This window comes from Canis lupus, chromosome 21 (assembly GCF_011100685.1).
Source record: "Canis lupus familiaris isolate Mischka breed German Shepherd chromosome 21, alternate assembly UU_Cfam_GSD_1.0, whole genome shotgun sequence".
Lineage (NCBI taxonomy): Eukaryota > Metazoa > Chordata > Mammalia > Carnivora > Canidae > Canis > Canis lupus.
Genome location: NC_049242.1, coordinates 11,857,364 through 12,001,542, shown reverse-complemented (window position 1 = coordinate 12,001,542; position 144,179 = coordinate 11,857,364). Strand labels below are relative to the sequence as shown.

Here is a 144,179-nt window from a genome sequence, read left to right as displayed (position 1 = left end):
TCTAGAGGTCTCTACGAGAAAGCTCAGGATCAGCTATTAACCACCTTCCCTGACATTTATCTCCCTGTGATTTATTTATTGAGAATAAAGTTGTCAGAGCTACTTAAGAAGACATCTTAGTAATCCGATAGGCTATTCCAGACTGATTTCTATTGTGAGAAGGTATTAAATGGCCTTGCAATTCTGCTTCACCTTCATATATTTTTACTGGAATAAAACAGATGTAGTTCCTACTTAGTATGCATAAGACACTGCATTAAAAGCTTATATTGCATATATTATTAATTTTTCATTTGGGACTAATTATATGGCAGGCACATTGCCAATTTCAGGGAATACCACATTGCACAAAGTGGGGCTCCTGTTTTCCATTAAAATTTATGGTCTCATTTGATCTGATTTATTCTTCAAAATAGGCCCATCTCTACCAGGGAGATATTATTACTCCCATTTTACAGGTTCAAAACCTGAGACTTATAGAGGTTTGACCTGCTTGAAGTAATAGAGATAGATTCTGTACCCCCAATCTGTATCTGATTTAAAACTGTGTGTTGTTAAAAACTACTCCTTCTTAATAGTCTCAAAAGATCACTAAAATTGCAGGATTGGGCAGCCTGGGTGGCTCAGCGGTTTAGCACTGCCTTCGGCTCAGGGTGTGATGCTGGAGTCCCGGGATCGAGTCCCATATCGGGCTCCCTGCATGGAGCCTGCTTCTCCCTCTCCCTGTGTCTCTGCCTCTCTCTCTCTCTCTCTCTCTCTGTGTGTGTGTGTGTGTGTGTCTCTCATGAATAAATAAATAAAATCTTTAAAAAAATAAATAAATAAAATTGCAGGATAGCCAGAACATTTTAAAGTATAAGTAAGCATGAGAATATAGCAAGGCTAGTCTTGATATCAATGATTACTACCTTGGCCTGTGCCTATGGGTGCTTTTCTAGGTCTCTTATATACAATATGTCATTTTGCCCTTCAAAATGACCTCCTGGTGTGGATATTATAGTTCTCGTATGCCAGTTAGAAAACCAAGGCTCAGAGGGGTTCGGCAGTTTTTCTCAAAGTCAGATAGGAGGTAGCTGATATTCAAACGTAGGGCTGTACAACTCCACCTTTTGTTCTTTATTAAGACATATCATCTTTTGGGAAAGAGACTTTGCTTTGAAAACCCACCCTTTCGTGTTTAGTCCTGCTTGTCCAGGTCAAAAGAGCCACGGGCACACTCTTTTTCTCCACTCCCATTCCACACTCTTCTTTCTTAAAGTGTCTCAAACTCTGTGACATTCATCTGAGAGGTGGAATAGCACTTGTATTGGAATCAGAGATTCCCACTGTACTCCTAGCCCTGTGACTAGGAGCCCTAGCCCTCTTAGCCTCATCAGTTTCCCGTCTGGAAATCTGGTCACCAACAGGCATGGAGCAGGTGAGTAGAAACCTTCAGATTGACCCACTGATGCATGAAGTTGACAATCACCCAGGGGCATCTGACACTTCTCAACTGGGGCAGGAACAGAAAGAATCACCACATTGTTCAACTGCTTTGAAGGACACAAAGGGGGCATCTTTCAGCATCTGTGTCAGTAGATGGGACCAGCAGTAGCAGAAGCCACCAGATCTGAAGGGAAGACTGGAGCCAGGAATGTTGGTAACTAACAGAGAGGGAAATGGTGGACACCAAGCATGGTAAGGAGCCTTCGGGTCTTACTGGGTTGTTTTCCTGCTAAGGTTTCTGTTAAAAATATTTTTAAGCCTGGACAGCTAGCATGTCTGGCTTCATGTTTTTGAGGTTCTGGGTGGGAATTTAAGAAAAGAAAAATTGACTGGTCCTCCAAAATAACCTGGGTCTTTCGTCATGTGCACCCAGGCCCCCGAGACAGCAATTACACACAGCAAATCCCAACCAGCCAGGTAAAAAGCAATATAGTTTTGAAAATCCCTTTGTGTTAAAGAAATAGGATTATTTCTTTACTTTAATTAGTATAATTTCTCCACTGCCTACCCTTCTCCTGTGCCCCAGTGGGTATTGAAAAAAAGCAAGCTGAATCTGATGAGGTATTGTTACTCTTCTAGACTACTGGAAGAACTTTATATTTTTAATGGGATTTTTAAATATACACAATTTAAAAACAATTTCCAAGAACCAAATGTGCAAAGAAGTGAATATTGGGAAGATCCCCTCTGAATTCCCAAAGCACACACATCCCAAAGTTTTCAGGGCTTCAAGATTCCCACTTGCAAAATGAGGGGGTTGTCCCAGAAAGAGCTTATACCTAAGATCCTTTTTAGTTCTGATAGTCTGTAAATCTATGTTAGAGTTGATTTGCCTCAGAATTCCTATAGGAAACAAACTTCCACTAAGTACCAAAAATAATCCAGAAGGGAATCTTAAATAGTTATCTAATCTTAGATACCTCTGGGAATATCAATTAGCTACAGGGATAGAAAATGAGAACAAGGAAACAAGAGCCTCGATATTAATTGTCCTTGCTTATCTGTCTAAAGCAGGGCTGGGTAAAGCATATTTTATTTGCTTTGGTTCACCGATTTCTTTTGTTTAGAGAGAGTACATGTTCAACAGAATAAAAATGGATATTGTTTTATTTTCTACTAATAACATCCAAGGATGTGGCTTCATGATTGCCTTTTGTTTCTGTTGTTTTTCAGCATTTAGAATGACTGGAACAAAAGGAAAGGAACTGCTTGAGAATGACTAACAGCATGAAAAGCTATGCTGAGGTTTTGTTCTACCTGACTGAAAACCTAAGGATTCAGAGATTTATGCTTGCCTGCAAAATGCTGCAGTGAAACAGTACGAAAAGGGGCCTATGATGGTCAGGATGGCGAGCTGTAAAATCAGTCAGAGAGGGACCCTGCAGAAGGGCTGGGGCTGAGATGGTAAAAAGGAAGGATGCACAGCCGAGTCCTATTCTCCAAGAGCTCCTGGAGCTTGCTTCCTAATGAGGGCCTCACATGTGAACCCTGCCTTGCAAACACCCTGGGCTGGAATGGGATAGCTATTTTTCAAGGCCATGCAATAAAGATTTCATAGAAAGCATATACTGAGATTAAGATCAATAATGTAGGTAAAATGCATAGCACAGTACCCTTTACATATGCTACATAGCTTGCTCAATAAATAATAGCAGAACACCAGCAGGGGCAGCAGCAGGGGGGAAAAAAGCCATCATACTTAGAAGTGTGGTTGTAGCAGTAGTTGCTATTGTTACTCTATTCTCAAGAAGGAGGTAAGAGACGAGGGCACATTTGGGGGCATCTCCTCTCTCCATGGAGCTCTTTGACATCCAGAGGTCAAGGATAATGGGGGCTCTAGTGGGAGAAATGAGGGGGTTTGGATTATGTATACCAGTCCCTACAGTTACTGCTTATGTAGGCTGCCTTATTTCTGTACTCCATGGGGTAGGTAGCTTCAACACTGTGTTACAGATGAGAAAACTGAGAATGTGGAATTAAAAAATTTGTTTCCTGTTGGACTTTATTACACGCACAGTGACTGGGGTGAGGATTGGAAGACACAATTTGGAGCCTCTGATGCCCAGCAATGGAGCCAGGTGGCACTGACTAGGATAACAAAAGGTGCAACCATTAGCGCCAACACTAGAAGTGTCAGTAGGGCTAGAACAGAGCAGTCCTGGATCTTATTTCCATGGGAAATAAGAAATTAGGTATAGGACAACTTTAAAATAAAAAGCTTCTGCACAGCAAAGAAAACAATCAACAAAACTAAAAGGCAACCTATGGAATGAGAGAAGATATTTACAGAGGACATATCTGATAAAGGGTTAGTATCCAAAATATGTAAAGAACTTACATGACTCAACACTTAAATAATCCAATTAAAAATGGGCAGAGGAAATAAATAGACAATTTTCCCCAAGAAGACATACAGATGGCCAAGAGACACACGGAAAGATATTCCACATCATTTGTCATTGCAGAAATGCACATCAAAACTACAATGAGATATTACCTCACTCCTGTCAGAATGGCTAAAATCAAAAACACAAGAAACAAGTGTTGGCAAGAATGTGTAGAAAAAGGAAGCTTTGTGCACTGTTGGTGGGAATGCAAACTGGTGCAGCCACTGTGGAAAACAGTAAAAAATTAAAAACAGAACTATCCTATAATCCAGTAATTGCACTACTGGGTATTTACCCCCCAAATACAAAAATATAATTCAAAGGGATACATGCACCCTGATGTTTATAGCAGTGCTATCTACAACAGCCAAATTATGGAAACAGCTCAAGTATCCATTGAATGATGAACAGATACAGAAGAAGTGGTATATATACACAATGGATTATTATTCAATTATAAAAAAGAATGAAATCTTGCCATTTGCAACAACATAGATGGAGCTAGAGAGTAGAATGCTAAGTGAAATAAGTCAGTCAGAAAAAGATAAATATTATATGATTTCACTCATGTGGAATTTAGGAACGAAAACAAATGAGCAAAGAAAAAAAAAGAGACAAACCAAAAAACACACTCTTAACTATAAAGAACAAACTGATGATTATAAGAAGTCAGGTGGTTGGGGGATGGGTGAAATAGGTGATGGGGATCAAGGAGTGAAAACAGAATGATATATACATCTGAAATGAAAATAATACTCTATGTTAACTAACTGGAATTAAAATAATAATATTAATACAAAAGAAAAATATGGCAAACTCTAGAAAGTCATAAAGAGAAAATCCAGGATTGCTGAATGTAGAGTTGACAAGGCAAACCAGTAATCAACAATAGATCCACTTTAACATCAAAGTGCCAAGTGGCACCCAGTTGCCTGGATTTCTTTACAAATTCTCCCTACAATCTTAACTCTTGGTGGAATTTTAATTGCTTTTCTCTTTCTTGCGAAACACATGGCTGGCTAGATCATGGGCTGTTCCTCAGCCATCAGACGGATGTACAGAAGCTTCAGTTGTTCTCTATCTTTTGCCATCTTCACCATGCAGAGAAAACTAGAGGAGCAGGCCTATAAGTGGAAACTCAGTTTCTCAGATACTCCGGAGATCAGCTATCTATATTTAGTCCTTCGGGCAGTGACTCTACAGTATAGGGTCAGATTGTTTGCTTTCAATCCTAGTTCTATCAACTACTTACTGTGACCTTGGGCAAGTCAATTAAACTCTAGAGCCTCTCTTGGTCAGTCTAATATGGTTTGTGGTAAGGATAAAATGAGACAATCATGCTGGTAAAGCACTTAGTGCATAATGAGTGATCAATAGGTGTTAGGTATTATTTTGATCACTGCCTTGTAGGAGTTCAGGATATGGAAATGTGTTAATCATGCTATTGTGGTGATTTGGATGTTTATTAGATCTATTAAGGGGAACAGTCTTGGGAAGGAGGGGAGAGTAGGTTATGAAAGCATTCATCAAATCAAAGCTAATATTGCTTTCTCCACCACAGGCAGTATCCAGTCCTTCTAAAAGGTCCCTTATGGGCTGCTTCATGTCCCCAAGCTATTGGCTTGGTTCAAAGAATGTACTGAATCTTAGAAAAGAAAAATGTTTCAGACTAGATTTTGGCACCCTTTTGAGGCAGCTTGAAGATTTGTTCCCCTCTTCTCTGACCTCTGTTCTGGACAAAGTATTAGGATCATTGCTGGCTACTTGTGAAGTCTGAGCTTGTGGATAAGAGAGAGAAATACCTTCTCTTCTCTGCCATCTCCCTTCCACCCCCCACCCCTCAGTAGCCCTTGTCTTCATCCAATATTTTGACCACTTGGAGTCCTTATTCAGGAAAAGGGAGCCTTGATTTTTGCACTGTCAGCCAAGAGTCAGCAGCTCATGCCTACTTATTCTCTATGACATTATTTTTTATGACTTTATTTTCATAACAAGGATAGATAGCTAACTAATTTTGCAGCTCCCCACTCTTCCACTACCTAACTGGGCAGCACAGTGTGGTGGCAGGTGCACTACCCAGAAGATTTCAAAGACCTGAATTCCAGGCTACGCACCCTTAGAATTATTGTTTTAACTTTCTGAACCTCAGTTTTCTCACCTGTAACATTAGAATAAGAACCTGCTTCAATAGGGTTGTAGTGAGGACTTATGTCAGTTAAGGCAAAGGAAAGTAGCTCCTGAGTAAGGAACCTACTCAGATGGTCATGGAATCTAATGGAAACAGTTCATATCACTGATATGAAGATATTTTTTGCTTGTGGTGAGGAAAGGAAAAATTTTCTCATGAACTTCCTCCTGGGGGAACAAAGGTTGAAGGGTATAATTTTCTACTCCCAGCAAAAGATCCATCCTGCTTCTTCACCTGGATTTAGGAGTCCATGGTCATTTCCACCCTCACCTCCCAGAGATGCCACAAGGGGGAGTACTTAACCTTCTGGAAGTGCAGAACAGCTCCATTGCTACCTACCACCATTTCCTGGTGTGAATGTTGCCCTACTTAAAAACAGATCCATTAGGGGAGAATAGATGACTATGAATTATAGCTATTATGCAGCTATTTGATGTAAAACGTAGTCCATGTATTCTGAAGTCAAAAAGCAACTTGCAAAGAAAATGTATAATATTAATTATTCTACTAACAAAATGAAAATTAAAAAAAAAAACAACAACAGATAGATGAAGGAAGAATTAAGAGAGACCTGAACTGAGCAAGAAAAACAAAAACAAAAACAAAAACATGTTCTTGTGTTGTACTACAACTAGCTTGCTTAAGCTACCTACATTCTTCTAGATCTCATTTTTCCTTATTTGTAAAATGATTCAAAACTTGCCAGGCACTAATCCAGATAATGCTGATTCAGAAATGAAAAGATTTAGTCCCTGCCTTCAAAGAATCTGCAGAATCATGGGTTAAACAGACTTGCAAACCAACAGTTCAAAGCAATGTAATAAATGCTGCTGTGGAAGAAGCAGGAGCTTGGAGGAAGGAGCCCCTAGGGTTTGTTAAGAATAAGAAAAAAAACACAGACAAGGCAAAGCTTAACTTCGAATTTGAAAGAGAAGCAACGGTTTGGTAGGCAAGAAAACAAAGATGGGTATTGCAGGCAGAGAGGAGAAAATATGCAGGCACAGACATGAGAGAGGGAAGGTCAGTTAGTTTAGGATTCATATGAGGTCAGAACCTGATTCTTAACCTATGGTCCATGGATACTTTCTCAATTATGATATCATACATATGTGCTTACTTCCATTTTTTTTAACGGTGGAAATCTATTTGTTGATCTCATATTCCCAAGTTGGCTGGTAACAAGGAGGATATATATATTATATTTGTGTATATATACACATTTGTATATAATGAGGGAGTTATAAAGTGTTATAATTCATATAACTGTCTCTGTCATCCTATGACATTTATTTACAATAAAGAAATTGTGTATAGAAAACTAACCCTGTGTCTCAAAGGTTATATACAATTATTTTTATACAATGATTTTTAACCATTTATAAATTAATACATACCCCAGTTTCACAATGGCTCCTTTGCAGCTTCCAGTGCAATCTGCATTTGTTCCAAGACCCCTGCTTTCAACAGCCTTGGCAATTTCAACTCTGTCTCTACATGTTACACAGAACTTTTTTTTTCCTCTTTCATTTTTTTTGTATTAAAACTAAATTGGCAAATGAGTTTTTTAAGAATATGTCTAAATAGTGGAGAGGAAGGTAGCAACAATTCCACATGATATCCTCTTTTTTTAATATATATATTTTTAATTGAAGTTCAATTTGCCAACATATAGTATAACACCCAGTGCTCATCCCTTCAAGTGCCCCCCTCAGTGTCCTCTTTTCTAAAATCTTCATCATCCTCCATCACCTCCTGTCTCTCATCCAAAGACCCTGCTACTTATTTTACTGAGAAAAGGGAAGCACTGAGAAGAGAACTTCCCTGCCTTCCCTCCATAACCTGCAGCCTGCCTTTGTATGATTTACTCGCTAACCTTCCTGCTGTTAGCTCAAGTCAACCCCACCCTGGAACGCTAGATCCCCTCCTTCTCATTTAAAGATATTTCTCTAGCACTGTCCATTCTTTTCATGTATGGTTATTTTTCTCCTTCTGCTAGATTTTTTCCACTGCCATTCAAACACAATGAAATATCTCTGATCTTAAAAAGAAAATTCCCTCCTTTTTAACCTCATGTCCCTCTTCTATAATCATGCCATTTATGTTTCTCTCTATAGCAAAACTACTTAAAAGAGTTGTCTGTATTTATTGTCCCCCCCCCATTTCCCAACTCCTTTTTCTCATTTGAACCTACTCTGTCCCTAGCAGAAACCAGGTCCGTTTGCAAATTCTAAGCTTCATATTTTTTTCACTGAACAGCAACACTATCATACTCAATCACTTCCATTTCTTGAAGCAGGTTCTTCACTTGTAGGGGACAGCACATTTTCCCAATTTCCCCCTACCTCACTGGCCACTCCTTTTCTATTTCTTTTCTGGGTTATTTTTGTCTTCTCTACCTCTAAAAGATTCAGCACATCACAGTTCATGCCTGTTCTTCTCCTCTCTTCCAACCACTCATTCCCTGGGTAATTTCCATAAATCAATCGGAATACTTCCTCTTCAGTAATGTTTCCAAATTTAAATCAGTAGCTTAGACTTTTGTCTTGAATTTCAGAATCATGTGTCCAACTGCTTCTTTACACCTTTGCTTGGATGACTAACAGTTATTTTTAATTTTCCACCTACACCACCACCCACAAACCTGTTCCATCCCCAGTTCTCCCCATTTTTGTAAATGGAGCCACCATTCCTCTGGTCGCACAGAAATACCTTAGAGTTGTCCACCACTTCTCTTTTCCTTTCACAGCGATATACATCCACTCTTTCAGCACATCTTTTCAGCACTCCCTTAGAAATATACCCACAATCCAATCTCTCCATCTCTGCCACCACCCCCCTGCTTTAAGACATGTCTCCCACCTGCTCTCCTGCAACAGACTTCTAACTATTCTGCTTTCATTCTTTCCTCACCTAGAGCAACCAATATATTTATAAAATGTAAATCATGTAATGCCATTCCCTACTAAATACAAAAGTCTTCCCATCTAAAGTCTTTATAATAAAACATGCATGTAATCTAGTCCATACTTACTTCTCTACTCATATTCTACCCACACCCCCCATCTCCACTCCAGCTCCTTGAATACCCCCAAATGCAATCCTGCCTCAATTTTTAAAATATTACAGCCTTCTTTAATAAGAATATTTTTACCCAAATGTTTATGACACCCTCCTTCATTTTATTTAGTCTCACATGTAAGTTTCCCTGAGAGTGTTCTGTAACCTATCTAAAATAGCACTCCAATTTTCTTCTTGACTTTCTGGAATTATCTGTACCTGATATCATAGTACTTAATCTAAATGCATGTATACATTTGTAGTCTGTCTTCACACACATAGCTCTTTGACAGCAGGGATTTCTCTCTGATTACCACTGAATCCTCATTAGAATAGTGCCTCGTGCGTCGCTAGTGTGTAGAAAGTACATATGAAGTGAGAAAGGACCAAGGTAAATGAGTCTATGTGACAACCTATACATAGGTCTTGTCCAAAGACGGTCTCTAGCTGAAGCTACTGATGAAGACAACCTAATTTGTCTTTAGCCATTTCTCTCCAGAATATATAAAATTTATAGAGGGTTTGTAAAATATACTTAAATGGAATAACGTGTTAGGATGAAAATCAGTCTTTAAACGTAATGAAAGCAACAACTTTCAATAAGGGCAGACACTGGGCAGCCCCGGTGGCCCGCGGTTTAGCTTTGTCTTCAGCCTGGGGTGTGATCCTGGAGACCAGGGATCAAGTCCCGCGTCGGGCTCCGTGCATGGAGCTGCTTCTCCCTCTGCCTGTATCTCTGCCTCTCTCTTTCTTTCTCTGTCTGTCGTGAATAAATAAAATTAAAAAAAAAATAAGAGCAGACACCTTGGAATGAGTCTAATAATATTACTAGTAATGGTAATAGCAAATTTTTACAGAGTACTTCTTACATGTTATATGTTAGTTTAAGTGATTTACATGTGTGAACTTAGGTAATCTTCACATTACCATGAGTGAGATGCTCATAGTGACAAGTGAAGAATAGGGTGAAGACTATGAGGGCAAGAGATATTATCATAGAACTCAAAAGTGACACTTCTTTACTTTCTACCACAGCAAGATGTTTCAAGTTGCATTGTACTCACTCTACCAAAGGGGTGGTTTCAGTTATATCTCCAAGGATTCCAGGTTCATTTTAATAAGGAACGCTGTAGACAAGCCAAGATCTAGGAGGAAAGTATACTGGTAACTACTGATGTGACATTCCTTCTGGCCTTCTCTGTCACTTAATTACATGCATTTAATCATCCATGCAAACAAAAATGCAAATCCAGTGCCACAGTGCTCTTTCTCAGTTTTCCATACCAAATTTGCCCATCTATTTTATCCTGCACCACATAAAATAATTTCAAAATGTATAAACTAATACCACTAGTAAAACAGCTTAGTAAAGTTCAAGGTATCTTTGTATTTCTTTTCATTCTTAATATATTTTAAGGATCTACACTCAAAATAACATGTAATTTCTTGAAATAATTTTTTCTATGCAGATGTTATCATTTGAGATACAGAGAAGTACATTTGTTCCTCTTTTGCCTTGAATTTTATTAAACGTATCAATAGAGATCCATGTATGATTATTTGCCTCAGAACTATCAATATAATAAGTTATATTAATAGAATTACTATTATTGGGTCATTCTTTGATCCCTAGAATAAATGTCATTTGGCCTGATGACGTATTTTCCTAATACATTGTTGTTGGAAGATTCTGTTTGCAAATAGTTTATTCAGGATTCTTAAATCACTATTCGTAAAAGAAATAACTTTTCCAGCTTTTTTGTCTTATCTTTATCAGATTTGGTTTTAAATATTATATTTGTTTCAGAAAAATATATAGAACTTTTTATTCCTCTATAATTTCTATACCCTAGAAGAGTTTTCGTAGGAATAGTTTTTAAAGGATTGGCAAAATTCTCTATGTAACTGTCTAGTTTGGGTAACTTTTAGAAAGCAGTTTTGGATTTTGTATCCTTTTTTATTTTTAAAAATTTTTAAAAAGATTTATTTTAGAGAGCATGAGAGCCAGTGTGAGCAGGGGAGGAGTAGAAGAAGAGGGGTAGAAAAGGGGTAGAAAGAGAGAGGGAGAGAGGGGAACTCAAGCAGACTCTCTGTTCAGTGAAGAGCCAGATGTGAGGTACCACAACCCTGAGATCATAACCTGAGCTGAAACCAAGAGTTGGAAACTCAACTGACTGAGCCACCTAGGTGCCCCTATCCTTTTTTTTTTTTTTTTTTATATGATATGATCAGTCTTTTAAAGCTTTCTAGTATAAGTAGGGTCAATTATAACCAATTGTATTTTCACTTGAGATTTCAAATATATATCCATAACTCATGTGAAATAATCTTTTATGATCTTAATTTTATCTTTTTAAAATAGTTATTTCCAGGGGCATGTGGGTGGCTCAGTCAGTTAAGTTCTGTCTTCAGCTCAGGTCATAATCCCAGGGTCCTGGGATCAAGTCCTGCTCAGGGGAGTCTGCTTCTCCCTCTGCCCCTCCCCCCCATTCTCTCTCTCTCTTTCTCTCTCTCTGTCTCTCTCTCTTTCTAGTGCTCTGTCTCTCAAATAAATAATTAAAATCTTTTTAAAAAATAAAATAAAATAGTTATTTCCTCTGTAATTTTTCATTTTGTTTATGTTTAGATACATTTTCATTCTTTATTTTTTGATAGATATATCTACCTATAGTTAGATAATAGTGATTTCTCTTTGATGTTTTTTTTTCCTAAAGAATGAGTTTAATTACTTTAACTTTTTAATACTAATTTATTGATTTATAAATCATATACAATAAATACTCCTAGAATATACCCATTCTAAGTATATAGTTTGGGCAGTCTTAAAAATGCACTTTTGTAACCATACCACAATCAAAACATGTAACATTGTCATCATCACAAAAACATATGCACATATGCAATAAATCACCAACATGACCCCCATTCCCAGGAAATAACTCATCATTCATTCACTACATGTTAATTTTGCCTATTCTAAAGAGTCGTGTAAATAAAATCATACAATATGTAGTCTTTTGTGTCTGCCTTCTTTCACTTAACATAATGCTTCTGAGATTCATCAAAGTTGCTGCATGTGCCAGCAATTCATTTCTTCTTACTGCTCAATAGGAATGAATATAACTCTATGAATATAACAATTTATATGTAGTTTTATCATATATCTTATATATCTTCTTTGTGAAGTGTCTACTTCAGTCTTGCTCTTTATATTGCATTGTTTGCCTTCTTAATAAAAGTTATAGAAATACTCATTCACAAAGATATAAAAAAATCACGAAGTGTGTGTGATTAGAGAGTGAATATAAAATATTTTTTGCCTATCTATAACTTGCTCTTTTATTCCAGTAATAGACTATTTCGAGGAGGCTCGCCTCACATTCTACTTCTTTCCCATCATCTCTGGTCCTTTAGTCACATAACTCAAGAAATTTCCCAGTGTAACCTGGGATCCTGCCAACCATAAAGAGTCTTCAGTGATGCCTAATGAGTTCAAGGCCATCTAGCAACAGCTTTCCCTGTGTCAATATGTCAAATCAACAAAAATATTTATTGCCATTTGGGAACTCAAGCTCAGAGTAGTGGAGTAGCTGGCTCCAGATCATACAGTAATTACAACATTGACTTTTTTTCTCTTCTAGGAAGTAGGTGGTATATTTTCCCCCCATAATGTTTATTTTCCATTGATTTGATTTCTTTTTTAAAGCCATTTCAAAATTTAAAAAATAATTTAGAGGTATGTCTCAACTCCCAACTAGGTGAATTCTTCCTTGGCAAAACACATTTCATCACGCTTTGTAAGTACTCCCCAAAAAGGGGGGAAAATGAAAATTTTAGTACCCTCAACTTGCTCTTTTTTTCTGGTTTTCTATCAGAAAAAGTTACCAACTTTTACTCAATTTTCCCTGTCAGCAATTTGAAAATCATTTCCTTCTCTTTCACCTTTAACCAATTAAACACTAAACACTGAGAATTCTTTATCTCTAAAACCTGTTGTTATTCCCCATCCTACCAATGTTTATTTAATCCAACACATCATTTCTTGCTTAAATTCTTTTTCTTTTTTTTAATTTTTATTTATTTATGATAGTCACAGAGAGAGAGAGAGAGAGAGAGAGAGAGAGGCAGAGACACAGGCAGAGGGAGAAGCAGGCTCCATGCACCGGGAGCCCGACGTGGGATTCAATCCCGGGTCTCCAGGATCACGCCCTGGGCCAAAGGCAGGCGCCAAACCGCTGCGCCACCCAGGGATCCCTAAATTATTTTTCATTTTCACTTTGTTTTCATGATTTTAGTGAGTGAAATCTTAAAGGCACTTCAAGAAAAACTCTACATTGGAATCAGTAATACTTTTCCCAAATCTATCTCATTCATTTATTTTTTTGCCAAAAGTAGAGACTCTGCTATGCTTTCTAATGGCTAGGATTAAAAAGGAAGAGCCCTTAGCTTTAATTTTGCAAATGGAGTAGACACACTTAAGAAGAATAAAGAATCAAGGCATCCAAACTTGTAAGAAGCAAAAATGTCACCATTTGCAGATGACATATTACTATATATTGAAAACCCTAGAGACTCCACCAAAAATGTATTAGAATACAAAATTAATATACAGAAATCTGTTGTGTTTCTATATGCTAATAACAAAGTAGCAGAAAGAAAAATTAAGAAAACAACCCCATTTACAATTTCATCAAAAATGATAAAATATCTAGGAATATACTTAACCAAGGAGGCAAAAGACTATACTCTAAAATTTTTAAGAAACCAATGAAAGCAATTAGAGATGACACGAACAAATGGGAAGACATTCCATGCTCATGGACTGGACGAACCAATATTGTTAAAATGTCCATACTACTCAAAGCAGTCTATAGAGTCAGTGCAGTCCCTATCAGAATACAATAGCATTTTTCACAGAATTAGAACAAATATCCTAAAATCTCTGTGGAACCACAAAAGATCTCAAATAGCAAAAACAACTTTGAGAAAGAAGAACAAAGCTGGAGACAAATTCTGAAAACTGCGACCCAAGATTTCAAAGTATACAATGAAGTTATAATAAACAAAATGGTATGATACTGGCACAAAAATAGACATATAGATCAGTGGAACAGAATAGAGAGCCCAGAAGTAAACCCATGCTTTTATCGTCAATTAATCTAGGACAAAGAAGGCAAAACTATGCAATGGGAAAAGATAGTCTTTTCAATAAATGGGGCTGGGAAAACTGGATAGCTGCATGCAAATGAATGGGACTGGACACTTTCTTATACCATACATAAAAATAAACTCAAAACAGACAGACGATCTAAAGCCAAGACCTAAAACCATAAAACTCCTAAAAGAAAACATAGGTAGCAATCTCTTGGATATTGGCCTTAGCAACTTATTTATAGATATGTCTCCTCAGGTAAGGAAAACAAAAGGAAAAATAAACCATTGGAACTATGTCAAAATAAAAAGCTTTTGCACAGTGAAGGAAACCATCAATAAAACAAAAAGACAAACAAAGGGTTACAGAAGGGGAGGTGGGGGGTTGGGGTAACTGGGTCATGGGCACTGAGGAGAGCACTTGATGGGATGAGCACTGGGTGTTATACTGTATGTTGGCAAATTGAACTTCAATAAAAACCAACAAACAGGGGATCCCTGGGTGGCTCAGCGGTTTGCCGCCTGCCTTTGGTCCAGGGCATGATCCTGGAGTCCCGGGATCCAGTCCCACATCAGGGTCCCGGCATGGAGCCTGCTTCTCCCTCCTCCTGTGTCTCTGCCTCTCTCTCTCTCTATGTCTATCATAAATAAATAAATAAATCTTAAAAAAAATAAAAACCAACAAACAAAAAAAGACAAGCTACTGAATAAAAGAAGATATTTGCAAATGGTATATCTGACAAAGGATTAAAATCCAAAATATAGAATTATCAGATTACATACAAAATATAACATCTAAAATATAGTTATATGAAGAATTTATACAACTCAACACTCAAACAACCTGATTTTAAAAATGGGCAGAGTAAGAGTACCTGAATAGACTCTTTTCTGAGAATACATACAGATGGCCAACAGACACATAAGAAGATGCTCAACATCCCTAATCATCAGGGAAATGAAAATTAAAACCACAGAGATATTGCCTCACCCTAGTCAGAATGGCCAGAATCAAAAAGAACAAGAAATAACAAGTGTTGTGAAGATGTGGAGAAAAGAGAACTCTAGTGCAGTGTTGGTAGGAATGCAAACTGGTGCAGCCACAGTGAAAAACAGTATGGAGATTCCTCAAAAAATTAAAAATAGAACTGCCCTTTGATCCAGCAATTGCACTACCAGGTATTTACCAAAGAATACAAATATACTAATTCAAAGGGATCCATGCACCTCAATATTAATAGCAGCATTATTTATAATAGCCAAGATATGGAACCAACCCAGATGCCCAGCAATAGATAAATGGATAATGAAGATGTGGAATATATATATACAACAGAATAGAACTCAGCCATAAAAAAATGAAATCTTTCCATTTGCAGCGCAGTGGATAAATCTAGAGGGTATTATGCTAAGTGAAATAAGTTGGACAGAGAAAAACAAATATATGATTTCACTTACATGTTTAATTTAAAAAGTAAAAACAAAACAAACAGACTCTTAATACAGAGAAGAAACTGATAGCAATCAAAAGGAAGATGGAGGGGGATAGTTGGCAAAAATAGATTATGGGGATTAAAAGGTACAAACTTCTGGTTATAAAATAAGTCACAGAAATCAAGCATAGCCTAGAGGATACAGTGAATAATACTGTACAACTGTTGTATGGTGGTAGATGGTGACCAGTTACCGTATAGAATTCTCAAATCACTATATTGTATAACTGAAACTACATAACATTGAATATCAACTATTCTTCAATAATAATTTATTTTTAATTTGGAAAAAAAGGAATCAAAGAAAACAACCATGAATAAATGTATTTGGGAGCACATAAATAAGAGGGAATATTTGAGCTGAATCTTAAGAGAAGAATAGAAATTTATGTATTTTGTGTGTGTTCCTTTGCTTTCTATTTGGAGTCAGGTTAAGGAGAAATCTGGATTGGGCTTGTGGGCAGTGGGGGTTGGAGGTAGGAATTGTTATTTTTATTTTTAGAAGATAATATTAGTGGTGATTAGTGGTGATAGCATTAGACCTGTTGGAACTAGAACATTTTGATCATTTTGCTTTTTCTGTTATATGACAGTGATTATTTGGGATTTAAGAAAACTTACCATTTAAAAAAAAAATCAGCTTCTTTTTCATGGTGGAGCTGCAAAGTACCATAAATCAGATCTATTTATTCTGCAGAGACTTACTTAACAGGTCCCTTAGGCAAATATTAATCAAATAGGCACCTAATTCCCTAAATCAGCAGAACTGTGGTGTGGGAAAAATGCAGAAAAATGTGCAAAGGGACTTAGGAGCCTCCTGAGAGGAAGAGATTAAGATCCCAGCTTCTTTCTATTTGAGGTTCAATGCTATCACATTTTTACTGCTGAACTGATTATATTCCACAAAATATGCACTGACAGGAAAGGACCTGAAGGGAAAGGTTCCAGGAGGAAAGGGAAAGCCCTGCTGGCCACCCAGGCTCCACAGCAGGGCCTAAATAGAGGTGAGAATGGGTGTGTGGCTGACACTGGATATCTCTCCCTATTGCAGAGGAAAATGATAGACACAATTGCTGACTTTCATAATTAAACTAAAGAACTTGAACCTTGTACATCCTTTTGAGCACCTGTGAATGAAGAGAATGCTCATGGGAGTAAGATCCATACCAGTAATGATGTCTTTCTCGCATTTATCAGGAAATATTCCATAGGGCAGCATGAGGCCTCATCTACACCATTTGGCAGAAAAAAAAAAAAAAAAGTCAAAAACTAGCATCTGCCTGTGGCCTTGTCTAATTCTTGAGTTTTCTTTCAGCCTAGAAGCAGGACTCTGGGCTGAATCACTCTCCAGGAGTTCTAAGACAATTATTTACGATCGAAGAAGCCTTAGGAGAGACACTTTAAAATCCTTGTGGTGTTAGTTTGCTAGTGCTGCCATAACAAAGTGCCACAGACTGGGTGACTTCGACAGCCCAAGCTTGCATCCTCACAGTTCTGGAGGCCAGAAGTCTGAAATCAGGATGTCAGTAGGATTGGTTTCTTCTGAGGCTTCTCTCCTTGGTTTGTAAGTGGCTGTCTTCTCCTTGTGTCTTCTCATGGTCTTCTCCCATGCGCATCTGTGTCTTCTGTCCATAAAGACACCACTCACATGGGATCAGGGTCCACCCAAATGACCTAATTTTAACTCAGGCACCTCTTTAAAGACTCTATTTCGAAATAAAGTTCCTCTACTGAGGTACTGAGCATTAGGACTTCAACACATAAATTTGTAGGGGAAGGAGGGCACAGTTCAGCCTAGAACGCTTACCAAGTTCACAAAAGGAGACTCCAGGGAATTTGAATGTTAAAAACTCTTACTATTTTTAAAAGTTATTTTATTGTCAAATCATTACCCATAACCATTTTTTTTCATATCTAATGCTATGTCAACTTGCTTCAGAAATTTCGTTTAAATGTATTAATGAATATAGAAGACACAGTTGAGGTTCCCAGTGAGGCTTGCTTCATTCCCACTGACATATGTCCCTTCACAGAAGCCATTGGTATGTACTCTGACAACGTTCCTATAGATATTTTTTTGTTTTTGTCGTAAAATTACCTGCACTCTAAGCTGGTGAAGTAGATCATACCATCGACATCTGCTTAAAATTCTTATATAAATGGCAGCTTCAGAATAAAGTCCACACTCCCTCGTATGGCATGGTTTTTTAAAAATTTATTTAGTTAGTTTTTGAGAGGGAGAGAGAGCATGTGCAAGTGGTGGGGTGGGTTGGGGTTGTGGGGGGCAGAGGGGAGAGAGAAGGAGAGGGAGAGAATCCCAAGGAGACTCTGTCCTGAGCCTGGAGGCGGATGCAGGGGCCCAATCTGATAACCCTGAAATCATGACCTGAGCTGAAACCAAGCCAGTTGCCAAACTGCCTGGGCCACCCAGGTGCTGCTCCTATGGCACAGTTTTTAAAGATCTGTCCTCATCTGCCTTTCCAGTCCCACTTACTGTCCTCCTCCTACACAGTAATGAACTGAACACATCATTTGCATGTGGATATCTCCATTCCCTTACTTATACATGCTCTTCTCCTTCCCTAGAATGACCTTGCCTCCTGTCATCTAGTTTCTTGTCTCTCATTTATATTCTTGTGTCATTGAATAATGCCTCTGTCACAACACAGATCATATCATATTAAAATTGTACATTTTATCCAAAGGATTCAGAGTGCCTTGAATGTAAGGAGTGAACCTCTCCTAATTCAATGCCTAAAGCTTGGCACATAGAATATGATTAACTCAACTAAGATTTGGTAAATGAATGATTAATTGAATGAATTAACTGGTTATTGATGATGTTGGTAATAATATTGCTTGGTGGCACATATTTGTCCCATGAAATTAAAAAAAATTAGCTATTGAAAAAATCTACGAATGAAATATTTCTGAGATTCTGTTCCAACAACAGAAGCAGCACCTAAATAAGGAAAAAAAGATAAATGTATTTTCTGAATATTGTTTCTCCTGCTGAGACTTTCACAACTGCTGCTTTCCTTTGGGGGCTAGGGTGTATAAGGCTGACTGGCTCCAGGATGCCTGAGTTCAACCTTCACTTGACACCTGACAACTCTGTCCCTCCCTGATCTTGCTGGAACTGTTACTATCAGGTAGCAGAGACTTTTATTCCTGCCTTATTAAGATGGAGACCCTGATCCTGGAATCTAATTCCACCAAAACCCGTAACTCAGGAAAGGGAGTGTGGGTTTAGGGAGACATATAAGAGAGCCCTTCAAATTGAAAAGCCAGTCCAGGTTCTAAAAGTTTAAAAGCCTTTTCATCACATCCATGTTCGATATCTGTCTCTTCTCAAGAGAGAGGGGAAAAAAAAGCAAATTATTTCTATCAAATTGAGGTCACAGGCTTCCCAGGAAAAATACAGGCCAGCTTCCCTCCAGGCAACAGATTCTCCCGTACAGGGCTGTGTCTGCACAGGAGGCAGCCCTTGTGGCTCTCCTTGCTACACGGAGCAGCCAGTTCCTGCGTACAGCCTTGCTCCACCACCCACCCAGTGCTAATTGCTTCCCTGGGATGCAGCAAGAAACTGGGGTAGGAGAAGCCTGTCAGTGTCCTGAGGTAATTCCTAAGGGCTCTCTTCCTAGACTCATTATTCTCACAGACACTCAGCCTCCAGATCTCCCCAGAGCACCCCAAGGCAGTCATACCAAAGGCATCTTGGGCACCCTTCCCTCCTGAATGATAGAACAGGAGGTTAATCCCCAGGCACGGTGCCCAGGGAGGCCAGAGAGTGCATGAGGGAAAATAGATGAGTTTAAGAGGGAGACCATGTTAGCCCTCTTGCCCTCATTACTGGGGGCAGACAGAAGCTGTCTAGGTTTGCAGACCTGAGGGGGTGCTGGCTGCTTACAGGGTCCTCACAAGACAGAAAACCAGAGACAGCCAAGACCTCATGGGGCTGTTTTGCCTAGAATGAATAACAGCACAGTAAAATAAGACACTCAGGTGACCTTCTGTGGTAGCACTGACAACAGCTGACCCAGGGCTCGGGGCTTAATACAGAATGAACAATGACCACCTGACGTGGCTCAGAAGCTATGAACAGAAATGTGCCCACAGAGGGCAATATAAGAAAATTCAACTTATAAAACAATAGCTTTGGGGTAGCAACAAGCACTTGAAACATACGTAACAGGGACGTCTGGGTGGCTCAGTGGTTGAGTGCCTGCCTTTGGCTCAGGGTGTGATCCTGGGGTCCTGGGATTGAGTTCCCCATTAGGGTCCCTGCACGGAGCCTGCTTCTCCCTCTGCCTGTGTCTCTGCCTCTCTCTCTGTATGTCTCATGAATAAGTAAATAAAATCTTTTTTAAAAAAGAAACATATGTAACATGCATTTTTAAGTTAAGATCTCCCACCATACCCACACAGACACGCAGACACACACACACACACACACACACACACATACACACAGAGTGAGCAACAAGGGAATTTCTTTTTTTTTCTCTTTTCTTTTTCAGAAAAGCAGCAGCTTGTGCAAAGTAACAGCTCTAAAAGACTCTGACTGGACTCCAAAGATATCAGAAATCAGCTAAAAGGACCATCTCTCTGAGACATAGTTACACCAATATTGTCCCCGGATTGTTTCAACCCTTCACATGATCATGCCTGTTTACCCAAATAGAGGACAGTGCCTTTAGCTAGATCGGTATTTACCTCATCCACTTTGATATAGTCGACAGTGCCTACGAAAGTGACAGGCACAAAGAAGGCGCTAACTCAACATTTCCGGAAAGGAAGGAAATTAAGGGGAGAAAGGAGAAATAGCAGGATGGAGACAGGAAAGGAGATAGGGAGGAAAATGCATCAGGGATGTTTCAGGGTTTTCCAGAACTCTACAGAAATCCACTCTCTAAGCCAAGATATAGGTTAAACATTTTTCTTTTTTTTTTTACTGCGATGAATACAAAATGGCCAGAAGCTATGAAGTTAAAAAGCAGGTCAACAGTGTTTGTACACAGCTCTAATTCTCCAAATTCAGTGATCAAACAATATTTAGATATACTCTGCACTGCTTTTTACCATCTTCTGACCCAAAGCTGGCCATGTTCGATACACAAAACCATCCTGGGCCCCCAGAGGGCAAACATGAAGGAGTCCTAAACAAAGGACTGCAAACAGGATGCTTGAGTAGGTTTTCCAGACTTTTTCAAGGCAGATGTACGGAGAGCTGAAGGCATGGCAGCCCTGAACTTGACCCACTTTGCTTAAAACCAGGATCAAGTTAATTTTATTTTCAAGGACACAGACATTTACTAGGAAGTCTAGCATGACGGAACTACTTAATGAAATTTTTACTGTTTCTCCCTAGAAATGACTCCCATTGCCCAGCTCTTGCCTCTCCTTTAGCTCCTTACAGCAATTTTGGAATATTCGTCTCTGGTTCTAGTTCTCGTAAAGATGGAATAAGAAACGTTCTCTATCCTGTCACTGCCACTAAGCACAATGGTGAAGCCTGCACAGAATGTGTAGAGCAGCTGCTTCAGGACTCTGAAAAAGAAATAGTGGCAGACAGGTGGAGGAAGAAGACCAGAATCAATGTAGTACCATAGCCACACTGCCAGTCCCCCCATCTTTCTGCCATTTGGCACCAGATTGGGCACAGTTGTGGAACTATACAATGGGACAGGACTAGAATTAGGGTAATATGAGGGAGGCAGGGTCATACAGTACAGAGCCAGATCCTGTCTTCATTTAAAATTGTAATATGATGGGGTTTCATATTAATTTTGATTTTTTAATCATGCATTAAAATGTTATTTATCTTGGTTATGATTTTTTTGGCACCCCTTACATTTTGCACCTATGGCATGTGCCTCACTAGTTTTACCCTAGTCCTGGCCCTGTAGCAAAGTAGGATAACTAAAATACATTTTCTGGGTGGTGTTCCAAAAAGGTGAGCCATGGGGAACTGGAAACTGCCAAAGAAACTAAAGATAAAGAAGAGCTCAGGAAAGTGATCCCACGGAAATTGTATATCAACTCCTAGGCTAAACTCCCAGTTATATGGGTGTGGATCAGATTCTCACCAGCAAACCAAAATCTGTGAGAACTGAGCCAAGGTACAATCGCTGCCCAGGACACTGGTCACTAGATAGAGCACAGACAGGACAGTTAGAAGCAAAGGTTTTGAAAGCTCGACTGACATTGGAACCCCAGACAAGACAATCCCACAGAAGACAGGATTAACTTGCAGCCAGAAACAGAGTACCAACATTCTCCATAGTGTTTAAATAGGACAATCCAAAATTAGGCAGCATATGAAAAAAGGAAAATCTCAACTCACATTGGAAAAAGATAGTCCAACAGTCCAAAGCCAAGATGACAGAGGTGTTAGAATTATCTGACCACATCTTTAAGGCAGCTATTATAAAATGTTTCAACAAGCAATCATGAACACTCTGGAAACAAATGAAAATATAGAAAGTCTCAGCAAAGAATCAGAAGATGTAGGAAGAACCAAACAGATATCTTACAGCTAAACAATACAAGTAACTGTTAGACAGTTTAAAAAATCACCAGTTGGACTCAACAGTGAGATGGAGATGAATAGAAGAAAATAGAAAAAAGAGTCAGAAAACTTGAAGATATGTAAATAGAAATTATCCAGTTTGAAGAATAGAGAGAAAAGAGATTTTTTTAGAAAAAAAATATTTTAGAAAAATTTAAAAATCTTTTTTTTTAAAGATTTTATTTATTCAGAGACACAGAGAGAGAGAGGAAGAGACACAGGCAGAGGGAGAAGTAGGCTCCACACAGGAAGCCTCACGTGGGACTCGATCCTGGGTCTCCAGGATCACACCCCAGGCTGCAAGAGGCACTAAACCGCTGCGCCACCAGGGCTGCCCTAAAATTCTTTTTTAAAAAAGATTTTTTTCTTTTTTTTAGAAATCTGTAGGACAATTAAAAAAGAAACAAGCTTAATATTTGTGTTGTCAGAGTCCCAGAAAGCAATGGGGAACAGTTTGGTCCTGAAAAAAAGAAAAAAAAAAAAAAAAAAAAAAAACAGTTGAAGAAATAATGACCAAAAACTTTCCAAATATTTTGGTATATGGTTCTAACAATTTTAACGCATGTATCAAAGCATATGGCCACTACTACAAACAGGTAACAATAGCACTGGATTTCAGATCTGGGTCTATTCTCAAGAGTCTATTTAGATCCTATCCATATGCTTCCTGAGACTTGCATTTGAATTCTACCAAATATTCTCTTATGTAAAATGTGAGGTGAAGAGTACTATTTGGCCCTCATAATATCTTCCATTCTCAAAAGTCCCCAACATTGAACTATCAGTGGGGCCTTAACATCTATATTATGAGCAGTTTCCCTCAAAACTATTTGTTAATTTATCTATATATTTTTATCTTTTTAGACAGAGGGAGAGTGAGGGGGAAGACAGGCAGAAGGAGAGGGAGAAGCAGGCTCCCTGCTGAGCATGGAGCCTGATTCAGGGCTCAATCTTAGGACCCTGAGATCATGACCTGAGCTGAAATCAAGAGTCAGACATTTAACTGACAGAGCCACCCAGGCACCCCAAAGCTTTTTTTTTTTAATTGATGAAAATCTTCAGGGATCTAAAAGACATTGAGATTGCCTCTGAAAATCAGCATGGAAAACTTCCAGAGTGTAGGGTCTCTTCACTTGATGATTCTTCAGCCAACAAAAAAGTACGTATGCAAATATGAAGTGTGTATAGGTCCCAGCGCTGCATCTGAGAAAACTATCAAACATAAAAGTCATCCAAAAATCATGTCCAATGAAAAAACTACATTTATAAAAACCAGCAGGAGCTTCACTCACATTAGTGAAGAAAATTAAATGAGATCAAGAAAAACCAAATGAGATCAAGAGGGTGGGAACTATAAGACCACGCTGGAGAACTTCAATAAATTTTATCAAAAGAAATCTTCCAAGGACAAAGTGCCACTTTTGTTCTCAACCAAATGTCCTGTTAGAGAAAGGGTTAAGCATTTTCTTCTCACAGCAAAGCCGAGAGTAAGGGCAGGGTTGGGGGATCTGAATGAATGGTTGAGATGAGAAAGGCATTTTTATTTATGTCACTGCTGCTCATGTAGGGGAGCAAAGGCCAGGTGGTAGAGCACAAAGCATACCCATTTTGAAATCAGAACTCTTTGTAAAGCTCACATCTCCCATTATAATGAACTTGGGCAAGCCATTATCCGTCTGTCTTGCTTGAACCAACTTTCACAAGTTGTGAAGGAGGAAGATACCATGCTGCCTCACACAACTGTTTTAAAAATTAAAGCACCAAGTCCTACCTCTTTGAGCTGGGATATTCTGAAGGAGGTATTTTTCTGCACAAGTGAAGAGCAGTTACCCTCACTGGAAACACCTTTCCCTTCTACCTTGTTTTGTGAGTCTTGAAGAACCAAGCTAGGGTGAAATCAGGTTTGAGTTTACGACATCTCTGGATAGCTTCCTGCATTCCAACAGCCTCAAACTTTATATATTACATAGAGAAATAAAATACATACTACTTCAGCTTCCTAGCTTTTAAACACTATAATGAAACTAGTTGTTTACCTGGATAGGAGTATAGATTTTAGAAAAAAAGCAAAAGGGAAAGAAATATCACCCGGTTGTGCGTCAAACATGGTTTTAAAGCTAAGAACTCTATCAATTGTTGAACTTAAGTTGGGATTTACTGAGCACCTACTGGATAAGACATGCTTTCTGCCCTCTAGCTGCCTCAAGCCGACCCAGGGAGGCAGGAATCTCACTAGGTTTTTCAGTATGATAAATCCAGTAATGGGAAAGATATACAAGGAACACATGTGACACAAAGGAAGCCACTAACTTTGTTCAAGAGGGCAGATAGGCGTCACAGAAAAAGTGGTGTCTGAAAACAAAGATGTGTAGGGTTTCTCAGGTTGGAAGTGGGAACAGGCTTGGGGTGCTTGTGTGGTTCAGTCAATTAAGCATCTGCCTTCAGTTCAGGTCATGATCCTAGGGGCTCTCTGCTCAGCAGGGAGTCTGCTGGCCCCTCTGCTCATGCACAGGGGGACTCTCTCTCTTTGTCAGATAAATAAATTCTTTTAAAAAATAAAATTTGGGACGCCTGAGTGGCTCAGCAGTTGACGTCGGTCTTTGGCTCAGGGCATGATCCTGGGGTTTCGGGATCAAGTCCCACATCACGGTCCCTGTGAGGAGCCTGCTCCTCCCTCTGCCTGTGTCTCTGCCTCTCTGTCTCTCATGAATAAATAAATAAAATCTTTTAAAAAAATAAAATTTAATTTAAAAAAGGAAGTGGAAACAGGCTTTCCAGGCAAGAGAAACAGGTTACCCAAAAGCACAGAGCCAAGTGACTGTAGGGAGGTATCAGAAGATCTCCTTAAATCTACCATGTTCCCAGGATCAGACTGTTAGGATGAGAATCCATTTCCTCTGGCTCAGGATTGCCTGGTTCTAAATTTTGCCTAGATGGGATAATGTAGGGAATAATATGTAGACAAAAGACCTAGGCTAACAACTTGATCTTGGGCAAACCACTTTGGGTATTGGTTTCCTTATCTATGAAATGAATCAAAGGTCATTGCAACTTTATACAGCTGTTGTGAGGACGTGCTGATAGGACAGCATTCCTTAAACTGTAAATCTATGCAGATGTTTATTACTCTGGATATGTCTTTAGATACAGTCATTTATAAATCACTCATATTCAATTAATCTTAAACAGATATATAAGGCAATAGACACGCAGTGCCCTGAATAATAGTAAATAATACATTGCTGCCACTAAAATGTGCTAAGAATTGAAATAGGTAGGACAAGATCTTGGTATTTCAAATCGCTTTCAAAATGTTTAGTGACTAGGAAGAGAAACATCCATCACTTACAACTTCCATCTGCAAAGTGTAGGGGAAAAGCTTTATCATGAAATACGTATTATGATAGAAAAAGTAAAATAAGGCGAGAAAGTGTAAGATACTTGAATGCATGATTTATTTAAAAAACATGATAGAAAACCTTTAGAGTGAGACATCTGATATTCAGACTTCAGCAACTCAGAAGAAACTACTACAATGAGAGACTATCAGAGAGGCCCCGGAGGTCCAATGATGAAAACCAACCTATTCTGTTTTACATTGCTTTTGAAGGCCCTCATACTGCTCTTAATGTGCTGCTTCAGAACTTTTGTGATTTTTTTTCCTTTCTTTTGGTGTATGTGTGTACATGTAAGGAGAAGACAGCTTATAATGTACTAATTTGCTTTGAGAACATGGCAAAGTATTTTCCTAGCTTTCCTCTGGATTGTGACTCCCCTAAAAAACTTGTAAATCATCTGACATGATAGTTAAGAGCAGCTAAAATATTTAATTAATTGATAAATTTATTCTTTCTTCTGTTAGCCCACCAACCCTATTTCATGCCAGCTTTTGGCTGCATACTATGAATACGAAGGTGAGGAGGGATCCATTGCCTCTGCCTGTAGGCTGCTTGCTTTAGGATGTTTCCAGAGGAGTGGGAGAGATAGGCAGCCGAGCAGCAATTACAGGAAGCCTCATTGGTGCTCTGATAGGAATACAATGTTGTAACAATCCCAGGAAAAATGTTGTTTAGTCTGGGGTGGGGGTCGGGGGGGATTGGAGTAAGGATTACCGCCTTAAATGGATTTTTTAATGCAAACATTTAATGAATACCTGAAATTTTCATGCTATTTGGGGGTACATAGAAACTATCAAATCTAATGCATTAACATTAACTCAGAATTTTTTGAATGATTCATGTGTTCACCTAGTGGATACTTAATGTTACTTCCTTCTGTGGGCCAGGTACTGCCCATATATACAGCAAGATCAAGACTACTAACCTGATCCCCTCCCTCACTGACCTTAATGTGGCCTCAACTAAAATCTTCAGTACACAGCTAGAGAAACACTTGAGCCAAAAGGAACACTTCTCTCAAGTTAGAAGTGAGATATTCCCTTCCCTGGGAAAGTGTGACCAGTACACGAGCTTGAAAACAGCCTGAGAAATCGTGGGGCCCTTTCCTCTGCCCTCACAAAGGACACAAATATTAGACCAGGTATTCCTGGGAGGAATGTGCTTCTCTACTCCCCGAAGCCAAACACAAAGCACCCATTCTTACTTTGAAGGCCTCCTTACACCTGTAGAGCCCTAATGCATGAAGGAAAGAGCATGTCTGAAGACTGAGCTAGGTTGAAGTCTCAGCCTCAAAGCTTCGCAGCTGTAAGGGCCCAAATGAAGAATCGATTTCCAGAGTCTTGCTCTCATCTACCTGAAAAATGGGGAAAGCATAGCAGTCTTCTGGACTTGTGATGAGGATTCAAGAGACTTATCCTATAATCTAAATGATAACACCACATGCAGTGTTCAATAAATGTTTCCTTGTGCTTCAACATCCTGTCCACTTGTTAACTCCTGTATTAAGATGTTCATTTCCTTTGCCCAAGTATGTAACTGTACTCCCATCATAACTTGAACACAATATTTTTTTTAACAAATGAAATTTGTAAAAAAAAAAAAAAAAAAGAAATTTGTATGTTTCCTCATCAAGCTATGAACTCCTTGAAGATACAGAATATGTGTGGAGCCCTGCCCTCGCTCAGTGCTTGGAACCTTTTAACTGCTCTCTACCTCCTTCCACGGCAGGATTTCCATGACTTTCGCATTAACAGGAGGTAGAAACAACAGGAGAGCAGGGTATTCCTTCGAGCATCCTCTCAAACGGAAAACATTGCTTGGCAAATCTCTGATTCAGCCTGAGGTACTTACCTGAAGTGTAAAGTTCAATAAATTTTCAGGTGAGTGGCCATACATTCTTGGCAGCCAAAACAAATAAGGAGGTATGAATATTCATATAATTTGATGTGCAAAAGAGGAAAACAAACCAGAGGCATTAGGAAGAACACAATTATCCCTAGTATTAAAACCAGAGAATCATTTGTCTGGGGCCTCACACAGAGGAGACTGTTTAATTTAATTAACAATGCCCACAAGAGCATCTTTGCTGTAAATATAACATACCACAAAACGACCATAACTGTGAAATCGAGGGACATTCCCGCTGGTCATTTGCAATCTAGAGATAGATTTTACAATACCTAGAGAAGCAAATGGACAGATAGTCCTGTATAAACACTCCCTGAGGAGTAGAGCAGCAACATTGCACAGTGGTTATGAATGCAGCAGGCTCTGAACTCACACTGACCAACTACTTACTATTAATTCTATGACCTTGAGCAAATCATTTAGCCTGAGTCTTGATTTTTTTCATCAATAGAATGGGGATAACAATAGGATCTATTTATGAGGTTGTTGTGAGTATAAGACAAAATGTGTGAAAAGCACTTAATTCAGTGTGTGGGATATGGGAAGCATTTAATAAGTATTATCCACACACACTTGGAAAAGAAAAATCACTGATTCTCATGATTGGTTATTTCCTTCAATTGAGTTTGGTTATACTTTGCTCTGGTTTGTAACTCCTATTTATTCTATTAGGGCTTTCCATCAGAATTTCTGCTAATTTAAAAAAAATTTAAATTTTAAATTAATTCTGAGAAATAGAATCTACTGGATTTTGTTACCCCCTTTACGTGAAACCTTCGGCCTCACTTCTTGCAGAAAGCATTGTCCTTCAGGAATATTCCTACAATGGGCATGAGTAATGCAGCTCAAAGTCCTCCACATGCCCCATTCCCCGAGGAGACTACCTTGATCTTTGCCCAGAGCGTTCCCCTTAGGGATCAGAGTCAAATGTTACTAGACCCACTCAGGAGTATTCTCTTTCAGAGTTTCTGTGTATTCATTCAATAATTCTTTATTAAGCACTACACTATGCCAGGTTCTGAGTCTGTTACAGCGAATGAGAGGCATGCTTGGGCTTAGAGCCCCCAGGACTGGATTCTTGGCTTCAATCCACCACAATCGGTGTATTCCAAGAGCCTCATCTGGCTCATGGCCAACACCGGGGCAGGCCTTGAAGAGGGGCCTGTGGGTTGTGGCGGGCACACACATGCATGCCCATCCACTGTGCTGTGCCTTGATTCTCTGGATGGCTTACAATCTCTTTTGGAGGCTCTAGCCTCATTATAACAATCTTGGTAAAAGTAAGCCTTTGTGATTCCATGAAATCAATTAAGCAAACATTCAATTTTGTGGATACTCACTGAGCTTGGGAAATGAATGGAATTGACATCTTTTCTGTGAGCACTTTGGCATGCTTTGGTTTCTCTTAAAGCTCTCTGTCTCCTTGAGAGGTAAAGGCTAACATGTTTAGAGTGGCCACAAATAGGCACATTTGTTTTTCTTCTCCTGTAAGCACAGTTTTGATCAGGACTTTGTGTTTCCAAAAATTAGCTTAGATCTCTAAGTTTTATTAAGATCTGAGGATCCCTGGATCTTACTATGACAAGAATCCCTGCTTTCATCTCTCTCACTGGGTCTAGACTCCTGTAACATTTTATGTCAGACAGAACTTTTGAAAGTGCAGAGAAGTCAAGCAACTTCCCCAGGGTCACAAAGCAAGTGAACAATTGACTTAGGACAAGAACTAAAAGCCTATTTTCTACCTTACTAGGGTCTCTCAACCTTGGTAATATCATTCTCGGGCCAGATCATTCTTTCTTGTTTGTATGTCTTATGTATTTGAGGATGTGTAATAGCACCCCAAACCTATATCAACTAGCTGCCAGTAACACTATCCGTTTGTGAAAGGCAAAATTTTCTTCAGACATTGCCAAATGTCCCTGCATTAAAAATCATGGCCCTACAGCCCAGGTGGCTCAGCGGTTTAGCACTGCCTTTGGTCCACGTCGTGGCCCTGGAGACCTGGGATCGAGTCCCATGTCAGGCACCCTGCATGGAACCTGCCTCTCCCTCTGCCTGCATCTCTCTCTCTCTCTCTCTCTCTCTGTGTGTGTGTGTGTGTGTCTCATGAATAAATAAATGAAATTTTTTAAAAAAGAAAAATCATGGCCATATAATAGACTAAGGGAAACCATTCATCGAACCTAAATAGTTGAACCTCCTGAAAATTACTGAAATGTTAAATTACAGCAATCTCTTAGGGACTGTGGGGATGCCAAGGCATGTGAAACAGTCTACCTTTAAGGAACTTAATAAAAAGACTTTGGGATGAAGAAAAAGAAGTTGAGATTGTTTCTGGGGACAATCATTTACTTTATTAGGGGAGGGAGTTATTAAAGCACTGTTGTCTACTCACTGATCTGGTCAACATTATCAATACCTTATAATGATATGATAATGTGGATAGTAGTAGTTACAGTTGTGACAATCCTATGATATTTTTACTGATTTTTTTCAAATGAAGAAATTGAGACTAAGGGAAATAAAGTAGCCTGCTTCAGGGGCACCTGGATGGCTTAGTCCGTTAAGCATCTGACTCTTAATTTCAGCTCAGGTCATGATCTCAGAGTTGAGAGATCAAATCCTGAGTCAGGTTCCAAGCTGGGTATGGAGTCTGCTTAAGATTTCTCTACCTCTCTCTCTCTCTCTCTCTGTGACTATCATAAATAAAAAATTAAAAAAAAAAAAAAAAAAGATTCTCCCTCTCTCTCCCTCAGCCCCCACCCCAACCCTATTCTCTCATTTCTCACTCTCTCTAAAAAACAAAAATAAAGTAGCCTGTTTCAGGTGAGGAAGCTCTAAAGAGGAAAGGTCAAGATGGGCACCTATTTCTGTACCATTCCAACTAGTATTCAAGAGGATTACCAATGGTGGATAGTCACAGATGTTTCGAGAGACCCAAGCGCAAGCAGTTGGCAGAAGCTTCAGGAATAAAGTGAAAACAGCAAATTACCCATGAGTTGCAGTGCTGAACCAAATGAGAATATTAATCATACTTATTTGGAAAAGACATCCCAGATGTCTAGTGACATTAACCTATTTATATATCATAAATGAAGACATTGCTTTATTTAATGACCATTTAACAATCTAATTGCAATATACGTGTGCCTCAAAAAGAGGACTGATTCTAACTAGAAACATATTATAGTAGAGCAATTAGAAACATTAAAGCAATAGAAATACACTTTTTAAAAACATAATCTTAATTGTCTATAGGGAAAAAACTTCAAATGTTAACAATATTTTATCCTAGCTTGTTCATAGGCTGAACTCATTCTGGAGATTTTTATGCTCTTTGTGCTTATGAGAAATTTCTGTAGGCTATAAAGACTTACTCTGGATGGTTCAGCACAGGGATAAGACCTGATTTCCTCATGTTATGACTCACAGCATGCAAGGAAGGCCTACCAATCCACTCTGCTGGGGAGTGTGTTTGGCACCATGCAGAGGTGTCACAACAAGAGTAAATGATCAGATTCATTTTGTTGTCATCTTCATATGGCTACAAGCCTTCATTTTAGTGACACAAAGTCTTGATTCATTCCACCCTGAAATAGGGCCTTTTCTTCTTAAAATTTTTTATAGTTTTGGTAAAAGCTTTATCATTTAAACAGATGCCACTAAAAGTGTTTAAAGTACTAAGAGAAATGCTATTAGTATATATAACATAATGAGAAATATTTTTAACACATAAAACATAAAGGACCTAAAAATTTTAATATATAAAGAACTTACATCAATCTGGAAGACAAAATGAGTAACTCAATAGAAACAGGACAAAGTATATAAGAAGATACTTTGCATAAAGAAAGCATTAGCCAAAAAATATATGAGAAGTATGCTTACTATCACAAATTTTAAAAGTTAAGATGAGGTACATTTTGTACTTAATAGCTTGGTATGAATTTAAAGTATACATATAAAATGCCTGGGTGGCATAGTTGGTTCAGCATCTGACTCTTGGTTTCAGCTCAGGTTGTGATCTCAGGGTTTTGAGATCAAGCCCTGCATTGGGCAGTGTGAAGTCTGCTTGAGATTCTTTTTCCCTCTCCCTCTGCCCTTCCTGCTTGTTTTCTCTCTTTCTCTAAAATAAATTTAAAAATCATATATATATGTATGCATATATATATGATTTATTATATATATTTATTCCTGTATATATATGATTTATTAATACTATATACATGGTCTTTATTAAGACTATATACATGGTCTTTATTTATTAAGGCTTAATAAACAATAAACATATATTTAAATAATAAATATTATTTAATATTATTTATATATTTAATAAATATTATTTATATAATAAATAATAAATATACATATTAAGAAATAAAGACCATATATAATATTTATTGTGACTATATATTTATATATATATATATATGGTCTTTTGTTCACTTTAGTGCTTTTTTTCAATTTCCCTATTGTAGAATTTTTCATTCTAAATTTCTACCTCTTTGGAACTGTCAGATACAGACTCATGTTTTCCTTTACTAATTATAACAGGAAAAAGGAGAAATTTTCAATAAAGAAAATTAAAGTAAAAATATTTGAAGAAATAGATTGAGGATGTGCCTAGCTGGAGAGAAAGCTACTCTTGATCTTGGGGTAGTTAGTTTGATCCCCACATTGGATGTAGAGATTATTTAGATAAAATTTAAGAAAAATAGATTGAACAGTTAAACACTAACTTTATGGTACTTTGATTGTACCTATTTTGTAATTATTTCTATTTTGTAGGTCTCATCTCTCCAGAAACATCTTTAGGCTCCTTACAAAAGGTAGCACTTGTTTTTCCTAAAAAAAAAAATGATAAACGTATAACAATTGCCTGGTTTAATCACAGGGTCAAAATGTAACATGGAAAAACTAGACAAAACTCCCACAACTTGTGTTTCTAGTGCTGGATTTCCCACTAATGATTTGTAATCTTCAGCAAGTCACTGAGCTTCTCAGGTTGCATTTGTCTCACCTGGTAAGAGGGTTGGGCGGATACATAATTTAATCCCCCTAAGTCTACAGTAAGGTAAGGACTATGGAGTCACAGAGCTTGGTCAAATCCTAGCTGTTAGACCTTATTTAAATTTATTTAACTTCATTTTGCTCATCTGTTACATGAGGAAAATAAAAGTACCTAGCTCACAAGGTTGTCGTATGGCTTAAAGACTGTCACATACAACATGCACAATACACTTCAGCTAGTAGCAGTGATAGTACTATTGAAAAGCTTTTAATGTCTGTGGCAATCTTGACTCTATCACTTTTTAACATTTCCTCTCTCCCCTAAACACAGGATCACATGAGGAAAGATGATTTCCAGGGCTTTTCCTGCTTTTGCAGGAAGGAGGAATTACCATTTCCATGGTACATTATCTTGACAAATGTGTGGATGTTACCCACTATCGGCACTCCAGGAGCTTCTTTCTATCAGATAAGAATTTCATGAAGAGGACCCTACTTTTTTGCATTCAGATATTTGGATTCAGCAACAAAATCATTTAGCATACATTTATTAAACACCTATTATATGTTTAGCATTGTAGGGACTGAGACACAATGATGAAGAGGAGAGACAAGATTTCTTTTTTTTTTTTAAGATTTATTTATTTGATAGAATGTGTACACATGCAAGTAGGGGGAGGGGCAGAGGAAAGAATCTTTATACAGACTCCTCCCTGAACACAGAGCCCAGGGAAGGGCTGGATCCCACAACCCATGAGATCATGACCTGAGCTGAAACCAAGAGTCAACTGAATGAGCCACCCAGGTGCCTTGAGAGACAAGATTTCTGACCTCATGTTGAAAACATTGAAGAGATACAGAACAAAAATAAATAATGGAATTAAAATCATTGTGCCAGGAAGAGGGAAAAAAAAGTCTGAAATATAGTCTTAGGGAGGACCCACTGCAAAGAATGGTCCATTGGTGGTAATCTAATATATTCAAAATACTATGTTCATTAAATGTTAGAGCAGATGTCTATGGGATTTTAATAGATATTGGCTAAGAAAGAAAATCCTGTGTTCAAATAGTTAGAAAACTTATAGTTAAGCATTAAATACATTTCTTTACTGCAGTACTTATCAGAGCTTTTATTTACTGATATGCATTAGTTTCCCACATTTCTTTTTTTTTTAATATTTTATTTATTTATGACAGATACAGAGAGAGAGAGAGGCAGAGACACAGGCAGAGGGAGAAGCAGGCTCCATGCACCGGGAGCCCGATGTAGTTTCCCACATTTCTTTACTGCAGTACTTATCAGAGCTTTTATTTACTGATATGCATTAGTTTCCCACAAGAAAGCTACATGGTGCTCTGCTTTCCCAACTTACTTGACTACAGAATCATTCTCACAAAACATTTTTAATAGGACACGTGACTCATTAACATATTCTGTGAATTACAGCTTTCAAAATATCACATCAAGCTAAAGAAATACATTATATTAAATGGTGTTTAAAAAATGTTTTTGAAAAGTTCTGAAAATTTTTGCTACTAATGTCATATAGGCACCACCAGATAGTTTGTACCCCTGATGACAGTAAACATCACTTATGAAATATTCTGGACTTGTTGTCTATGCAGTGTAATAAAATTCTATAAACATAGTGTCTTAAAACAACACATACTGTATTATCTCATAGTTTCTGTGGATCAGGGTTTAGGTATGGATTAGCTGATCTCTTAGCTTAAGAGTTCTCACAAGGTTGCAGTCCAGGTGTTGGCTGGGCTAGGTTTTCAGCCGGAGGCTTAAATGGGGAAAAGCCTACCTCCAAAATCATTTAGGTCTCTGACAGCATTTATGCCCTTGTGGAGATACAAATGAGTGGCTAGTTGGCAACTGCCCTTAGGTCCTAACAGCCACCTGCAGCTACTGGAAACCACTTGTGGTTCCTTGCCACACAGGCTTTCTCAACATGGCTGCTTGCATCATTAAAGCAAGAAGGAGAATCTCTCACTTCTAGTCTACTATGCCAGAATCTTAAATAATGTCACCTAATCACAGGAGTCATATCTCAGCACCTTTACCATATTCTATTGCTTAGAAGTAAGTCACAAGTCCTGTGCACACTCAAGGGGAGGAAATTACACAAAGGGATGAGCATCATACAGTGACATTTATTTGAGATCATCCTAGTCCCTGTCCATCATATATCCCTTCCAAAAAAGTAAACTGAACTCTGATCAAGCCTCTAGATCTAATTACCAATTTACAGATAAACAAGTGGCAAGGGAACACATTAAACATCAACATAGAGTCCCAAATAGTAAAATCAAACTATAAAAAACTTAGCAAAATCAATTCTCTTTCTTCGTAATTTAAATTATGAGGAGAAAAAAAATAGTAAGAATCTCAAGTCATATTAATCAATTGCAATGAATGAACTTCATTTTGACCTTAAACAAATGAGAAAAAAATACCCAACTTATCAGATATTTGATATTAGGAAGTGACTGCTTTTTGAAAGTATGAACATTCTTAGTTAAAATAAAAAAATAATTATATTTTTATGATGCATATTAAAATACTTATGGACAAATGATCTGCTACCTAAGCTTTGCTTCAAAACCATAATGTGTGGATTGTGAAAGCCAGTGGGTAAGGGTATAGTAAAACAAGACTGGACATGTGTTAAAGATTGTTGAGCCTGGATAATAGAATGGTTCATTACTCACTTTACTTTTCTATGTTAGAAATTTTCCATAATAATTTGTAAGACTTTGATGAAAAGTGTCCAGTAAAATTTCTTAGTTGAATAAAATATCTCAAATAATAGATCTATTCATACCTTGTCCAAAAGTAGCCCCATCTATATCAAGAGCAAGAGTCATGATGGGATAGGAAGAAAGAAAAATAATAAAGCATATTTTAGAACTATATCTATAATAGAACTTTCCCTGTAGTTAGAAGCAAATGGAACATCTTAAAACCCAATATATCAAACCTTACTAAGTTTTTTAGGTAATTGTACTGCCAAAGAAAGCACCTGTCCCCTTAAGTCCACCTCTCCCAGACAGAAAAATCCCTAAAACATTGTTTAAGCTGTTATTACCCTTAGATTCCAAATTTTCCATAAGTAGAAGGCAGACTTTGAAATATCTATAGTCCTCAAGGAGAGCACATACCCTTACATACATTTGAGAACAACCAAGGGGAAAAATGTGAAGAGGATCTTGTCTTTATGTGAGGCCTCAGTGAACAATGAGTAAAAGAGCAAGAAAACTCCTGTCAGAAAGTAAAACTGGAGCCTAATGAAGGATCTCATCCTATACCAAGGGTAGGGGGCTTCCCAGCGTGTGCTCAGTGAGGTTTCACAACTGATATGGATCAGAGACTGCTGTGTCCCTTTTGAAATAGGGCTGTCTATTTTGGTTGTCCTGGACATGTCCTAATATTGAAAATGGCTATACTGGGAGCCAGATAACTATAAGGAGCCATACCAGGGACTCAGAGAAGGAACTCATCAGTGGACATTCTAAACTTTGAGATGGATGCAGTGCTGTGACCACATGAGACTTTGGGTCATTGCCTTATGGATATGCTGAGTATATTCTGTGTAGGAGAAAAAGCATAAAGGTATTTGGCGCTTGAAACAATGAAATGTAGCACAGAGTGGATAAGTGCCTACAAGTTCCCCTTCTTCCTTCTGGGCAGACAGGAAGAATATATTCTCAGCCCCTCTTCTAGTTAGGTTGGAACCATGTGACCAGCTCCTGGCTAATGGTATGTGGGAGAAAGTGATAAATTCTACTTCCAGACTGGCCCTGCTATGACTTATGAGAACTTTTTTTTTTTTTTTTTTATGTTTCTTTCTCTCTCATCCATGCTACTGGAAGTGATGTATAATACTCTGAAATGGAAGGAGCTTAGATTCTTGAATTATCAATTGGAAAAGAGCAACATAGAAGACCCTTCTGCCCACTCAGCCTATAACACATATGAGAAATAGACCTTATGCTTCTAAGCCACTGAGATTTAGGGAGTATTTATTGAAGAAGTTAGCATGAATTATCTTAGAGTCACTGCTAGATAGAAACATATCTCTTTAAGTGGCTTCCCAGGAAAAAAACAGGAATGCCACATAATTTGAGATACTATGCGCTTGTGATTGTCTTTGAACTAGACATTTGGGAAATTCTTTGGTCGCAAGCCTTTGCTTTTTTTTTTTTCCTTCAACTTTTTTGTTCAATGGACATTCAACAAGCAATTTCTGAGTTCCTTCTATTTGTTAAACACTGCTGTTGGTGCTAGGAATTCCAAGGGGGAAAGCAGGGTGTTTCTGCTCACATAGTGCTTAGAGTTTAGTAAAGACGTCTTCTGGATCTTGTGAATAATCATTTTCAAGGATTTGTTGAAGTCTCTAGGAAATGGTTTCCTACCCTGTGCTGTAGCATCTATTCCTGGGCCCTCTGATTCTTGCCTTGTCTTTCCTACTATTTCCTTAATGATTTTTTTTAAGATATTATTTATTTATTCATGAGAGGCACAGAGAGAGCAAGGCAGAGACATAGGCAGAGGGAGACATAGGCTCCATGCAGGGAGTCTGATGTGGGACTAGATCCTGGTACTCCAGGATCATACCCTTAGCCAAAGGCAGACGCTTAACCGCTGAGCTACCCAGGCGTCCCTCCTTAATAATTTTTAAATGGACAGAGTTCTATCAAGGCTAGCATTTAGCAGGCTTACAGAATTTCTCACTCAGATCAAGATACAAGGTGTAAACTTTATATTTATTTCCCAGGTTCATGTGTGATGCTCAGGTGTATGCTTGCTTTACAAATATAGACTCCCCTCTACTCAATGCCCACAATAGTGGGTTCTATAATTTTGATTGAAACTAAGGTTTTAATTATAGTTTTCTGATCAGTCTAGTACAAGACAGATCACATGACCTGACATCTACTATTGTTAATATTCTTCCTGCCTTAACCCAGATTTTAATCCCCTGCTTCTGTGTGCAATACCTTGAAGCTCTGAGCTCTTCAAGTCTCTTCAAGCTCAGAGTCTCAAGGATGTTTGGGAATGAGGGAGTGCTCAAAGGGCAAGGAAAAAATGATTAGCTCTAACTAGTCAGCGAAGGCCAGTGCCTTCCCAGAAACATCACAGTAGAGATAGGAGACTAGATCAACATGTTTTTCTAATGTGGTGGGGGAAGGAAGAGAATATTTAGTAGTGGGGAATGGAGGGCAGCTAAAGAGGCCTGAATCTTGGCTCTTCCCTCTCCAGTTGTATCATGTATGTCCTTGGTTAAATCAATTAACCTGGGTAACACATTTAAATTTATGAATGGGCAGATTTCTCATAGGACTGCTGCAAGGATTAAATGAGCATATAAAGTGCTTTGCATTAATATTGGGTTTCAGAGGGTGAACCACATAGGTTACAGCACAATAAGGCATTTTTCAGTTTATATTCATCATGACACAGAGGGAGAATGTCCCTTTGATTTAATCAATTGTCCTTTTGCTACATTTACATTGCAGATTCTGTTTTCTGTATATTTACGGCCATTATGTTGGGAAGTTGGGAGGAGAAATATCATGCAAGGTTATTATTGTAAATTTAAAAGCTGCTGCCTCGTTTAAGGAAGAAATAACCCTGAAGTGACCCAAGCCCTCCAAAGGCACTGCAGACTGCTTTGTTTTGTAATCACCAAAATAGCAAAGGACCTTTGCTGACATTTTTGATTTGGAAATTTAAACATATGCTTTGTAACAGAGGGTGAGATAATAGGTTTACTTGATTGCTAAAACCCTGTCTTAGAGATACTGCTGATTCCTTGCTGGTTTATTGCACAGCAGACATTGGCAGCAGCTTTTATACCATAGGACTTATTGAGCTACCATGCGAATATGCTGCCTGGGGTTACCATAGCTGAGCTATTATTTTCAAAACCTTCCAAAGTTCTTAGAAACACAGGCTGAAAAGGAAGAGAAACTGATTCCACTAGATATATTCTGGGTCACCTCATCCTAGCTAAATATTTTGGAATAGATATTTTTTCTAGAGTTTTATCCAAATATACAATTCATATCCCCAGTCAGTAGTCAGAACATTTTAAAATATGTTTCTCTGCTTCAATCTGCGTGATACAGCTACAAAGGATAAAATAAGTTAAATCACAAACCATGGGTCAGGATGCACCTGCCTCACCAGAAACAGCTTAGCCTGATGGTTAAGTGCACGGACTTGTGTGCTTAAACATACCTACAGTTGATTTTGGTACTGCCACCAGTAAATGTGAACTTGAATAAAATGTAAACCTGAACATTCAGGTCCTTGGTTTTCTCATCTGAAAATAGTTTTAATTTTTTTCCCATAGGATGTTTTTTAAAAAGATTAATTTTTTCTTTAAATTTTTCATCAAAGGATAATTTGACTTTTTATGAAATACCCATATTTTATTTGGACAGTTGATGAGTCTTTCAAATGCTTTTGGACTTCTATCAAGATATAGTCCATTTTCATCATCTCAGAAACTTCTTCTAGTTTCCTTCCTAGTCCAGCCCTGACTATCCCACTTTGAAGACAACACTGTTCTGATTTCTTTTATTACAAGTCATCCTTACTTTTAAGGAATACTCCGTTTGAAATGAAATCATGTCTATAAAGTGCTCAAAATATTTCTGGGTATCTATTAAGTATTCAATACATTGTATTAAGTATGATGACTAATAGTTCTTCTGAGTTATCATTGGGGTAGCTGATGCACAGTAGACACTAGAGGAAAAATTAAGAAAAGGGAAAAAGAAAAATAAGAAAAAGCAGGATATTCCTTAACCATCACTGAATTCTTTCAGATGCCAGTGCTTTAAGAGTTTACATCATTTAATCTCCACAATATTCTAAGAGTTATAACCATCTCCCCTATTAACGAATGGGAAAACAGAGGTTCAGGCAAGCTATGTAGCTTCCTAATATCACGAAGCACTGTTCAGTAGTAGGACTGAGAGTGAAGCCTCTGTCCAGCTCTAGAACTACACTTATTCTAATAGACCACTCTGATCCCTATATTAAAAGACACATAAAAGAAAAGGAAAACAACACTGAGTCATAAAATGACAATGTATTAAACTTGATGCTTCTCATGTATTAACTCACTTAATCCTTAAAGCAGTTATTCCTTCTCCTTCAACCCCCTATCAATACACACACACACACACACACACACACACACACACACACACTGCACATTTCAGGAGTCAGAATTAAAATTTTAGTCTAACTTCAAGTAACAATATCTTCTAAGTGTCTGTCAAAAGGAAGAATGCCTGAGTTAAATCAGGCCACAAATACTCAGATGTCCCAACACAGTCCACAAAAGGGACAACTGAAATCTCAATATTTAGATTTGAGGTTAAAGAAGGTGATCAAAAACTAAGAAAATATGGTATGATGTCAGGTCTAAGCAGGCACACTCTTACTCACTGTATATACACTTTAAATCATGAGTGGGTTTGCGTAAAATATCTAGATGTTGCCAATTGAATCATAGCTACTTTGGGTGATATATCATCTATACTCTGAGATTTTGTAGCTATTTTTAAAATTCTGTAGTGCTCAGCTTGGCAGCACATATACTAAAATTCTGTTATTTCTTTTATATATGGAAGCATTGTCTGATCTTGGGATCTAGAAATAAAGCAATCAATAACTCAACAACTTACATAATCTTAAAAGAAATGCATTTAAAAACAGTAAATTTCAAGGTTAGAATGCAAGCTGGAGAACAAAACAGAATTTGGGACTCTTAGACATTACAAAAGATCACTACAAATAAGCCATAAGTACCTTCCTTTTTATTCAACCAATATTTAATCAAAATAAAATATTGTGATACTTCCATATTGAAACATTTTTATAAAGCTATTATAGATATACATGGACCCAAATCAGAATTTTATATTCAAGCTTATACTTCCCTTAAAATGGCAAGTCATTTTTAAAATCAGGCTGTACTAAACACACTACTGCTATCTATAACAAGGAATTATAAAATCAAGACATTTGGGAGACCAAGTGAAGTCAAAGGGTCTTCAACCCTGGCATCAACCCATTCTAATTTGATGAAAATAAATATATTGAGGCAATTTTCTCAGTTCACACACAGTTATCTTAAGTAGGGCATTAGAAGGCAACATGATCCTGACCTATTTTAAGAACTTTCCCAGAAATTAAAAATGTGGATGTCCTCCTGGCAATATTTTCCTAAGTTTTAACATCAGAAAGAGACAGAGAGAGGAAAAAAGAAACTAGCCTGAGGATTGAGGTCAAGAATGACATACTATTATCCCAGACGTCAGAATATCAAGATCAGTACAATGGACAAAAATATCACTTTTACTCTGGATGGAGAAAGCAGAAAATGGTGGTCCCATCTGAACAACAAGAAAAAAAAAAAAAAACAAAAAACAAGCAGCCTACACAATTATAACTTCTCTTGAGCTCATCAGATAGCTGAGGTTGCAAAACAGTAAGACCTGGACTGAATTTTAAAGAGTAATAAGCTCCTTCAGGGAGAGATAGGACACATGAACTGTGTCACTGTTTCTAGAACATGGGAGGAAGAAGAGACTGACATTATGTTGGTAAGAAAACTTCAAGTAAAATTTTAATGGATTTTTAAAGGCCAACTATGGGCTAGCATGAAAGTTTCAAATACCTGGGAGCCCAAAGAACTCAGGAGGAGTTGGCAACTACATGCTCAAAAGTTCATTTTTATGGGCCTTAACTAGATGCTCAAATTAAAGATGCAGTTAGGATGGGCAAGTAGAAAGAGTCCTGCTATGTGAAGCAAGCATTCAAGTTGTGATTCCTGCCACTGGAAGACAAGCACAAAACATTTCCTGCCTTCCAGGACACGTGGAAGGCAAATGCTTTAACCCATTGGAGAAGGGGCAGGGAAACTTTGCTTGTGTGCGTGGGTGCACGCAGGTGCACGTGCACACACACACACACACACACACACACACTCACTCACTTCTGGTTATCATTGACCTGTAAGACAGCAGCAGTGATCCTACATACATGTAATTGAATTGCCAGAAGGAGAAGAAAGAGAACCTGAGTGTTAAAAATGACTACTTAAGGGGCCTCTGGGTGGCTCAGTTGGTTAAGCAACTAACTCTTGCATTCTGGCTCAGGTCATGATTTCAGGGTTGTGAGATCAAGCCTGGTGTGAGGCTCCACATGCAGTGCAGAGTCTCCTTCAGATTCTCTCTCCTTCTCCCTCTGCCTCTGCCCCTCCTCCTGTGTATGCTCACTCTCTCTCTCTCTAAAATAAATAAAAGTTATAAAAACCTTAAAATAAAAGAATAACTAAGATTTAATTGCAAAGAATTTCCAAAATTACTTACAACAAGAACTCCTGGGAATCCTAAGCAGATTTAATTGTAAATAATAATAATAATAATCCATTAAACATCCTAGATCCATCATATTCAAACTTTTGACAAAGATAAAAAGAAAATCTTAAAGCCACAGGAAATAAACATTACATAAGGTGAAACAACTCTCATATTGTGTTCTTATCATAATTAAATTAAATTAAATTAAACATATAAGAATTGCAGTCAACTTTGGAGATTATTCAAGCAAGGAAACAATGGAAGAACATCTTTAGAGTATTGAAAGAAAAGAAAAAAAACTGTCATCTCAGAATTCTATACCAAGTAAAAATATAATTTAAAGGTAAAAAAAATGTTTTAGCAAAAAGAGAATGAGTTCATTGCTAGATCAGCACTTTTAAGAGATGTTAAAAATAATTTCTTCAGGAAAAAGAAACATACTATTAGTTGGAAATTTAGATTTATACAAATAAATCAAAGGTGCCAGATACAGTGAAAATTAGGATAACCATGAAAGATATTCTTTTTTAAATTTGTTATAAAAGAAATTACTTTCTACAGCAAACAGAGCAACAACATATTATGGAAAGTGTACATACTTAGTAAGATGTATGCCCACAATGGCAAAAAGTCTGTGAGTAATGAATGTGGAGCATTCTGTTGTAAGTTTCTGAAATGATACAGAAAGTGGTGAAACATAATTTGAGAGTAGAGCTAAATTAAAGATGTGTATTGTAAATGCTGGAATAAACACTAAAAATTTAAATCACAGAGATAGAACTACTAAGCTAAAATTAGAGATAAAGTGAAATAATAAAAACATTCCATTACTCAAGAAGAACTGAAGAGTAAGATAAAAAAATATTAGGTGAAATAAACAGAGAAAATTAACAAGGTGTTTTACTTAAATGCAAATGTATCAATGATTTTGTTATACATAAATGTTCTAAACACCCAAATTAAAAGGCAGACATTGTGTGATACTATGAAGAGACTCAACTACATATGCTAGTGTCTAGAATTACAAAGAATACAGTGAAATAAAATAGTTCTTGCTAGTAAAATGAAATGTTAGAAACAAGATTAAAATATAGGTCCTACTGCAGTGACACTTGGAGCCTGGTACCATACCTATTGTTAATAGGACGCTGCTTAATGCATCCAGCATCTTAATAAATTGAAGAAGATTGAAATCACATGAAGCATCTTTTCTGAACACAATGGTATAAAACTAGAAATCAAGTATAAAGAAGCTGCAAAATCTACAAATACATAGAGATAAAACAACTTGTTTCTGAGCCACCAAGGATTCAAAGAAGAATAAAAAAAGAAATAAAAATATATCTTGAGACAAATGAAAATTGGACCACAACATGCCAAAACCTATAGGATGCAGGGGGGAAAAAACAGTCCTAAGGGGTAAGCTTAGAGCAATAAACACCTACGTTAAGAAAAAAGAAAAAAATCTCAAAATAAACAGTCTAACTTTACACTTCAAGGAACTGGGAAAAGAAGAACAAACTAAGGTCATAGTTAGTAAAAGAAAGGAAATAACAAAGAACAGAGCAGAAATAAATGACATAGAGACTATAAACATAATAGAAAAGATCAATGAAACTAAGAGCTTGTTTTTTGTAAAGGTAAACAAAATACAAAAATCTTTAACTAGACTTACCCAGAAAACGGTGACTAAATTAAACTATAAATAAAAGAAGTGCCACTACAACTGATACCACACAAATACAAAGGATCATAAAAGATTACTATGACAAGAAATCATCTCAAATTTCACGGCTGAAAATGACAGAAATTTATTCTTTCACCAGTTGTGGATGCCAGGAGGCTAAAATGAAGGTATCAGTAGAGTTGGTTCCTCCTGGAGGCTGGGAGGAAGAATTCATTCCCTCCCTCTCTCTAGCTTCTGGCTGCTGTCTGCAATTTTGGCGCCCTTTAATTATAGATACATCACTCCAATCTCCGCATCTGTCTTACCTGGCCATCTCCCTTCTGTGTCCCTGAATGTCTTCTCCTTTTCCATCTCTTGTAAGGACACTCATTATTGTACTTACAGCCTACTCTAATTCAAGATACTCTTATTTCAATATCCTTACCTTAATTACATCTGCACAGGCCTTTATTCCAAATAAGGCCACATTCTGATGTTCTAGGAGGACATGTCTTTTGGAAGGCCACTATTCAGTCCACTATAGTGGCTTTATTCATAATCACCAAAATCTGGAAAAGCCCAAATATATTTCAGCTGGTAAATGGATCAATAAATTGTGGAACCTACCCCTATAGCTCAGCAGTAAGATGGAATAAATTCCTATTTACATGTAACAAATGGATAGATATGCTAAGTGAGACTTTCCAGACACAAAAGCTACCTACTCCATGATTGCATCTATACAGCATCCTAGAAAAAGCTAGAAATTAGGAACAAAATCAAATCAATAATTGTCAGGGTTTGGGGATGAGAGATGAGAATTAAGTACAAGATAGAACTTTTAGGGATGATAGAAATGATAAAAATTTTAATTGTTAGGGTGGCTACATACACCATTACAAAGACACTGAAGAGACACTGAAAGTTTTTGAGTAAAGATGTTAATCACCCTTGTGGCATATAGATATGTGGATATAGGTATAGATATAGATAGATAGATAGATAGATAGATAGATAGATAGATAGATAGATAGGTGTATATATATATAATATATACATGCACATAAACCATATATATAGATATACACATATCTATATGCCACAAGGGTGATATATATATATATATATATATATATATATATATATATGGTTTATGTGCATGTATATATTATATATAATATATAGACACAATGGAATATTATTCAGCCATAAAAAGAATGCAATTTTGCCATTTGCAACATGGATAGAGCTAGAGAATAGTATGCTAAGTGAAATAAGTCAGTCAGAGGAGGACAAATACCTTATGATTTCACTCCTATGTGGAATTTAAGAAAGAAAATAAATGAGCAAAAGAAAAAAAAGATAAACCAAAAAACATTCCTAACTATATAGAACAAACTGATGGTTACCAGAGAGGAGGTGGATGACGGGAATCAATGAAATAGGTGAAGGGGATTGAAGAGCGCACTGAGTAATATATGGAATTGTTGAATCACTGTATTGTACACCTGCAACTAATGTAACTGTGTATGCTAATTATAATGGAATTAAAATTAAAAAATAATAAACATGTTAATCACCCTAATCTTAAAAATAATTTGTTGAATAAATCAGGACATGCAAAGTCTAGAGAGAAGGAGCTCAGTTTTAAGAATCTGAGCAGGAAAAGTGTCAGACTGGCAGAAGCAGTAGGGAGTAAACAGTGTCAGAAAATTTAACCACTGGGATACCTGATAGGACTCTCAAATCTAAGACAGCCAAATTTAAACTTTTAACCTTCCCCATCAAACATGCTTCTTTCATAAAGTACATCACCTCAGGAAACAGCAACTCCACCTTTTCAGGGTCCCTGATCAAAGACAGATGTGTTAATCACTGACTCTTTCATCTCAATCTCAGACATCATCAAATCCCAAAACTCCATCTTTAATACTTGCCAAAAGTCTCTCGTTTCTTACTAACTTTATTGAAGGCATCCAGGTCCAAGCCACCAGTACCATATTCCTAATTTTTCTCTTTGCCTCCTAACTGGCTCCTCGCCTCATCTTCTCCAGTCTTTACTCCATTCGGTAGCCAGGGTCATTCTTTTAAAGCATAAATCCGATTATTTAACTTCTCTGTGCAAAGACCTACCATTTTGTGTCACGCTAGTAAAAACAAAGGTCCTACAAAGCCTACAAGATCTTACATAATCTGGCCTATTCCTTCTGACCTCATCTTCTACTACTCTTCTAGTTTACTCCTCGCTCCAGTCATACTGGATACTTCACTGTACCTTGAGTGTGAATAGATATACTCCTGCCTCAGGGCTTTTGTATTTACTATTTTGTTTGTTGATCTGTTTTTCCCTCAGAAAAACAAGGCTGACTTCCTTTTAAAATATGATTTCTGCCATAGGATCTTTCTGAATGCCCTGTTTAAAACTACATCTCTCATCCCTAGTTCTCCTTATCCCTTTTCTCCACTTAATTTTTCTCCTTTGCACTTCCCATTATCTGAGATATTACAGGCATTTACATTATTGAATTTCATTTATCTAAAGCAATAAAAATTCATATTTAGTATATTTTAACATCTTTGAAATCAAAATATCTCACAATAGATAGAGTCTTTTTTTGTGGTGATAAATAAAATAAGGATGTATTTGATAGCTATCGGCCTCTTAGATTCAATTGAATAAGGCAACGTTTATTAGTTATTTTCATTTGAATATAAATTTCAAGAATGGTCTCTCTCTTGTGTAGTACCATATCCCTAGCTCCTAGGATTGCCTCTGGCTAATAGTAAGTAGAGGGTGTATCTGAAGGAGCAAAGGCAATAGAACACAAGAAATGAAGTGACTTTCAAAGTCACATAGTTCAGAAATGACAAAAGCAGTACTCAAACCTAATTGTATTTCCATTAAATTATGTCACCACCTGGTGCAAAATGCTATAAAGAAGTTAAAAATGATGATGAAGGCTGAGAAAACTTCATTAACTTTAAGTTATGTCTTTAAGGAAAACAGTTTCAGCAATCTACATGGTTGCAAGGAATAAGTTGTGATTTATTCTAAAAGAGATGATTGAGCAACGATCATTGGAAGATTTCTTTATACTAGTAGTCAGCAAACTATAGCCCATAATCCAAGTTCACCTGTCACTTATTTTTATAAATAAAGTTTTATTAGAACACAGTTTATTTTCTTTTGCTTACATATTGTCTATGGCTGCTCTTGTAGAGTTGAATAGTTAGGACAGAGACTATAAAGCATGTGAGGCCTGGAGTGTTTCTATCTAACTATTTACAGAAAAAGTTTGACAACCCCTGATTTACAGAAGGACATGAGTTGAAGCTATTCTTACCCCTGAACCGAGCTTTCTTGGTAGATTCAGGGGTAAAGTCCAGAGGCCGGCATTAACCTCTAAGAAGGCAGGTTAATGTAGCATTGTAACAACTAGAGTCAGTAGGCTGGTTTGAATTCGAGCTCCACAGCCGGCTAACTGTACAATCTTGAGTAAGTTACTTAATCTTTCTAAACTTCCCTTTCTTCATGTGGAAAATGTGATTTAGTATTAAGACGTTTTATAAGGTTATTATGAGAACTAAATGATATAATATATGCATTTCAGGAAATCCTAAATCATAATTATGATTCTGCTACCTTAAGAGATAAATAGAATAGTTAGGAATCATAAAGTATTGCAAATATTATTTTAAAAAAGGAAATTTTAGGGTACCTGGGTGGCTCAATACATTTAGCCTCTGCCTTCAGCTCAGGTAATGATCCCAGGGTCCTGGAATCAAGCCTGGCATCAGGCTTCCCTCCTCAGTGGGGAGTCTGTTCCTCCTTCTCCCTTTGACCCTCCCCTCTGCTCACGCTCTCACAGTCTTTCTCTCCCAAATGAATCAATGAAAAATCTTTTAAAAATATTTAAATTTTTTTTTAATTTCTCACTTAACAAAACTGCAAAAATATACTAAATTTCAGTAATATTTTATTTTGTTATAACAAGGATTAGCAGATGAGTCGATAGGAAATACATTCTAGTTTACCATGGCAATCTCATAAGTGAGTTAACAAAAGAGAAGAAGTATGGCAGCCTAGAAGGTGAAAAGAAAGCAAAAATACTATTATTAGTAAAGCCTTGGTGGAGCACATGGGCTATCTGGTGTACATTCTCCTTGTTGACTGTTCCTTCCTTCCTTCCTTCCTTCCTTATACAGCTTCTTATTTTTTCCCCAAAGAAGTCCAACAGTTGTGATGTCAATGGTCCAGGAAGAGTCACTAATGTTGTATCATCCATCACAAGTCAAACTTTCAGTGAAGAAGTAAAACAATTATTGTCCAAGGAGGATATGGGAAAATTGGGGTTGATGCTGTCACTTCCTCCTGTGCCCAGGCACAAAGTAAATGGTCCTCTGCCTCAACACCTAAGTGTTAAGATTTAAGATACTAAGATTTCCTAATTCTGTTGAGTTTTGGTGGGATGTGGCATATACTATTCTAATTACTGGGCCTTACGTTTTTCAAAGAGCTGGGTGTTAGGACTCAGATATAAGCCTAGGTAAGATTACAAGTCAGAGTTTTGGGATCAATCAATCAAATAACCAATTCTGTGGTTGAAGTTCTTTAACACCTTAGTAAAGAACAAGGGAAATTGGTGTCAACTAGATGGCCAAGCAGAAAAATACAGATAAATAGTTAGAGTTTCTTATTGCTTTTTCACTGTCTTTTCTAAGACTATCTGTAGTTCAAGTCCCAAACCCTCTGAAATATGCAAGGTGGGCACTTTCTTATTTATAGGTAACTCAGACTCTGGAAAATGGTCATGGAATAGGAGGACCCTAGGCCCATCTCATCCTATGAATATAACTAGGTAACTATCAAATCACCTTAAATACCCAAAAATTGAACTGAAGACATACAGAACAATCTCCAGAACTAAAGGCTGAGAATAGACCCTATCAAAGAAGGTGGGAAGTATGGAGACACAGTTTGGGAGAGAAACAGAGTGTGCCCATTGGGGTGGGGAGCATAGTGCTGTCACAGAGAGTGGGGAGAAAAAGACTAACACATAGGGAAGAATATGGGGAAAATGAATTCCCATAGCAATTGGCTTATAAAATGAGAGGGCCTGAATTTCATAAGTTCTTGCAACCGGCAGGGCTTAAAGCCTAAAGTTCTAAAGGTCAGCAGGCTTGGCTCAAGGAGAGCTTGGAGGATATTGGGGCTGCTCTTGGAAAGAAGGTGGGCAAATAACCCATGGACATCCAGCCTGGAAAAAGTAATCTGAAGAGTGCCTGGGATACACAGTGGGAAGGTTATCTGCTCATCTCAGAGTATGTCTTTGAGAGACAACATTCATGGAGAGACCCCTCCAGGAAGAAAGGAACTGGCAGGCACCATTTCCCTGTCTTGCCCCTCAACATAAACACAGATCCACCTGCAAGGACCAGCACAGTGCCGACACTCTCCATCTAACGTGCTTCACCAAGCCCCACCTCCACATTCCAGTGGAACCGCCCTTCCCAATCATTCTTGCCTCAGTCCCAGTGTGGTGGGCCCCCACCTCCAGAAAACTGGTTCAAGCCCCTGCTCACATCATACCTCCTGACCCAGGAGCTTTGTGGAGCCTCAGTACCAGCACTGCTGGCAACAGGACTCATTTCACAAACAGACCAGAGCACAACTAGTCAAAATGCACCACATGTAGGCCAGGGACCAAATCCTGACTGCAATAGACAAAGAGAACCTCTGCAGATGGCTGGCCTAAAGGATAAAGTGGCCAAGACAGAACAGCAGAGTATACACAGCACACATTGGAGACACACACTAAAGTATCATGCCCTAGGGAACAGGAGACACTACACTGCAGGGCACTACAGGATCTCTTCTTCATAAGACCGTTATGCTCAAGAACAAGAGCAATAGCTGAATTTCCTAACACAAAGAAGCAGGCAGAGACTTACACAAAATGAGAAGACTGTGGAATTTGTCCCAAATGAAAGAACAAGACAAGGCCATGGCCAGAGACCTAAGTGAAATATTTATAAGTAATATATCTGATAGGGAATTTAAAGTAATGATCATAAAGATACTCACTGGACTTGGGAAAAGAATGTAAGACACGAGTGAGACTATGAATACAACAATAAGGAATAACATAGCAGAGATAAAGGGCTCAATAGATAAAATGAGAAACAAGCTTGTTAGAATGAACAGCAGGCTACAAGAAGCATAGGAATTAATTAGCTATCTAGAAGAGAGTATAATGGAAAGTAATCAAGCTGAACAAAAGAAAGAAAGAATAATTACGTAAAAAGAGAATAGACTTAGGAAATGCAGTGATTTCATCAAAAATAACTTTTACACCATAGGAGTCCTAGGAGTAGAAGAGGGAGAAAAGGGGACAGAACTTGTATTTGAAGAGATAATAGCTGAAAACTTCCCTAATCTGGGGAAAGAAACAGATGCCAGATCCAGGAAGCATAGAGAACCTCCAACAAAATCAACAACAGCAGGCTCACACCAAGACATGTTATAATTAACACGGCAAAATATAGTGATTAAGATAAAAATTTAAAAGAAGTAACACAAAAGAAAACAGTTACATACAAGGGAAACCCCAAAAGGCCATCACGGGATTTTTCAGCAGACATTTCCCAAATAGAAGGGAAAGGTACAATATATTCAAAGTATTAAATGGCAATAATCTGCAGCCAAGAATACTCTATACAGCAAGGCTGTCATTTAGGATAGAAGGAGACATAAAGAGTTTCCCAGAAAAATAAAAACTAAAGGAGTTCATGACCACTAAATCAGCCCTGCAAGAAATATTTAAGGGGACTCCTTGAGTGGAAATATAGGTTGAGGAACTCACAAAATAAAAGAATGTAAAATATTACACCATATACCTAAAACATAGGGAGAGAGAAGTAAAGAATGGGTTCAAACTTAAAAGGCCATCAACTTAATATAGACTGCTATATGCAGAAGGGGCTATACACAAACCTAAGTCTAACCACAAATCAAAAACCACTAATATATATGTAAATAATAAAGAGAAAGAAATCCAAATATATCACTAGAGAATAGAAGCAAATCATGAAAGACAAAAAAGGATCAGAGAAAATTTTCAAAAACAACCACAAAACAGTTAATAAAATGGCAATAAATACATATCTATTAATAATTACTTTGAATGTAAATGGACTGTTCCAATCAGAAGACATAAGGTTACAGAATGGATTAAATAATAAGATCCATCTCTGCTGCCTACAAAAGATTTAGACCTGAAGACAACTGCAGATTGAAAATAAGAGAATGTAGAAACATTTATCATGCAAATGGATATCAAAAGAAAGCCAGAGTAGTGATTATTTTTTTTAGATTTTATTTATTTGAGAGAGACAGCACGAGCAGTGGGGAGGGGCAGAGAGAGAGAGAGAGAGAGAGAGAGAGAGAGAAGCAGACTGAAATAGGGCTCTGACTGAGCCACCTATGTGCCCCTGGAGTAGCATTTCTTATATCAGACAAAATAGATTTTATTTTATTTTTTTTTTAATTTATTTTTTATTGGTGTTCAATTTACTAACATACAGAATAACCCCCAGTGCCCGTCACCCATTCACTCCCACCCCCCGCCCTCCTCCCCTTCTACCACCCCTAGTTCGTTTCCCAGAGTTAGCAGTCTTTACGTTCTGTCTCCCTTTCTGATATTTCCCACACATTTCTTCTCCCTTCCCTTATATTCCCTTTCACTATTATTTATATTCCCCAAATGAAACAAAGACTGTAATAAGGGACAAAGACTATATAATAATTAAGAGGTCGATCCAACAAGATTTAACAATTATAAATATTTACAAATCCAAGATGGGTGCACCCAAATACATAAAACAATAATAAACATAAAGGAACTAATTGATATTAATGCAATAATAGTGGGGGACTTTAATACCCCACTTACATATGAACAGATCATCGAAACAGAAAATCAACAAAGAAACAATGGTTTTGAATGTCACACTGGACCGGATGAATTTAACAGGTAAATCCAAAACATACTATCCTAAAACAGCAAAATACACATTCTTTTCAAGTGCACATTGAACATTCTCCAGAATAGATCACATATTAGGCCACAAAACAAACCTCAACAGATTTAAGAAGATCAAAGTCATACCATGCATTTTTTCTGACTACAAAACTATGAAACTAGAAGTCAACCACAAGAAAAATCTCTGGAAAGACCACAAATACATGGAGGCTAAATAACATGCTACTAAACAATATTAAAGAAGAAATGAAAAATAAAAAATTACAGAGAAACAAATGAAAATGAAAACACAACAATCCAAAACCTTTGGTATGCAACAAAAGCTATTCTAAGAGGCAAGTTTATAGCAATACAGGTCTACCTCAAGAAGCAAGAAAAATCTCAAGTAATCGACCTAACTTTACTCCTAAAGGAGCTGGAAAAAGAACAACAAACAAAACCTAAAACCAGGAGAAGGAAAGAAATAATAAAGATTGGAGCAGAAATAGGTGATATAGAAACTTAAAAAAACAAACAAAGAATAGAACATATTTACAAAACCAGGACCTGGTTCTTTGAAAACATTCGATACTATTGATAAGCCCCTAGCCAGACTTCTCAAAAAGAAAAGAGAAAGGACCCAAATAAAATCACAAATAAGCAAGAAAAAACAACAACCAACGCCATAGAAATACAATTATAAGAGAACATTTATGAAAAATTTTATGTTAACTACTTGGACAACTTGGAAGAAATGGATAAATTCCTAAAAACATATGACCTACAAGAACTGAAACATGAAGAAATAGAAAACTTGAACATACTAATTATGAGCAAAGAAATTGAATCTATGACAACAACAACAACAAAAACTTCCAACAAATAAAAGTCCAGGAGCAAATGGCCTCACAGGCAAATTCTACCAAATATTTAAAGGAGAGTTAATACCTATTCTTCTCAAACTATTCCAAAAAATAGAAAAGGTAGGAAAATTTCCAAATCTGTTCCTTTTTTTTTTTTTTTTTTTTTTCTAAATTTTTTATTTATATATAATAGTCACACAGAGAGAGGCAGAGACACAGGCAGAGGGAGAAGCAGGCTCCATGCACCGGGAGCCCGACGTGGGATTCGATCCCGGGTCTCCAGGATCGCGCCCTGGGCCAAAGGCAGGCGCCAAACCGCTGCGCCACCCAGGGATCCCCCAAATCTGTTCCTTTTTAAAAAAATATTTAATTATTATTTGAAAGAGAGAGAGGGACTAAAGGAAGGGGCAGAAGGGGAGAGAGGGAGAGAGGGGGGAGAGAGAGGAAGAGCGAAAGAGAATATCAATCCTCAAGCAGACTCTTCACTGGGCACAGCTGAGCACAAATCTTGATGCAGGGCTCAATTCCAGGACTCTGAGATCATGAGCTGAGCCAAAATCAAGAGTCAACTGCTTAACCAACTGAGCCACTCAGGTGCCCCCAGATTCATTCTTTGAGGCCAGTATTACCCTGATTCCAAAAGCAGATAAAGACACCACAAAGGAAAGAGAACTACAGGCCAATGTCTTTGATGAACATAGATGTAAAAGTCCTCAACAAAATACCAGCAAACCAAATCCAACAATACATTAAAAAAATCATTCATCATGCTCAAATGGGATTTATTCCCAGGTTACAAATGTGGTTCAATATTCACAAATCAATTAACATGATCACATCACATCAGTAAGAGAAAGAATAAGAATCATATGATCAATTTAATAGAGGCAGAAAAGGCACTTGACAAAGTACAACATCCATCTGTGATAAAAACCCTCAAAAAAGTAGGTGTAGAAGGAACATACCTCAACATAACAAAGGTCATATATGAAAAACTCTTAGCTAACATCATCTGTAATGCAGAAACACTGAGAACTTTTTCTTTAAGATCAGGAACAAGACAAGGATGTCCACTCTCACCACTTTTATTCGACATCATACTGGAAGTACTAGCCACAGCAATCAGACAACAATAAGAAATAAAAGGTATCCAAATCGGCAAGGAAAAAATAAAACTTTCACTATTTGCAGACAACATGATACTCTATATAGAAAACCATAAGGCCTCCACCAAAGAAACTGGTAGAACTGATAAACAAATTCAGTAGAGTTATAAGATATAAAATCAATGTACAGAAATATGTTGCATTTTAATACAGCAATAATGAAGCAATAGGAAAAGAAATCAAGGAATTAATCCCATTTACAACTGCACCAAAAACCATAAGATACCAAGGAACAAACCTAATCAAAGAGGTAAAATACCTGTACTCTGACCACTATGAAACACTGATGGACAAAATTGAAGACAACACAAAGAAGTGGAAAGACATTCTATGCTCATGGATTGGAAGAACAAATACTGTTGAAACATTTATACTACCAAAACAATCTACACATTTAGTGCAATCTCTATTAAATACTAATAGCATTTTCACAGAACTAGAACAAATCTAAAATTTATATAGAACCACAAAAAACTCCAAATAGCCAAAGCAATTCTGAAAAAGAAAAGCAAAGTTGGAGACATCACAATCTTCAATTTATATTATAAACTTCCAAACTTCAATTTATATTATAAGCTCTAGTAATCAAAACAGTATGGTACTGGAACAAAAATATATACATGGATCAATAGAACATAAAACTGAGAAATAAGCCCACATTTATACTGTCAACTAATCTTCCACAAAGGAGAAGTGAATATAGAATGGAAAAAAAAAGTCTCTTCAACAAATGGTGTTGGAAAAACTGGGCAGTAACATGCAAAAGAATGAAACTGGACCACTTCTTATCCATACACAAACATAAATTCAAAATGGATCAAACACCTAAATGTGAGACCTATAACTATAAAAAATCCTAGAACAGGCAGTAACTTCTCTGACATTCCCCTGAGTCAAGGGAAAGAAAACTGTTGGGACAACATTAAAATAAAAGCTTCTGCACAGCAAAGGAATCGATCAACAAAATTAAAAGGCAACCTACTGAATGGCAGGAGATATTTGTAAGTGATACCCAATAAAGGGTTAATATCTAAAATATATAAAGAACTTATACAACTCAACCCCCCCCAAAAAACAAATAATCCAGCTTAAAAATGGGCAGAGATGATGAATAAATATTTCTCCAAAGAATACATCTAGATGACCAACAGACTTACGAAAAGATACTCACCATCATTTATCATCAGGGAAATGCAAATCAAAACTACAATAGGATATCACCTCATACCTGTCAGAATGGCTAAATTCAACAATACAAGAAAAACAGTGTTGAAGAGGATATGGAGAAAGGGTAACCCTTCGCACTGTAGCTGGGAATGCAAACTAGTGCAGCCACTATGGAAGACAGTACAGAGGTTCCTCAAAAAGTTAAAAATAGAACTACCCTAAGACTTAAGATCCAGCAACTGCACTATTTTGAGTATTTATCCAAAAAGTACAAAAATATTAAATCAAAGGCATACATGCGCCCATATGTGTATAGCTGTTATTTATAATAGCCAAGATACTGAAGCAGGCCAAGTGTCAATTGATTTATGAATGGATAAAGAAGATGTGGTATATATCTATAATGGAATATTATTCAGCCATAAGAAATAATGAATTCTTGCCATTTGCAACAACATGGATAGAGCTAGAGAATACACTCCTTCACTTAGGCGTGAAGTCAGTCAGAGAAAGACAAATGTCATATGTTTTCACTCATGTGTGGAATTTAAGAAACAAACAAGCAAACAAACAAACAAAAAACAAACCAAAGGGAGGAAAAAAAAGAAGAGAGAGGGACAATCAAGAAACATATTAGTTCCTGGGATCCCTGGGTGGCGCAGCGGTTTAGCGCCTGCCTTTGGCCCAGGGCGCGATCCTGGAGACCCGGGATCGAATCCCACGTCGGGCTCCTGGTGCATGGAGCCTGCTTCTCCCTCTGCCTGTGTCTCTGCCTCTCTCTCTCTCTCTCTCTGTGACTATCATAAATAAATAAAAATTAAAAAAGAAAAAAAAAAAAAAAAGAAACATATTAGTTCCTATAGTTTCTAGTTCCTAGAAATAGGTTTGTTCCTATAGTTCTCTTAATTATAGAGAACAAACTGATAGTGACCAGAGGAGAGGAGGGTAGTGGTGGGGGACATAGGTGATGGTGATTAAGGAGTGCACTTGTCATGATGAACACAGGATGATATATAGAATTGTTGAATTACTATATCATACACTTGAAAGTAAAATCATACTCTATGTTAACTAACTGGAATTAAAAACTTGAAAAACGTGAGCCTTAACCAAGTCTGTGGGTTTCACAAGGGTAGGAGATAATCATTTTTAATGGTAGAGCTGGTTTCTAACCAAAGTGAATTGATTTTGGTAGCAGCTGTACTAATAAATTTGTTCAAAATAGATTATGGGGCCTATACAATTTAGTGGGTGGATTTTCTCAAGGGTCAGTTTGTAGAAAAAGAAATGTTATGTTATGATGATTAACAGAGACCTCATGTTACAACTTAAAAGAGGACATCCCTTGGGTCAGTAATTAGGATAGTGCTCATGTCACAGGTTGGAGAGGCCTAAGATACCAACGTGGAGCGCTAGGAGACCTGGACGTAGTTATCTCCTCATTGGAGAGATTTTCATTGTTATGATTGGAAGAAGAGAGGATCACCTGCAAAAGCTTTAAAGCTTTATGGAAAAAGAGCACCTAATAATAATCTTATAAAACAAGACATTTACTAATGTCCTTTTCCATAACTACAGCTTAGTGAGGTGTATCCACTTGCATCCATGGCTAGAGAAGCAGTGGGGTGTCGTAAAAAGGCAACACCTTTAAATTTACATATATCCAGAACTGATAGTTGGTTCAAACAGTTAATTGCTCTGAGACCTTGGGCAAATTGCTGAATTTATTTAAGACTAGTTTCTCACAAAATAGGACTATACTTACCCCATAGATTTTTGTAGGATTAAATGTCCATTTCTTTCCCTGGAATATCCTGTCTGTTCTTATTCAAAAGACTGGTTCTTTACTCTTTCATAACCTTGCTTAAGCTGCTCATCAGGGCAGCTTTTCTTGCATCCTAAAAGCACCCTATGCTTAAATCTATCTACATTAAATCTAGTTAATAGTTTAGTGATACAATTTTCATAGGCTATAAATTGAGGTCTCTGAAAAAGTAACTTTTATTTTTCTATATTGATCATACATTCTCTACCAAACCTTAGTCCATCTTTTAACAGAATCTTAATTTCTTAGTCTTCAGAGTCTTTTCAGTAAAATCAGCATTTGTCACTCCCATCCCCCAGGATTTATCTAATACCACCATTATGTGTGTGTGTATGTGTGTGTGTGTGTGCATGCGCACACACACGCACACAGGGTGCCGAGGGCTGTCTGAAACCCTGCTATAAACATATATCCATAAGGTAATTCAAAATATGTTTTATTCCCACATCTGATGGTCAGTCTGTTAGAGATACACCAGTCCTGGCCACAGTGCTAAGACATGTGGCCTCATTCAGTTCTGAGAGGCTGCCCCATAATGGTTTCTGCTCTACCATAAGAGGTTTTGGAAAGCTTGAGAATTCACCCCCAGTACTTTCTAATGGAAACACAGGGCCCTGTGAACTAGAACCCTCCATGGGGCAATCAATGTGCAGGATCCTTCTTCCTGGAACTGCCCATCTTTGATGAATGAATTCCAGGAAAATGTGATCAACAGCTCCTCACTAGAGGCATATGTGTTGAATTTCATAATGGAACTTTTAGTCAATGTGACCAATTAATGCAAAGGCCCTGAGGACTAAAACCTCTGGAATTCTCTTCCTTTCTTCCAATTCAAGAACTGATTTTATATTACAACATGTGAATGAGTCTTGGGAAGTGTACTCTGTCATTGAGAGAGTAAACTGTGAATTGTGCAATAGGCAGTTCATTGTAAAGTGGTTCTCATGTGAGGTAGTTTGGTTTAGTGGCTGAGAGAAAGAAAATTCAGTCTCTAATCTCTGCGTTCCCTCTCACTAGCTGTGTGACTGCCCTGTGTCTCAATAACCTCATCTGTAAATGGGAAGAGTTGGCCCACATCTCAGTACTGATGCAAGGATTAAAAGAGATTATGTATGTATGAACACTACTTGGTGTCTAATAAATGTCAACAAAGTTGGTAATATTACTGTTAATATAGATGAAAACAGAATATTAATTTTTGACAAAATGAAAAGTTACTAGATTTATCTTCTAAATCCTGCAAAGTTTTCTGCCAATTTATATAAAATACTTACACTGTAGATATTTTACCTACCGACATTTACTTCTCTGGGTTAGATTTGCATTTCGGGTAGAGTGGACTAGCTAATGTTGTGCCCCTGTAGTGCCCCTGACTAGAAACTAGAAAAAAAAAACTATACAATTTAGAAAATATGTTTGAAAGTAGTCAAAATGTTCAGATGCCTCCAGATATGAAGGGAATGAAATTCCAGGAAGGAGGAGCCTCCTCATGTGGCCTGACCTTCTCTGCTTCCTTTACCCCGGGGGGCATTTGTTGGTTCTTGGTGTGACAGGAGTCTGACAATTCAGGCTTTGAATCCATGGAGGGCACAGAAAACCTGGCAGAGTATTTGGAAGAAGCTTGACAGGGCTTCCAAGCCTCTGCCAGCTTACCCCTCAAGACTTGTGCTGAATACTTAGGCTACGTGGGGCAGAAGGCCGAACTCAAGTGAAAAGCGTCTCAAGAGCAGAGCAGTTTTGGGAGACTCAGGAATAGAAGAGAACATTTCTGTGCTCACGAGGAGGGGTAAGGAATTTATGAAGCTCCCTCTTGAAAGAGGGATAAGCAGAACCAAAAGAAGCTCACTCTTGATAGAGCTGCATCTCAGCCTTGACTCAGAACTGCCCATGAGTAGATTCAGGCCCCCCACTCTCCCTCCCTACAAAGAAAAGGGTAAAAGATATAATCTGAAGTCTATTTTTTTAATAGACAACCAACTTTTAAAAAAACTAGTAAGAGATTGCATAACCAAAAAAAGTAAAATAGAAAATTACAGCAAAAAAAGACCCACAAGCCATTCAGCTACTGCAGTTAGGTAATGGAGACTCTATGATTAATAGGACTAAGGTTGAGGGGAGATGATAAATAGATTATAAGTTAGCTAAACATTAGTCTTAAGGAAAACCATCAAATACAGATTGTAGAATTAGAATATGTAACATCTAAAACATCTGAAATTAATTGATTGCATTAAATTGAAATTTTAAAAATAGAACTGATAAGATAAATTGAGAGATTTATAAAAGATTGATTAAGAGATTGATAAGGCATGGTCAGTATCTTCAGAGGAGACTACTGTATAACGAAGAACCTAAAAGGCACATTAGAATTTCAGGAGAGTGGCTTCTAGTCTTCTTATTAACTAACCGTAAGGCCTTGGGGAAGACTTTTTTCTCTAAACGTCAATTTCATCATGTTGAAAATAAGAAGATGACCCAGATATCTATGTCTAAGATTCCTTCCAATTCTGAGATTTAAAACAAACTGACACAGTAAGACATAGGTCTGAAATCACCAATTTAATTATAGGAAAATCTACTTATGGTTTTCCTGAAGATGTTTTAAAATTAGCTTTGCTGTGGTATAATTTACATGAAATCTATTTCACTCATTATAGATGTGCAGCCCAACACTTTTTGACAAATACACATATGGCTATGTAAACACTACCATGATCAAGGTATAGATCATCTCCAATGGCCCAGAAGTCCCCATGTCTCTTTATAGTAAATCCTAGCCTCTGGCAACCACTAATCTTTTTTTTTTCTGTTTTAGTATGCATCTCCTTTGTTTGATATTTTATTTTCAAATTTGAAATCACATATTCATTTTTATAACTGTCAGATAGGTAGCCATTCAGCATTCTTTTATACATGTTTACATGCACACAAACATATGTAATCCTGTAAAGCAGCAAATCATTTGTACTGGTTCATCTCACCAGGATTTTATCTTTTCTCAACTGCCCTCTTAGTCTTTATCAATATGATAGTGTTAAAATAGACCATTATTTTAATCTAGTGGTACATTATTACATTGTGTTTTTTTTTCTTGGAATGAGCTAGCATTTTTTGTTTGTTTCAAGTTTTCTTTAAATTCTAGTTAGTTGGGATGCCTGAGTGACTCAGTAGCTGGGCGCCTGCTGGGATCCGGGATGGAGTCCCACATTAGGGTCCCCCGGGGAGCCTGCTTCTCCCTCTGTCTGTGTCTCTGCCTCTCTCTGTGTCTCTCATGAATAAATAAAATCTTTTAAAAAATAAAAAAACAAATTCTAGTTAACATACAGCATATTATTGTTTTCAGGGATAGAATTTAGTGATTCACCAGTTGCATATAACACCCAGTGCTCATCACAAGTGCCGTCCTTAATGCCCATCATCCTCCCATACCTCTCATCCACCTCTCCTCAGTTTGTTCTCTACAGTTAAGAGTCTCATGGTTTGCCTCCTTCTTTCTTCTCCCTTTCACTATGTTCTTCTGTTTTATTTCTTAAATTCCATATATGAATGAAAATATAAGGTATTTATCTTTCTTTGACTTATTTTGTTTAGTATAATACACTCTAGTTCCATCCACATTGTTGCAAATGGCAAGATTTCATGCTTTTCGATGGCTAAGTAGTATTCTATTATATATATAGACCAGATTTTATATATACATATATATCACATCTTTATCCATTCATTAGTTGATGGACATTTGGGCTCTTTCTATAATTGTGGTAACCACTAATCTGATATGTCAACATAGTTTTGTATTTTCTAAAATGTTTTATAAATAGATCTGTTAGAAATCTCACAGAGGAAGACATAGACATGGCCAACAGGCACATGAGAAAATGCTCCGCATCACTTGCCATCAGGGAAATACAAATCAAAACCACAAAGAGATACCACCTCACACCAATGAGAATGGGGAAAATTAACAAGGCAGGAAACCACAAATGTTGGAGAGGATGTGGAGAAAGGGGAACCCTCCTGCACTGTTGGTGGGAATGTGAACTGGTGCAGCCACTCTGGAAAACTGTGTGGAGGCTCCTCAAAGAGTTAAAAATAGATCTGCCCTACGACCCAGCAATTGCACTGTTGGGGATTTACCCCAAAGATACAGATGCAGTGAAACGCCGGGACACCTGCACCCCGATGTTTCTAGCAGCAATGTCCACAATAGCCACACTGTGGAAGGAGCCTCGGTCTCCACCAAAAGATGAATGGATAAAGAAGCTGTGGTCTATGTATACAATGGAATATTACTTATTTTTTTTTCTTAAAATTTATTTATGATAGTCACACAGGGAGAGAGAGAGAGAGGCAGAGGGAGAAGCAGGCTCCATGCACTGGGAGCCCGACGTGGGATTCGATCCCGGGTCTCCAGGATCGCGCCCTGGGCCAAAGGCAGGCGCCAAACCGCTGCGCCACCCAGGGATCCCTGGAATATTACTTATAAACCATGAATACCCACCATTTGCTTCGACATGAATGGAACTGGAAGGTATTATGCTGAGTGAAATAAGTCAGTCGGAGAAGGACATTTTATGGTCTCAATCATTTGGGGAATATAAAAAATAGTGAAAGGGAATAAAGGGTAGAGGAGAAAAAATGAATGGGAAATGGCAGAGAGAGAAACATAACATAAGAGACTCCTAACTCTGGGAAACGAACTAGGGGTGGTGGGGGGGGGGTTACTGGGTGATGGGCACTGAGGGGGGCACTTGATGGGATGAGCACTGGGTGTTATTGTATATGTTGGCAAATTGAACACCAATAAAAAATAAATTTATATAAAAAAATAAATAGATCTGTTAGTCTTTTGTGTCTGGCTTTTTTTTTTCATTTAACATAATGACTTTTCAATACAAGGTAATGCATTTATCAATAATTCATTCATTTTGTATATTGCTAAATAGTATTCCATCCTATAGATATAGCATATTTTATCAATTCACCAGTAGATAAATAGTTGAGTTTTTTCTCATTTGGGGCTGCTATCATATTAACATGTATGTACAATTTTTGTTTAGACATATTTTCATTCATTTTGGCTACTTAACAATAAGATATCTGGTTCATACAACAGCTCCATGTTTAACTTTTATTTAAAACATCTACTGAACTGTTTTTTTTTTTACTGAACTGTTTTCAAAAGAGGTTGTACCATTTTGCATTTCAATCAGCAATAAATGAGAGTTCCAGTTGCTCCATATCCTAACACATTCACAGCTTTTAACTAGCTTTTCCTAATAACTAATTGATTTTAACTATCTTTGCATGTATTTTTATATGACATATGTAGATTTTTGGCTAAATAAACGCATGTTAAAATCCTTAGCTCAATTTTCTTACTTTTTTAATTGACATTTTCACTGAGACAATTATAAATTCATTTACAATTCTAACAATATAAACTATAGTGCAGGCAAGTAGAGCAGAAAAAAAGAACCCAGCAAGGACTTAATTCAGGAAGTCTCCTTTACCCCCTGTTCTGAAGACTATCTCCTCCTACTTAGAGGAAACTTCTCCGTCTCTGAAGGGATGGAGGATCACTGGAGCTTGGGTTTGCTCCATTAGCTCCAGCTATGTATCCAAGTGGTAGATGGTCATCAGAGTGTCCATTTTTTCCCATATTCCTCTATCTCCTGAGCTAGTGCCCTCTGCAACCATCCCCAACCCAGATGGAGGAAAATATAGAGATAGTTGCCCTGAATGTACTCCCTTTCCTATTTTACCACCCTCTATTTTCAGTTCATCCAATGTTTCCCTGGAGCAGCAGCATCCCCTTGGGCCATGAGAGGGAAGTGGACTCTGAGAATATGGAGGCTGGCTCTGTAATGGTCCCAGCTCTGAGAGTCCAGCCTCAGTTGAAGCTCAGTCAGGCACAATCAGCTGCCGGCATAGTCTTTTCAAGGACTCTTGCTTGGACAACCGGATATCCACATGCAAAAGAATGAAGTTGGACCCCTTCCTCATATCATACTGAAAAATTAAATAAAAATGGATCACAGACCTAAATATAAGAGCTAAAAGTATTTTTTAAACTCTTAGAAAGGGGCACCTGAGTGGCTCAGTGGTTGAGCGTCTGCCTTCAGCTCAGGGAGTGATCCGGAGGGTCCTGGGATGTCTGCGCTGGGCTTCCTGCGGGGAGCCTGCTTCTCCCCCTGCCTGTGTCTCTGCCTCTCTCTGTGTCTTTCATGAATAAATAAATAAAATCTCAAAAAAAAAAAATAAAAAAAAAATAAATAAATAAAATCTCTAAAAAATAAAACTCTTAGAAAAATAGTGATAAATCTTCAGGATCATGAATTAGGCAAAATGCCTTCTCAAATATGGCATCAACCATATAAAAAAGAAACGAGATAAATGAAATGTCATCACAATAAAAACCTTTACGCCTCAAAGGATGCTATCAAGAAAGTGAACAGACAACCCATAGAATTTAAGAAAATATTTCTAAACGATACATCTGACAAAAGATTTCTATATAGAATTGTATCAAGAAATCTACAATTCAGTAACAAAAAGAGAAGAGACACAATTAAAATCGGCAAATTATCTGAATATTTTTTCAAAGAAGATATACAAATGGCCAATAAACAGATGCAAAGATATTCAACATCCTTAGAAGTGAGTTAACGTAAATCAAAATCACAATGAGTTACAATTTCACATCCACTAGGATGGCTATAATCAAAAAGAGAAACAATAACAAGTGTTGGTAAAGACATGGAGAAATTAGAAGACTCCTATATTACTGGTGGGAATGCAAAATGGTACAGCAATATTGCAAAAGAATTTGACAGTACTTCAAAAAGTAAATATAGAGTTACTGTATGAGCCAGAAATTCCACTTCTAATTATATATCCAAGAGAATTGAAAACATATGTCCACAAAAATGCTTGTATATGAATGCTAGGTGAAAGAAGCCAGGTACAAAAGACATTATATGATCCAATTTACATAAAATGTCCAGAATAGGCAAATTCATGGATATAGAACATAGATTAGTGATTTTCAGGGGGTGGAGGGGTGGCATTTGGGAGTGATTGCTAATGGTTATGGGATTGCTTTCAGGAGTAATGACAATGTTCTAAAACTGATTATAGTCATCATCAGGCAACTTTGTGAGTATATTGGAAAATATTTTAATCACATACTTAAAAAAAATATATCTGCTGCAACTTTATACCCCCAGCCATTCCTCTTGCCAATCAAGGCCCTTGCCAATTCTTAACTGTATTATCCTAACTTGTTCTACATCCAGTGCTGCTGTCAATCCATCTTCCATCCCACAGACAGAAGAATTTTTCTGAAATCTAGATCTCATGGTCACTCCGTTGTTTAAGCTCAATGGTGACTCTAACTGGTTACAATATAAGACTTTCTAATGATGGTTTCAACCTGTGCTTCAACCCCAGCTTTGCAGCTTCTCTGCTACCCATGTAGGACTTGCGCTGCCACATCTGCCAATTAAGTCTCCCCTCACCTTCCACTTCATTTGCTACTCTCTTCCTATTCATTTTTCTCTACCAGATGTCCTATCCTCTTTATCTTGAAACGTATACTTATCCTTCCAAGGTTTCCTTTCTACTTTATCTGAGAAAGTTTCTCCAGCCCCTTGATACAACAAGCTGTTCCCACACTATGGGGGCTTTCATGACTATTGGATTGCACAGGATGTGGCTTTGATGATGTGTTCTCTCTCTCATACTGGCCAGAAGCCCTGAGGAAGCGGATTTTTATTTTATGCATGTTGACATTTCCACTCCCTGACACAAAGATTCAATAGAGACTCAGTAAATGAATGAAGCCAGGTTTAGTGCTTTTTCCAATGTACCATCATTCTTGCCCCTTCCTGGATAGACCAGAACTTCCAAAATTACTCTCCTCCCCTTTATTAGAGATTTTATCATGTAGCTCGACATCACTCTCCAGTTCCACCTGTTATGATTACAACATGCACGTGAATAAATTTTCTAGTATTGTGGACCTGATCTTAATACTATTGTTCTACCTACCTCAGCAACTTGCCTCTGAGATCTGTTCTAGCCCTGCCATTATGAATGACGAGTCTCACTTTCCATTAACCCCATCTGTACCTGTTATACATTGATCTTACCACCTCCTTACTGTCCCTTAACTCCTGTCTTCACTTTTTATTCACTTGAGTTCCACTGTCAATAATTAGATTAATTCTCTTATGTTCATTTGCATATTCCACTGCCCCTCTTTCCCTCTACTGCACTTTCTTATTAAATCACTAACTCATGCGGAATCTAAATCTCTTCCTATTTTGACCTAAACCTGCTTAGTAGAATGTGACTGGAGAAAAAAAGGCACAACCATACTTACTAACCTCATTTTATTATTTTTTATTTTTATTTTTTAAAGATTTTATTTATTTATTCATGAGAGAGATAGACAGAGAGGCACAGATACAGGCAGAGGGAGAAAGCAGGCTCCATGCAGGGAGCCTGACATGGGACTTGATCCCAGGTCTCCAGGATCACACCCTAGGCTGAAGACGGTGCTAAGCCACTGAGCCACCCGGGCTGCCCTCATTTTAAATTCACAATTACCAACCCTGAGTATATTTTTTAAGTCAAGTCATCTTCCTTCCTCAAATTATCTCACACCTTTTCATTTCTCCTCAAACCTTTTCTACAGCTCCCCTGATTCAGTCCAGCAGCATCTTCAGCATCATCCTCTTGGTTTATCATAATAATTGCCTCTCCAGCCTCTCCGCTTCCCTCTGACCCCTATAAACTCTTCTCCATAAAGTACCCAGACGGGCCTTTCTTAAGATGCCAATTAAATCATGCCACTCCCTTCCCTCAATACCCTCTATCAATTCCCTATTTTATTCCTATGGAAAATCAGGGTAAAAGTACATCATCTTCTCCCTACCTACCACTTTTCTTACCTCATTCACTGCTAATCCTTCCTTGTTCCAGGTCTTTAAGTCACATTGTCCCTGGAAAGCTTCATTTACGTTCCCATGTTAGGCCTTTGTATTTCCTTGTCTTTCTGTCTGGGATTTTATTCTCTCAGACATTTACATGGCCTAGTTCATTTTCCTCAGAGCTCTGCTCAATTATTGTACTATCATAGAAGACTTCTTTGATTACTTTATATAAACAGTATCCCCAATAAACACTCTTCTTCTTAAATGTCCTTATTTCTCTCCATGAAATTCATTAGTATGTAACATATATTTATTTGTGTATTGCTCACTGCAGGCCATTAGAATGCAACCCCCATGAGAGCAGGGACTTTGATTTACTCATTCCTCCATCCACAGCAATCTCAACAATGTTGACAGCTTGTTGAATAAATAAATCCTTGTTGAGAAGGATCCCATTACACAAAAATAATAAAGAAAGGAAAGAAAGGAAGAAGGAAGGAAAGAAGATTTTGTGTTTTAAAAAAGTTCTGTATATAGAAAAGTTCTGTATATACCTTTTATTTGAGGTAACAGGATATACATAATTTGGTACCCTATTTTTAAAATTTTTTTAAAGAAAAACATATGTATATATATATATATATATATATATATAGAAAATAGTCTCTCTCTCTATATATGTGTCTATATCTTTACTTTTATGTGACCTTGTACAATTTATTTACTCTCTCAGAGCCTCTGTTTCTTTATTCACCAACTGTGAAATTAATTCTACATTGAAAATCTGCTATGCCAATTTAATAAATTAATGTAAGTCGAATACCTAGTACCCAATAGACTCTCAGGAGCAGGAGGTATTATTAGAGGAATAGTAGAGATATGGCTTTTAGCAATTATTCTAAGTCTTAGCTAGTTGTGTAACTTCACATATGTCACTAAACTTCTTTGGACTTCAGTTTCATCAGTAAAAGGAGTGGCTGGGAAGAAAACCTAAAGATAAAGGTTTTCAAAGCAACCTAGGTTTTAAGGGAGCAACCTAGGTTATATATATAGTAACGTGTTTTTTTTTTTACTGATACCTCACAAGAGCACCTCTAGATCTTTGTGAGTCAAAAGACTCAAACTCAAGGCCAAGGTTGTAAATTGATTATTCAGCTGACCTCAGTTTGCTGCTTCTATTAGAATTCTGGTTCAGTTAATGGCTAAGGGCATCCTATATATTGTATTTACTCCTGGCATCTCCATCATTACCTAGACAACAGAAGAAACCCTTATGTTATTTAAAAATAGTTCATCTTCATTTTGTATCTTCTTAACAGGCATAATACTAAAAACATTTTTTAAGGCAAAAAGTCTTTTATGGCTAAAATCAACAACACAAAAACAACAGGTGTTGGTGAGGATGTGGTGAAAGGGGAACGCTCTTTGCACAGTTGGTGGGAATGAAAACTGGTGCAGCCACTGTGGAAGAAAGTATGGAGTTTTCTTAAAAAGTTAAAAATAGAACTATGCTATGATCCAGCAATTGCCCTACTAGGTATTTATCTAAAGAATACACAAATACTAATTCAAAGGGATACCATGCACCCCAATGTTTACAGCAGCAATGTCTATGATTAGCAAATTATAGAAAAAGCCCAAGTGTGCACTAGCTGATGAATGAATAAAGAAGGTGTGGCATATATATATAATGGAACATAAAAAAGAATGAAATCTTGTCATTTGCAACAACATGGTTGGAGCTAGAGAGTATTATGCTAAGCAAATAAGTCAGTCAGAAAAAGACAAATACTGTAGGATTTCATTCATATGTGGAATTTAAGAAAGTAAAACAAATGGACAAAGGAAAACCGAGGGGTGGGGGGGAGGAAAGCCAAAGAATAGACTCTTAACTCCAGAGAACAAACTGCTGGTCACCAGAGAGTCGGTGGGGTGATGGGGAAAATAGGTTATGGGAATTAAGGAATGCACTTGTTATGATGAGCGCTGGCTGATGTATGGAAGCCCTGAATCACTATATACTAATAGTAATATAACACTATTTTAACTGGAATTTAAATTAAAACTTGAACAAAACAGCTCTTTTTAGATAAGCTAATTCTACCCTAAATCATTTTTATTCTGAATTGAGCATAGAATGGACCAGTGGAAATGGAAAAGCCTTTCCATGTATTTGTTTTGGTTCAAATAAAGTTCTTTAATAATGATTAAAACACAGATAGAATTATAACTGATATAAAAACATCAAACACAATCTCAACAGAATAAGAAATCTGTGTATGTAATTTCCTATTATGCAAACTGATTACATGTAATATATCTTTAAATGAAGTAAAATTATGAAAAATAGACTGGAGTTAAAATCAAGCCTGGTTTGTTATTAAATAGTGATGCTTATGTTGTAGAGTTCAAGGAAATTCTTTTCCTTGTCATATTTTTTTGTTTTTCAATTTTCACAAAATTCGTGACCTCTTTTTGAGTCTCTGAGGCCTTCTTTGTGTGTTATTCCAAAATCAAAAGAAGGAAGAGAACTTAAAACGGGCACAGGTGGGAATTCTACTTTAATTATATTAACATTCCATTGCTATGGATTAGAATGTCCTGAAGAGAGTAAACTAACCCAAAGTAAGAGCATAGTAGAATTAAAAGACAATATGGGGGGGGGGGGTGCATGTGTGCATACATATACATACATACACCACAGTGGGCTCCCTTTCAAGGGAGCTTAATGAATGAGAGCATATGTTAAAATATGCCACATGAACATCCTCCAACACTTAGAGTGCTTGACATTCTCTTAGGATAAGAGTGTCAGATCTAATTTCTCTAAAAGTATGGTTGCTACAGAAAAACCCTTGGCACATAGGGATATGTGAAATTGTCTTGCCTTGTGATAATTTGAATTTTAATTCATATCAGAATAATAACAGCACATACTCAGTTCAAGATTCTAGGGACTCTTCTAAATGCTTCAAATAAATTTCAGTAGTTTCTCCCTTACCTGCCACAATAGGTTCCCAAACCCACAGTGGATGCCAGAAGTGAGAAACCCACATGTACTGTTTTATCCTATACATATATTCCTATGTTAAAGTTTAATTTATAAATTAGACATAGTAAGAGATCGACAATAATAATAAAACAATTGTAACAATATACTGTAAATAAAGTTATGTGAATGCAGTTTCTCTGTCTTAAAATATCTTCTTGCACTGTACTGACCCCTCTTGTGATGAGGTGAGATGATAAAATCCCCATGTGATGACATGAAGCGAAGTGAGGGACGTAAGTATTATGAAGCAGGGTTAGGCTACTATTGACCCCACCACCGTTAGAAGGAGGATATCTGCTTCCAGACCAGGGCATAACTGAAACTGCAGATAAGGCAGGGACTACTGTAGATACCTAACAAGCATTTATAGCAGTGGTTCTCAACCTCTCTTAACCCATCCCCCTCTTTAAATAGGCTACACGCCCAGCAAGGAACCCAACGTGGGGCTTGGACTTATGACCCTGAGATGGGAGACCTTAGCTGACATCAAGAGTCGGATGCTTAACTAAGTCACCAAGGTGCCTCAAACATGCTCCTTTTAATCAGAACTAAATCAGCACTCTCTGCTCTTTCCACCCTCTTTTACTCTCACACACACACCAGATTCTGATATGTCATTTCACCTAGCACCTTTGTACCTTCTACATTTTACTCCCATCAGCCATGACCCTCTGTTGCAAATCCATCCTGTGCAATTAACTTCTACATATCCCATCCACAGAAGATTTTTAAATCGTCTGAGATTTGTATCATGAAAATATTAGGCATTTTAGTTTTCCATACATAGAACTATAAGATTGAATATCTTCCCTCTTGTCATCACCGCTTTGAGATTTTAATACGTATCCATTTCCTCTTTCACTTTTGATAATCATTGATTTAAGGCATCTCATACTTATTGAATATTTATAAATTGGCTAATGCTTTATATTTCTTTAAATCCCACAGCATTACTTGGAGGTTAATTTATTATTTTTATATTAAAGATGAGTTATTTAAGACTCAGAGATATAATAACTTGCTTAACAGTAATAATAGACCAAGTATTTGAAATCTAGTGGGGCAGAAATAAGGCTACCTGTTTACTGTCCATTTCATTTTCCTGCAGTACATTTCCAAGCCACAACGAGGTGGAAGGTTGTAAGCTCTGGTCAGTTCACTGTGCGCAAATGTTATAGGATTGGCTTTAAAGTATGCTCCTCAGTCTTTTATGTTCTCTCTTTCTTTCTCCTACTGTACATCCAGAAACAAAGGACTGCAAAGTGGTGGAGCCACATAAGGGAAGAAGCCAAAATAGTTGAATTTCTGCTTGTAGAAGGGTAGCATTTTATAGTTACCTGCGACCAGATCACCACTTAAACGTATGTAGAAGTGATCCTTCATTATGTTGTCACTAATGGTTTGTAGTTATTTGTTTCCACAGTTATTATGACTTATCCTAATTAATACACTTTGCCAGTTATCCATTTATTGCCTCTGTGTTCCAAACCCATCCTCTTTTCCAAACCCATCCTCTTTTTTGATTCTACAGCTGGACGCTACAAACATTTCTCCTTTTCCAGCAGGCACAGTATAAAGGCTTTGCCAGTGCAGGGTGCTAGAGGAATACTGTAGGAAGGAGGGGATTGTTTTTATCTAGAACCACTGCTGCCAGAGGCCATCTTCCTACCAGCAGACAGGTTTCTTGCCAGAGGCACTGGCAATAATGGAGACCTACAGGTGCACACCCTCCAGAGAGCTTCAGTGGGGCACCATCAAGCAACTGCCCAGCAAGTGGTTTTCTGCTCATCAGCCAAGGCATGAGGCACCCAAGTGAACGATTCCACCATCCAATGGGCCTCAGCAATACCTTCTGCAACAAAGTGGGTGGGAAGTGGGCAGGCTCTGACAAGCATTTTCATTCTTTGGATGCTCTCCTTCAGCCACAGAAGTGGTGGCTTTTCCCTACACCTGCTATTCCTGTAAAGTTCTTTCTCTCTTCATAATTAATTTGTTTTTGCTAATTAATAATTCCTAATGTTAAATGTTCCCTGCTCAACTTACTGAATAATGTCTGTTTCTTTACTGAACCTTAACCAATATGCACGAAATAAATACACAACTTAAAAATCGGTGCCATCCGAATCTATAGTAATATAAAATATGGCCACATGGAGACATATTGAAAATAAAGTATTTTGAGTAAGGTAGTCTGGAGTTTGAGGACTGATTCTGTCACTTGCTAGTTCTGTGACCTTTGGAGGGTCTCTAAATATCTCTCTTGCTATCGAGATTAAGTAGCATATTGTACATCTTTGGCACAAAGTAGGTACCAAATAAATGGTATTTTATTTTATTTATTTTTTTTAAAGATTTACTTATTTATTTATGATAGACAGAGAGAGAGAGAGGCAGAGACACAGGAGGAGGGAGAAGCAGGCTCCATGCCGGGAGCCCAACATGGGACTCGATCCCAGGACCCCAGGATTGCGCCCTGGGCTAAAGGCAGGCGCCAAACCGCTGAGCCACCCAGGGATCCCCTAAATGGTATTTTAAATAATAATTCACTATGAGGATTTTTCAGTACCTGTGGTTGAGCAATCTTTCGTTCTCTTGTCATATTCAAGTGATTGTGTCCCCCATAGCCTCACTGTAGATCTTTGTGTACTTATGTCAAACAAAGCATTTCTAAACGTAGCTTAAATTTCGTTCTCTCACTTTGTTTCTTTTGCCAAAGATTATAGTTGAATATCATTTCTGTTAAAATTAATCAGTATTTAAGGTGTTTATCCAATTCCTTCTCATGTTTCTTTGGGGAGATTCTCTGACCCCAATTATGCTTTCACAAGTCTTTTATTTTCCATCCTTCTATGATTCTGCTCACTATTTTTTCTTTCTGAAAGAGAGATTCCCAGATCATACTTTGTGGACTTTTAAGAATAACTGCTTCCTGATTTTTATAGGCAAACACCATCTGGTTAGAGCATTTTTTATATTAATTTTTAAATGTTAATTTAAATACAACATGTGGTATGATGTGTCTATTAGAACTTCCTCTACAGTAATTTCACAATATCACCTAGTCCCCACAAGTATTTATGTGCTTTATTTTTATTCCGTAAGCCTCTTGTCACTATTTATCTATTTATTTTGGGGATACTGACTGTTTAGTTATTATTAGCATAAAGCACCGGTTCTTCTATCAACTGTGTCTTTACACATTTCCCTAGCAGAAGAATATTTGAAGTAAAGTTTTCAATGCCTGTAAGAGTCTTCCATTTAAGTGGAAGCTGTTATTATTTATAAATAAACCTTATGGTCAAGAACATGGACCAGGAGGACCATGTACACAGACACATTGGGTAAAAGTCTTAACTCTCGTTTTTAAAATTAAATATAATTAACACACGGTGTTATATTAGTTTTAGGTATACAGTATGATTTAACAATTCTGTACATTTCTTGATGATAAGTATATTCTTAATCTCCTCCATCTATTTCACCCATCTCCCCATCCATCTCCACTCTGGCCCCTTTGTTTTCTGGATTTAAGAGTCTGGTTTTATTGTTGTTGTTATTTTTGTTTCCTCTTTTCCTTTGTTTGCTCATTTATTATTTTATTAAATCTACATATGAGTGAGATTATATGGCATTTGTCTTTTTCTGACTGACTTATTTCACTTAGCATTATACTAATTCCATCCATATTGTTGCAAATGGCAAGATTTCATTCTTTCTTACAGCATGAATAATATTCCATTATAAAAATATACCACGTCTTCTGTACCCATTCATCTACCAATGGACATTTAGGTTGCTTCTATAATTTGGCCATTGTAAATAATGCTGCAATAAACATGCAGTTGCACATATCTTTTTAAATTAGTGTTTTCATTTTCTTTGGGTAACTATCCAGTAGTGGAATTACTGGAATCATATGGTAATTCTTTTTTTAATTTTTTGAGGAAACTCCACGCTGTTTTCCACAGTGGCTACATCAGTTTTGCATTCCTACCAATAGTGCACGAGGATTCCTTGTTCTCTACAACCTTGCCAACATTTGTTGTTTCTTGTGTTTTTGATTTAGCCATTCTGACAGGTGTAAAGTGACATCTTGTTGTGGTTTTAATTTGCATTTCCCTGATAATTAGTGATGAGTAGCCAAAACAATTTTAAGAAAGAAAAAGAAAGCTGGAGGTATTACAATCCCAGATTACAAGTTATACTACAAAGCTGTAGTAATGGAAACAATATAGTATTGGCATAAAAATAGATACATAGATAAATGGAACAGAATAGAGAGTCCAGAAACAAACTCATGATTATATGGTAAATTAATCTACAACAAAGGAAGCAAAAATATATGATGGGAAAAAGCCTCTTCAACAAATGAAGTTGGGAAAACTGGACAGTTACATGTAAAAGAATGAAACTAGACCACTTTCTTTTCACTATACACAAAAAAATAAACTCAAGATTAGATTAAAGAGCTAAATGCGAGACCTGAAACCATATATAGAAGGAAACATAGGCAATACTTTCTTTGTCATAAGCCATAGAAACATTTTTCTATATTCATTTCCTCTGGGAAAGAAAGCAAAATTAAACTATCAGGACTACATCAAAATAAAAAGCATTTACACAGTGGAGGAAGCCATCAACAAAACGAAAAGGCAACCTACTAAATGGGAAAGGATATTTGCAAATGATATATCTGATATGGGGTTAATATCCAAAATATGTAAAGAACTTATACAATTGAAAACACAAATAATCCAATTTTTTAAATGGGCAAAGGACCTCAATGGACATTCTTCTAAAGAAGACACACAGATGGCCAACAGACACATGAAAAGATATTCAACATCAATAGCTCCACTTTTAATGACCATGTGGCATCTGAGTTACAAGCGGCAGAAAATCAACTCAATCTTCCCTGAAGAGATGAACAAAGAAATCAAAGAGGAATTTATTGCATCACACAACTGCAAAGTTAAAGGTTAATTCAGGATTCAGGCATAAATGGACTGAGGGACTCAAATAGGGCTTTCGTTTCTTCCTGCTCTCCTTTCTCTCATTCTTGGCTCTTCATCCTTATTGGCATGTGCTCATCTGTCACACATCCCGTGGTGTGAGAAAATTATGACAGTTTTCCATGGACCTCTTTCTTAAAGCTTTGGAGGGGAAGACATATGAGAGAACTTTGAATGGTTCAGTTGAATCACTAGCCCAGTCCTAGATCTCTTACTTTAGCCAGGAAGGATAAAGTACTCTGATTAACCCACTGTGGCCAAATGGGCAGATGATATCCTAAGACTCCTGCGCAGAATCATATAATATGTGTGGACATTGTTCTCTACCATTCTGTTTTCTTATCTGTAAATTGTGAAATCACCCACCACCCCAGTAGGGGAGATCATGATGATGAAATGGCATTTTGTTTGGAAAAGATATAAGACCTGAGCAATAACTATTAACATTTATTATAATAACAAGATAAAAACTAAGAATGTTATGTGGTAGAGACAGAAATGACCTTCTTTTTTTGTTCTGTAACCATATATTTTGCCTGTCTTGTTAACCCATCCCCATCTCCTTAAGAAAATAGCAAAGAGCAGGGACCCATGACTCTTAGTCCTCATGTTTCCATGACAACAACTATCACAGAAAAAGGAAAGAAACTAGCATATAGTAGCACTATGCATTTTGTAGAGCTCTTATTCAGAGCAGTCACTTGATAGCTGTTTGATGAAGTTCAGGGAATGCAAATTGACTGATGCTCTACGTCTGAATAGGTAACTTCTTAAAAGTGCAGTCCAATCAAAAACAGAAAACAATGTATTGTATTACAAGTAATAGAATGCTTTGATATTTCACATATGAAAAAAAAAAAAGCCCCTCTCTCATAAGGTTCCGTTAAGCCCATTTATAAGAACATTTTGTTCTAATAGAAAGCATAATCTGGGCCAGTTAGAAATTTGAATTCCAGAGTCTTATGTCTATCATTAATTACAGTTTGAAGGAGTACATTGCACTTAGGAAAATACTAAGGCCTGGGCCTGGGGATTCATATTCTGAAAATCAATACAATGGAACAAAATAAGTTGGTTTGTTGAAATGGAAATTTTCAGATTAATCTAGGCAGGGAGATAGTGCATCCACACTTCCCAGACAGATTTTGTCCTCATCTTTGAGAGTTAGTTAAGCTTAGTCCATCCTCACCTCTGACCTCTTTTTGTTGGGATGTCTCACACTCTTTTCTCTTCTAGTGTTGGGGAATATTCTGTTCCCCAGGGAGCCCAGAAAACGAAGGCTATTTTCACACTGAAACGGCTCGGATGCAGCCAAATCCAAATCCAGGTATAACACTAGTTCTGACATCGAGAGTAAGTCATGAATTTGGCAGTGATGACTCACCGGACAGATGCCAGTGGTGGTAAAGGATTCCTTCCTAGGGAATAAGAGCAGGATGATTCTCCATGGAGGCACAAGATAATGCACTGAGGGAGGTAATAACCACATACCGCTTTCTCCTATGGCCCTCGTTTTTTATTACAACTTTATTATTTACTTGCATACCATACAATTCACCTATTTCAAGTACGCCATTCAATGGATTTTTGTAAATTCACATCATTGTACGAGCCTTACCTCAATCAATTTTAGAATGTTACCGTCACCCACAAAAGTAAACCTTTAGCAGCCACACCTAATCCCCTTACGCCTGGGCAACAATGAATCTACTTTCTATCTCTATAGATTTGGTATTGTCCTAATTTTGATACCTCCAAAAATCGATGCCATTTTTTATCTGTTTTATTTGCACTACTTGGATTTAATAAATAACTAAGCATACAGAATAGTATCATAATAACCATATGTATCAATTACTTGCTATAGTTTAGGTGCTGTGCTAAGGGTTTTTCACATATTATCACAAGAGGACACCACCTCTCCTGATAGGTAAGAGAGGTGCTTAGCAGTGTCTGGCATATGGTAAGCCCTGTTAGCATTTCCTGGACTGGCTAAGAGGAGATAGTTCAGCATAATGCTTAAAAGCAGGGACATTGCGATTGGGCTCCCTGGGTTGGAAGGCTTGCCTTGCCCGTCTGTAGCTGTGTGAGTTTTGGCAAGTTGCTCAGTATCTCTGTCCTTCAATTTCTACATATATAAGAGAGGAGATGAGTAATTCCATGTAGGGCAGCCATGAGGATTAAATGACATAATAAAGGAAAGCTTACATATCAGTGACTCTCCCATAGTATGTATTTTATAAATAACAGTTAACATATCACCATAATGCAGCATGTGAGTGATAATGGTCAAGAGCTAAGCAAGTGTGGAAAGAGATTTGAATTACGTACAGTGGCCTACAAGGCTACAAGGCCGTGCCATTATGCTGGTCCTTGAAGAATGAGTAGGGTTTCCAGGCCAAAAAAAAAAAAAAAGGGGGCAAAGGATATTGTTAACATCAGGAAGTGCTAGCTGAACACAATAGTCTTGTGTGCCTAGATCCTGGTGTTTTAGGAAGAAAACTGTAGGCACATATGTTCAATTTCCTTAAACACAATTGGAGCTGTGGTCCCTGATTTATTTTTTTTATTTTTTTTATTATTTTTTATTTTTTTGTTTTTTTTTGTTTTTTTTTTCCTGATTTAAAACCAACTTATGTTTTTGGAAGAGATATCTTAGTTTGGACGTCTGACCTCTCTCTTGATACGTGGTAAATTATTTACATATTTGAGTTGCTATCTTAAGGTCTGAGAGCATAGTGCTTGCCTCGGCAGCACATATACTAAAATTGGAAGGATACAGAGAAGATTAGTATGGCCTCTGTGCAGGGATGACATGCAAATTCGTGAAGTGTTTCATATATTAAAGATGATAGGATCTTCTTGCAAAAAAATGTTTTTAAAAAGATCTGAGACCATGATTTAGTCATTTGTATCTCCAGAAAAATACCTAGCCAAATCCTGGGAGCTGAGTCATTATCCAACAAATATTAGTTGAGGGAGTAAGGAAATCAATAAATCAATGGATATTCGTTTTGAAGACCATGAAAATAACAATTTTCTGCGGTGGATTAGGGTTAGAAGGCCATTCTAATCTTACCACGCATATTTTAGACACCACAGTTCAGTGGATGTTTAGAAAGAAAAACAGTGAATTAGAGATTCCATGGTAATGAAAAATTGTTGCCTGGATGCTCTGATGTTTTAAGAACTATTAGCAGTTGAAGCTCAATCAAAAATGAAAATCCCTTGGGGTGCCTGGGTGGCTCAGTCAGTTAAGCAACCAACTCATAATTTCAGCTCAGGTCATGATCTCAGGATGGTGAGATCCAGCCCCAAGTTGGGCTCTCTGCTCAACTCAGAGTCTGCTTGTCCCTCTCCCTCCCTCCACTTGTACTCTTTTTCTCTCTCTCTGATAAATAAATACATAAATAAATAATAATTTTTTTTAAAAAATGAGAATCTCTTAATTGGGAGATGATCCTTGGAAGCACTGGCAGAGGAGTAGAGAAGTAGGACAGGCAAGGAAAGGAAAGCAAAAGGGTTGTGATAATGAGCAAGTTACCACTGTGTGAAACCTTGCCTCAGTCCCAGGGGGACCTCTGAGCGTTCATAGCATGAGATTCAGATTTATTCCACCTGAGGAGGGGAGGATGCTGAAGAACTTACTTCCCTGTATGTCAGCCTCAGATGAGACTGTTCCTGGGGGTGCTAACTTTGTAGCACTCTGGTCTGTCCAATGTGCAAGACAGACACACCCCATGCATCCGTGGAATGCTTATAAGCAGAGATGCAGGGGACTGCGATTGGAAGCATGGTGCTGAGGGGGTGTGGGCATTTCCTCACTATTGTCTCACTACCATAGTCCATGTCTTCCTTTCTCAGATTCATTTATGCCACAAGTTAAGTTCAGTCTGTCCTTTCACTGATTTTTAAAAATATTTATTTATTTATTCATGAGACACACACAGAGAGAGAAAGAGAGAGAGAGAGAGAGAGAGATGGGCAGAGGGAGAAGCAGGCTCCATGCAGGGAGCCCAATGTGGGACTTGATCCTGGGTCTCCAGGATCATGCCCTGGGCCAAAGGTAGATGCTCAACCGCTGAGCCACCCAGGCGTCCCCCTTTCATTGATTTTTTAAAGGAACTTCTTGGTCATAATTCCAAAAGGGAGAGAGAGAGAAATAGAGAACTTAGAACAAGGGTTGGTAGGACAAGCTAGTCTCCACTGCTGTAGTCAATCTTGAGGCGAGAATTGATATTCCGCATTTCCCTCCTTTACCACTTCCATTCCCCTGACCAACCTGCTCCTAGGCTAGGGTCACCCTGTGGGGCAAAATCTCAAGAGTTTTATTTCTAAGAGTATGAGTCCCGGGTTGCTCGTCCTCAGCAAGATGCTATCACTGCAATTGCCCTTTCAGTTCTCACTAGGCATGGAAGCATCAAGAGGCACCCCAACGAGTGCCATGATTTCTAGTCAGACTCCTCCTGTTTCATTATTTAGCAGCAACTGTATCCTCTTGGTAATCGGGATGAATTACCCCTGCCTGTGTGCTAACAGCCTTCTCCAACAACAGGCCTGTAGGCACGAGGAGCCAAAAATAATCAGGCAGCAGCTGAAGCTATAGAGTTAGCAGAGCCCTTACTGTGTCCCCTGGTAGAATTATCAAGACCTCTAACTCTGCAGAACCCGGAGTTGCAACAAGGGGAAGCTTGCTTTCTTAAGTTGATTCTTTAAAGTGATGGTAGGAGGCTTCACTCCCACTTCCACCTTTGATGCTAGCTATTCAGGACCTAGCACTAAATATACTAACATCATCTAAAAGTAGTACCACCTACTGAATTTAACCACATTGGTGTCATTCCCAGTGAAACACAGCAACATATTTACAGTCTCAAATCTGGTACAGAGAAGAGTGACCACTGAGCTTCTCATTGATGCTGGTATCCCTTTCTGGCGGACACTTCTTATTGTTTTAGTGAAGGGAGTGTCTATGGGCTTTCCTGAGGAACATAATCAGTTGGTAGTTTCTCTGATATCACAAAATAAATACATTATAATATGCCCACCTCTCTGAGACCTTGGAACTCTCTTCTAATACTTTGCCAAGGTAGTTCTGGCATCTCCACATCATTTATTTTGGGCCAACATTGTTTCCAAGCTTCAAAGAGCTATTCTAGTAGCACATTGGGATCAGTTCCAGGTTTACTTGCCAGAATGTTAAAAATTAACTCATTAAGGAGTGCTCTCCTAGAAACAGATTATCTATCATCTTGTGCTACATTCTGTCCTCCCTGATTGCATCTCAAGACCAAATCAAGAACATTCTCCAGATTCCTACCAGTACTTATTAGCCAGGTCCTATAGTTCATTTGATTAATAATCCATTTTACCCTGCAACATAGAACATATTTTTCTACTCAGTTCATAGTGAGACCTGATCCTAGTTATTTGTCCAGAAGCAATGAGGGCAGTTGGTAGCAGAACTCGAGAAGGAAAAGTATCACTTTATAAAACATCCTATTCAGGTGGAGCATTCATGTGGCAAGTGACTTTTCTCCCCTAGGAATGGGCAAGGGTCTTTTTTTTCTGGGCCTCATTTCAGAAACATCTTTGGGGCCAAGACTCCTAAGAGTATCTATCCAAATATCTCCTCCTATATTCAGTGTCTGACTCCTTTCCTAAAAGAATTCTCATTTTAGTGGAGGAGACTTGCTAGCTCTGTGTAGGGAGTCTCCTTTAAAACTCTGCTTCTCCTAAAATCAGATCTGAGGCCTGATTTTTAGCATCCATCCTCTCTATCCTATAGCAGAAGGAAATGAGGATCACTTTGATTGTTTGGAGGTCTTCGAACTTCTACACCAAATCCTGAGATGAGTGTTGGCTGACTCAAGACTGTAACGTTTCCTCCTACAGAGTTTCTGGAAGTTAGCCAACTCCATAATCTCATGTCTTTCAAAGACAAGAACAATAGACTTTCCTTCCATCTATATATATTTTTTAAGATTTTATTTATTTATTCATGAAAGACACACAGAGAGAGGCAGAGACACAGGCAGAGGCAGAGGGAGAAGCAGGCTCCATGCAGGGAGCCCAATGTGGGACTCGATCCTGGGTCTCCAGGATCACGCCCTGGGCTGAAGGTAGACGGCCAACCGCTGAGCCGCCCAGGTATCCCCCTTCTATCTATATTCTATCCTAATCCACTTGATGACAGTCTTAGTAATTATGTTGCTACATACAGTTTGTTAGGGATTAGCTCCACCATGTTGTTTATCAGCAAAGTGGTCCTTAGTACCACCTAGCTGCTGAATGATTCAGTTCAAGAAGCTGGTGTTGAGAATCTGCTTCTTGGGTCATCTTAGTCCCAGCTAACTTATTATGCTGGGGTTGGATTTCCCCATAAGACCCTGAAACAAGGACTTGAGTAAAAGTAGTTTATTTGGGAAGTGAACCCAGGATGGACCAGTAGAGGAGTAGAGAAGTGAGGAAAAAAGAAAAGGAAGCTCATGCAGGATGAGTCAGATGGAAGATTTCCCCTATGAGAACCAGGGGCTTCATCCCACTGGGAACTTCTGTAAGGCTTCATAAAGCATGCCTCAGAACAATGTTCCTGAGGAGCAAGGAACCTAGGGTAGTCATCCCTCAACTCCTGTTACCATTGGTTGAGAGACATTAACTCCTGGAATTTCTCACCTGCCTGCCTCATGGGTCAAGTGCTCCAGAGGCCAGAGAATGCCCTCTGGGAATGGGGTCACAAACATTCATAGTAAGAGGCTGAGTGGTTGGTGCTTATAGAAACAGGGAATGCCAAGATAATATTTGGGCAGGATGCTCAAAACATCTGTTACAAAAGATAAAGCTCCATGAGCATATTACGAATGTCAGTGCTGCCATTCTTTTTTTTTTTTTTTTGAGAATGAGAGAGAGAGAGAGAGAGAGAGAGACTGTAAGTGTGAGTGGGAAGAGGGCAGAGGAAGAGGGAGAGAGAGAATACCAAGCAGGCTCCACGCTCAGTGTGGAGTCCTATGTGGTGCTCTATGTCATGACCCTGAGATCATGACCTGAGCTGAAATAAGAATCAGACGCTAAACCCACTGACCCACCCAGGCACCCCTCAGTGCTGTCATTCAATGCCATTAAAAAGTAGTAGCTACCCACAGCATATCAGCACCATATCCATTGTGTAAACCAAAACATTATGATATCTGTTTTGTTTCTTTGCATGTTGATTGATTTGGTACCTTTCTTGATGAGAATATATGAGAATATATTCCTCTGCCTAACCAAGAAAATATGGATACACTGCTTGGCCTAAATGTTGATATGAACAATAGACAGACTCATCTCAGTATAATAGTGCCCAGAAGTTCCTTTAAGTGTATGTTTCTCATCCTGTTTTCAAAACAGAATTTTAGAAATGGGTCTTGAGAACCATGGATACATAGTCAAAAAGAAAAAAAATCACAATACTAAGACACAGCCTTTTCAGAAATAGGGAAACAGCATCTTTTAATGTCTTATTTTCCACTTGTGAAAATATATATAATATATATTACATGAACAGAAGAGTCCCACAGCTGGAATCAAAGAAAGCTAACAGAAAGGCACATATGGAGGCAGGTCTTTTCATAAGTTTTCAGTTAAACAACATTTAGGGCATCACAAGTGACAATAAAAGCCATAAAAGCTCAGGAAACCTGTGTACTGACTCTAAAGGGCTAAATAGGAAATGACTCTTAGGTCTGTTGAAAATGGAGGTCATCTCTGGAGAAAAAAGTTGTTTCTACTTAATAGGCCTGTCAGCCCAGCAGAGAATGTATTGGAGTCTGGACAAAGGCATCAGGGGCAAAGTGAGAGCCAGTGCTTAACTTGACAGCTAGACTGCTCTTCTCCCCTTTCTCTTTAAGACCTGAGGCCTTGGCTGATTCCAAGAAGCAAGTAACAGGGCTGATGCTGGCCTTGCAGAATTGTGGTCAGCTACAAGACAGAATTTTGTAACAGACTAAATATTTAACAAGCCTGTAAACACTGTGCTGGTGTTGGAAAAAAACATAAAAAAGAACACTTGCTTTTTTTCTCTCTTATAGGAAAGGTATAGGCATAGATCTTTGGCTTGCGACATGTGTATCCCTATCTTGACATTTACACAAATTGCTAAGAATTAAGACGTGAGATAATGGGATTATTTCTGTCAGATGCCAGTGAAGAAGCCTACTAGGATTTAGCACAGCTGGAGCAGCTGACAATCTTGGGCGATGTGAGGTGGGGCTTCACGATGTCTGGCTCAATGGACTCCATTAGGTCACACTCGTTTGCAAGTATATGTTTCACCAGGCATCTGGAGGCTTCATCAATGTTGATATTCTCCTGTAGGGGGAAAAAAAAAACAACTTTTCTTATCAATATACTAAAATAATTCTGGAGCAGGGTCCTATGTGTGACAAAGGGCGGTATTTTTGGTAATTCATTGGAATACCTCTTCTATATCCTACCCATGCATCCTCTTTCTATTCTCCACACTCTCATTCCTTCGAAGAACTTTCCTTTTCAGTCCTTCACAAAAGCAAACATATTTGTTTTGTCCCTTAGGAGAAAGTGTTTAACAGGCTCACTTACTTTTAATATGTTGGATTTAACTTAGAGGGCAATTTTCTTGTTTTCACATACTCTTACACACTATAGTGTCACATGTAAGACACGTATGTGTCTTCAGTCTGACTTTGGTTCATAATTGCCCACTGCCACATACTATTTTTGTGACCTTGATAAGAAATAGGAATAATAAGACACCTCCTATAGTGGTCAATAGTGATTTCACAAGTATTTTCTGGCTGTCTGCCTTTCAATCAAACAGTAGGAGCACGCTGCTCTGACCTCTTTGAAGTTACTCATGGACATGTGACTTTCATCAGACGATGGAATGTGAGGGAAGATGTGGCTCACTTTCATATAGATGGAATAAAAGGCAATGCTTCTTTCGTCAATCTTTTCTCCCTGCTTCTGCAATCATGGAAGCACAGAGATGGAAATGCTCTTGACCTGGGTCTATGAATGAGGGTCAAGAGGAGACAAGTATCTCATGATGATGTATGTAGCAGAGTCAGAATTATGACCTTGTTGTTCCAAGCCACTGAGATTTAAGGTCATTACTGTGATATTACCTAGACAATCCAGGTGGATAGAACTCTTCAAAGGAAAACATGAAACCAGAAATTTCAGTATGTGTTCAAGAATAAAATAAACTTAAATCTGGGGAAAATATGGAGCAAACATTTAAATCTAAAATACATTGTTTATGGAGATGCCTGGGTGGCTTAGTCACTTAATTGTCCAACTCTTGGTTTCAGCTCAGGTCATGATCTCAAGATGGTGAAATCAAGACCTACTTTGGGATCCATGCTCAGTATGGAGGCTGCTTGAGATTCTCTCTCCCTCTCCCTCTGCCCCTCCCACTTGTGCTCTCTCTCTCTAAAACAAATAATAATCTTTTTAAAAAATACATTGCTTATTCAGTTCTTCCAGATTAAATCGTTCCTGCTAATCAGAAAACTGAGAAATACAGAATATTTACTACTGGCATACTAAACAAAAAACCTGGATCTGCAGTAAAGTCAAATGTGTAGAACTTCTCTGAGTGTTTCCTCATAGTCAATGTAAAGAGATAAGGATTTTCTTATCAAATTATTTTACTACAAGGCCTTGTCTGGCCTGAAGTATAACTACTTATCTCTGAATTTTGTATGTGTGTCATGTTTGTTGATATATTTTGAGATCACTGCAAAAAGTCATACCTCATGGAAAATGTAAGAGGTAGTGATGGTTTGCAAATGTTACCTATGGCTAATGGCAGTTGATGTAAATATTCATTAGCATGTTCCCCATCTTTCAAGCCCAATCCTGAGTTCACCTGTGACCAAAGTTTAAGGAAATTTTTGGAGTTCCAGGAAACAGACTGATTATTTTCTCTTATTTACAGAGCCTTAGTGAAAATACTTTTTCTAAGTATAAAACAAGGTAAAATTCTGGTTGCTTTTTTTTTTTTTTTTTTTTTTTTTGCTTGTTTATAATGTTCTCATTGTTGTTGGTTTTTATTTCAGGCCAGAATTCATGTCTCTGAGCCTCCCATTCCTCAACTATACAATGGTCTTTTTTTTTTTAAGATTTATTATTTATTTATTTATTATTTATTTATGATAGACAGAGAGAGAGAGAGAGGCAGAGACACAGGAGGAGGGAGAAGCAGGCTCCATGCAGGGAGCCCGACATGGGACTCGATCCTGGGACTCCAGGATCGCGCCCTGGGCCAAAGGCTGGCACCAAACCGCTGAGCCACCCAGGGATCCCTATACAATGGTCTTGATGACAATACTTACTTAATGAAAAACTGCTTCTCCTTACAGGGTATAGTAGTCATTGATGCCTGCACAATATGTACACGCTGGGCACTTTATACACATAATCTTACTTAATTCCAGTTAAAGCCATATAAGGTAAGAGTTTGTTTTTTCTTACTGATTTTGTTGTTATTGTTAGGCTGGGCTTTGTTAGCTTTAGCTCAAGTATGTGCCTCATTCCATGGAAGCGGGTCCACAGAGATCGGCTTCCTCTAGCCTTGTTCCTTGCTGAGTGCATTACTGTGCCTTCAAGTCATTGCCCACGCTCAGCATGCCTTCTGCCACTCTTCCTCTGCCTGGTGTCATGCCCAGGGGTCACACCTGAACTATCTCCTCTCAGAAAGTAATCTGACTTAGATGGGGCCCCGCTCTTTGGGAGAGACCCAGCTCAACATCTGCTTTTGCACCCAGCCACTTGTTTACGTGAACAATTAGAAGCCTGATCCAGGTCTTCTGCTATCTCCAATTTTAAGAAAGTGCTATTGGGTAGCCTCACACAGCTTTCCAGATTTTGGCTTCATGGGCCAGCACATCTCATTGAGGAAGCCCTACTTCTGACTGGTTTTTAGGTGCTCGCCAAGCCATCAATAAACCAACACTTGGGTTCCCATTTGGCTATTGCTTGTGTGTAGGGAAGGAGGCAACAAAATCTCACCTCAAATATTGAACACAAGATATTATTATGTCTGTTTATAGATAAGAAAACTTAAGTTTAGGTAGATTAATGAGACAGGGAAACTAAAGGACTCCGTAAATATCTACTTTTTGCTCCTTTCCCTGCTTCTATTGTTGATAAGACCTGCAACCCCACCCCACTTTACAAGTGCCTCAAAATGAATATAGCATACGTCCTCCTTGTAACAGACAAGGAGTTGATGACTTCTCTAGAATAGATAACATCTAAGGTAGGAGCAGGTGAGGATGACCAGTTGAAAATAGCATTTGTGTGTTCCAGACCATCAGCACTAGACATCTTGACACCAAGGACTCCCGGCTCCAAGGAATGATGCCTAGGCCTCCATCTAACCAGTTCCTGAATCCCCGAGAGGGCATGTACACCGGACCACTGACCCCAGTAAAAAACCCCAGACCATGAACAAAGATGAGACTCTTGCTCCTTTCCTTTCCAAGTCTCCTGGACATTCCATCTATATCGGCTCTCTCAACATCTTCAATAAACTCTGCTTTCACCTCATGCTGGCTCACATTTGATTTCCATCCTATGTATAGCCAAAGACCCTCTTGGCTGGTCCTACAGGACCCCCTCTGGCTCCTTGGACCTGGCCTGCTGGTATCATTAGAAAACTTCCCCAAGATCACACAGTGGGTTGGGGCCAAAACTCACATCCAGGTCTTTCTGACATCAAAGCCGGCTCTTACCATGCCATATTCCTTTCCAAGATTGCTTTGGAAACCAAGTGCAAAAACAAATAAAACGTTCTTACTGCAGTGTTAAGGCCCAGTGCTAAATAAATCTTAGTTTCTTTCTCTTTCATACATTAGGGGAAAAAAACATGTTTATGTGATAGGAAAAACACATTTTAAGCATTCAAAAGGGCCCCCAGTATTAAGTTAGACTAGTCAGTAGTATTTTTTAAACCTCCACTCATATATTAACATGCCATTTAAATAGGGTTTTCTTTCATTAATGTGCAAACTGGCAAAATCTACTAATGAGGTGAGTGAAATGCAAGTGTGGATAGATTTATAAAACTTCATCAGCACTATGAGAAAGACAACAATAATCTAAGCCCAAGTAGTGGGACTACTTGGATTATCAAAAGATAAGATGATGCTGCTGAGGTTGTTCATTAAGTTGAACACACCTAATAAAGGCTAATTGGTGTTAGGACTAGGATTCGGGACCATGGAGGATGAGGCTGTCAATAAAGGAAAGCATCAGAGCCAAGGATCGCCTGCTTTCAGGTGGTGCATACGAATAATGAACAACACGGCAGCTCAATGACATTCATTAGCCCATTCAATTGATATAATTCAGAGTCCCACTAAGCAGTAGACACACAAAGGAAAAGATGATAAAATAAGTCCCATTTTTAATTGAGCTTCACCACTAGCAAGGTTTGTATAAACAGCAAAAATATAATGAGGTTGGAAAGGGTGTCTGGTATCACATCACTACAGAGCCTCGAGTGCTCAGGAGGCCAGGTAGAGTCACTGAGGACTTTCTGCAGGTGAGGTGTCAATAAACACAATATGATACACATCCATTACTAGAGAGACCCTTAGCACTCTGCCTGATCAATTCATCTATCAGTAAGTATTTAGTAAATACCTATTGGGTGAACCATGGTGCTGTTGCCATGGCATATCCAGTTCAGATTAGAAACTGAAAGCAGAAGCTTAGAAGAGGGGCAAATATGATCATTTATCGCACTCATTCTACAGAAAGGCCTGGTACCTAGTGTTCTGAGCACGGGCATGAAGCCAAACTCTTAGCTCCTCCACTTTGTGGTTGTGTGACCTTGGAAAAATGACTAACCACTCCATGCCTCAGTGTCTTCATCTGTCAACAGGGAATTAAGAGATCTACTTTACAGGTAATTGTAAGTTAATCCATATTCATATTTAGGACACATGAACTATGTAGACAAATACTCAGACAAGGGCATGGTCTACATAATCAATACCTGTTATCACGATATTGTCTTTTAATCATCAGAACACAATAATGTGTGCATTCTATTCCTCTATTTTGCAGCAGAGGAAATGGAGTAACTGGCTGATCTCAAGACACACACTGGTAAGCAATGGGGCCAGGTGTGAGATCAAGGAGAAGAGTAAACACGAATACCTACCACAATATTTACCATATGCTTACTACAAGAAGCAAGGTATAAAATGTTAAGAGTGCTGGCGTAGAGCCAGACACTCAGCTCCTCCAGAATAGTTCTCCAAATAAATAAAGAACGGTACAGTCTGAGCACATGTGTCTCGCATTTAAAAAGTATGGGCACTCAGAGCCTCCAGCAAAGTTGATTTCTATTGCAGGTCCTACTCTCTTTGTATCCACCACTGACGTCACAGCCAAGGGCCTAAATGTGGGGAAGGGATGGCAAGACAGAGCAAACTTCCTCTCTCCTTCTGTCTACACCTAGCATGGATAATCAAAACTTGCCTGCTAGAACTACAGGTTCAGACTCTTTGGGCAATGATATTGCAATATAATCGATTGAGCTATTTGGCATCCCAGTGGACACAGCCAAGTTCACATTTTCTAGGTGCTGTGAAAACACACAGCTGCTGGTTTAATTGCAAAACACTACCTGGGGACTTTTATTTGGATTTATTCTAGAGAGTACTAACATCTCCAAGAGGAAATGCATACATTCTATGACTTTCAAGATATGTACACTTAGACTGCATCTGACTGATTTATTACAAGTTGCAGGATGGTTATTGTGCACACTGTGTCAGGTTTATGTGTGCTTCTCTTTGTATCTCTGCTCAGAACTTTTTCATTCATATTAATAAGCATGGCTGAAAAAAAGGCTTAAAATTCCTAACAAAGCAATTTAGTAAAAACAAATAGTTGTAACTATTGCTATTGTTATAGAGTGCCTACTCCATGCTGGGCATATAGCAGGTACTGTAGTCATGAAATAATGCTCACATCCTATCCTCAGAAAAATCTATTAAAAAACTAATAGCCATATTTTAAAGGTAAAGAAACTTTAACCTTTAACAAGGTTAGGTAACTTACCCAGAGCAGTATATGACCTCAATCTGTCTTTCCAGCTAAGACTGGCCTCACTCCACTTCCTGTTTCCATATATTACATTGTACTGTCTCCCAAGATTAAAACAGATATTAAAATAGTTTCATTTCTAAATCAGTTCTCAATCCCGGCTGCATATTCAAATCATTTAAAGAATTAAAAAAAAAAAAAACTATTGTTGGGGCCCTCCTCCCAGATATTGATATAATTGGTCTGGGATGGGGCCCAGCATGGGTACCTTTTAAAAAGATTCTCCATTTTTTTCCTTTTTTTAAGTTTTTTTTTTTTTAAGACTTATTTATTTATTTATTCATGAGAGACACACAGAGAGAGGCAGAGATCCAGGCAGAGGGAGAAGCAGCCTCCCTGCAGGAGCCCAATGCAGGACTCCATCCTGGAACTCCAGGATCACTCCCTGAGCTGAAGGCAGACACTCAACTGCTGAGCCACCCAGGCATCCTAAAGATACTCCGTTTCTTTAAAATGTACAGCCAGATTTGAAACACACTTGTATAATCAGGAATGTCTTTAATGGCACTTTTTTTTTTTTTTAATTTCAACGGTGAACTTTCTGGAAGTATCATTTAATAGAGTGATTTTAAGCTGCAGTGATTTTGATCTTCCTGCAGAGGATGGCATATAAATCTAACTATCTGAGGTCTTGGGTACTTGTCAGTTTTTTAATTAGCTCTTCAGAACATCTGTCTGGTGGCAAATTATTTAATCTCTGAACCCCAGTGCCAGAGAGCAAAAATATTCTAGCAGAAACCCTTCACATCTGCCTAGTTAGAAACTGGCAAAGATTTCATCCTCCTCTAATCTTTCCAAATGCATCAACCTCAAACAAAACACCAAGTGTACCAGAGGCTCTGAGGTTAGGACACTAAATTCCTCAGCCCTGTGAAATTTTAATTAGAGCAGATGGCCCGCAGGATAACACCACCATTGGAAGTCATCGCGCGCAGAACAGCGGTTTTCATAGCCTTTCTCTAAGATTTAGTACTTGTTCATTGAGCGCATAAGCACTAAACAGTTTGCCTGCTTCCATTTGCTTTAGCTCCTATCTAACATGGGGAGGGCACAGCAGACACCAAGCAGTATCTTTGTCTGCTTGGCACCTCTTCCTTCTCTCATCCCTAATATCCCTCTCCCCATCCTTCCGATAACTGCTGCCTCCCAATCTTGAGCTTCTACGGGGGCGCCTCTAAATTGAGTCCTCTATCTCAGACGTTGTTCTCAGGAGTTGGCATTTCATTTAATTTTCACAACAAAGCTGAGGCAGGAGGCATGGCCCTCCTTTTACTGATGAAGTGAGGAGCACAGAGGCTAAATGGCATGCACACAAGGTGTCAAGGACTGCAAGGGGCAGAACCTGGCTTCCAGCTCCAATCCTTGGGGCTTCTGTATTTTCTTTTCCCTCTCCCTGCTGACTTCTTAGAGTCTATGGCCAACAGTTGGTTGGTGCCCAGGCAAAGGTCTGCCTGAATCCAAACCCCACCCCCATGGTTCCACACTAGAGAGTGTGCTTCAGATAAACCAGGTCCTCATGATGCCCTGTCATCTGGCAGTAACTTTTAGTTTACCAGACAGGCTCTGGGAAGGACAGATGGAGCCATAGTGTCTCTGATTTCAATAACAGGACAGAATCACAGTGTCAACATGTAGATACTGGTGAAGAAGAGCAAAGTTCACAGATAAAATCAGCTCTGAAGACAGTGTCCCTCTGACAACCTCCCCCCACACCGCCCCCACCATAGCCCTGCCCCAGCCTCTGTCCTCACTTCACTAGGGGTCCAAGTTCATTTCCTGGTCCCTTACAGCTCTCTTCCTCACCAGCCCTCTGGCAGCCCCAGGAACCCGACCTCAGGCATGAAACATCCCCAAGCATGCCAATTACCAGGGAAATCAGATACCCCTGATTCAACCTGCTCTCATCGACTCATCCGGAAACCAAGGCAACAGAGAAGGACAGTGACTTGTCTGGCATCACACAGACTACCTCTCAGCTCTTGCTGTCTGCACACTTCCTTGTTTCTAGAAATATTATCTCTTCAGAGTAGCCTTCTCTCAGCACTATGAAATGTGTCATCAGGGCTCCTTGGCACTTTCTAACCACCTGGCACTTACCAGTGACTCCTAAGTGCCTATCATCTAAGTCCTTAAAAATGGATTTTATCTTATTATGTTTGTGTTCCTGGCTCCCAGCACAGTGTTTGGTGCATAAGAACTCTTTAAACAAAATTACCAAAGTTAGCTGACATCTGTGGAAATCAAACTTTTGGGACCTGGTTCCCCAGCCTGTGCTCAAACCCTTCTCCTCCGGCCCTTGAAAGGTCAACAGTATTAAATGGCAAACCTCATCAGAGCTGAGAGCCCTTGCTCTTAACCTACTGTGCCCACTCCTCTCTGTAAATGTCTGTGAAAGGAATGAAGATGCAAGTCCCTTAACTTGATAGCCAGTGCTTTCTTTTTAAATTTCAAAAATTATGAATGAGCAGTTGCAACATGGTATGTTTGGCCCATAGGTGTTTATTTTTTATTTCAAATGTCTTTAAATGACACATATGCATAGTCTACAGCTTGCCACCTACCTGACTCATTTCCTTAACTTCCTGGCTCCTGTAGGAATGTGAGTTTACCATTCCCGTCTCTTCTCTCACACCAGACTGACAACACTAGCACCAAGCAGGCACCGTTCCCAAGATCTTTTATAGAGTTTACCATTCCTGTGATACATTGCCAAATTCAATATGTAGTGTGCAGATTACCACTAATGGCTATAAAGAATCAAAGCATTCACAGATTTTGCCTCTATTAATTTTGGCTTTAATCTAATGTTTTTTAAATCTCCCTCACAGTGAGTCCTATACTGAAACAGTGGTAGGGTACACAGTAATCAGTCTTGAAAAGAAAATAAAGAATAAACATAAGCAGAAAACCTATCATTTAGCCAGACTTTCTAAATCCCATTAATGAAGACAAAGAAGCCTTCAGTTACAAGGCTTAAGAAGATAAATGCCCCACCAGACACAAAATATTAATAGTAATACTTGCTAACATTTATTGAACATTCACTATTGAACATTTACTCGGGTACTATGCTATGCTATATATGCTTCATGAATAACCTCATTTCACCCTTAGTACATGCTGGGAACTGGATATATTACTAATCTATTTTACAGACTAGAAGACTGAGACACATATAGGATAAGCTGTGTGTCCACAGGATTTGCTGGACTTAATTCAACTTAAAGTCACACTTATCGAGTGCTATGAGCAGAAATTACCTAATAATTCATTTCTATCATAATCAAATGCTTTCATTCCAGCACCTCCATGAACAAGTCGGAGGATCGAGACTAGAATATTGTCCCAGGAAGCAGCAGGATATAATGGAAAGAGAATGAGCTTTGAGAGGAAAAAAGAGAGAGAGAATGAGCTTTGGAGTCAAGCTTTAAAACCTGGTATTGTCACTGACTGCGGGACCAGGGGCAAATCCAAATCCTGAGCCTCCCCTGCTTAATCTAGAAAATGGGGCTAATGATAACTACACATCATAGGGTTCTTGTTAGAATTTATGAATTAAATGATACACAGATGAATAACTTAGACATTACATATAGGTCCTCAGATAAATACAAGCCCCCTTATCATGTCTGCTTCTCTTCATCTTCTCCCTTTGGGTCATTCTTTAGTCATCATTTCTTGTGAGAAGTTGCCTCTGCCTCCCCCGGGCGCGGACAAGCACCCCTCTAATCTGGCACCTGCCACTGGTCAGTATGGAATGGCTTGTTAGTACGTATCCTCCACTGAACTGGGGGCTCCTGTGGGTCTCATGGCTGCATCCCAATGCATAGCACAGTGCCTGCAGACAGGAGGTACCTGGAAGATACTGGGTAAAATACCTTTGGGTGGATAGCTTTGGAAAATACTGGGCAAATATATTAGGTAAATTTGTTAATTCTAACAAATGAATGAATGAACAAGTTAACAAGGGCCCTCCAAAGAGTAACGAGTCCAGATTTCAACCTGAAAATAACTTCAGATGTGGGCGATATCTGCAGGGAGTGAAAAGGAAAACGTATTCACCACAGAATTTATTTCTCAAGTCAAACTGCCTGTTCTTATCTTGTTTTCCAAGTATGATTTGACACCATTCTTTTTGGGTGAAATGGAAGGAAGACTGACTGAACCACTTTATAAAAATCAAGCTGAACTATTAAATGCTTTGCAGTCAAACAGACCGACATTAAATACTGATTTTGCTTTTTAAAAAATGTCTTTATATCCTGATGCTTCAAAAGCTATTTCAGGTGACTTCCACTATTTAATAACTAGATGATAAACTTAGGCAAAATACTCACTTTTCTTGCATGTCACCTATAATATAAAGGTAATAGCACCCAACTGACAGAATTATGAGAATGAGACATAATTAGATATGAGGCAAAAGTAGAAATTGGGCAACATCATATATATTTAAGACTGTATGTTATATCTGAATATTTTAGTATCATCTTTCCTTAAGAACTTTTATGAAACTGAATGAATGATCAATTCAAGCTTCATGATCACTTCTTAGGCCTGTCCTTTATCTTTATATACAGCCCTTTTGTCCAGCCCTCTCCAGCAGAGAGTTTGAAACCTGTTTTTCCGGATAGCATTAATGAAACTCCAACCATAATTGTTAGAGTACAATTAGCCTGGGAAAAAACATGTATCAACAAAAACCATGTGTAAAAGGTGATGTGCTGATAAAATTAAGCAAATCGATCTTTTAACCCCCTTTTTATGTTCAAATGTCATGCTACTAACTAACTATCAGAACTCTCTAACCCTAGGTCTACACTAAGGGATAGACCTAAGTCTCCACTTCCCTACCACATCTCTGATGTCTAACTCCTAAATTCCACACTCAGATACTAGTCATTTGTAGACTGGGAAACCTTCCTGAGGTAGCGCTTAGCATGTGCTATTTGATTTTCTTTTTTATGATGGGGAATAATACTTCACTTCTTTTCATTCTACAAATTTGTAGTAGCAAAGGAGGAGGAGATACTTCATTTTGGAATTTCTATTATGTAATATTGAAATATTATGTAACCAAATGAAATAATTTATTATTCAGCAAAGAGTCATTGATCGTTTTTCATGGACCAAGCACTATTCATCAAAGTATCTATAATCTTCACTTTAATATACTCTGGCGCCAGTCCCTATGTGGTTATTTTATTAGTCCAGGCCTCTCCTGCCTCTGCTTAGACATGATGATAGTTATGTGCTCCATGTCACAATCACCGTGACATTTTGCTCTGAGCCAGGACCTGTGTAGTCTTTTCTGTGGTCACATGCCTCCATTTTTCTTCCCATGGCAATTTTCTTCCATGTTCCTTCCAGATGGTCTCCTGACTACTCTACCTAAAGTGTAGTAATAGTCAGACTTTGCCCCAATTCCCAGCTCAAAAAACTTTGTCGACTCATGTTGCCTGGTCAGAATCAGTCCAAACCCACTAACTGAGGGCCAACCAACAGAACTCCATCTTACTTCTCCTGGCTCATCACCCCTGGTGCCCCTTACTTAGCTGGGCTCCAAATGAACTAAAACTATAGGCCATTCTCTTAATGTGCTTTGCTTGGATTATTCTTACTTCTCTGTCTGTAGGTCCTCTGCCTACAGAGTGATCTCATTTGGAAGTAATTAGCTACTGACATCTAACTGATTCACAAGGATTTCATCTTACTCTGCTTTTAACTTTTAGGTGAAATCTGGGTACATTTCCCAGGTTCAGAATCTTCAGGGTATCTTGAATTTTTACTCTTTGTGTGTTTAAGAGACTATTCTAGCTCTGCCAATTGCTAGCTATGTAACCTCAGGGAAGTAACCAAATGTCACCAGGCAGGCAATCATGCATAACTGGTGCCTCAGTTTCTTTACCTGTAATTGTGATTTAAAAAATAATGTCAATTGTTACAAGGTTGCTGAGGATGTTATGAAAACAAGGTGAGCTATGTGAAAGAACTCAGCAATAGTGTCAGCATATAATAAGCTCTGGGGAAAAAAAAGAAAGAAGACATCTGAGGAACAACACAGCGACCTGCTTAAATATTAGGTTGTATATGAGATATGTATATGTTTGGGGGAACAAACATAATTCTTTGTTAGAGTGAGTATGTCTGAGGTTTCATGACGTGGTACAGAAAAAAAAGGCATCTTATGGTTAAATCATTTAATGAAAAGTTAAAAACAATTCAAAAATGTTTCTTTATCACTCCTCAGAGTCCTAGCAGCTCACAGAATGTGGCATGTGATCAAACTTCTTGCATTAAACGGAAAAGAGGTTTAGCATCTTGGGTGGCAGGACATGAGGAGAACCAGAGCAACACAGAAGAAAGGGGAGCAAAGGGTAAAGGTCTACACAATAACGTGAATCGAGGAAAGGCAACAAGATGCAGGTTGGGATGGGAGGGTTGGAGAGAAGCAAGCAGTTCCACTTTCTCCTCCCATCTCCAAGTCGAGAATGAGTATGCAATATTTCATCAACTCATCTGATCACAGAACCCTTATTTCATGCTCTGTCTTACAGAGCTAGTGTTTGCCTTGGCACAATTTGGCCATTACTGATGAGGAGTTGTGGTGACATATCTAGAAGTGGTTGTGGATGGCTAAGGGGTGGAGTGGATAGAGATATTTATTAACTGACTTTGTGTTATACTTGCGGTTTTCTACCTTTACCTAGGGTAGTGCTAGGTATTTTTGCCATTTTTCATTTTTCTGGGCCTAGGCCCAAATGAGGTTTATATATATTTTTTCAATATGACTAAAAGAGTAGACAGAGATAATGTTAATAATAAATTTAAAGACAAAGCACCTGATTGGTGATGATAATCTGAGCTAGGTCAAGGTCTCTTAGGTGCTTCCATAGCAGCTTCTACAGTAGCTTTAATCATGCATGGTTACAATGACTTCTAGAAGGGTTACCTTCCCACTAGATATTAAACTTCTTGAGAGCAGAAGTGGCACTTTTAGGCACCTGGAGTGTTACCAGCAGCTTATATAGGGCTTGTTTGCACCTGCATGCTCAACAAGTAATTTATGAATGAACTGAGCTGTGAAAGGGAAAGAGAAATGGACTAATACCAATTAAAATCACAAGAAAATATTGTGACGTCTTTTATGTTGAGGTCTATTATACTGAACTTCCTTTAAACTCAGGACAGCTTTAGACAGATAATTAATTAAGGGAGCTGAGTCCTCGCCCTAATGTTACTACAAACTAGCTTAGTCACTACGAACAGGTTAAGTCTACTCTTTGGCATCAGTCTCATCAGCTGTGAAAGGAGAGAATTTATATTCTGCCTTTTTCCCAAACAGGATTGAAGGTGACTCGAGACTATCTTCAGCCCTTGACTAATGCTTTTTAACTGGTAGAAGTCCTAAGAATAATGTTCCCTTAATGGGAAAGATTTCTCAAATTGAGAGTTTAAGAACAAGATGTTTATTTAAGCAATCATTTACTAGAGCAAGTACACTCTATCAACATGATTAGCCATAAATGTTTGGTTGCAAAAATCAGAAATCCATTGAATTACCTAAGTCATCTGAAGGGTAGTCAGCGGGAGTGAGGGAATTACCTAAAAGACCCAGACTTAAAATAAAATCAGGCTCTCAAATGCCATCAGATCAGCTTCATTTTTCTCTATCTGCCCAGCACCTTCTTGCACATAAAGGGGGAAGAGAGCTTTTAGCAGGTTCTGGGCTTACATTCCCACAGCTTTGCCACCCAAAAGAAAAGGCCTCCTAACCCAAAACTCGGTTGGAGAAGTGCTGGGGAAAAACATGGATGAGTCTGGCTTCAGTCACATGTTCACATTTGAGGATTTTTTTTTTTTTAAGATTTTATTTATTTATTTATTTATTTATTTATTTATTTATTTGAAAGAGAGAGAGTAAGAGCAGGAGCTGGAGAGGGGGTTAGGGACAGAAGGAGAAGGAGAAGCAGACTCCCCTATGAGCAGGGAGCCTGATGTGGGAATCGATCCCAGGACTCTGAGCTAAAGGCAGATGCTTAACCAACTCAATTCCTTTTGAGCCACCTAGGTGTCCCCATACTCAAGATTAGAGCAATTCTGAGTCCAGGAGAGAATGGCCCCAGGGGAAACCCCACTCGGGTCATGTGGACACTACTGGCCAATTACAATGACTTGAGAGAGAGTACGCAGGAAATGGTAATTTCCATTTGGATAACCTGTGGGGGGACCTGAAAGGGAATGTTTGGGAGCAGAAGTACAAAATTGGTCACGGAGGAATCACTGCAAAGTCAGGAACTCTCTGTTGTATTTACTATACAGCTTCATGAACATCATAATCATCTACACTAACATACATATTTCATGTTCTAGACAGGCATAAGCAAGGTATGATTTTAAAAAGAAACAGAAAAATATTTTTCCATAAAGTTGTGCATTATTAAACAGATACATATCCAGTGGCAGCTGATAACTTTCACATATGCAGAATAAGTGGACATTGGAGTTTTTATATTGGATATGCAAAAAGAGGTAAGTAGAGTTGAAATATAAATGATCTGAAAAGAAGCCCCCTTCAGAAAGGTATGAAGTAGTTGCTTACTAATTTTTTTAAAAAAGGAATAAAAGAGGCTCTTGGCATTTAAGACTTAAACTTAGTTCTGATTTTCTGGTTATTTTTACAGATTTCCACTGAATTCAGTCAATTCAAAGGACAATAACTTTGCCAGGTAAGGGACATTTGTTTCAAATGCAAACTTTCAAAGTCTTAACTTTGTTCCCGAGAACCATTTAAGATGTATTACCTGCTTTCTTGCATTATAAAATATGATTCAGAAAATGACTTAGCTTTTTTTGTGGAACCCAGGTTCCTTTTACTACCTGTTTCTTCCTTCCTCTTGTGTATATTTAAGTCTACAGCTAATAAGTCAATTCTATGTGTTGAGGAGCTAAGAGTAAATATAGCCTAAAAGGGATAGAATGAGGTTCTTTTTAATAGACCTTTATTGCTGATTAGAAGGCAGATGAAAATGTTAACAGCAAAATCAATTGGTAATTTGATTACAGATAATTTTAATCATCTATTTTATAATTCTGGTTATTTAAAGTTATTTGTAAGGTGTACATACTATGTTAGCATTCACATTCAAAGGTGTGAACAGAGGAGTGATTAATCTTGAGCCATGAGTAGGGTAGATCCTAATATCTTTATTTTACTCTCAAAGCCCAGACAACAGGAAGGAAACAGCACATCTATAAATATTTCATGAACTGAAAAACAGAATTATAGAGAATGAATGGAAACTTATGTAGGTTTTTCTCACAGATGGAAAGCAAAGTATAAGATTGAGTCTGGAGAAAAATAAGGACAAGAAGCTCAGAAACAGAAATTCTAACTCTATAGTCACGAGTAACCCAGTGAAGAAGAAAGAGGAAGGAGATCAAAAAGAAACCCGTTTGACTAGAGGAACATCTCCGTTAAGATTAGATTTAAAAATAATATGTACAACAGGTAGGAGAAGGGAAGTAAACTCAGAACAGATTCGAGGGTGGTCTGAACCCATCCAAATAGGTCAGGGTGCTCAAACCAAGTCTAAGGACACGCCTGGAGAAAAAGATAAAAGCAGAAGGAGACAGTATTGGAATTTATTCAGAGCAAAAGTATAGATCATGAAGGGAAAGCCTAATGTTTAAATAATGTGGTGCAAGGATAACAGATGAACAGAGAAGGCAGACCTAACACAAACCAACTAACTTCCTTTTCTTCTAATAATAAGGATTTCAGATTGAACAATCAGGAGACTGCCTCTCAAATCTTAGGTTTAGCATGATGCCCGTCATCACATTCTGTGAACAAGGTGGCTTCACGCAGAATGGGTAGATGGTGGCACAGAGCTCAAATCCCGGTTGGGAACTAACCTCATTTTCATCAGAAGTTTGGATGAAGGCATAAGCATAATGAGCAACTTTTTGGTAGACCCACAAGTAACAGACAGAAATGACATGATGAAATTTTGATTTTAGAGTGTTCTCACAGACATACAAATACTTGTCAAGTATAAAGTAGCTCATCATTTTTGAAAATCTATATGAAAACATGTAATCAGAATCATACAAATATCCATTCCTTTTGATCTAGTAATCTATTAAGAATAAAGCCCAATAAAATAATCTTAAATACATAAAATAACTTATGTATAAAGATGCTCATAATGACATTATTTATCATAGTGAAAACTGAAAACTGCCTAAATGCAGAACAAGTATAGGAGGGTCAATAGAGGGGATGTTATGGTGCATCCTTATGATGCAAAATTACTCAGCTACTAAAAATTACATTTACAAAGAGTTTGCTATGAAAAATGCTCATGATAAGTTTTAAAGTTGCATATAATATGATGCAATTAGGAAATGTGAGGTTAACAGTGATTAATCCTGGGTGGGAGCTTATGTGTGATTTTGTTTTTCATTATTAAGTCCCAATTTTCTTAAACTAGGTAAGATTTACTTTCTCCACTTTGGCATTTCCACTCACACCCTGACTATCTACACATTACATAGCATCTCCTCTTCCTTTCTGATGGAATCCTGATTATGTGTAAGTAGCAAAAACTTGATTTCCCTCACTTCTTTGCGCTAAGGGTAGTTAAGACTAATGAAATATAAGCAGAAGACTACCAGGTAAACTTCTAGTAAAACTACTGTTCCCTGAAATTTAGAAAACAGGAGGTGGGATGGGCAAACTCAACTGTTACATGTCTTTTACCCTTAACCCTCCAACATATTTGTTCCTACCTAGAAACCAACAAAGCAGACAGAAGTCTAAACTGTCCCCAAGATTCCCACCTTCTGGGGTCCATTGCCATTGAGTAGAGGTAGGACCTATGAATATAATAGGATACTTGAGCAGCCCAGGTGGCTCAGTGGTAGCGCCGCCTTCCTCCCAGGGCCTGATCCTGGAGACCCGGAATCGAGTCCCACGTCGGGCTCCCTGCATGGAGCCTGCTTCTCCCTCTGCCTGTGTCTCTGCCTCTCTCTCTGTGTCTCTCATGAATAAATAAATAAAAATCTTTAAAAAAATGAAGCTGGATTCATAGATTAAGGCCTCAGAAGAAAATTTAATAGACCTTAGTATAAAATCTTACACTTAAGCTTAAATTATCAGCAGTTTAAATCAGTAGAGTAAGACCTTATTTTGACAGCTTACCATTTGCAAAAATAAGGAGGCTTTTCGATGACCATGAGTATAACACGTGTCATCAGTTTTGCTACACCTGTTAAATTAATACAATATACTACTATATAAAATTAAAAATACAACATAAGCAAGGTAAGTTAAAGCCTTGTTATACCATGCTCTGTCCAGTCTGTCTGGTATGTTATCAACAGACCTGGCCACTACCTCAAAAAAAGGCAGATGGACAGATTACAGAGTGTCCAGATCGGGAATGAGAATGATAAGAGTTCTTAAAGCCATTTCCCATGAACAACAAGCAGGAGTCTTAACAAAGAGTTTCACAAAAGAGTGAAAACTCAGAGGATTTGAGTGAAAGCCAATTAAGAAAGTAAATAGCAGCTCTATTCTTCTAACTGCTCAGGCCAAAAACTGCAGAGCCCTCCCCAAATCCCTTCTTTCTTGCATAACTTCCATCCAAATTATTAGGAAATCCTCTCTACTACATGTTCAAAGACACATGTCGAGCGTTCCTACTTTCATTTTATCGACATGAAATTTCTCTTTCATAGATGCTGCAATAGAGTCCGAGCTCACCTCCTGTTTCCAGTTCTTCCAACCACAATCCAGGCTCAATGTAACCACCAGAATAATTGTTTAAATCAAATCATATCCCATATTCTGTGTCTTCCAATCTCACTCAGAGGAAAACCCAAAGTTGTTACAATGCTCTAAAGATCAACATGACCCCTATCACCTCTCTGACCTCATTTTTATTGAACCCTCCATAGTGCCTCATCATATGCTATACCCTCTTCCTGGTGCATTGCCCTGCCAGGAATCTATACAGCTCAGTATTGTCCCTCTTTCAAATCTTTAACTTAAAACAAAAATTAATTAATTAATTAATTAATTAAAATAAAATAAAATAAAAACACACAATACCTTCTAATGGAACTTTCCCTGGTGACCTGCCCAAAAGTGCTCTCCTTTCTTTGAACTCTCCTGTCCCATGCATTTGTACCACACTAGCTCTACACTCCTTCCCTGCTTGAATTTTCTCCTGAGCATTTAGCTCCACTGACACACTACACATTGCACTTATTCATCTTTTCATTAGCCGTCTGCACCATTACAATGCGAGCCCCGGGAAGGCAGGTATTTGATCTGTTGGGTCCCCTAGTATAGCTCTGGCGCCTACAAAGTGCCTGTCACATAGAGGAGAGGTGCTCAATGACTATTTTAAGACTGAATGAATGAAACTATAAAATAAGTAGTTAGACCACAAGATGCTTTTGAAGTATTCTCCAAATCTTCTTTTCCTATGTTTCCAGCCAATGGTAGAGGAAGATATAATGACATGAAAATTCGAGGGTTAATTATGGGCTTCTCTTACTGTCTCTTTAGACCTTGACCATTTGATAATAGTGCTCATGTCTGTCATTTACAAAATCTGAAAATTAAGAACTAAACTTATCACCAGATGAGCCAGAAGGTGATAATTGTCCTTCCAAGGGAACCCTTCCTTTTCAAAGGGACTCATCCAGGGATAGTTGTCATAATGAGCATCTTGGGGTATTGTTAAAAAGTGGGATTTACATGCAATGTTTCAGAAACATATTGTATGGGTAAAGCTAGGTACCCCATTGCTGACATCCTTTCATCTTGAGAACCCTGGGGAATATGAAAACCAGAGGACTTATCTTATGATTCACAAAGATTGTGCTGACCCTAGAAAATTCAAAGGGACCAAGAATTGGAAAACTTCTCCACAGAGAACTTCCTTCTCCTGGAGCAACTTTTGACAGGCAAATGATTCCCAAAGATGATTCCACCTCATTTAGTTCAAGGAAATAGATTTACAACCCTTGATTTTTCTGTCATTGGCTTTTCTACCTTATATCTCAGACAATCTAATCACTTCAGAATATCCGTGGACACATCAGGCTAACTAGTCTTTGAATAGTGTCCTAGCATGTGAGGTCAATGAACAAGCTGCTGAGAAGCTGCTGTTGCTTCTCATTTATATCTAATGGGATATTGGTTTTTCCTCCAATCCCAGCAGTCTAGCCTGAGAAATCAATACCTCACTAGTCAGTGAAGCAAACAGAGATGAAATGGAAGGCCTTGGGAGAGCAGGGCTGCTGCCCACAAATCTAAGACCACTTGCTTCAAAGATGGCAAACAAGATGCATCAAAGAAGGTAAAAGACCACAAAACAGGGACAAACAAAATCAATACTGAAAAAAATGAAGTAACACAGGGAGGGAGAAGGCAAATATGTCTTAGTAACAAAACCCCCACTGACACAGGAAGCAACCCTTTTTAGAAGGTTTCAACAATGGTTCTGATAGAGGAGACAAAGCTTTTGCCTGTGGTTTTTCTTTTCAAGGTAGAAAGCTGGTCTAGAAAATACCAAGCATATCCAGAATCAATCAGACCTGAGTTTAAATCCTAGCTCTGAGACTCACTAGCTGTGTGACTTTGGGTGAGTTAATTAAATCCCATTGCGCTTTAGTTTCCACATAATCCTAGGATAAAACCTAATTTTAAGAGACACTGTAATGAGTTAAATTATATAATGACTAAGACTGAGTCAGAAATGAAGGAGACAATCAACAAAAAGCCAAGGAGCATGGGTACCTTCTAGTTAAACATGGCAGACTGAGGAAATATGTTTATTTCCTTTCCTTACCAAAATGCTGAAAAAAAATTATTTCAAAGAGACAAAATATTTCATTTAGACTCCCAAGAATTAAAAGAATGAGAAAATGCACAGCAGTATTCAAGAAAATCCAACACATTTTTAAAAAAGATTTTACTTATTTATTCATGAGAGACACACAGAGAGAGGCAGAGACATAGGGCAGAGGGAGAAGCAGGCTCCCTGTGGGGAGCCTGATGTGGGACTCGATCCCAGGACCCAGAAGCTGAAGGGAGCTGAAGACATATGCTCAACCACTGAACCACCTAGGCACCTTCCAACATATTTGTAGAAATCTGAACATAATGGGTAATAGCAGTGGATTTACAAGGACAAGGGCTTTGAATAGAGGGATGTGGGTTCTAATTCTGATTTTGCCACTTACCATATGATGATGGGTAAATTATTCAACGTCTGTAAGTCTCAGCTCTTTAATTTGTAAAACAGGCAGAAGAATAGCACTTCGTTCATTGGGTTTGTGAGTAGTAAATGAAACAAATAAAGCACCTAGGACAAGGCCTAGTAAGAAGAGTAAGAGTGTGTTTCATAAATATAAAGTTTAACTATTATTTTTAATAGTGAGATTCTTTGTGGTCTTGTATTGAGAATTTTCTGATGAGTGATAAAGCTATTAATTCTGCAGTAGTGACATGTTCTTACTAAAGATATCTTAGAGGGGCACGTGAGTGGCTCAGCCAGTTGAGCATCTGCCTTCAACTCAGGTCATGATTTCAGGGTCCTGGGATCTACCCCCCATGTTGGGCTCCCTGCTCAGCGGGGAGTCTGCTTCTCCCTCTCCTTCTGCCCTTCCCCCACTCATGCATGAGCTCTCTCTCTCTCGAATAAATAAATAAAATCTTTTAAAAAAAGATACCTCAGAATAAAGATGAAAAGCTTGGCTTCACTTTTAAGAATCTCCTAATGGTGGCTTCTAACGCCCCTCTGCATAGCATCCTTTAAAAAGGAGTTCCTCTCACCAGTCCCCCTTGGAACTTCCTTTAGGGACTCTCTCATTCTTGGTGACACAGATCAAACGTCAAGGATGCTGTCTCACTCTTGGGCAGAGGTAGCCACCAGTTTTTATAGAAATTGATACTGTATTACAATTATTTGTTTATGAGTTTCCTTCCAGAAGACTTGGAACTTCTTAATGGGAAGAATCTGTGCCCTTTATCATCAATGCCCCAGTGTCTGGCAAAGAATACATAGTAGCTATTCAAGGAATACTTCAGGAATGAATGAATGAATAAATGAGTGAATGAATGAACAAAGTATAACACAATGCGTCTTAACCAGGGTGCATATCACAATCGCCGAAGGACTGTTTTCCAAAAACATACATTCTGTGCCCCTCCAGACATCTCAGGGCAGGGTTGAGCCATGTGCAATCTTAGAAAGCTCCTCAGGAGTTCCTCATGTACAACTCTTGAAGAATCATTGTCACTGGGGAAGCCTGGGTGGCTCAGTCGGTTGAGCGTCCGACTCTTGATTTTGGCTCAGGTCATGGAGTCAGGGTCGCAGGATTGAGCCCTCAGTTGGGCTCCACACTCAATGGGGAGTCTGCATGAGATTCTCTCTCTCTTCCCTTTGCCTCTCCCCCCACTCATGCTCTCTCACTCCCTTTCTAAAAGAAACAAATAAATCTTTAAAAAAGAAAGTATTGTCACTGGATAAAGTTCTGGACTAGAAGTCTTAGCATGGTTTCTCCAATGAAAATCACTGAAAAGCCTCTCTGGAACTCCATTTTACTAGTTGCAAGAAAAAAAGCAATATGATAGCCACTGTTCATGGCTCAAATGATGGCAGCTGAAGAAAATGAGAGATGCATGTAAACAAGATGCTGGGAATTTCAATGAGGAAAAAAATTGTTAAACTGTGGTCCCGGGGTGTGAAGGAGGAATAAGCTGGATAATCAGATCTACAGGCTCATGGGTGATTCTTGCAGGCTGCTATGTGGCATTACCAAGCAGACAGTCCTGCAGTTCCCAGTCTGTGGCCCAAGGCTTGAAGAGGGGGCTGTTGCCTTCATCTTCATTTTCCTTCTCTGCTCCCCCTCCACACTGCAGGGCACTACAACCTCCCTGCTGTGCAAAGTGTCTATAGAGCTTTCTGGATGAAAGGAGTTATATAATGGGGAGTCCTCCTGGGAAATACAGCAGTAAATTAATTTTTCTGCTTCTGCACAGCTCTCTAAGGACAGAAATACCCCAACAAAGGATAAGGAAAGAATAATACAGTAAAAGAATCTTCTGAAAGAGTCCTTGAATAGCAGTGTGGCAAACAGTTCAGCTCCGTCCAATAACCACAGACCTCTGACCAAGTGACCACTCTACATGTGTAAGCCACAGAGCTGGTGAAGGACCAGGACGGTTTCCCAGGACAGTGCAGGAACCAGCCCCACAAAGAAAGAACCTTAACATAATTGTGGTAAGGGATGGGGCCAACTACCTGAAAGTCAGTAATGGAGAGTGCTTGAGCCGAGTCCCGAAGGAAGAATTGAGAGACAGGAGAATAACTGTAGGAAAGAAGAGGAAGGAAACTATGTCCCAGGCAGGAGGAATAGCAAGATGTGAACAGGGCATGTGATGCAGTTTCATATCACTCGGGGACACATGGAGGGTCAAGGTAGCCAGAGGCAGGCCTGGAGGGGCAAGAAAGAACCTCACTGTGGGGTTTTCTATGCTCAGGAATGGGGAGTTCTGAAGGGTGAGTGACCTAGTTCTAAGGGTGCATGGCTTAGATGTCCAGGTGGATGTGAGGTCTCCGCATCAGGTGATATAATGGTCAGAAAAGCTAATGAATTCAGTTTCAGACGTGTAAGGTTTGAAGAGTTGTCTGAAGATATTCAAGTAGAGATCCAGAAGAATATGGAAGTGTGAAGTTTGGGAAGGGAGTCACTGTTGGAGATCAAGATCCAGGAGGAAAGCTGATTCCAGAAACATAAATTAATGAGCATGACTGTGTTCCAATAACACTTCATTTACAAAATTGGCAGCAGGCTATACTTGAGCTGCAGGCTATAGTTCACTGACCCCTGTTTAAAGGTGTCTAAACTTGAATCAAGAAGTAGAGCCTACAGAAGATCTTGAATTATCTTCGGTAGGTTGAGCTTTTAGCACCATGCAGTACAGACTACCATGGGCAAAGTCTGGAGATGGACTATTAAAATTGTCCAAGTATAAGATAGGGAAGACCTAAGCTTTAAGTAATGAAAATGTGAACCATGCAGGAGAGAAGGACATATGTCACACCGTGCCTCCTGCACACCAAGCTATGATGATATCCTCTGAGGATCCATAACTACTTTCCTATAATGGTTTAGTCATAGTTGAATTTCAGCTGTAAGCACAGACCTAGAAAGCCTCTGGAGAACCAACTTAGCTAAAGATAAAAATTAAAATATTATTATTAATTTATACTGATTCTTAAATAGGGTAAGTAGTTTGAGTTTGAGGATATTGTACTTAGGATACTCTCAACTTAAGAAACCATTCCCATTTTTCATTGTAGGGCATTAGGAATCTGTCAGAAGCAATGATTCAAATGGTTGTACTCCAGACTGGAGTATGAAACAGTTGTGACCATTAAGTACTACCACCATTTCCATTATTTTTAAAAATAATTTGAAGATTTCATTTGAGAGAGACAGAGCAGGGAGAGAGGCAGGGAGAGAGAGAGGGAGAGAGAATCTCAAGCAGAGTCCCTGCTGAGCACAGAGCCTGACACAAGGCTCAATCCCAGGACCCTGAGATAATGACCTGAGTTGAAACCAAGAATCAGCTGCTTAACCAATTTAGCCACCCAGGCCCCTGGCCATCATGTCCTTTAAATGATGTCTTCTAACTTTCTTCCAATTTTAGATTTCAGATGGGGCCCTTCCTTTTATGTCCCTAAGTACAGAGCTCTAATCAAATGAGCTAAAAATCCAGGGTTAAGTGTGCCAGAAGCAAGTAAGTCAGTGAAGGCACATCCTACAACCTCATCTAAATTCTTTGGCAATGGATGCCTAAAACCTGGAATATCTATTTCCTATAGGAAATTCTGACACTTTAAGAGCTGGTACCTCATAGCATGCTTTGAACTCAGAAAGGCCTTAATATACATCATTCACAGCACAGACCTGGACAGTCACTCAATACAAATTGTGTTGAATCAGTGAATGTACTAGTGACTGTCAAGAATATTTTCATGGCTTGACATTTGAAAAATGGGAATAATCAGAGATGGCCTACTACCCAATATAAAAATAAAAGGTTTTTTTTAATGGTGTTCTATATTTACTCCATTAAAAAGTGAATTAGAATGACTCTCCACCCATACCCAGGTGCAATTATCTATGCGTTTCCAAAGTGTATAAGTACATTATGTTTCTAAGTGCCTATTTTCTAGAAGCCTATAAAATAAATGCTATGTGATACTACTCTTCAAGCAGCTCCCAGAAAAACTAGTCACTTTTTAATTGCTGCATATTTCAGCCTGAATAATAATAATAATAATAATAATAAAGAACTCAGTAAACAATGAAACACAGAAAACTTTCCCTTTAAATAAGAAATCTAGACCAGAAATTAAGCAAGTCCCTCTATTTGGTTAAGTGGGGAGGAGCCTGCATCTCCCTATGCCTGTTTCTGCCTCTCTCTCTCTTTGTGTCTCTCATGAATAAATAAATAAAATCTTTTTTTTTTTAAGTGTTCTACATGATAAATATATTTAGGAACTGATGCATGATGTAGTCCCCTCTTGAAGGAGATACTAGAAAAAGCTATTATTTGTCTGGCACACCATTATTTTAGAAATCCACACTGGCTCTAGGGCATATTTTGATTTTGAAATGTTAACATGTGAAAGAACAAAAAGAGTATGTTAGAATAAATAAAAATAAGATAGTAGTTATACAGCTTTAGGGAAGTCACCTACGTCTCAACTTTTTTTTCTTTCAAATGGCAAATAATAATAAAGCCTACTCCATAGGTTCATAGCACCATGCAGTACAGACTACTGTTGAATGAGGTTCACATGCAGAAAAATCTTGTCATAAGCTAACATAGAGCAAAAATAAAAAAAAATACAGCCATGGTTCTTACTGGAGACTCAGAATGTACATTAGAATATCGAAGTTCTGAGAAATCCCACAATAAGAGAAGCAGTTGTTCAGGTTGGCTTTCTCAAATGTATTTGACCATGTGTGTTAATCCAGGTTCTCAGTGGCAAAATGCAGAATCTGAAGCTGGCTAAATATGAAACAGTTTATTCAAGGGATATTGTGTAGCTTGCAGAATTATTCAGCAGTGTAAATAAAGAGGTTCAAGCCTAAGCTTCCAGAAACTCAAACCCCACATAAAACAAGCCTGATGAGGACACAGCTGCCAGCCACCATGGAGTACTGGGTCCTGTAAATCTGTGAAGCTTCAAGGAGCTCAACTTGAATGCAACTGTCCCCGGGGCCAGCACTGATTCTCTTTCTGGGTCAGGCACAAGTTCTGCTGTCTCCCAAGGACTGATGCCTGTTCTGCCTCCACCCATGCACCCCACTACCAAAAAGTGGATTTTGACTTGCACCTTCTGCGTCTAGTTGCTCAACCAGTATGACTGGTGGAATCTAGGTCAGATGCCTGTGCTCTGGCTGCAAAGAAAGTAAAAGAAGAAAGTTTTATGGGTTCTTCCTGAAGAGGTAAGCCTGCTATGGCTAGAAGCTCCCCGAAGATAGCAAACGTGTATTAATTGCTAGAAATCCAAACACATGAAAAATATCCACTATATTAAGGACCACCAACTCCTCCTTGAAAAAATGAATAACTTCTTATAGAGAACACTACTGAATATACTCCTTCTCCCAGAAGGACACACATCAGCATTTTTCTTTTTAACTGTGCGGGGGGTGGTGGGGGAGACTAAAATTGAGTGGAGTTTAATGTAAGAAAGTTTCTTCCTGGAGTACTCATTGATTTGAGAACATTCTGAGAAAGGGAGTGGGGCTAAAAAGTCACTATACATAGGACAGAAATCTGCCAGGAGTAGGGCACGAGGTGGAGGGGAGCATGAAGAAAGGGCACTGTGGTTCTTTCTGTGCCCTTGGTTCCTACCACCACCGCTGGCTAAATATTACCGTTCCACTACTTCCCATCCACCAAGGCATTTTCCTGGTGTCCTGTTTCTGAACATACCCACACATGGACCCCCTCACAATAAATGCAGTGTGGAACAGCCTGGCAAGGACTGAGATATAGAAACAGACCCTTCCACCAAGTGCTGCTGTTGTGTGCATCAGAGCTAAGTATGGATGGTGACATCTACACCAGCAGATGGGCTGTGGGAACAGATGATAGGGACGTTATGTTTGAGGGGCAGGTATGGTGTATATGTGTGATCAGGCATAAAATATACATTATGTCCTTAATGCTCTTGACAACCCTAAAAGATGGGCGGGTGTGGCCAGAAAGTGAATCCTAAAGGAGCAACTGGTGGAGATTCAGGCAACAACACAACATACAGATATATGGGTCAGCAGGTAGCAGGACCCTATCGGCCACTGAGAAGGGCCCAGAAGATAGGACTCCCAATGTTGTGGATGCTCCAACAAGAACAGACCAAGGCTGTCATCCTAAAGAGACAAATCTACCAGTAAAGACTGGCTTGGGCACAAGACTGCATAAAATAGACATTATTAGAGTTAAAGCATACTTTAGCAGTGAGATGTACTAGAGCTCCTGATCTATGGGGTGACTGCGCAAATCTAAATTACAAACCAGGAATGGGGGTGTTATCATAATTATTCTAGGACAGTAGGATAAGGCAGGAGTGTCCTTGGAAAGTGGGACATGTGATCACCACAAGTATACATTATCTGGTCCTAGTGAGTCTGCAAGTAGAATTCAAGTAAACATGGCTGAGAAAGGACAAGAATGCAAAGGTTGAAAACTAAAGAACATTCGACTTAAGAGAGTTTTCCCTTTTATTCCTTTGGTTTTAATATTTGAAGAGATGGTGTAAAAATCAGAGATGCAAGCTAGCATACATTTTACTTTTTCTCTCCTAATTCATAGTCAGAGGCTACCATGAGTGTTCCAGCAATAGCAATGAAACATGAAAACTCTCATGGAGGAATGCCTGGGTGGCTCAGCTGCTGAGCACCTGCCTTCAGCTCAGGTAGTGATCCTGGGGCCAAGGATCGAGTCCTGCATCAGGCTCCCTGCAAGGAGTCTGCTTCTCCCTCTGCTATGTCTCTGCCTGACTCTCTTTGTCTCTCATGAATAAAGAAATAAAATCTTTTAAAAAAAGACAAAAGAAAGGAAAGAAAACTCTTGGAAAGTTTTCCAGAAGACTGAAGAGCAAGACAGCAAATTTCCCTCAGCAGGAGTGTCAGCAGCAAGATGGAAGCTAATCCCAAAGACAAAGTCTTCTAACACCCTGGAAGTTTCAGCTTCAGAAATGGCCAGGATACAGGGTTGCTTCAGGATGTGGCCATGGGGACAAAGCCAAAGGTGATGGCCTTTGGCTCATTCGAAGTTTTAGAGACTTTAAAAAAAAAAAAAAAAAAAGGAAATCAGATGTCGATGACCAGACTGAATGATTATGGGATCACACAAAAGGACTTTAATTATTAGTAGATTCACTTTCTTAGACTAAGATCTCTATGGGAAATGCTCCCTGATCCCAAACATTGTAATCAAAGAAGCAGTGGATCACAGTATCCAAATGCTTCCATCTTGTCTTCAGGTAGACAGTCTGGTCTGGGCCTGTTTTGTAAATGCTGTAATACTAGCCTCAGAAATTAAGCAGAGTTTTATCAGAGGTCTTTTAAAAAGACTTTTTGAGCAGTTTGACACTCCAGTGTCAATGCTGCAGTATTGTTCCTGAGATTCTAGATGTTAACTTTGAATACTAACCTGGCATTGGGAAGACATGTTCATTATTAAGACTTTCAGGACAACCTCAATAGCGGTATGTTTGGAGGGAAGATGACATTGAATGCAGTACAATGAGGCCTTGTACCCTTTTTAGCATTTCAGCACACTTCAGGCTTGTGAAATCCCTCCACCCTCTCTCTGTACAAAGCTTCTCTTCAAAGTTTACACTGGCAGGGATTTGGAGGATTAAAAATCCCCTAAGTACAGTGGGTCAGTCAGGCCTTAAGTTAATGAACCTCATGCTCTTAAGCAGAGTTTGAATGCCGTGGTTGAGCAAGAAATGTCAGAGTGAGGTAAAAGAAAATGTCTAGGAGGTCCTTTGGTCCACAAGCAACTTCAGCCCTCCCTACAAATTCATAGGTCTTTTCTTTTCTTTCTTCCTCCTCTCTCTCTCTCTCTCTCTCTCTCTCTGGCTACCACATCCCCTATCCTACCCTATATATTTTACTTACATTTTATTATTTGTTATCATTATCCATGAGGTCAAGATTTTGTCTGTTTTATACATCTTTGTATTTCCAAAGCCTGGTACAGAAGAGGTGTTTAATAACATTTGTTGGATAAATGAATGAATGAATGAATGAATGAGTGAATTAGTGATGGAAGACTCCCTCACCATATAGATATAAGTCACTCATTTCAGTTTACCCTTCAGATGTAAAGTAATCTATTAAGAGAAGAAGTTCTGTAAAATCCTCTTCTTCTACCCCTGTACCTAGAGTTTGCATGCAGGAGAGCAATTCTTTTGAAAGAAAGAAACGTGAAGGGATATGCAGAAGCCATAGAACAAAACTGAGTGTGGAGCTAAGAAATAAGGGGAATAGGTGAATTCACATACATTTTGCAATTTAAAATGAAAAAGCCAGAAGAATGTCCGAAAATTAAACTATAAAAAATGTCCTATTTCTAAGGCACCTGGGTGGCTCAGTCAGTTAAGCAGCCAACTCTTGATCTCTGCTTAGGTCTTGATCTCAGAGCCATGAGTTCAAGCCCTGCATTTTTAAAAAAAACAAAGTAGTATTTCTCAAATTCTGTAACCTCATCAGACCTGTGAGTTTGCTCTACATTTCTCTCTTTACAAGAATCATACCCCAAACAAACAAATCAAAAAGATTCAATGACAAGAAAAGTAGAAAGATGGCAGCAAATGATGGATACTATGTCCTGAATCCAAGGAAAAATCCTAAGAAATAGGGGAAACAAAGGGTTTTGGAAGAGAGAAGGAGAAAAGCATTCTAGTGTGCCAAGAAGGAAGGCAAAACCCCCAGGAACTTCTGGAAGTAGCAACTTCCAGACTCAGGTCAGCTCAGAGACATGACTGAAAGGAGGCAGGCACCAAAACTGTCCAGGACATGGCCAGAATAAAAGAATATCCCAACTATGACCGAAAAGTGACACCACCATCCTCCTCTCCATCGCCATCATCCCCCAACCCAAGCAGTTGCTTAATCCCTGATGGTGTTCAAACTTCATTGAGGAGTGCCTGGGTGGCTGAGTTACTTAAGCTTCTACCTTTGGATCAGGTCATGATCTCCAGGATCTCCAGGTCCTGGGATAGAGCCCTATTCTGGGCTCCCTGCTCAGAAGGGAATCTGCTTCTCCCTCCTTCCTCTGCCCCTTCCCCCTGCTTGTGTTCTCTCTCTCTTCTCTCTCTCTCTTTCTCAAAGAGATAAATGAAATCTTAAAAAAAATCAACTTGAAGGAGGAGGGTGGGGGGATGGGGTGACTGGTTGATGGCGCTACGGAGTGCACTTATTGGGATGAGTACTGGGTGTTATGTTATATGTTGGGAAATTGAATTTAAATAAAATATTTAAAAAACCAAAAATAAACTTCAGTCAGAGTCTCAAATCAGGTATTTCTTTCCAATCCCTATAGCATTTATCCTTGTTCAAAGCCTTGGTATTTTCCCATAGGAACGCAATGACTACTCTGTTTCCAGATTGACTTGCCTCCCGTCTTTCCCTAGTCCCTGGGAAAATCTGACCATTCTGCTCTCTAGCATAAAACGGGTCAAAGAGTCCTCCTCAGTCTATTTGAATGACATTCGTTATATTTTCAAACCGTTCTTTAATGATTGCATAAATGTTTACAATAAGGCCTTAGTGTGATTTCCAGAAGTAGAGAGACAATATCTATCTTATTCACAGCTGAATTCCAAATACCTAGCCCAGTGCCTATGCTCCATAAGTCTTAAATATGTTTTCCACAAATACATAAAAATAGGAAAATTATGATATAAAACTATGCAGAATGTAATCCTAATAATGTAAAATATATTTCCACATTTATATATAAAAGATACATATTATATAAATAATATATTTCAACATACAACTTATTTATAAATTATATATAAATTTTCATATATTTTATATTTATATAAATATACATATATTTATGTTTTATTTAAAATATGTACATTAAAAATATATTAATGTAAAATATATTTATATGCCCACCAAAAACAGCAAAAAAATACAGTGAAATACATTTACTTTTCTAATTTGCTTTTTTTTTAACTTTCAAAATTTACCGTAAAAACTTTTCTCTCTCTCTCTGATACTGACATGCAAAAATAAAAGCAAAAACAAAGGGAGTAGAGCAAAAGCCACACATCTGACAAATGAGATAGCAGCCTGGGGCATAATGGGAAGAATAATATACTTATCATGCCACATCAGATTCTTCATCTTCCAGCCCTGACTCTGCCCCACTCCCTGCTACTCCTCTGTCATCCAGGAGAGTGAACAGTGCCAAACCACACGATGTTCTTCACTTGCCATCTACTTTCTTACTCCACTATGCCAGTATTCCCAATGTGACAGCTCTGCGTTCTTGCCATCTTTTCATTTCTAGGGCAAAGCACAATTCCTGGCAGAGGATCATATTAAATGTTGATGGCATAAATTAATTAATACATGGGATAAGGTAGTGACACTGCATGTGAACCCATTTCTTTCATTCATTCTAAAAATCATACTTACCTCATAGGGCTGTGTGAGGACTCGATGAGAATGTGCATATAAAACATGCCTGACATATAATAAGCACTCCATAAACAAACAAAGTTATTAGCTATTATCACTATGACCATGTCCAGGTCACTTTTTGCCCTCTTAGCCAAGATCATCTTAAATTGTGGATAGTAATTTCTACCCTGCCCACTCATCCCCTTGAAATCAGAAAGAGCTTCAAGCAATTTGGGAACCATAAACCACTAGACAAACACATATGAGTATCATTATAATGATGCTGATGATGATATGATTACTTTCTGTGGGAATCTTGCCTAGTAAGTTAATCCTTTAAGGTCACATTACCTTTGCTGACGTTTCAAACCATCCTACGAAACCATGCTCCTTGCAGAACTGGTCCATCTTCAGGCCATTGTTTATGAGCACGTCCTTCCCCTGGTCACATTTGTTGGCCAACAAAACCACTGAAACTGGTTTGCCATTAGGGAGACTTAACTTGGAGTCCAAATCATTTTTCCACTTTGTCACCGCTTCAAATGTAGCTGGCCTGGTGACATCGAAGACGATAAATGCACCCATAGCTTCTCGGTAGTAGACCCTTGTCATGTTTCCAAATCTTTCTTGACCTAACACCAAAAAGAAATAGAAATCAAAACCTGATTACAATTGTAAACTGAGTTTCATACCAGAACCTCATGAGGCCTTTATTATACGAGCAGATCACTCAGTAAAGTGCCTCAGTATCTATCTTTAAAGAGTAAGCGGAAGATACAATCACGCAGCTTTGTTTTTCATCTTTGAATCTGGAAGGGATTTGTTCATTTAACAAGTATTTTCTTATAGCATGTAGTGTTCTAGAACTGTGCTAGAACAGCATGCCACTAGCCACAAACAGCTACTTAGGCTTCAATTAATTAAAATTAAATACAGTTTAAAATTCAGTTCCTCAGTCACACTAGCTACCCATATTTCAAGTATTTAGTAACCACATGTGGCCAGTGGCTACAGAATTAGACAACTCCAATATAGAACATTTCCATTATCACTGGATATTCTACTGGACAATACTGTTTTAAGTACTTGGGATACAATGATTAAAATGTGAAAATCTCTGCCATCATAGAGCTTACGTTTTAGTGGAGTGATAGATTATAAATTATAAACATAACAAACATACCTAAATTATGAAATATGTTAAAAGGTGCCCACAGTCAATTCCAATTAAGGGTAGTGTTGGTTGGCATTTATTTATATTTAATAACCATCAAAAATGCAGTTTTCATAAGTAATTATAAAGGTAGAATTACTATCTCCATTTTACAGTGAAAAAGTTGGACCTCAAGAGGCTAAATAACTTGTTCAAAGTATACAGATGATGAGCTTTGGAGCTGGAATGCAAATCTGAACTTCGTGAATCCAGAGCCCATAGTCATTTGCCAACATTGAATACTCTCAACTACTAAACCATTAGTCTTTGACTATCTCTCCTCCAGGCTTACATACCAAGAGGGTCACACTCAACTCAACTGAACAGAAAACAGATATTTACATTGATGCCAGTTTCTGGACTACCTGCTTGGAATACAACAATAAACTAGATGGCCTCTACCCTTAAGTACTCTACAATCTATTGAATAAGAAAAGTCTTCTGACAGAGAAAAAGAGAGAAACAGAAAGAGAGAGGAAGGAAGGAAGGAAGGAAGGAAGGAAGGAAGGAAGGAAGGAAGGAAGGAAGGAAGGAAGGATGGATTTAGGTAGGCAGGCATTGGTCTTATTCAGACCAATCAGAATCACTTTTGCTCTGATTCTTCATTTTTTAAGTAAATGTTGGCCAGTTTGTTAAACACTCTAAGGTTAGCCTTCCTCATCTGCAAAATGGCAGCAAGAATGTGTACCTCACAGGACTGTGGTGTGGATGAAATGAATCAACATATGGAAAGCGCCCAGCACGGGACCTTAGAACTAACTGGCCCTTGAGATTTCCCTGCCTTTCTCCAGCATGTTAAAAATTAAGAAAGACAATATGAAATCAGAGTTCCAGAGCAGAGTTTATGACAAAAAAATTACTGGGATTTCGGCTGATGAAATGAATCCTATTGCTTGTAACTCTAGCCACTAATAGTAGCTGAAGACAGGAGCTAATGAAGGCGGGGTTTATTTCTTTTTAACCCAAAACTCCAGAAGTATAGGACAAGACAAAGGCCTTTTCTTCTGATTTGGTCATTTATTTATGGTAAGAGTCTTAGAAAGTTATATAAATTAAAACAAAGCAAGGTGTGTATTTAATAAGCCAATTTGTTGCAAAAAAGAATAAAATGCCAAAACTGGCAGGTATCTAAGAATATCCAGGTCAACAGCTCTAAGAACACTTCACACTTAACTTTGAGCACAACGTGTTGTGATGCTGAGTTTTTATTCACATTAACAAATACTTTGGCAGGTTGTTACATTCACATGGGCATGAGCATTACAGATTTGGAGGACATGATCCACGAGCACTTAGTAAAAATGGATGCAGATCAAGGTTCTGCCCTAGCGGGTGAGCTGTGTGCCCACGCATGTATCACTGGAGAGAAGAGCATCCTGTAAGGGCCAGCACATGATGATCCTAAAACATCTCTTACACAGGATTTACCATAGAAGCCTTTCTTTGTACTCCTCCACAATTGTCTAGCCAATGAAAGAAAGTGGTATAATGCTCTTCATATGACACACAACCCGCAGATGAACTTTCATTTCTCCCAAATGAATTTTAAATTTCTTTTACTTTCTTTTTTTAGTTCCTAATACAAACAGTGATCCCCTTTGATACTGCTCAGGATGGCCATGACATTTCGGGAAGACGGGAGAAAAAAGCCTTCTGTGATCATTCAGGACTCTGAAGGCCTCTAGGCTTTGTACAGTTGTCTTATGATCCCTTGCAGAGAACTAATCAGATGAAAAGCAAAGTCATGGGTTATTCAATAATCTGCTTGTCCAGAGGTTTTCATAGTAGAATAAGGATATCTTCAAGAAGGAAGACCTTTACAGTTCAAATATATGGCAAAGGGTCATTTTTAAGACTAAGCAAAAAAGCAATATATCGGCTTAACACCTCTGGAGGAATTCAAAAAGGACATCTGTGTGTTTGTGTGTATGCCTCTGTGTGTGTTTGAGTTTGTGAGGGCAAGTGTGCCAGATCAGAAACAAAGAGAAAAATGTATATTGAGGTCACTGGGCCTGCTGACTTGAAAAGTCTGTATTTCCAGTGTTCTGGCAGGAGGTCACATTCAGACAAGGGCGTTTCCAGAGCTCACATTTTATCCTTCCTTTGTCAGCTGATAGTCTCTCTGTTGTTTCTTATTAAAGAATGAGAACCAGGTGACTTTCCATGAATGCCTACATATGGGCATTGTAGAGACCTAATGAATTTATCACAGGTAATTAAGACAAACAAAAACAAAAACAGAAACAAACAAACAAAAAAAAAACCATAGTTCAAAAATTCCCAGTGGGGCTATATCACTCATTCAACACACATTTACTGAATAGCTAATAGGTCCAGGCTCCGTATTTTGTGCTGCAAATACATATCTTTTGCCCTTAAGGAACTTCTATACTAGGAAGTGTCATACTGAATGCCTGCACCAAAAATGATCTGATTCATCATGTAGGTTCCCATTTCTCTTAGGCTCTACACATACATCCATGGCCATGTCGATGTGACTCATGATTCAGTGTCAGCTTCCAGGAAAGTTAAATGACAAAGCAATGAACTGAATCACAAAAGTTAATACAATGGCTGCTGTAATAATTTGGACAATCTTGCTGCAGAAGGCAATAAATCGAATGGTCAGAAGACATGGGTCTTCATTTTAATCATTGGTTACAAGTGCAGCCTTAGACAAATGCATTTCTCTTTTTGAAACTGTTTTCTCACCTGTAAAATGAATTTGTTCTGGCTGACCTCTAAGTTCCCTTTCTGCTTTCTGCATCTAGAGTTAAAATATTCCTAGTAAATCAACGCTTGGCCCTCTGCCCCAATAGCCTTAAATGGTCCATTTGGTTTCACAGACTCAGTTAAAAATATACACAAGCAATACAGCTATAATGTGTATTTAATGGTATTTTCACTTGGTAATTAGTACTCTATAGATGTTCTCAGTGGGCATAACCAAGCTGGGAATCTTCTACATAGACATAGAAACAACAGAAGGAAGTGAGTTGGGTTTTCTGTTAGACTGGGCACATTCTCTTACCACTCTACCACTAACCTACTAGCTCTGTGAGCTCAGATGAGTCATTTTATCATTCTGAGCCTCAATTTTCATCATTGGTAAAATAGGGAGTAGATAAGATACCTGAAATGAAATTCATTACTGCCTCTGGCCACCTCTCCCATCAACCTCCTCAGATGCAGGCATCCAGCTCTCCACCTGCTACTACCCAGTGTTCCCTCCAGTTCTCGACATCACTAGTAATATTGCCCCCCTAGTACCTTTATGTCACCTTCTGACTCTTTCTTCACCCCGCTGCCTAACGGGTCTCCAACATCCTACCAATGTTTCTGTTTTAGAAGCAGGTTGTGATTGGCCCTCCCCCACCATCAGCACTGCCACTGCTCCCATTCAGGCCCTCACTGGGAGCCCTGATAGCTCCCTAACTGAGACTCCCAGCATCTCAGCTCCATTACCCCTGCTCTCCCTTAAAATAAATATAAATATAAACACAGGTGTTCAGACATTCTCATAAGAGATCACCAGATGGGCATACATTGGAAGGAAATGAAATCATTACCTTCAAGAGCTGTCTGCACTCCATGTTCACTGCAGCATTGTTCGTAAGGACTGAGACTTAGAAACCTCCTAAGTGTCCATCAGTGGAGGAATGAATAAAGAAAACATGTCATATACATACAGTGGAATAGTATCAGCTATGGAAAGGAAGGAAATCCTGACTTTTGCGACAACATGGACAAAAGGAATGAGAGCATTGTATTAGATGAAATAAGTCAGAGAGAAAAAATACTGTATGATCTCCCTTATATGTGGAATCCAAAAAAGCCAAACTTGTAGGGACACCTAGTTGGCTCAGTCCGTTAAGCGTCTGACTCTTGATTTCAGTTCATGTCATGAGATCGAGTCCCGCACTGGGCTCCATGCTGAGCATGGAGCCCGCTTGGGATTCTCTCTCTCCCTCTCCTTCTGCCCCTCCCTGCCTCCTCCCCACCGCTCAGGTGCTCTCTCTTAAAAAACAGAACAACAACAACAACAAAAACATACTTGTAGAAACATAAAGTAGAAAGGTGGTTGCCGGGACTGGGAGAAAGAAATACAGGGAGATGTTAGCCAAAGGGTATAAACTTCCAGTTCTAAGATAAATAAGTTCTGGGGATCTAATGTGCAGTATGGTGATTATAGTTAGTAATATTGTATTATATACTTGCAAGTTGCTAAGAGAGTAGTTCCTAAATGTTCTCACCACATACCAAAAAACAGTAATTATGTAAGGTGATAGAGATATTCATTCTATTGTGATAATCACTTTTGAAATATATAAGAATATCAAGCCATCATGTTGTACAGCTTAAATGTATATGTTATATGCCAATCATACCTCAATAAAGCCAAAAAGAAAAATCACCTTAGGTATTTCTAGAATACCCATTCCTGGGCCCTGCTCTTCAGAGATTTTTACTGTGCTAGTTTTCTGTGGGGCCCAGGAATCTGTTTTTAAGCACTCCCTAGGTGAAGTCTTAAAACTCTATTTCTAGGAGAATTCACTTTCAAAATGTAAGCATTAACAGTGCGCTCTACTGCTTTAGCCCTTACTGACTCTTACACGCTTAAAAACAGACACCTTTATTAACACTGCACGTAAGGAGATTTTGGCTCCAATCACCTTTCCAAACCCCTCTGTCACTTCCTTCAACATACTCCACAGCCAAGCCTCACTGGATTACTTATTCTTCCTAAAACACATTCTACAGTACTCACCGGATTTTCTTGCCTTTTCATACCTCTGTTCCCAAAGCCTGAATTCCTTCTCCATCTTTCCTCCTACTCTGCTCCATGAAATCCTTTGCAAACTGCAATTGTGCCCTGAAATGTCATTATATTGGTGCAACTTTCCCTGGCCCCCCAGCTGAAACTAATAACTCCTTTTCCCACAGCATCTTCTTTATCCTACATTATTCATATTTGTCATGCTATATTATCTATATATCTCCACCATGGTACTGTAAAATCCTAAAGAGCAAATTGAAAAAATATATATATTAAAGATAGAGAATGTGAGCAGGGGTTGGTGGAGAGGCAAAGGGAGAGGGAGACAGAATATCTTAGGCTTCACAACCCTGTGATCATGACCTGAGCCAAAATCAAGAGTCAGATGCTTAACTGACTGAGCCACCCAGGTGCCTTGATCATATTTTAATGTTGCGAATCTGAGGCCTCTTCTCTACTTGTATGATAGAATAAAAACTCAAGGTACTATTGTAGAAATAAACTGAAATTAAAGTTCTTTCTTCCTCTAAAATACAACATCATCATGTATTCACGAACTAGTGCTATGTACTAATACACTCACTCTATGTTATACTCTCATTTCCAGTAAATAATCAATAGTGGAGAAAATTAACATTCTGAAAGGGTTATGTGCATATCTGTTGTAACAAGTTTGACACTGGAACGTTATGTTTTTGTAATCATTCTCATCCTCTTAAAAAATAATCTCTTGGAATCAATTTACTCTATTCAAAATAACATATGTTTTGGGTCACGGCATAATCCAGAGAGTTAAGAGTACTACCAAGATACTCTCTTTATATCTCGGAAATAATAGTATGAAAGGCAGGAAGATGAATCCAAAAGTATATATGGACTTTGGACAGGAATCTAGAAGAAAACAAATCTATCTAATGACTGTGATGGCCAAATGGACACTGAACTTAAAATAGCTTAACTAGTTTTGAAGACTCAGGGAAACCCACAGACTAGACTCAGAGTTTGGAGGACATCCTCGTGAATAGGTTTCCTCCAGTTTTTAAGAGCCCATCTGACCCTCTGGCCATCGTTTTGAAACTCATTCATCTTCTCTCTTCCCTACTTTGCCCCACCAAGCAAGCAGCAGAAACACATCAAACCATCACTTTTTTTTTTTTTTCCAAATCACCTATGCTGACATACTGGCATTAGCCATGTGTAATCTTCGCTCACAAAATTACAAGCTCCCCCTAGCCAGAACCACCTTTCAGCAGCCCCCATGACAAGTATCTTGAGCAGTTAGTATACAGTGAGTACTCAATAAGGCCTCACTGAGTGAAGGAATAGCCCCTGATTCTCCCCCCCTTTCCCAGCAGATACATGCAGGCTTAACAAGATGTTAAGAGTCACCCTCTGCCATGTCTCTTGCCTTCATCATCACCACTATAGGGAGGATCGCCTCATCTCATCCCATCCATTCACTGAAGAACAAAGTTTTGAATCCTTATTATTTTTCAGGCTCTATTCTAGCAACTAGAAAACAGAATTAAAGGGCCTTGTTCTAATGAATCTTACATTCTAACAGCAAGAGATAAAAAGTTGGTAAGGTACACATAACGCTACACTAGCTGGTTAAGTGTTAGGAAGAAAAATAAAGTAGGAAAGGAGAATATGGTATGTGGGGGTGAAGGCAAAATTAAGCAGGATGGATGATGAAGGCCCACAGAAAAAGTGTCCCTTAAGTAAAGACCAAAAAGAAGTAAAGGAGAAAGCCATATGGATATTTAGGAGAAGAGTGTTTTCGACAGAACAACATCAACAAAGACTCTGAGGCACAAATGTGTCGGTTAAGTGTTTAGAGAAGATCAAGGAGTCTCTGTTGGAGAGGATAGAGCAAGAGGAAGAGTATATATTGAGGCAGGCGGACCTCAAGGTCCAGAGGGGAGCTAATTTCAGGCCATTATATGAAGGTTGCCTTTTATTCTGCATGAGAGAGGAAAGCAGTGAAGGACTGTGAGCAGATTAGAAACATGATCAGGGGCAGGACTAAATGGATACTATGGTTGTCGCATTAAGGAATGACCTATAGGAGTCAAGGTTGGAAGTGGGGAGACAATAATCCAGGCAAGAAACAATGATATAGACCAACATGGTGATGGTGAAAGGTGGTGAAGATTGGTTGCTTCCTGGATATAACTGGTAATCAAGATAATAGAGGAGAGACGTTGAATATGAGATGATTCCAGCAGGACTCCAGAACTTTTGGCTTAAAAAAATCAAAAGTACAGAGTTGCTAGTAGCTAAGATAGAGAAGACTTTGGGGGGACATCTGGGTGGTTCAGCAGTTTAGCACCTGCCTTTGACTCAGGGTGTGATCCTGGAGTCCCAGGATCGAGTCCCACATCAGGCTTCCTGCATGGAGCCTGCTTCTCTCTCTGCCTATGTCTCTACCCCTGTCTCTTTCTGTGTCTCTCATGAATAAATAAATAAAATCTTTTTTTTTTAAAGAAGACTTTGGAGGTGCAGGTTTTGTGGAAGTAGATCAGGACTCTGATACATTAAGTTTGAGACATCTATTAGGCTGATATGTTGAGTAGGCAGTTGTGTATATAATGCTGAAGTTCCAGAGGATGGTCAGGTCTGGAGAGCTAACTGGTACTTTAATTTCTATATGCCTCTGCCAAATTCACCTTCCAAAGCTCTATTTTCATCCTATCATTTCCATAATTAAACACATTCAGAGAGCCACCACACTAACAGCAGATGCCACAAACTGGTGGTTGGGCTGCTAACATGTTCTATGACCCACACAAAATTAAGGCAATTTGACCTATTTTCCAACAGTCATAAATTGGAATATCTCTAGGCATGTCTGAGTGGCTCAGTCAGTTAAACCTCCAGCTCTTGGTTTCAACTCAGGTCATGATTTTATGGGTTATGGGATAAATGCTGCATCAGATTCTAAGCTCAATGGGGAGTCAGTCTACTTGAGATTCTCTTCCTCTGCCCCTCCCCACACTGGTGTGTTCTCTCTCATTCTCTCTCTCTCTCTCAAATAAATAAATATATCTTTTTAAAAATAGGAAGATCTCTAATAAGACAGATATTGGAATTTCTTGAAAATTCAGAGCATATAGAACTACCAAGTTCACATAATAAGAGTGATGTCTAGAAGCTAGTTTATTTTATTTGAGCTAACTAGTACCAAACACCCAATTTTAAAGGAAAGATAATTTGCTCAGATGCTATTCCTTTTGCATTGTCATATACCACAAAAACACTGTCTTAAATTTAAATGTGTATAATTGCATCCATTTTATAAAAATAACTCTAACAAAATATTTAGAATTTAATGAAATTGATATAATTTTATTTTAAAGTTGTTGCTACTGATCTGTTTTTCTTACTATAAGCCTCTTCCAAATGGTTACCTAGGATCCCATGTTTGTTTATTTTTGCATCAAAATACTCTTTAACACACTGGGCTTGTTCCAGCTTATTCACTTAGCTATAAGTGGAGTTTTGTAGAGAAACAAAACGTGATCCAGGATTATGGGGAAGCTGTGTTCCCACTTCCTAGGAAAACAAGGAGCAGTAGCTTGAGTGGTCCTAAACTGGGAACAGATTTTTCAGGGAGAAACTCATCAAAAGATGAGTAAGAGTTTGTCAGGTAGACAAAAGAGTTCATGTACGTTACCCTCTGGGCTCCTATGGGATTTTCAAAGTTGCATACCTTGATCTACAAGTTAAAGGCTAATCCTCAGACTGAGGATCCTCGTGCCTGAAACCATGCCTTGCCTGGCTTTCCTCTAAATTTCTCTTCTTGCTTTCATTCACACTCACTCCAGGGTACCCTTCACTCCTGCTGGAACAGATCCATTCCCTTCCCCTCTACCTAACTAAACCCTAACTATTCTTCAAGGTTGTACCAAGGCCTACTTCTTGGAGCTTTCTGACTAACTTGACCCCACTCTTAACTCTTTCCTCCATTGTACTCACCTAGCACTGACTGTGTCACTTGTTTGCCCATTTATGCAGCACCACCCCCCCCCCCATCTTGCATGGCTTTTTATATGCTGCACATCTCTGCAGCCTATGTCCCTGATTGCACAGAGACGCCTTGAGCCCACTGTTGAATTACTCAATGCTGTTCCCTATGTCTCCACAGCACACACCCTCTGAGAGGCTCATAGGCTACTACATTCACAACAAACCTGTGTGATAGAAGGGGACTATAATACAAGGACTCTTTACATAATGAAGCAACAACTAACACTAATTTCTTATTAGTGAGGGGGGAACCCCAGTGGGGAGAACAGTGAACTGAAGAAAGCAAGATCTCTCATCCAACCCATTTGTTATCTATGCCTACTAAACTCCCACTCATTCTTAAGATTCACCTTGAAAAAAATAATCTGCCCTCCTGCCCTGTTCAGAACCACTCAAGCTCTTTCCACAACTTCTTTAGTTCCCTCAGTTCATAGCTAGATAGGGTATGTCGAATGAAGCCAAAGTGTGTGAGAGTAAGATGACATAAAAAGTAACAATTGATTTTTCAGGTGTCAATAAACAATAACATTATGGAAAGGAAGGGTGAATGATTTGTAGTGACCTATTTTTAAAATAATAACAGAATATTCTAATTAAATTCTATATTTAAATTTCAGGCTGTTGTGGGGGCAGGGAGAGAGAGAAACAGAAAGAGAGAGAGACAATTAGTACCCCACTATCCCAGATTTTTTGGTCAGAATTTATTTTGACTGAGGTCCAACACTACTCAGATTAGATGAAATAACTCACTTGAATAGAGAATAATGTAATGTCCAATACTGGATAGTGGGAGGAAATGAAACCAAGTCACAGAAGAGAGGTTGGCACAAATTGAGAAAAAAAACAAAAACAAAAACAAAAACAAACAAAAAAAAAAACCAGCATTCCATATTGTCACCTAAACAAATTAAACAAATGCCTAACAAATAACCTAAAAATATATCCACTGAACAAGAAGCTCAAATGTATTCATAAAAAGGTACGTTTGAATTACTTAGCATTTGACATCACCTCTAAGTTACCTTCAAAGATACTTTTATAAGTAACTCACAAGACAGTAAAAAATTCACGAGTTATAACACTTTTACAAATTTATGACTAGACTCTAAGGGTTTCACTTAAAGAATTTCCAGATTCCTCTAGAGCCCTAATTCCCGAAACATGTACCAGGTTGCTCTAGGGTGTGTCAGTGAACCCACAGGGGTGCAACAGGATAAACAGGATATTTTAAAATCTCAAGCCAGACACAGCAGTACTCAAGCTCCATCAAGGAACTTGATCTCAGGAACTTCTAGCTTGAGACAGCTCATTAGATCTGCTATATTCCTTCTGATGTGATCTTATCTTTTCGAAACTAGAGTTTTCACAGTTTAGGTGATAAAAAAACCAAGACTCAAGGGCCTGGGTGGCTGAGTCGGTTAAGGGTCTGACTTCGGCTCAGGTCACGATCCCAGGATCCTGGGATCCAGCCTTACGTTAGGGTCCCTGCTCCATGGAGAGCCTGCTTCTCCCTCTCCTTCTATCTGCCACTCCCCCTGCTTGTGCTCTCTCTCTCTCTGTCAAATAAAGTCTTTACAAAAAAAAAAAAAAAAAAAAGCAAGAGTCATGTGAAACAGGAAATGAGAGTGTTGATGTCTATTCTGACTCAAAATTTTGTGATGTTGTCCCATGGCCCAAAGGCACATATATGCCAATAGTAAATAATTAAAATTATTAAAAATGTAATGAAAAAATTTTAAACTTGTGTTTCAATTTTTTTTCAAATGGCTACTAAGTTGTTAGAACAAAATACTTATTGAATTGTTTGGTGCTAACTACTGACTACATAGAACTTGGCCTGTTAATCCTATTGACCTAGAGGCACCATGAAAAAATTACTTTGACACCTAAGAAGTCTGAGTACCTCTGCTCTAGCCTCTAGAGTCTAGAGTGCTGTTTTCTTTAAGTTTAAAACTCACATGCACATACACACATATACCTCCCCCTCTATCCTACACAAGACTTAATTTTTATTCCAATACCATCAAGCGTCAAAACTATTCTTACCTTTAATTTTCAAACTAGAGACTTGCACCCCATAGTCACTGTGGTTTTTCTGCCTAGAAGGAGTATATTCAAATGGCTGTTGGGGCACCTGGGTGGCTCAGTTGGTTAAGCGTCTGCTTTCAGCTAAGGTCATGATTTCAGGGTCCTGGGATCCAGACCCATGAAGGGTTCCCTGCTCAGCAGGGAGTCTGCTTCCCCATCTTCCTTTCTTCTCCCACCCCATATCCCCTCTCCACTCATGCTCTCTTTTTCAAATAAATACATAAAATCTTAAAAAAAAAAAAAAAGTTGTTATTAAGCCAAGCCAACCCTCTGGTCTCAGCAGTGATATGTGCAAAGAATTCAGCTCATTTAATTCTTAGCTCTATCCAAAAATATAAAGATTCTAAAAATTATAAATTATTCCTTTAAAATATATAGTGTGTATCTTCTAAATTCAACTTAATCTCAGGAATGTGAAAATGACTGCACTGCTGTATCACACTCAGGAAACAGTAGAAATGGAGTAGTCAGAAAATAGCCAACAAATCTGTTCCTACCCAGCAGTATCCCTCATGACCTGTATGATTTTTGAAAAGTTTTACATGTTTTTTGTCCTTGCCTATGTGTTTTCTAACTCATCTAAGCATAGTTCTCTCGGCTCTGTGATGGGGCTAGTAACAGGACCCGCCGGATCTGCTCATTGTGAGCAATAAGTGAAATGATACATAAAAACACACAGTATCATGCCTGACACTCAACAATGATGGCTATTAATAACACATTACATTGTAGGGAAATTGACAAATAACTTGTCAATTTACTTTAAATTTTGCCCTAGAAGTTGGATTCCAAATTGTGTGGACCCGTTCGACAATGGATATTTCCTTTGTCCCCATTAGGCTGAGGAGCTCCATAAGAAGCAAAGTTTTTCATTCCTTTTCTTGAGAGAGCAGTTTTGTGTAAGGCTGATGAGGAAGACAGGTTAAATAATGTATCAGGCTAACAGAGACTACGAAAAGTAGGGACTCAGCACAAAGAAATAATTCTGATTTCTCTCAGATATTTGAAACTATTAACTTGGTTTCCCTTGTTTGGTTCTCCCCTGTATAATGCTTTCTCCTTCTCTACCTCTTTGCTGACTCCACAGTCATTTAATTAAACTATGTCACAACTTATGGCAAGGCCAGCTAAGCCACACCAGGCATATCTGGGAAGCTAGGAAATAACTCTTAATACACGGCTGAAGGAAGAAGTGCTACAGGGAGAGAGAAAAAAAAAGGTTGCATGCAATTCAAGGGAAGAAGAATGAGAGAATTATAGAAGTCTTTATAGAAGAGTTGCCCTTCCAGGTAGATCTCAAACATTTGATAGGATTTGGATATGTGGAAACAAATGGAAGGGCATGTGAACCAGCAGGAAGAGCAGGAACAAAGTCTCAGAGGCAGTGAACTTGGGGTGTGAACTAGGAGGCAAAAAAAAAAAAAAAAAAAGGCCAGATTCTTAGCCTCATAATGGAGAGCAGAGGAAAATATTACAAATGTTATTTGAGCCAGACCATGGATGTCTCTGGATGTTCCCAGTCTCTTCATCTTCTCTTCTTCATTGCATGAATTTCCATAGGACTGGGTGCCCACTAAATTCAATTATTGTCTGTCTCAGTGCTTAAGACTATATCAAAACATCTAGTGTTTAAAAAATCAATTCTTCAAATCTCATCATTAGTAAACCAGAGATGCCTGTACTCTTGTTCCAGTTCTACCATTAACTAGCTCTAAAAGCCTGAGAAGCTAATACAAACCCCCTCCCTTTTCCCTTTCAGTGCAGAGCTTGGTTTAATGAGCTCTCAAGATCTTAACTCTGTGAAAATTACCCTTCAAAATTATTACTCCATCTAATGTATCAAAAAATCATAAAGATAGCTTTGCCATTTGACCTCCAGATGAATGACACTTCATTCCAAATTACGAAGACTTGGTTAAATGATGAAGTGCAGCTTTTAAGAATGGTCTTTAGGGTGGCTCCCCAATTTTTATGGTGAAAAAATGAGACAGAATGCCAATGTAAGAAAAGTGACTACCATATTTATCAATTTTACAATGTATGCACTTGTAATACATTAATATTCATAAAATTATGAAGCTCTATTTTTTTTTGTTTTACTGGAGAAATTTTTAGATCAATGATATATCTTGGAATTGAAGCAATGATGGATAGTTGACTAGAAAACTTCTGAATGAACACTCACTGAGGACCTGCTGATTACCAAGGACTATGTTAGAATTGGGGTTATAGATTGGAAGAAAAAGACATTCCAGAGAAGTAGTAGAAGGCTTCAAATCCACGAAAAGCATGGCTATTATGGGAACAGAGAAACAGTGCCTCCCATGGGCACATGGGCTCAACAGACATTTCTTAAAAGAGGTGAGACGGGTTGAGTGACCAAGAATCCATAGGAGTCATCTAAGTGAAAAGAAGAAAGTGTATTTAGCCACTGACAACCATATGAGCCATAACACAGAGGGTGAGGTAGGTGAATTGAAGCCATAGTAAGATGTGTGGAATGGTCAAGAGTCAGAGGTATGTAAAATGGGACTGGAATGAGTGACCTCAATTTCATGGTAAAGTTTAGCCTCTAATTCTGAAAGTAATGGGGATCCACTGAAGAATGCCAAAAAGGAGAATGAGGCCATGTTCAAAAGTCCTCACCTCTGTGGATTACAAATCAACGTGGGGGAAAGCTTGAGGAAGGGTCGGTATTAGGAAGCTGCTACAGTAGTCCTGATGCATCGTGAAGAAGACATGGCCACTCATAGAGGGATGAGACAGAGTGAGTTTTCAAGACAGAAGAGATAGAATTTGATTAATATCTACCTGTAAGAAACTAAAAGGAATGGGGAATGGGAGGTTAAAACCTGAGTGTTTTTCAAAGAGTAACTTAAAATCACATAGTTTCTTAATTAAATTTTCAAACAGCTGGAAAAAAAAAATAGTCGAACTCAATGATTTCAAACCCAGGCTACAGTCATAGTCTTGGCCTTGCCAAGTCAGACGCTACGCTGGTACATCAACCTGGAAGATGAGTGTCATCCGTTGGTGGAATAAACATGATTTTCACCCTAGGAGCAGCAGGGCCAGCATATCCTCCTGGCAGTTTCCATCTCAGAATCAAGAGAAAGAAAGAGGGGCACCTGGGTGGCTCAGTGGTTGAGCATCTGCCTTTGGCTCAGGTCATGATCCTGGGGTCCTGGGATCGAGTCCCACATCAGGCTCCCCATAAGGGAGCCTGCTTCTCCCTCTGCGCCTCTTATGAATAAACAAAATCTTTAAAAAAAAAAAAAAAAGAATCAAGAGAAAGAAAGAAAAACAGGGGGATGGGGGCAGGGCAGTTCTTAATGACTTGAAAGCTTTGCAGGATTCCACAGAGTAAATCATCAGAAGAGGGAGAAAAAGTCTAAGCCTAAGTCTAAGCAACCATTCTCAAAAACTTTTCAGGTGAGTGATGACTCCAGTATCAAACCACTTTCACTGAGCGACCACTACACACCAGGCACCATGCTTTACTTAGGCTTGGCCCAGTTTCCTCACCTCCAAAATTGGAACTAATAAGACCTATTTGCCAGAATCACTGTGGTGTTTAAATTGCAAAAGTTGCCTTTACAAACTGATAAATGTAACGGATCATCACTTTTAACCTCTAGCTTAACATATGTGTCCTCTCATGGTTTGTAAACTGCACATTCACCACCCCCTTCTCACACCTTGTAACCTGTAGCTATGTCAGATTATTGCTGTCCATCCCATGTCTCCTCACAGCTAGGGTAGGTGTCCTGTTTTGACTTCCTTTCAGTATCTGACAATTCCCCTTCAGAGCACTCATCAAAACAGAGATTAAATAATTATCTTTCTGTTTTAAATATTTTATGTCCCACTAGATTATCAGATTCCATAAGTGCAAAAATTGATCCATTTTGTTTACCCTAAATCCCTCTGCTTATCAAGTGAATGAGTAAACTTTCCCAGGCAAAATCTTACACTTCTCAAATCCTCAAATTTTAAAATGACCTTTTCAATAAAATTCAGCAAAATAAAACAAAAAAAATATTTAAGTACCACTTCAACCCTCAATGCGAATAACTGTATTCATGACAATAAGCCACAGTGAAATGGATCCTGGGTTTTCTTTTGATCTAGTCAGGACTCAAGGGCACCACTCGCTTCTACTAGCGAAGAACCCAACTCCTCCCTCAATGGCTCTATGACCTGAAATCTGTCCTCTTTCTAGCCATCAGCCCTCCTATCACCTCATCTCTAGTGTTTTTTTTTTTTTAAGATTTTATTTATTTATTCATGAGAGACACAGAGAGAGAAGCAGAGACACAGACAGAGGGAGAAGCAGGCTCTATGCGGGGAGCCCGATGTGGGACTCGATCTTGGGACTCCAGGATCACGCCCTGAGCCGAAGGCAGATGCTCAACCGCTGAGCCACCCAGGCGTCCCATCTCTAGTGTTTTAATTCCTCTTTTCATGACATACATAATCTATAAGCAATGGGAAGGCCACCAAGACAATTTCTGGAAAGATGAATTTGACCCAGGTACACATAACAACTGAAGAAAGAAGAGACTAGAACTAGCCAGGTGGCTATTACAGAAGAACAGGGAAGTAATAATACTGCTGTGCTTGGTCTAGAGCAGTGGCAGGAGAAGCATAATCACTATCTGACTTGGAGGGTCAAAGAAGAAAAGATGGCAGAGGCTCTAAGTCCATGTGACTACAGGAAAGGTGTATACCAAGTCCAGCGAGTGGGGAAGGATGCCTAGTTTAGACTTACAATAGCATCCTTTACTACTTATCATTAGGAAGGGTTATTGTGGCTGTTCTCTGTACTCGTTTGTTGTTGTTATTGTTTCCTACTTTCCAATTTTGATACATTGAGCATATATTACTTCACCAATAGAGAAAAACCAACAATCTTTGGGTTTTTTATGCCACTTTCTTATGATATATTGATCTTGCAATATAAGTGAGATATCATGAAGGAGATGCTCAGCAGGAAGACCAAATGGTAGGTCTGAAGATCGTGGGAAGTCAAGGTCACATGCACATTTTTGGAGTTGTCTGCATGGAATTTAAAGCCATGGGAATGTGTAAGATCCTCAAGAGAAAGAGACAGAATTGAAGAAAGCCCCAGGTTGCATGGCCCTGAAATCACCCTCAGGGAGTAACCGGTGCTGGGTAAGAGCACTAGAAATACCCTAGGAGTCAGAGGCTTTATCCAAGCTGCTCAGTTTTAAGCTCAAAAAGCAGACATATGTGGTGCAGGCTGGACCCCCTCTGCACCACCAGAATATTTTCAAGTGGCCTATTTCAATACAGTTCATTCACTATTATAGTGATTTGCTTTGGTGCCATCGTGCCCACTGAACTGTGAATTTCTTGAGGTCAGGAATCAGGTCTTATTCGATTTTTTATCCACTTTTGTCTTCCTCTCACCTAGAACGTCTCTAACACATTCATACACACTGTGCCACTTCCTACCATCTGTGCTAAAGAACCCAGACGCACACATTAGAGCTCTTCCTCCTCATCCCTTCTTTCTCTCAAATGACTTAGCACTCCTTGTGCAGACTGCTATGTGCTCTCTTGTCAGAACTAGTCCTCTAGGGACACCTGGGTGGCTCAGTGGTTAAGCGTCTGCCTTTGGCTCAGATCATGATCCTGGGGTCCTGGGATCGAGTCCCGCATCGGGCTCCCTGCATGGAGCCTGCTTCTCCCTCTGCCTGTGTCTCTGTCTCTCTCTCTCTCTGTGTCTCTCATGAATAAATAGACAAAATCTTAAAAAAAAAAAAAAGAAAAGAAAAGAAAAGAAAAGAAAAGAAAAGAAAAGCTCCCCATCTTGCTCAGTGTATATACTGCTTACCTCTAAGCACAGACCACGTTAGTCCACATGGTATTTAGAAAATCTATAATTAGCCAGGCTAGAAACAAGGCAATAAACTGCCCAGAAGAGAGTGGCCCAGACTTGACATGCATTTTTATTTATTTATTTACTTATTTATTTTTGGCTTGATGTGTGGTTGCCAAATTTAGCTCCCTCTACATTTCTAGATCTATTAACATTTAAGACCCTTCTTCTAAAACACCTTGGAGAGTTACAGTCTTTTAGAAATAGACACCGAAGAGATAGTCAAGTCCAAAAGCTTCCCCCCATTGAATTTCATGAGGTGTAAGAACATTTTATAAACTCTGAAACAACACAGCACTGTGATCCAGATGAACCTCCTGGCCACTGGCTTGACGTTAGGCCCAGGCCACCTCCCCACCAGTTGGCCTGTGGGACAGTCAATGTCCTCCAATGTTTGTCACAGAGTTCAGTCAGGGAAAGTTAGCACACATGCGTGCCCTGAGGGAATTATTTTTCTTCAGCCACTTTTCCTCCTCTGCCACTTGCTAACTCCTACAACCCTGGGCAAGTCCCTTACCTCTCTGATTCTTGTTCTTTTCTATTATGAAATAGATTTTTTTTCAAGATTTTATTTATTCATGAGAAACAGAGAGAGAGGCAGAGACATAGGCAGAGGGAGAAGCAGCCTGATACGGGACTCAATCCTGGGACTCCAGGACCACACCCTGAGCTGAAGGCAGACACTCAACCACTGAGCCACTCGGGGGCCCCAAATAGATTTCATACCACCTGATCCATCTATATCCTTAGCCATATTGGGCAGATCAAGAAGGAAATTGTATGTGAAGGTAGTTTGAAATGGCGATTAAGAATAAGAGTAATAGCTAACATTTATTCAGCATTTATTATGTGTCAGGCACAGCTCCACGTGAATTACCTCATTTCATTCTTTTAACAACACTAAGGAGCAGGTTCTGCTACAGTCCCCTGTTTACAGACAGGAAACCAAGGCAAAGAAGTTTAAGTGGCTTGCATCAGTCCCAAAGCTGGCAAGGGAAGAAGGTGGAATAAGCTGCGGCATGCTACCTGGGCACACTCAAGACATATCAGAGCTGACAGCAACCACAGGAGACTACATAATACAAATACGTGACATCGCAGGAAAATGAATCAGGAGCCAGTTCATAGATGAGGGAACTGAGGTTCAGCAAGCTCTCACGGCCTGCCCAACGCCAAGTAGTATATTTTAAAAATAATTTCGAATATATCTAAGGCATTTTACTTTTATTTCTATTTTTAAAGTTTTTTTTTCAAGATTTGTTTATTTGAGAGAGAGAGAGAGAGAGAGAGCAAGAGTGGAAGAGGGAAAGAGAGAAACTCAAGCAGATTCCACACCCAGCTCAAAGCCCAATGAGATGATCTGAGCCGAAATCAAGAGTCAGATGCTCAATCAATAGAGCCACCCAGGCACCCCAAAAGTATTTTATTTTTAAATCGTGAGAAGTAGAGCAAAGCTGTTAGGAAACTGGTACTGAATTCCACAGCCAAATTTTAAAATCCAGCAGTACCACTTAACCAGCTATTTTACTGGGGAATTAAAAATTAAATATGTATGGACAACTGTAAGAATAAATGCTTGAGAAATGTTAGCTACTATTACTATGACTGACCTAATTCCTGCAGCTAGGGTCCCAAAGCACATCGAGAATTCTAGACAAAATTGTATAGTTCTCTTTGAAAATGCTAATGGAATAATTATAGTATTAGATTTGGAGAGGAATAGAAAAGGAGAGTCTGAAAGGGGAACCTTTTCTTTTACTTTTTTCCTGATACATCTATTTTAAAAACCCTATAACTTAGAGTCAAATTTTCAGAAATAGATTTTCATTCTATTTCTTCCCACTGCCCGCACAGTCGTTCTGATTAATATCCAAAAACATGTTAGAAATAGGAAGGAGACGCCAAGGATAACCTTTAGTAAATCTAAAGAAGTAGCAGCTTTAAAGAAGAGGAGGGTATAGCCCCAGTGGGCCGACTGTGCCTGAGGCACTCACAGGCCTATGGTCTTGAAGAGCATGGCTTGATTCCAAATCACACAAAATTCTATTAATCCAGCTCTTCCACTTATTAGGTGACCTCAGGCAAAGTGACTTAATTTCTCTTGATGCCATCAAGAGCCTTGGAACCCTGAGCTGACCCAGCTGCTCCTCTATGATGGAATCTTTGGGATTCAGGGTGATTGCCATTCCCTGTGAGGTTTATGGAATTTACCATATTGGTTTTCAGGCCTACTTCACAAGCCCTGAGAGGTATTAAAAAATATATAATTTTTTTTATTAAGTAATCTCTATGCCCAATGTGAGGCTCGAACTCATGATCCAGAAATCAAGAGTCTCATTCTCTACAGGCTAAGCCAGCCAGGCACCCCCTGAGAGGTATTTTTTTTTTTTTTTTTTGGAGTCTTTCAGGAACAGAATGGCCAGTTGAAGTGGCTACTTGAGATTTATCAAGTAATTTAGTTGGACAAATAGGCCCTGACTTGGCATTGAATCAAATGAATATCAAAAATCTAATGAGCAGAGCAGCCCGGGTGGCTCAGCAGTTTAGCGCTGCCTTCAGCCCAGGGCCTGATCCTGGAGACCCGGGATCGAGTCTCACATCAGGCTCCCTGCATGGAGCCTGCTTCTCCCTCTGCCTGTGTCTCTGCCTCTCTCTCTCTTTCTCTGTGTGTCTCTCATAAATAAATAAATAAATAAATAAATAAATAAATAAATAAATAATATTTAAAAAACGATCTAATGGGCAAAGATATGCTCTATAGCAGATGGATCTGATATTCTATCAAGGGTGCACCTGGGTGGCTCAGTGGTTGAGCATCTATCTGCCTTTGGTTCAGGTCATGATCCTGGGGTTCTGGGATCGAGCCTGCTTCTCCCTCTACCTATGTTTCTGCCTCTTTCTGAGTCTCTCTTGTGAATAAATAAATAATACCTAAAAAAAAGAGAAGATATTCTATCAAGACAGAGCCATCCTCTTCATCTCATCCACATTCCCAATCATCTCAAAGTGAAGCTCAACCAGTTATCTTTTAGCCTCACCTCTTCTTTCCACACACTCCCCAGAGCTGAGCCAAAGGAGAGAGCGAAGCATTCCCATGTTTGGACAGACAGGCTGATGTGCAGGTGCTGTAAGGTACACTTAGCTGACTAGAGTCTGAATGGGCCCTTGACGCTGGATTTCATACGAATTCACTCCTCACAGGGCTCTCTATGTCACCGCGACGCCCCAATCATCCTTTCCCAAAAGGGCCCTGCTTTCCCACAACGAGCGGCGCCCGATGCCCTGCTTCTAACTCAGCTCACGGGGTCTCTGGGCTGTAGGCTGCCAAAGACAGGTTCCCACTGAACTTCAGAGTTCTGGGAAAAAGAAGTTCCCCTACTGAAATGCTACATACCTTGTACCCATACAACTGACTTTCCAAGGCTCCTCAGATTTCTTATTTACACAGACTTCTGTCACTAGAGCCTTCACAGCAACTTCGTTCAATCCAGAACCTGGCTCAGGAGGCATTTCTTTTTTTCTTAAGATTTTATTTATTTATTAGAGAAAGAGAGAGAGGGGAAGCACAGAGGGAGAGGGAGAAGCAGACTCCCCACTGAGCAGGCAGCTGGACACAGGGCTCAATCCCAGGACCTGGGGATCCCGACCTGAGCCAAAGGCAGACACTGAATGGACTGAACCACCCAGGAGGCATTTCTAGACTTAGGACTTAAACTGCTCATGACAGCATGTTGTAATATGGATAAAGTTGAAAAATGGTGCTGGGTATTCGGGGACAGATTATGTGTGTAATATAGGAATCATCATTTATTATGACTTTGCACATGTATATCATGGCCCTCTTGCCTACCATTTATATATGTTAGTTTAACAATAATCCTTGCAGTTCTCCTTGATAGTAGGGAGCACCACCTTTAGCTGGCTGCTCACTTCTCATTTACTGGGAGGAAGCGTTCTCCCTAATTTATAGATAAGGTAACCAAGATCAGGAGGTTAAGGAACTTGCCTAAAATCGCCCAGGATGTGTGGGGTAAAACAAGGATTCAGTCGAAAATAGTTCAACTCTGGAATTCAGGCTCTTTCTTTTTTTTAAGATTTTATTTATTTATTCATGAGAGACAGAGAGAGAGAGAAGCAGGCTCCATGCAGGGAGCCCGATGTGGGACTTGATCCCAGAACTCCGGATCACGCCCCGAACCAAAGGCAAACGCTCAACCGCTGAGCCACCCAGGTGTTCCTGGAATTTAGGCTCTTAATTACTATACCTTTCTATCCTCCCTGTTAGGTGAGGACATGAGACACATGAACATTCTCTAACATGCCTGAGGTCACATCCTTATTTGCATTTGACCCAAAGGTCTACATGACAGCTACATGGCCTTTGAAACAGTAAGCTAATTCTAAGCTTCAGTCCTGGATACATACATCAGTGCAGCCAGAAGAATTCTGTCTCAGACGCTAAAACATGCATCAACCCAGTGCAGAGCCTCACAGTGGCTTTTCCAGATGAAAAGCCCAATCAGATAGTGGCCGATGACATCTTCCGGTCTCTGATAACCCCTGTGCTACTAGAGCTGCCGAAGATGAGGCCAAGTGCGTGAATCTGTTCACATGTCAAAAGTTGTATCATAAGACTTAGCAGCTCATGATTAAAGAGGCAACTGGGGCCCTCAAAAACAGAAATGCCCTTTCAGAAATTTTCCACATTTGTTCTTGCTTCAAGCCGTGATAAAGTGTTTCCAGGCAAACACACCAGCTAAAAATGACCCTATTTTCTGAAAGAGAAGTGGCCGGTTTGCATGCAGCACTTACAAAGGTTCCTGGTACCACAGACCACAAAACAGGAATCCCAGAGGATCTTGCAACCTCAGAGCAGGAATATTCCTGAGCTGCCCAACCCCCTTCCACTCAACAGGGATGCAAGTGAGCTGAAGCCACTTGTCTGAAGCCAGTGAGCAGGTTAGTGAGTGGCAGAGCCAGGATCTGTACGGAGGGGCCTAACAGGCAGGGGTTGCAAACAGCTTCAGTCCGAGCAAGGACTCACTCTTGCCATAGACTCACATTTGCCCAACTCCCCCGCCTACCTCTGGAGACAAATTCTGGTTTCAGACATTCTAATGAAGCTTCTCATTTCCCAGATCTCCCAGTGGAAACTTTAAGGACAAATCAAGAAACCTTAGGGCTAATGTCATCGACTCTTTGCCAAAAGTGACCCTAAGGCATGTGCACAGGCTCCTTTTCATAGACCACAGGGATCTCGAGAGAGACCGAGAAATAATACTTTGCCCCCAACACCTACATACAAGGACCCTTCTTGGCTCCTCAAAGCTGAGAGCCTCCAACTCGCTTGACTGAAGAGTGGACGGGGCGGCATGAGCTGGAGCAAAGTGAGCGATGAAAAACAGCTGGAGGGCAGATCCCTCTAGCCTGGCGCTCTCCTGGCTGCAGCCCTTAACCCGCCCAGGGGCTCCCCCCCCCCGCCTCCGGTGGCCGTGGCCGTTGGGACACGAAGGGCCGCGTCACCGGCGGCGTCGCCCAAGTCCGGAACAAGAGCTGGAGACCGAGAACTGCAGATGGGCTCCCGCTGGGGCCCGGGGGGCGGGGGGCGCCGGGGCGAGAGACCCCAGGGGAGGGTGTGGGAGGGAGGGCCAGCCGCGGCCGCTGCCCCAACGCGCCGGGGAAGGGCTGCGCTGGAAGTCGCGCAGGGAAACTTTGGTTTTGTTGTGGAAGCAAGTTCCCGAGCCACCAGGAAAGCCTGGCCCGCGCGCCCTGCCCCGGGCCCGCAGAGCCGCCGCGAGGCCCCGGCCCGGCCGTCCGCGGGCGCTCACCTGCGATGTCCCAGAGCTGCAGGCGCACCACCGTCTCCGGGTCCCAGTGCAGCACCTTGAGCGCGAAGTCCACGCCGATGGTGGCCCGGTAGTGCGAGGAGAAGTTCTGGTGCACGTAGCGCTTGATGATGCTGGTCTTGCCCACGCCCAGGTCGCCGATCACCAGCAGCTTGTACAGGTGCTCCTTGTGCGGGGCCTGCATCCTGGCGGGCCGCCCGCGTGCCGAGCCGACCGGGAGCGCAGCCGGGGCCTGGGCGCACCGAGTGGCGGGCGCGGGCGCGGGCGCGGGGACGGGGACGGGGCGGGCCGGGCCGGGCCGGGGGCGGAACTCCTCCCGCCGCCGAGGGACGCGCCGACCGGCGCCCCGGGGCTCGTCCTCCCTCCCTCGGTCCCTCCCCGCGCCGCCCCGCAGGGCGGAGACCCGAGCGGCCCGGGCCCGCGAGGCGGGGGCTCGCGGCCCAACGCCTGCTGCAAAGCTCATTCGTGCTGCACCTGACGGTTCCCAAAGAGCCCCCCGCGCCTGTGAGCCTCAACACCAAGCGGTGAGGCGCGGGCTCTGCTCTCCCTGTTTGCGTGCGCGACAACTGCGTGGGCAAAGCGCGGGCCACCGCGGGCGGCAGGTGACCCCGGGTCCCGAGCCCCCGCCCGCCCGCAGCCCGCGCCGCCCGGACCGCTGGGGAGACCGTCACCGGGGCTTGCTTCCCTGAGCTCTGGGGTTTGGAGGGGAACGACCCTGGATAAGTCATTTGACCCTGCGCCAGCCTCTTCCCCAGCGCGGCGCTAACGCTAATCGGGCTGCGCTGCCGCGGGGGAGAACTGGCGGGCGCCCCCCCACCTGCGCAGCTGTCAGCGGCCATACACGGGGACCACCTGGGCTGAAACCGCAGCCGGCATCCTTGGCTTTTAGCCGCCTCCTCTCCTAAAGCTCCGGGAAGCCCCGAAAGACAATGTCAATAACTAGTCAGATTATTTTAAGTGACAATAATGGCAGGCATTTATCCAGACTTGCCATGTGCCAGTTTTTATATACATATCATCTTATTATCCTAGCAGTCTTTTTTTTTTTTGAAAGATTTTATTTATTTATTCATGATAGACATAGAGAGAGGGGGGGGGCAGAGACACAAGCAGGCTCCCTGCAGGGAACCCAACGTGGGACTTGATCCCGGGTCTCCAGGATCACGCCCTGGGCCAAAGGCAGGCACTAACCGCTGAGCCACCCAGGGATCCCCTATCCTAGCAGTCTTAAAATTGATACCATAATTCTTCCCATTTTACAAAGGAAGGAACTGAGTTCTAGACATTCTACGTAATGTACCCAATGTCAATCACTAATAAAGAAAAAAAATTAAAACTCAATTTTCTGAACCAAAGACTTTGTGTGTTTCTGTTTAATGTATTCCTTTAGCCAATATATATTTGTGGTTGGGATGCTACAGAAATAACACAAAGACTCCTCACTGTTGATCCCCCAGAAACCCCGTTCCTGTTTCACCTGACCTGTCGGGTGTTGGCCGTGTTCGCATTTATACATTGGTAGGTTTGTGGCTTGTTAACGTGTTAGTTTGGGATTTTTTGAAAATGATTTTTATACCAAGAGAATATAACTTAACGCTAATAACAACCTAAAACAAGAAATGGAAGCTACTGGTTATTCTTTTAGTTTTTCACAGGATTAAATACAGATTTTTTTTATCCTGTATCTTAAGTGCAATTTGAGATAGACTGGCCAGAGAGAACACTTATAAAAATAAATACTTTTTAGGGGACACGTGGATGGCTCAGTGGCTGAGCATCTGCCTTTGGCTCAGGGTGTGATCCCGGGGTCCTGGGATCGAGTTCCACATCAAACTCCCTGCAAGGAGTCTGCTTCTCCCTCTGCCTGTGTCTCTGCCTCTCTCTCTGTCTCTCATGAATAAATAAACAAAATCTTTAAAAATAGTAAAAAATTTAAAAACTACTTTTGAATAGCTTCTTTGAAAAAAAAAAAACTTTACATCCTTGTGGGTGGAGGCAGACAAGACAAACAAAAAGAAATAAGTACGATTTGTAACATATTAGTGGGTGATAAAATAAGGGAAGGGAATGGGTATGAAGAGTTGGAATGGGATTGGTCTTTTAGATAGGGTTGCCAGGGAAGGCCTTGCCGAGAAGGGAACAATTGAGTAAAAACATCCATTTCTCCGGAAGTGGCATGCAGATCTAGATGATGAACATCCTGTACCCGAGTGAGTCATTTTTCACCTGAATATTCCAGGAACTCAGCAACGTCCACATTATGTCATCTCATCATCCCAGCTATGTCAGGGAGGATTTCATCCAGTTTATGAAGAAAGCAAGACAGAGAGCAGCTTTCCCAAACCCACATGAAGTGTTAAAACGGAGATTCCAATAAAGGTTTGTGTGAAATGGAGAAGAGAAAGGTTGGTGGGCCCATTGGCTTTCTGCCTCCATCTGACACTGCGCTTGAGGCCTTCCTCCTCTATAAGCCCAGACAAGCAGAGGGGGACCCTCGCTGCCTGACCTGGATGAATCACATAACCTCTCTGAAGCTCAGTTTCCACATCCACAAAATGAGAAGAAGGAGATCTACCTTGTAGAGTTGTTGGTAAAAGTAGAGACCATATAATAAAATGCCAAGGCTGTAGAAGGTGCTGAATGACAGCTATTAATAGCAAATGACCGACAAGCTTTTCACACCACGGTCTCTGGAATACTGGAGACCCACATCATGTCTGGTCAGCTTTCTAACCCCTCAGGGGGTAACTCAGAGGCTTTGCTCATAATGGGCACTACATGAAGGTGTGCAGAATTGCCCTGGTTTGTGTTTTATTGAATGCTTAGATAGGTAGACATCATTCTTTGGTTTCTGCCCACGCAGGGACACACCAAGCAGATTATATCTGACGAGCGAACCAAGTGTTCTACCTACCTTCAGTGCTGGCCAACGCTGTGGCTTCATTTTGCAGGGAGGGGGGTCCACAATCCTGAGGGGCCTTAGGCCCTTCTTAGAGCTTGAAAACAGCAATAATGACAAAGGCCCTCCCCAGATCTAAAATCGTGGCTCTGGAGATCTGAAGACAAGTTTGGTCTGGGCAAGGAGCTGGTGGTAGATACAGGGAGGGGGTGGGAGTTTGAGGCACAACATGAGCCAGCCCTCAATGTTAGGCCTGACCCAGCTGCTTACAGGCCCCAGCCTGTTTTCCCAGCCTTGTCCAAGCTGAGTCATCCCCACCCTCACCTGGCCTCCTCTGCCAATCAGGAGCATGCTGGAGCGCCAGACGGTGAGATTACCGCATAGGACAGGTAGACCAAGATTCAGGTTTTCTGAGACCTAAAGCTTCTGAAATTGGGGGGCGGGCAGGGAGTAGCCTTTAAGCGAAAGAACACAGAATTAAGGAATAAGTCCTAAAGATTCAGCCTCAGGTGCAGGAGAGCCCTCTGTCTGGGGCAGTGGCCCACGAGCGAGAGCAAGCTCCCCGGCTAGACAGGAAGTATTGCAACTAGTTTCCAGGGTCACTCATTTAGGTCTCATGATAATTCTTCACAGTGGGAAGAAATTACTCTTGGTTTATATTTTTTAAACCTTTCAGACTAAAGCAGCTCAGTGAGCTTGCCAGGCTAGCAGTTCAGTGAAATCCTGAAAGATTCCAAGTAAAATGAGAGAACTGGGTTGCAAGATCTCTGGGGTGTACTGCTGACTAACATGTCAGACTCAAGTCTGGGCCTTTTAGACACCTTCCGGCAGGAGTGACACCCCAACCAATTCTAACCACCCCCCACAATGGCACCATTACCCGAGCTGTGGTGTTTTCTCCCCTGCACTCCATCTGCTCCCCTGACCCAGTGAGGACATTTGGGAGAAGGCTGTGGAAGGGCCATTTCAAAACAAACATCATGGCAAGGTTTGCTTCCGATTTCAAGGCTCCATTCTCTCCCCAGCTCTGCTACATATTTGTCCCACAGATAAGGGCCCTCCAAGCACATTTTTTTGGATGGCAAACCTTTCTGTGTCCCCTTTCTTTGCTTTGAATTTTTCTACCCTCAGAACTAGGCTGCAATCAGGAAACCGGGTAGCTGAGGACAGGATATCAGCTGGATTCAGGGTAGAGCACCTTTAGATGAAGAGGACATTAGGGATCCCTGGGTGGCGCAGCAGTTTGGCACCTGCCTTTGGCCCAGGGCGCGATCCTGGAGACCCGGGATCGAATCCCACATCAGGCTCCCAGTGCATGGAGCCTGCTTCTCCCTCTGTCTGTGTCTCTGCCTCTCTCTCTCTCTCTCTGTGTGTGACTGTCATAAAAAAAAAAAAAAAAAGATGAAGAGGACATTAGCAAACAAGTAGACGTCCTTTCCTCTTATCCTCCCCCTACTCCTAGATTATGAGAGTCCATAAGATCCCATCTGTCCCAACCTGAGATTCCATCTGCCTCAGATACCTCGGGACTATCCAGAAGAATGCCTGGCTTTATCCTGACAAGCTGGCTCTCCTGCCTCCAGAGAGAATGGCTGGGGTTGTGCCTTGTGGCTCCTCCCAGCAGCCACCTGCACCATGGAAACCCATTTTCCTGCAGTAACTCTTAAAGTATCTCTGGCGATGTTCTGATAGTTACTACCCTCAAGTTGCTACACCACAGTACACCCTCTCCTGAAGAACAGGAAGGGAGGTGACTCAAGTCTGTCAAAGCTGTATGAGACCGCAAAGTGCTCAGAATTCAAGCATGGAATGGCACTCCAGAAAGCACAGATTTAGATTTCTTTACATCTCCATTCCCTTGCTATCCAATGTGGGTATATATTCTTGCACATACTCAGGGGTAAAACTAATTAAAATGGTTGGAAAATTGCTTTGCAAACATAAACATGAAGCCTACATGTTTCTCTCCCAGGGCTGTTGTATTAGACGAGTCCCTATAAGGTTACCTTATTTGCCTTCACCAAGAAGAGAGCAGTAGGAAGTTATTCATCAGTTCATATGGCTCTCCTCTTCTCCTTCTTCTCCTTCTTCTTTCTTCTTTCTTCTTTCTTCTTCTTCTTTTTAGATTTTATTTATTTATTCATGAGAGACACAGAGGGGGGCAGAGACCTAGGCAAAGGGAGAAGCAGATTCTCCTCGGGGAGCTTGATGTAGGACCCCAGGACCCCAGGACCCCAGGATCATGATCTGAGCCAAAGGCAGACGCTCAACCACTGAGCCACCCAGGTGCGCCTTGTTCATATAGCTCTTAATTATAGCTCTGGAGAATTACTTAAATGACCACAAGGTAGGGTACCAAAGACTAGGTTGGAGGAAAAGTAAAGTAATTTTTCTTAGATTAATGCAAGCAATAGATCTTCTGAAAAAGGTCTGTAAAAGATTGCCATAGAATTTATCATCCAAACAGGGACTCTTGAGAGTGAAAGGGGGACATATTAATAATTACACCAAACCATAGGAACAAGCCAGAGCTGTCTAAAAGAGTGTTTAGTCCTGAAGCGGAGGGCTGGAGTTCTCAAGTAAAATCCACAACTAAGAGTGACATTTAAAAAATCTCTTAAATCACCATTTTAATAAATATTTCTGCCAAGTTAAGGCGGAGCTAATTTCTTGTTGTCTTCAAAGAATCCCCCTTTTATCTACTAGTTTGTCAGAAGCCTGTGCTGACTTGCAGTGGGAGTTATCCAGTATCCAAGGCTGAAAGTAGACCTCCAGGTGTCTGGAGGAAGGCAACCATTTTCAAAGTATTTGGAGAGAGGCCAAGTTAGATTCCGTATGGAAAATGCTTGAATTGAATATACTTCAGTCTACAAGAATTTTGATGTTGGACTTTTTACCCAGAAAGAAAAACTATATTAGGATTTTTACTGGTTATCATCAGAAATTGATTGCAGGTGAGTTTTTAATGTACCATTTAGTTTGGACCAAGAAAAGCAGATTATACCCTAAACCATTTTCAGCAGTAGATTTATTGTCAGCTACACTTATATGCTAAAGCTGCATATATTTGATTTGCATTCAACAGATGGGGCTGAGCTGGGATTCATTTTCCTTCTAACCCACCCAACATGGATGAGTATAAATGGGCTAAGGAATGGCCTAAAGGCAAGCATCTGAGAACACTGAGTGAAATGATTCAATATGACTCACAGTTTCAACTTCCTTGTACTGAGGGCCAAGCACCAAGCCTTTGTCTTAATTTATTTAACCTTCAAAACTAAACTGTTGGTAGGTTTCCCCACTTTCTGAAAATGAGGGAAATGGGGATCAGAGGATTTAAGTAATTTGCCCAAAGTGACAGAATGAAAATTGTAACTCATGATTCCTAAATCACCCCTGCTTTCCCTACTCTACACACTCCTATAGACGCAGTAAAGATCCAGACTTCTCCACCTTTGTTTCTGCTATGATACCAGATATCAAGGCTGTTAAAGGGGAAGGGGAGGTGATTCTATTTCTGTTTTACAAAGTCCTAAGCATGGAGGGAAGAACATCCAATAAAAGAGTAAAAGATGGACACGTCTGGGTAGCTCAGCAGTTGAGCATCTGCCTTTCGCTCAGGGCGTTATCCCCGGGTCCCGGAATCGAGTCCCACATCGGGCTCCCTGCATGGAGCCTGCTTCTCCCTCTGCCTGTGTCTCTGCCTCTTTCTATGTCTCTCATGAATAAATAAATGAAATCTTAAAAAAAAATAAAAGAGTAAAAGAAAGATGTGTGATTCAAACATAAAAAGGTACATGGCACACTCCCTCAAAACTCAGGCAAAACAGCATGCTGTCCATTTGTGGGAGTGAGCTGATCAACAAAGGTAGAGAGCATAAAACAAGGAGTCTACTTCTGATGCTCTCAGAGACGGCAATAGTTAGTAATGCTCAGGATCTCCCTGGAGTGAGCCCCCAGCCATAACAAGTGGGGACAGCAGGACTGGTACGGTCTCACTGAGAGGGTAACTCAAGCAAATTACCGACAGTGTCAATCAAAGAGTATTTGTGTGCAAAGCTCTGTGACAGGAGTTTTCTGAGGCGCGGGGGCAGGAGTGGGGTCTCAGCTTTATCTACAAGAATGTCCCTACCATGGAATCTTACCATTTACGTCAACGTAGACAGAACTGGAGGGTATTATGCTGAGTGAAGTAAGTCAATTAGAGAGAGACAATTATCATATGGTTTAACTCATGAGGAATATAAGAAACAGTGCAGAGGATCATAGGGGAAGGGAGGGAAAACTGAATGGATAGTAATCAGAGAGGGGGACAAACTGTGAAAGACTCCTAACTCTGGGAAAGAAACTGAAGATTGCTGGAGGGGAGATGGGCGGTGGGGATGGGGTAACTGGGTGAGAGGCATTAAGAAGGGTACGTGATGTGATGAGCACTGCATCACCGAACTCTATATCTGAAACTAATGACATACTGTATTCTGGCTAATTGAATTAAAAAAAAAAAAAAAGGGGGGGGGGGCATCTGAGTGGCTCAGTGGTTGAGCGTCTGCCTTTGGCTCAGATTGTGATCTTGGGGTCCTGGGATCAAATCCCATGTCAGGCTCCCTGCAGGGAACCTCCTGCTCCCTCTGTCTATGTTTCTGCCTCTCTCTGTGTGTCTCAAGAATAAATAAATAAAATCTAAAAGTAAATAAATAAAAATGTTTTAGAAAGCATGTCCCTACCCTGGCTCCCACCATCTGTGACCATGGACGTCGTATTTCAATTCCAGGCAA

General features: G+C 39.3%; 1 protein-coding gene, 1 long non-coding RNA gene and 1 other non-coding gene across 4 annotated transcripts; 2 read left to right on the top strand and 1 right to left on the bottom strand.

Moving 5' to 3' along the window:
• The first annotated feature begins 69,975 nt into the window (after positions 1–69,975).
• Positions 69,976–85,304, top strand: LOC111091495. 2 transcript variants are annotated; one of them, XR_005375527.1, is made up of 4 exons: positions 69,983–70,098; positions 74,986–75,076; positions 84,132–84,221; positions 85,081–85,304. It is a non-coding gene; the product is annotated as an uncharacterized LOC111091495 (long non-coding RNA). The 2 variants fall into 2 exon arrangements; XR_005375526.1 differs by lacking the exon at positions 74,986–75,076 and having other exon boundaries at positions 69,976–70,098.
• LOC119865076 lies at positions 76,488–76,594 on the top strand. The gene has a single exon (XR_005375938.1). It is a non-coding gene; the product is annotated as a U6 spliceosomal RNA (small nuclear RNA).
• On the bottom strand, positions 81,214–136,758 carry RAB38 (RAB38, member RAS oncogene family). The gene is made up of 3 exons (XM_038568354.1): positions 136,488–136,758; positions 112,999–113,279; positions 81,214–82,098 (listed from the first exon to the last, which is right to left on the bottom strand). Exons 1-3 carry the CDS (start codon positions 136,687–136,689, stop codon positions 81,946–81,948), a joined length of 636 nt encoding a protein of 211 aa, XP_038424282.1. The 5' UTR covers positions 136,690–136,758; the 3' UTR covers positions 81,214–81,945.
• Positions 136,759–144,179: the final 7,421 nt, after the last annotated feature.

Bases quoted from the DNA above. Each gene is read 5' to 3' on its own strand.
- RAB38 (XM_038568354.1), bottom strand. From the start codon at position 136,689: ATGCAGGCCCCGCACAAGGAGCACCTGTACAAGCTGCTGGTGATCGGC. The intron at 113,280-136,487 runs GTGAGCGCCCGC...TTTTGGTGTTAG, and splicing joins GCAGCTCTGGGACATCGCAG to GTCAAGAAAGATTTGGAAAC. The intron at 82,099-112,998 runs GTAATGTGACCT...TTCCCCCTACAG, and splicing joins GGTTTGAAACGTCAGCAAAG to GAGAATATCAACATTGATGA.